Genomic DNA, 141,742 nt, shown 5'->3' with positions numbered 1-141,742 from the left:
GCGCAGAAGAGGGGCATGGGGTAGGGCTGAGGGTGGAGCGGAAGCCCCACACCCCCCAGCTCCCGCCAGCTGCCCAGTCTTCAGCAGGAATGCGAACCATCCACTTGCTTACCTGCGTCTCACCTGCTGGATCCGCTCGCGAATGACCTCCTCTCTCGCCTCGCTGGGCACTTGGAAGACGCGGGTGTGGCTACAAGACAGCAGACACCGGGGTTACTGGGACTCCTTATTTCCATTCTCCCCACTCAGATACGTGGGGAGAACCGCGAGGTACTGGGATCCGACCCAGGGCCTCTGGCTTGCAAGTCATCTCCTCCAACGCTTGTGCCCCATCCCTTCTTCCTAAGTCCCTCCACCAGCCTCCAGGGCTGCAATCTCAGAACAGACCTCACCCCGCATGTCTGAGGAGGGCCTTCACCCTTCTAGCATCAGGAACACAAAAGTTTGCTGTTTTTATTTACACTAAATAAATGTCCCTTAGCCTGCAAACATCTGGGTGGATGGAGGATGCAGAGGATCAACCTTCCCTCCAATTGCACAGCAGCTCAGTGGTTTTGGAAGAGCTCGGTTCATTCGGCCAGATAGTCCTAAAGATGCTTTGGAGATTGTATTAGAGCATTCTGCCTTGGGGGCTGGAGTGATAGCACAGCAGGTGGGGCGTTTGCCTTGCAGCTGACCCGGGCTTGATTCCCAGCATCCCACATGGTCCCCCGAGCACCACCAGGAGTAATTCCTGAGTACATGAGCCAGGAGTAACCCCTGTGCATCACCGGGTGTGACTCAAAGAGAAAAGAACGTTCTGCCTCAGTGAGGCAGTTTGCCAGCCTCTCTTGGCTGCTGGGAGGTTTTCTGTAGGCACCATAATGATTTTGTTTTTCCCTCAGTGGATCTGTACTCCCCAACTCCATGGCCCATTCAATAAACCCTCCATCTCCAGGAATATCCCCAAATAAGAACATGCACCCTGAGTCTCTGAAGAGGAGGGAGGAGGGGTTGGGAGGAAGAGGAGGCGCAGGCTCAGGTGATGAGATGCCTCAGAGATGAGGCACCTCAGAGATGAGATGCATCAGTTGCCGGGTGTTAAACGGTCCTCATCTGACTCCAACATAACCAAGCCAACGTCCTGCTGGAAACCTTAGCAACACCTGGGTCCCCATGTAGGACACCTGAACTTGACCACAACCAGAGCCCACTCACCCCTGACACCCCCTTCCTAGTGCCTCTGCTTCCCACTTCTCTCCTAGAGACCAAGCAAGCAGTAGGTGCTAGAGTGTGTGCACCTGGCAATGCACAGACAGGGTTCCTGGTGCAGGGAACAAGTGGTGTGTGCCAAGTGAAGGTTATAGAAGGTTCGGGTACTGGGCATGGGGTGGGGACAGAGAGCCAGGCTGAGTTTATCAGCTCAGAGATAGCCATAGAAAATCCAGGAAGGCTTAATCAACATGGTACAAGAATAAAGACAGACTCTCAGACCAGTGGGATAGAATTGAAAATCCAGGGGCCAAGTCTCAGGTATATGGTCAGTTAATCTTCAATAAAGGAGCATAACATAGGAAGTGGAGCAAGAAAGCTTCTCCGACAAGTGGTGTTAGGAAAACTGGTCACCCACAAGCAAGAAAAGAGCTCAGATCCCATGCACAAATGTCAAATCAAAATGGATTAAAGAATTCTATATCAGGCCTGAATCCACAAGTTACCTCGAGAAAAACATAGCATTCTCTTGATATCGAAGCTAAGGACATCTTTAGGGATGCAATGCCATTGGCCAAGATGTAGGAGCAAAGATAAATAAATGGTACTGCATTAAATTATGAAGTTTCTGCACCTCAAAGGAAATGATGACCAGAATACAAAGATACCCCCACAGGCTGGGAGAAACTACTTATCCATCACTCACCTGATAAAGGGTGAACTTTATAAGAAAAAAATCCAACCCCATCAAATATGGGGAGAAGAGAGGAGCAGAAACTTCCTCAGAGAAAAAACACAAATGACCAAAAGGCATGTGAAAGATGCTTAACAGCAATTATCATCAGGAAGATGCAAATCAAAACATCTCACACCACAGAGACTGACATCAAAAAGTAAAACCACCAGTGTTGACATGGACATGGGAAAAAGGGACCCTCATTTACTGCTAGTGGGAATGTCGGCTGATATTGTCTAATATGGACATTCCCCCAAAATCTAGGAATTCAGCTTCCATATAACCCAACAATTCCAATCTGTGGAATATACCCCAAAGACCCAAAAGCACAGTACAGAAAAGGCATATGCAGCCCTGTGTTTATTGCAGCACTATTCACAATAGCCAAAATCTGGAAACTACTCATGTGCCCAAGAGCAGATGACAGGATAAAGAAACTATGGGGGCTGGAGCGATAGCACAGCGGGTAGGGCGTCTGCCTTGCACACAGCCAACATGGCGAACCTGAGTTCGATTCCTCCGCCCCTCTCGGAGAGCCCGGCAAGCTACCGAGAGTATTGGATATGCCAGACACAGTAACAACAAAGTCTCCAATGGAGACGTTTCTGGGCCCGCTCGAGCAAATCGATGATCAACGGGAGGGCCTGAAAAAAAATGCAGTGGAATACTACTAGGTCATAAGAAAGGATGAAGTCATGCAATTTGCTACTACCTGAATGGACCTGGAGAGTATCACGCTAAGTGAAATGAGTCATAAAGACAGGGACAGACATATAATGATGCCTCATTTGCAGAATATAAAGAAACACAGTAGAATAGCAAATGCCCAAAGGCAGTAGAAATGGAATTCAATACAGTTCTTCATCATGCAGCTTGCCACTAAGTGGGGGTGGGAGGGACAGGACAGGGAAGGGAACGGGATGAAAAAGGTGAAGGGGGAAAGTGCCTGCCATAAAGGCAGACTGCGGGGCCTGAGGGAGACTGGTGACATTGGTGGAGGGAAGTCGACATGATGAAGGGATTGGTGCTGTACACAATAGAGGCCATAAATGGGGAGCTTTGGAACTTTCTCGTTGGTGGTGATTCAATTATAAAAAAGAAAGTCCAGGGTGGAAAACCTGAGAAGTGTCATTTTCCGATTCCACGAGTCTCCAAAGCATTAACCTGAGCATGCTCCAGCTGACCCAGGTTCGGGATGTCAGAAGCCCATGCTCCTATTATCCAACCCAAAGCCACGTGCGGCTCCCCAGCACAGACAAGGACTGGGTTGGATGAGTCAGAATTTCCCAAGTCCAAGACCTTTCCTGGAGATAAGGGAAAGAAAAGAGAAGTCTTGCCTTTTGCCACAAACCAAAGGACTTGGAGCAGGGCACAGCAAGTGAAAGGAGAAAGACATATATTGGTGACCTCTCCCTGAGGCGGGATACAAAGAAGAAAAACAGTTGGGTCAATGTCCTCTGAAAACAGATTCTGAGATTCTGAACACTGAACTGAGGGGACCTCAGGAGAGGGGCCTACAGACTGTGCTGGAGAGACATGAGCATTTTGGTGGTGAGTGTGGCAGGGTAATACTGTACTTCTAAAGAAATACACATCGCCATTCAGAGGCTGCCGCATCACCCTTAGGAGAGCATGGCACCATTAGGAGAGCCTGGCACCCTTGCCTTGGGCTCCGAGCACCTCCTCAGCCTGCATGCACAGGAGGCTCGGGGCAGCCACGTCTGAAGAAACCAAGTGTCAAAGTAACTGAAGTCAGTCGTGTTTGGAAGCATTCAAGAAACAGGAAGCGAGCCCCACATTCCACATCCCAAAATCTTGTGTGTGTGTGTGTGTGTGTGTGTGTGTGTGTGTGTGTGTGTGTGTGATTTCATTCATATTTTGGTGATGGTGGTGGTGGTGCGGTAGTGCTTGTTGTTGTTTGGGAACATGGTTGCATGTGTCAACATTTGTGAGTTTGGTGTACAAAGACACTGCCCCTCACCACAACCAAACTGCCCCGGGCTCTCCACTACGTTCTCACAGGGATTCTAGTTCATCTCTTCTTGCCCTGTGTGTGTTCCCTCACTATTTGGCAACCAGTTTTGTGATCTAAGGTCAAGGGTTTGTCATGTTCCACTCCTGTTCCTTATTTCATTTATTTACCACTGACGAGTGAGATTATCCACTATTTGTCCTTCACCAAAGCAGCGACAGTCTCTGAAGAGGCACAGCTATGAGTCTTCAGCGCCTCCCCCATGCCCTCAATGTGGCTCAGGACAAACGGGGTGTTTACCTCCATCTTATGAACTGGATCCTTGTTCTCTCCTCCAGAACCTCCTGGCTCGAGTTGGCTAAGAGATCGGCCTTTGAGAAACGGTGCTTCACCTAGGAAACCCAGGGGGGTTCCACATGATTCCTACCACCAGAACCCCAGGGCAACCCCAGCTCAGCCCACTCGCCCAAGATCCCTTCCGGTTCTCTCTCCCACAGACTGCCAAGAACATGGATCTCCCCAAGTTACCACGTCTCGGGTCACGTGCACATCCTGGCCATGGATGGAAGGGTTGATGGAGAGCTTCTCCTTGATGTCATGGCAGGCCTCGTCTTCAGTCTGAAACATGAGTAACCCCTCAGCGTGCCCTCCATAGTCCACCCCAGCCCGCCACCACGTCCTGTTTCCTTTCCTTCCTCTGCCTCAGGAAACCGGTGTTGCATGTCCACAGCCTGAGGACCAGTGGCACTTTGAACACACTGAGTTCAAAGACAGGCACCTCACATTCTCGGGACTTTGTTCTCAGCTATCAAGGGTGGGGAACAACCAGTGTTGGTGGGGGTGTGAAAAGAAGCCCCTTTCACTGCTGAGAGGGAAATTGTCTGGCTTGGTCTCTGTAGAAAACAATATGGAGATCCCCATAGAAGTAAGACTAGAACTTCCATATGCCCCCGTGACTCCACTTCCTGACATCTACTGCCAAAACACAAAACATCCCATTGAAAAGGTATGTGCACATCCACATTCATGGCAGCACAACAGCAGGTTATGGGAACAATCTGAAGGCCCAACTAAGCAAATGCAACATGCAGAACATAGCATACTTTTTAAAATGCACACAGTTCATCTCAAAATAAAATTTGTGTATCCTGTGAAGAGAAAGGAAGGAAGGAAGGAAGGAAGGAAGGAAGGAAGGAAGGAAGGAAGGAAGGAGAGAAAGAAGAGGAAGGAAGGAAGGAAGGAAGGAAGGAAGGAAGGAAGGAAGGAGAGAAAGAAGAGAAAGGAAGGAAGGAAGGAAGGAAAGAAGGAAGGAAGGAAGGAAGGAAGGAAGGAAGGAAGGAAGGAAGGATAGAAAGAAGAGAAAGAAGAGGAAGGAAGGAAGGAAGGAAGGAAGGAAGGAAGGAGAGAAAGAAAGAAGATGAAGGAAGGAAGGAGATAAAGGAAAGAAGGAAGAGAGAGAATGAAAAGAAAAGAAAAGAAAAAAGAAAGGAAGGAAGGAAGGAAGGAAGGAAGGAAGGAAGGAAGGAAGGGAGGGAGGGAAGAAAGAAAGAAGAAAGAAAGAAAGAAAGAAAGAAAGAAAGAAAGAAAGAAGAAAGAAAGGAAGGAAGAAAGGAAGGAAGAAAGGAAGGAGAGAGGAGGGGGAGGGAGGGAGAGCACAGTTTGTCAGGGAACTAGAATTTCCCGGGTCCAGGCTCTCTAGAAGGCAGGGCCGAGTCATGGAGAAATCATACTCACTTTTTTCAACCAGTGTTGTACAACATTCACAGCGTCACTTTCTACCACTTGAACATCCTGCAACAAATGGGTTCAGTGAGGCCATCCGGAAGCCTCAGGACCCGGCCTCTCCCTCTTTTCTGGGCAGCAAGGGACTTGGAGGGGAAAGAGGGGGAGAGAAACAGTTCCAGGTGTGAGACCCAGTGGCACTCACCGAATACTTCCTTGGTGGGAAGGGGAAGCCTAGCTTTGTCCGGAAAAAAATGTACACAGTCCATGTTGTGATTATCATCTTGAATTAGGCCAGACCTCCTTCTTCACTCCCTCCTTCCATTGACGTGACCTGAGGATCCCAGCCGGTTAGGGGCTCAGCCAAGGGAGAAGCTGTGCCTGATTGGTTGGTCACTGATGATGACACAATGACTCCTCCAAGGTCCTGAACTCAGAGTGGATAGGAGAGAGGGGAGTCTGAAATATCCCCCACAATGTCGTAGCTCAGAAGCAGAGTGATGGAGGTAGGGAGGGAGAGAGAAGAACCTTCAGATCACAGACCAGGGTCCTGGGGGCTTGTGGTCAGCCCCCCAGTCTGAAGCAACTCTGAATCAGAAGGACATTTTACAAACACAGTGTGGCAGAATGGCTGGCATCCTCGGGATACCTGTGAAAACAGTATCTCAGGTTTTCCTCATTCTCAAAGATAGGGAAAGAATTCTCCCCCCAAGACAAAGATGGTAGCACAAGAGTCTCATTAAAGACACTTCAAGCTTTCTTTGCTAGCACAAGTAATAAAAACCATTGGCGGGGGTAGGGGCGGGCGGGGGGGCAGGGAATCATCCAACAAGAAGAAATACAGTAAAAAGGAAAAGATGGGCCAGAGCAATAATGAAGTTATTGCTGGGTTCAATCCTCAGCATTCCATATGCACAGGCATTCACTTGAGCACCACCAGAAGTGATTCCTGAGCACAGAGCCAGGAGTAACCCCGAGCATCACCAGGTGTGGCCCAAAAACAAAAACAAAAAAGTAAGAGAGTCATTTATTGGCTTGGGGACAGAGGTCAGGTTTGGGGGCCACACCTGGGGGTGCTCTGGAGACCTATGGCCCAGCAGTCACCCCTGGCAATGCTCAGGCACCATATTGTGGTGCCAGGGATCAAACTACTAGAGTTTGATGTGTTAAGCCCGGGACTCTGGGTTCCCAACCAGCCAAGACGGACAGAGACATGAAAACGATAATGCAAAAGCGGTAGGAATTGCATTCCAGTATACTGGGCTCAACTATCTCACCCACAGGGTGGTCTCTTGATAGCAACCCCGACTTCAGGCAGCAAGCAGCTTCTATAGGGTTTGATTGCATAAGCAGTATATGCCTTATTGTTTCAAAAAGCATCTTACTTAGATCCCAAACAAATGTGTTTCGGCAAGTGGCTTGAGTAACAGTGGTTAGGCAACAGTTAAATCATAATTTCCAGTAAAAGGTAAAGGTAAAGGCCCTCCCGTTGATCGTCGATTTGCTCGAGCGGGCCCAGTAACGTCTCCATTGGAGACTTTGTTGTTACTGTGTCTGGCATATCGAATACTCTCGGCAGCTTGCCGGGCTCTCCGAGAGGGGCGGAGGAATCGAACTCGGGTCGGCCATGTTGGCCGCGTGTAAGGCGAACGCCCTACCCGCTGTGCTATCGCTCCAGTATCAGTACCAATTTTATGATTACATAGACCTCTCATTCTGAGAAGGTTGACAAAAGGCAACTTCTGGGTCATTGCGAGAATTGATTAATTGAGCCCACTTGCCAGCCCAGGAACTTTCCCAGGTTGGTCCAGATTGGCTAGTTACACCTTGTTCTATTGCTGGGAAACTGAATCTGTTTCACTTCCATGAACTGAGCCTGAGGCCTACCCGATTTTTCTCACTTCAGCCACCTGCCATGGCGTCAGTTTCACCCTTACAGATGCAAGTGCTTAGCCCCAGACTATCTCTCAAGGCCAGAGGTGCATCTCTTGTGGCAGGCAATCCCTTGTCACTTCCAGTGACCTAGAAAGAGAGAAATGAAAAAGGTGAACTGGGAGGTGGTTTCAGAGTTCAGGGCAAAAAAAGCAAAACTGATAAGATCTCACAAATCTGTGGTTCTCAGCTACATGCTTTCTGAAATGGAACATTCCAGACTGTCACACGGGCCCAGACTGGTCATGAGCTGCTCCCCAGGCTGGTGTATCCCCACACAAAGGTGCTTCTCTGGACACAGAGATTGGAAACGCCATGCCAGCCCTTCCTCTGCCTTGGGTGCCTTTGACCCCGTCACTCCTCTGGTCCTTGCTCCTTTTGTCTTCAAAATGCCTCTCCGTTCCTTCCAGTTCTAAATTGCTATCGCCGGCCCTGTTCTCATTCCCCTCAGGACTCCGCCGTGGTGTCTCCTCCATGTGGCCTCTTCCCTGGCATGGTCCGTATCCATAAGGCTCTGCCAAGGTCGCCAGCGGGACCCTGTGACAATTCATTTCTCCAACTCTCCACTCCACACTGAGTAACCTTTCAGTCAGCTTGTGTCCCATGAAGCAACTTCGGGAGACTCTCCCCTGAAGCCATGTCCTCTCAGAATGTGACCCCCATGATCACCAGAGCCAGGGAAACCACCCAAAGGGTCGAGCTCTTCTGTGGCAACTCAGATATTTGTGGGGAAACCCCCAACGGTTGGGATCCTGCTCGCAGGCTGGAGAAGAGCCTCCCCGTGGGGCTAGGAACACATTTCTTTGTCTGAGCCAGGGTCAGGGCCTGGGTCCTCGACAGGTTCAGCTGCCACAGACGCCCAGGACAGCTGGTCCAGCACAGATTTTCCAAGTCTCTGGTTCCAGCTTCGAATCTTCGCTTTTCCCTTGTCATTTGCCTTAACCCAAATGTCCAAGAACAGAGGATATTTCTTCTGGAGAAGGAAACAATGGTATCCGTACACCGTGGAATACTAAGAACAGATGAAAAGATGAACTCATGCAAACCATCACCATGTGGACGAATCTGAAGACTCTCACGCTTGAGTGAAGCAACCAGAGAGAGACGGCTACAGAATGGCCGCCCTCATACATAGAACACAGAAACTCACAGTAGAAGGTCAGAAGGTAGTTCAGCGGAGGTCCTTGCCTTGCACATGGTTGACCTGGATTCAACCCCCTGCATCCAAAGGGTATCCCAAGCCCCACCAGAAATGACCCCTAAGCACAAAGCCATGAGTAAGCCCTGGACAGTGCCAGGTGTGGCACCAAAGCAAAAAGCAAACAAATACACACAAAAAAGCAAGACAAGGTCCTACCTCACAGTAAGGAAACAGTGAACGGCAAGAGCAACAGAATCTAGGAACTGGTCTAACAGCAAGAGCTTACCATTTGCCAGGCCGGGAGGAGTCGAGTCACGGGATGATGGGGGAGCCTGGGAGGGGACACTGAGACCATGGTGGAGGGAAGTCGACACAGTGTGCACAGTGGTGTTGGGTGTGGTGTTGGAGTGTTGTATGAACAGAACCCTGCTGTGGAGGGTTGTAAAACTGTAAACCATAGCAGCAACAACAACAACAAAAAGACCAAAAAAGCAAATTAATGAATTTTAAGTTGGAGTTTGGACCAGAAGCAGCAGAGGAAGATGGGAACAGGTAACAAGGAAGCAATTTGCTAGTTTCTTGTCCTGGCACCTGTCTCTGGAAGCTGCAGTTGTGATAAAAGTTGTCACCCCATCTGGAAAGGGAGATTTTCTAAATAGACCAGATGAGTCTGTGTAATGCTCTGAGGGGGACCTAGAGGTACAGAAAAGCTATTCTGTGCAAGATGACACGTTGTAGAAACACCACAATGAGGTGTCTGCTTTCCCCAGGAGTCACCGCAGAGCCACCCCAGGAGGACAGCCACGAGGGAGAGGTTCAGCGTCCCCCACAACATCCCTGTGAGTCCAGTGGGGGTTCATTGAGGTGTTGGGAAGCATAAGGCCACGGCTCGTGGCCTGGGATTTTCCCGAGCGTGGACACTCACCCAGAGGTTTCTTCTGAAAGTTTTCTGGCCAGGGCTGGTCACGTGACTGTAAATGATCCAATAACGGCTGAAGCTACTGGCCCACAAAGGGGAAGTTTCTGTTCCCTGTGTCACTGTCTCTTGAGAGCTCTGTGCCTCTCCTGGTGGAAACCACTTTGCATCTTTCCATCTTAAAAACGTTGGTTTGATTCCCAAATCCAAATGAGAGGAACAGAGAGACTTGGGAGGCTCCAACTGCTCTGTGCTCCCTCTGGGAGCTCTACCGGATGTGCAAGCCCTGCATCCGTGTTTGCCCCCAAAGAGGCAGACACGTAAGGCTCTTATCACTTTTATGGCCGTGTCTGCACGTGCACACTCACACGACAGCCTTGTGTGTCTGGTCTCAGCCACATGCAATCAGGCTTCTGAGCACGTCTTCCACTCCAGGACATCCCCGGGGAACCCCGGGCTCATCCAGCGATAGTCAGTCTGGCAGCGTGAGGGCCAACTGTCCAGTGACCAGGGGACAATGACATGCCACTTGAATCTGAGTGCACTGGAGGCCACCAGGGCATCCTCGACAGGACAAGCGTTGAAGCTGGGGGTGCTCTTTGCTGCCAGAAATCGAGTCACGGGATGATGGGGGAGCCTGACAAATTAACAAACCCAGGCCTTGATCATGCAAAGCCTACACTCCACCCCTTGAAGCAGGCCACGGGGTTTATTTTTCTCCAATTTTCTCTCAGAAATTTTATAATTTTAGCTCTCCAATTTAGGCCTCTGAGTTATTTTGGCATGTCTATCATGAGTAAGGGTCTAACACATCACTTTGCACAGAAATGTATAATTATATCAGTACAGCATATAGTACATAAATTACATAGAGATGCACACACGCGTATGTATGAATCACGACCACCTGGAGACCTTTCCAGGGCCCCCGCAGACTCCCAGAAATAGGCTCCCACAAGAAGACCGGCATTCTGACCATTGCCATCATACAGGTTTTATCTAGATTCTGGTCACATGCCCTCTTCTCTCTAGCCCCTTCACTTGACCTTCAATTGTTGCGTAAGGCGTTAGCTTTTAATTATTTTATTTGTAGGTCTTTATTCCACTGTCACTGTCACTGTCATTGTCCTCCCATTATTCATTGATTTGATCAAGCAGACCCAGTAACATCTCCATCGTGAGACTTGTTGCTACTGTGTTTGGCATATTGAATACGTCATTGGTAGCTTGCCAGGCTTTGCTGTGTGGTATTCCACTAACAAATTATTTATCAAATTTACTATTGGGGGCTGACATGATAGTATAGGAGTTAAGGCCTTGCCTGCAGCTGATCCTCATTTAGTTTCAGACTCAGTCCCCTGGGCACTGCCAGGAGTGGCCCCCAAGCACTTAACCCAAATATCCCAGCACAGATGAGTGGACAAAGAAACAGGTGTGATCCCAAAAAAGTTAATATACCATTGCTAGATCTAGTGTATCTAGTTTGAAGCTTTTTCCAATAATGCTACTATGGACATTCTCCCCAGCACTCTCGGCATCCCTTTGTGGCTGTGATGTTGGTTGAGGTGCCAGCAGTGCCACTAGGATCACACTCAGCAAAGCAGCCACAACCACTGATCCATGGGCCTGAAGTTTCTCAGAACACTCTTTGATTGGGATAAGCACTAAATCTGCTGAGAAGTTACCTACATAGAATCACTAGGTCAATGGTTACGCATATTTAGTATTGATTCATATTTTTTAAAATGCAAAATCATTCTGCTAATTACCACCCATTAACAATGTATGAAAGTAACACTTGTTTCTTTCTTTTGCCAACATTTGATGTTATCTCTCAAATTTTTGCCAGGCATGTGGAAACTTAGTGGTAACCAAAAACAATTCAGTTTTGCATCTGATCAATTTATTAAAGATGATTCCTCCGTCCCTCTTGGAGAGCCCGGCAAGCTACCGAGAGTATCCTGCCCGCACAGCAGAGCCTGGCAAGCTACCTGTGGCGTATTCAATATACCAAAAGCAGTAACAATAAGTCTCACAATGGAGACATTACTGGTGTCCACTCGAGCAAATCGATGAACAACAGGAGGACGGTGCTATAGTGCTACAGTCTAACATCAGAGTTAATATGAGCTCGATTTTTAAGAACTATCAAAGTAGTGGTATCATTTTAAGTGTCAGCTCTAAATGTGTGAGAGCTCCAATTGGTCCACGTTCTTGCCAAAGCTTTCTGATTTCAGTCATTCTGTTGAGTTTGAAGCACTCACACATTGTGGATTTTGTTTGTACTTCTGAATAATTAACAATACAGAGCATCTTTACATGTGTTTATTGGTCATTTGTATATCTCCTTTGGAGAAGTGTCTATTCAAATCACTTGGCTTTTATAATTGTATTATGTGGGTTTTTTAGTGTTAAGAGTTCTTCAGAACTCTGTTTACAAGTCACCAAGTATATATTTAGCAAATATTTTCTCCCATGCTATGATTTTGTTTTTGTTTTTTTACTTTCTTGATGGTATCATTAAGAGAACATCATGCAAAATCATGAATTAAACTTTGGGAAAAGTCCAATTGTCTTTATTATTTTAAAACTTGTTGAGATTCTGTGATTTAAAATGCTCTGAATGGAATCTTCAGAAATCTTGCTGGAAGAAAATGAAAAGGATGTGTCAATGGCGTTGAAAAAAACCTCTGATATCCTTCAGGATATTGACTGTCTTCTATCAAACTCTAAAAAGTGAAAAATGGATCACAACGGCTGCTTCTCCTGGACAGGAGCACAACATGTGACCTCCATAACCATGCCACCGGACTCCGCGCCAGGCTGTTTTCACTTGGGGCGCCCCAGAGGGATCCAGCCCCGGCAGCCAACCTCCACTCACTACTCAACTGTCGCCACGCTCCAGCCAACTCTTCCCAGGCTTGGGCCGAGCCTCACATATGAGTGAACATATTCCTGGACTGCTTTTGAAGCCATGCGACACATCATAAGACACTCCCTACCCCTTCTCCATAATTACCACACCATATTTGATGGGGTTCAGACAGTAGGCAACAATAGTGGGAAATATATATATGCATACATGTACATATAAATATGTATATATGGAGACGCATACGTACATATTTTCAGATATTTATACCAAAACCCACATCACCCAAACTTAACATGTTAGTGATATTCTATAGAAAGTCTTAACGTCTCCAGCCAAAATAGAACAATCTTCACACTGTTTCCTGTATGAATACTTTTTTGTAAGCATGTTCAGCAGTTCTTCATAACAGAAAATACAAAATATATTCTTTCAGTTGTGTTTTGGGACAGAGATTGGGGCTTGGGATGGAAACATCCCAAATTTGGTGATGGCAAGGTGTAATGGTGGTGGGATTGGTGTTTGAATATTAAATGTAATCAAATATTGTGAACTATCTTATAAAATTAAAAAACTATAATAAAGGTAAAGGCCCTCCCATTGTTCATCGATTTGCTCGAGCAGGCCCAGTAACGTCTCCATTGGAGACTTTGTTGTTACTGTGTTTGGCATATCAAATACGTCACGGGGAGCTTGCCAGGCTCTGCCGTGCGGGCGAGATACTCTCGGTAGCTTGCCGGGCTCTCCGAGAGGGGCAGAGGAATCGAACTCGGGTCGCAATGTTGGCTGCGTGCAAGGCAAACGCCCTACCGCTGTGCTATCGCTCCAGCCCGCTGGATATCGCTGATATCGCTGGAGCGATAGCACAGCGGTAGGGGTTTGCCTAGCACACAGCCAGCCCGGCCGAGCCAGGTTCGATTCCTCCGCCCCTCTCAGACAGCCTGGCAAGCTACCGAGAGTATTCAATATGCCAAACACAGTAACAAGAAGTCTCATAATGGAGACGTTACTGGGCCTGCTCGTTGTTGATTCTTGGAAAAACTATAATAAAGTAATAAAAAGGAAAAAATAAAATAAAATGCTCTGAATGGTCGTTTCTTGTGCACATAATTCCAATACACACTCATAGCCAGTGTACCCACCTTCCTCCCCCAAGGACCCCAAAGCACCTCCCTTTAACCCTCCCTCAGCTCAACTGTGTCCATCATTTCTCCCTTTGTGTTGCCTTTGACCCTTTGGCTACCTTGCACACATAAGAGATCATTCTGTATCTCAGAGGGACCTCTGAGGGGGATCATTCTGCACACGTCCCTCTGAGGGGGATCACTCTGACCAGTCCCTTTCCTTTCGACTATTTTTACTTTTGTGGCTCTTACAGTCCCATCCAAGAAACCACTTCCTGGTCTGTGGCCAGGAAAAATCACTTCTATATTCTTTTTCAAGTGTTTAAAGGGTTGCAGCTTTTCCACTTACGTTGTATATGTTTGTGTTGTCTAATATGTTCATGTTTAGTGTTTATGTTGTTTAATAGTTGTAGCTTGTACATAGTTGTAGCTTTTCTGCCTTTGATGCATTTTAATTAATTATTGTATTTGGTATGATAGAAGGAGCCCAATGTCTTTATTTTGTATTTTTTATTATCCGGCTCTTTTCAGTCCATATGCTAAAATGACTCTTTTTCTCCGTTGAATTGCCTTGGCAGCCTTGTCAAAAATGAGCTAACAATATGTATGAGTTTATTTCTAGACTATCAGTTTCTATTTATGTAGCATTTATCCTCAGGCAGACACCAGACTGTTTTGATTACTGTGACTTTGTACTATTTTCTGACATTGGGAACTGTGCGGTTCCAACTTCTTTTTCTCAAGATTCTTTTGGCTATTTTTAGTTCTCGGCACTTGAGAATCAGCTTGTCCATTTCCATGAGAAGAAACATATCTGTTAGTGTTTGGCAAGGATTATTGTCACCTTGAAAACATTTCATTCCATGAACATGATGCATTTTCTATTTTTTACACCTTCTTTCATTTATTTCAAGTTTATAGTTTTAAAACTTTTTAAGCTTGAATTTAATCCGCTAAATTTATTTCTTTTCATTTTATTCTTTTCAATGCTATAGTCAATGCTATTCTTTTGGGAGGTTGAGGGGTAAAAGGAACTTGGGGCACACCCAACGGTGCTCAGGGTCTAGTCTGGTTCTGCTTTTTGGGGATCAATCCCAGTGAGGCTCAGGGGACCATGCAGAATGAACCCAGACCTCATGAATACAAAGTATTGCTCAGCCCAAAGAGCTATTTTTCTGAACTTCATTTTTAGTCCATGTTTTTAGTGGTTTCTTGAGGATTCTCTAGAAATGAATCATATCTTCAGCAATTAGAGGTAAGTTTCCTTCTTTATTTCTAGTCTGATGCTTTTCAATTCATTTCTTGCCTAGTCAGCCTGGTTACACATTGTTAAATAAAGCTGATGGATTAAATGTGGTTATTTTACTCAAGGTTATTTAAGAGGAAAACACTGTCTTTCACCATTAATATGGTGTTTGATAAGGGCTTTATTGTAGATCCTTTTACAAATTTAGAAAGTTTCCCTCTTATTCCTAGGTTGTGTTTTCCTCATTAAAAAGCTTTGGATTTTGGCAAATGCCTTTTATATATTTGCTGAGATGGCAGTGTGGGCATTTGTCTTTCATTCTCTTAATAGTGTGCTCTAAATCAGACTTTGATTTCCAGATGCTGAATCAATATTGCCCTCTTCAGATAAGCCTATGTGGTCCTAGTGTGGTAATCTTTTCAATGTGTTACTCTGTTCAGTTTACTAGTACTTTATTACAGATTTAACAGCTACAGCTAAAGGAAAACTTTATGTATGGCTTACTTTTTTTTTTGCTTTTTCTTTTTTAGGTCACACCTGGCAATGCACAGGGGTTACTCCTGGCTCTGCACTCAGGAATTACCCCTGACGGTGCTCAGGGGACCATATGGGATGCTGGGAATCAAACCCAGGTTGGCCGAGTGCAAGGCAAACGCCCTACTCACTGTGCTATCGCTCCAGCCCCCTGTATAGCTTACTTTCTTGTAACAGTCTATATGATTTTACTCTCGGGATAATATTTCCTTTATGGAATGAATTGGGTGTGTTTCCTTCTATATTTTTTTCTTATTTAACTTTAGTTAAATACTATTTTATGAAATTCTACCATAACAGAGTCGTTTTGAGCATTCAAATTCTGACACCAATCCCACCATTGTCTGGTTTCCCACTCACCCTCAAACCTGCCCTTTTAGCGGCACAAAATAATTTATTTTATATTGCTTGTTACAAAAAAATGGCCAGGGGCTGGAGTGATAGTACAGCGGGGAGGGCATTTACCTTGCACGCGGCCAACCCAGGTTCGATTCCCAGCATCCCATATGGTCCCCCAAGCACTGCCAGGAGTAATTCCTGAGTGCATGAGCCAGGAGTAACCGCTGAGCATCACCGGGTGTGACCCATAAAGCAAAAAAAAAAAAAAAAAGCAAACAAAAAACGGCTAACGGAATTATCAAAATACCCTCAGTAAAAGAACAGTTGTGAAAATTGTCATATCTTACCATGGAGTCATTAAAGTTATTGTCTGTGGGTTTACTGAGGTGTTTTTTGCTAGTTGAGCCTTCTGTTTTTGTTTATTGAGCTTAGTTGGCTCCTATGCCCTTTCCCATCTAATTTGCTGGGCTCTCACTGGGCTGTCAGCATCATGAACATGGCGCTGTCCTGTGCTCCAGGAACTCCAGGACCTGTAGAGTTGGGCCAATGAGTGTCTGCAGCGTGGCTGGGCTTGCAGTTCTTCCTAGACTAGTGGTGAAACTGTGAAGCCCGGCTGTTGTTAACATGGTGCTGTGGATGTGGATGTGGCTGCTGGGGCATCTGGCAGTGCAGGGGTAGAGGGACTTCCTGTCCCCATTCCGAGAAGACCTCAGAGTTTTCATCCCCAAAACTGGTGTATCCTAAGTTTTCAGGAACTTGGTGTCTCTGCAGGGCTTAGTCGGGAAGCAATGAAACTGGGCCATTTGGTGACAGCCATGGAGTGTGGGTGTGGCTGCCAGGGCTTCAGCAGGGCAGGGATTCAGCCTGCCCCTCCCAAGGGTGCCCCAGAGTTTTCAGACTGAAACTGTCCTTCTCTCCTATTTATTTACTTGTTTATTTTGCTTTTTGGGTCACATCCGCGATGCTCAGAGGTTACTTCTGGCTTTGCACTCAGGAATTACTCCTGGAGGTGCTCAGGGGACCATATGGGATGCTGGGAATCAAACCCGGGTTGGCCGCATGCAAGGCAAACGCCCTACCCGCTGTGCTATCACTCCAGCACCCCTTCTGTCCTATTTTTTTTTATAATTTATTTATTTATTGAATCACTGTGGGAAAAGTTACAGAGCTTTTGGGTTTAGGTCTCAGTCATGTAGATACCAAACACATTTCCCTTTACCAATACTCATTTTTAACCCCGAACCCCAATAGACCCCCACCTCCCACCCCTCCCAATTCTTGTGAGGCAGATGAGTTCTAGTTAATACTCTATCTACTTTGACTAGATAGATTATTTCGATAGAAGATGCACAATTATTGTTTAGAGTTTACGACCCACCCCCCACAATCAGACATGCTGAAACAGCGTTGTGAAATGATTTGCTTTCTACAACTTGGTTTAAGAATAAAATGATGTCGCAATAGCGGCCGCGCGGTTTTGAATTTCTGCTATTTTACTTATTGACCCTGGAAGAATTTCTATTAAAAGTTAGCTAGTTAAGAGATTGGTTTCTGTGCCCTGGAGTCGTGGCCGTGCCGGAGAGCCGCTCGTGGGGGGCAGCTGGCGACCTCGGTGGGGCGTGGGGGACGGCCCACAAAGCCCCCCTTCCCATGAGGTCCCTGCCGCTCCCGCCAGCCCCGGCTCAAACCTGCTTTCCACAAGGCTCCCGTGCGGCCGCCATCTTTCTTTCCAGACGGGCTTCTGTCCTATTTTTTAAAAATCCTTTTAAAAAACTTGCAAAGAGTAGTTAGTTTCTCTCCATGTAATAGTTAATCTAAGTAAATATAAAAACTTCTTTAAAAGAGGCTAAAGAAGCACTATAAAGAGGTTTGGGTTTGGGGGCCAGAGTGATAGCACAGTGAGTAGGGCGTTTGCCTTGCACTCGGCCAACCTGGGTTCGATCCCCAGCATCCCATATGGTCCCCCAAGCACCGCCAGGAGTAATTCCTGAGTGCAGATCCAGGAATAACCCCTGAGCATCGCTGGGTGTGACCCAAAAAGCAAAAAAAAAAAAAAAAAAAAAAAAGTTTGGGCTTCTCCATATCCTTGCCACTTTAATATTGTCATTTTTTTTCCTATCATAGCCAGGCTAGTCAGTGTGGAAAGAAATGCATATTTTGGTGTTTACTCATGTTTTCCTTACTAATAATGCTAACAGTATTTTCATTTGCTTACTGTCACTGTCACTGTCCTCCTGTTGTTCATCGATTTGCTCGAGTGGGTCCAGTAACATTGTAAAACTTGTTACTGTGTTTGGCATATCGAATACGTCACGGGTAGCTTGCCAGGCTTTGCCATGCAGGCGAGATACTCTCTGTAGCTTGCCCGGCTCTCCAAGAGGGGCGGAGGAATCCAACTCAGGTCGGCCATGTCGGCCATGTGCAAGGCAAACGCTCTACCCACTGTGCTATCTAGCCCCATGAATATTTTGTTACTGGATTTTGTTTTTGTTTTGCTGCATTATAAGAATTACTTAAATATTCTCTAGCCCGGGTTAAGGTGCTTGCTTTGCTTGTAACTGACCCTGGTTTGAATCCCTGGCACCACCAAAGTTCTCCCAAGTACCACCAGGGGACAGTCCTGAGCTCAGAGCTGCAGGCATCTTTCCTCAAATATATGATTCACAAATAATTATTCCTAATCTGTGGTTTCGCCTTCGTTTGGGAGGAAAAAAGGTTGCGGTTTTAATTAAATCAAACTATTCATCACATCTGCACCATCTAAAAATTCAAGGTCATGAAGACTTTTTTTCTGTTTTCTTCCCAGAAGTTTTATAATTTTAGCTTTCACCTTTAGAACTGTAACCTGTTTTGTGTTATATCTCTGTGTATAACTTTAATCTGGATCTGAGCACAACATTTTTGCATATGAAGATATTAGAGCCAACTATTCAGTAGAAAAACGATAATTTCTTCCCTTTTGAATTATCTTCATACTTTCATTGAAAGTTAACTTGTTGCCCATAAAAGTATTTCAGTAGCTCAAAGTATTTCAGTATTTTTGTTCCATTTTCTGATATGCTTATTCCTACACCTGTATCACATTGCCTAATTATAGCTTTATAGTACGTTTTCAGATCAGGTATAAATACTCTTCTTTCTTCATCAAGTTTCCAGGCTAGACTATATACTTTGAGTTCCCATGTAAATTTTAGAATTGCCTTGTCAATTACTTTTTTAAAAAATTGGCACTGGTGGAGGGATGGTGTTTGATCATTGTATAATTGAAACCCAGGCACAAAAATGTGTAAGTCTGCAACTGTACCTCATGATGTCTCACTATTAAAAATTTTTTAATAAAAAATAAAATAAAATAAAACCAGAAAAATAAAAAAAAAGAAAAAAATGGTAACTCCTGCTGGAATGTTTTTAGGCATATTTTTTGAAGCAAGGACCAGTTTTAACCTAACTTACCTCTTCTTTGGATATAAAGCTGCTCATGGTATCATCCTAGAACCTCAATGCCTGTCGGGCCAGTGCTGATAACCCTTTTCAAACTTGCCTTTGGTTATTTATTCTCTCTCTCTGTTTTTGCTTTGTTTTGGGGCCACAGCTGGCATTTCTCAGGAGCTGCCCCTGGCTCTGCTGAGTAACTCATTCAGTTACTCCTGGCAGTGCTCCAGGGACCAGATGGGGCCGGGGATCGAACCAGAGCTGGGCACAAGCAAGGCAAGGACCTTCCCCACTGGACTGTCTCTCTGGGCCAGGTCTTCTCCCTTTTCCCTGTTCACTATAGGTAGCTGTTTAGTCTGGTCTGTGTGGATTGGTTGTTGGCTTAGTTTGCGTTGGTTTGGTGTTTTGTTGTTGTTTGTGTTTAAATATTTTCACAGGCCACCTGCTGTTCCCAGTGAATTCCTCTATGACGTCCCTGCCCCCACTTTCTATTTTATTGATCTCTAATATAGTCTTTGCTTTTTCCTTTCATTCACTTGCTTTTGGATTTTCTCTGTCTAATTCATTAATATGGAGGTTCAGATCATTCATTTGAGATTTTCTCCTTTTCTCTTACCAGTGTTTAAAGATATAAATTTTCTTGTAAACATAGCTTCAAGCTGTATTCCATAAGCTGTATATTTATAGGCATTTGATTCAGCATATGTTCAAATTTCCTTTGTGACTTATTATTTTATCCCTGAGCAATTTAGAGGCATGTGGCTAATTTTCAAGTAGTTGGGGAGTTTACAATTACCTCCTTATTGTTGATTTCTACTTTAATTCTTTTGTGATCGAAGAATATGCCTTGATTTCAGTTCATTTAAGTGTATTGAGACTTGGTTTATGATCTAGTGTCTGGACTACCTCCGAGAAAATTCCAAGTGTGTGGGCTAAGAATTAGACAATCATGCATCACTCAGAGATGTTTCAGTAAACAATGCACTGCATCTCTGACTGTGATCCTCACTGGCCACAATAGAGAGCTGAGATGTGTAATTGGCTCTACCTACCAGGTCTGTATCTTTGCAACTGGCATTCACAGACAACATTCACGCAACAGAGTTCACCTACCCATGCATTTCCCAAGATCTTTCACCGTTGCTAAGCACCACATGAATATATCCTGCTGTATCTGGCCCGAGTGTTCTCTCACTATCTGTTAGGTTAAGGCGATGGCAGTGTTAACCAAGTTTTCTATGTGCTTGCTAAGTTTCATTTTTCTCAATCCATCACCAAGAGACATTTAAGACTTCAACTTGAATTGTTGACTCCTCCTCCTCTTTCTTTCTGGGACAGACATTCCGGCACGTAGGGACTCTTTTCCTATACATTTGTAATTGTTCTATCTTCCTGGTAAATTAACTCTTCTATCATTATGAAATGCCACTTTTCTATCTACTAATTTTTCTTAAGGTCTGCCTTGTCTGACATTAATAAAACATCCCAGATTTCCACTGGTTATTATCTTCATGACCTATTTTTCACCCTTTTGTTTTTCTAACTCGTATCTTGGCGTCTGATCTATGTCTCTAAGACAGCAGACAGTAGAAGCTTGGTTCTCAATCTGGCCTGACTTCTGTGTGAACTGTTTAGTCCATTCACATAAAACATTATTATTAAAATGGTTGAATGTGTATATGCCAGCCTGATAGATTTTTCACATAGGTCTTAATTTTACGCTCTTTATTTGCTACCTTGTTTTGCGCTACCTAAGTAGTTTTTAATGTTCATTTAATTCCTCTTTATATTTTTGTCATTTTTTGTCTCTTTGTGGTGGCTCCAGGGATTTCAGTGAATCATTGAAATCAATCAGCTAAGCATCTTCATTAATCATAATGGTCATTGCTATGATAATAAAGTTGATTGATATTATTCTCCTTCAAACTAACATAAATTTAACTGTTATATTCTATGGAAACATGCCCTGGAACACCTCCACCTCCTCCCTCTCACTTCTGAAAATCTTACCAGATACAGGACACATATCATAAATTTATACACATAGCATCACATCATTATTTTATGCAATTTATGTCTTTTGTAAAAGTAGCAGAAGTGAAATATTCATATCAGCGTACTTTTTCATTGTACTAACTTATGCACAAGATAAATCTGCCATCCTACCCATTTTAAAATGTACACTCAGTGGCATCAAACACACCAACACTGCCAGAACACCCCCTCCACGTTGCAGTTTCAGGACTCAGCATCTTGCAAAACTGGAAACCTCAGTCCATTAAGCACTGGTTCTTCATTCTTCCCTACCCCTCCTCCTGGCACTTGTGGTCCTTCTTTTTGTCTTTATGAATTTCTCTGCTCTAGGTACCTTCTGAAGGTGAAGTCCTAGAATATTTCTGTGACCGACTTGGCCTCATGTCTCAGCATATTGTAAAATTTTTCTCCATATTGTTGAATCATATTTCCTGATTTGTACATCCTCTCTGAATAGGCAGAATATAATAATAATTTTAGACATGTGTCCCACATAATCTTTGTCAAAAGGGCCCTCAGGACCGGGTACTCTGACTACTCAACAAGCTGCTTAAGCCATGATCCCAGAGACTCAGAAACAAATCTCGGAACCCAGCAGCTTTTGGCAGAAATGCATCCAGATTTAACTATTAAGATTTCAGAATTCCAAAATCGCACATCCGTGGTGGCCATGGAATTATCAGCAACAGAAAACAAATTGTCTAATGTTGCCTTTTCGGCAGATGTGACTGATGGGAAATCCCAAATAATAATGGTGTATCTGGTGTAGAAATATTGAATGTAATCAAAGTAGAGAGAGAGTAATGTGGGAACCATCTGCCAAATAGGTAGGGGGAGGGTTTGGGGTGGGGGATATACTGGGGTTTTGGGTGGTGGAAAATGGGCACTGCTGAAGGGACAGGTGGTTTCATCATTGTATGACTGAGACTTAAACCCGAAAGTTTTGTAGCTGCTCTCACAGTGATTCAATACATAAATTTATAATTTAAAAAAAAAGAGCCCTCAACGGTTTTTACTATCCAAGTGGCTAAGATGCTTGTGGATATTCTGTGTCTCTCCCCAGCAGTCACTGCCATCACCCATGGGCTCAGGCGCCAAGTGGCCCTGGGGTCGGGCGTGGAGGCCGAGGGGTTCAGCACATGAACTGCCACATCACCATGAGCCTGGTATCAGCCTCCACCGAAGCCCAGCCTGCCCCCAGCAGGGCCCATACTGGGAGCTCAGAGCCCCGGGAGCGTGTCTCCAACACTACCACCGCCTGTTCTGTGGGCCGCAGGGATTGTTCGGATGCTAGAGAGGCCCTTCCTCTGGGTATGGTGCAGCTTGGTTTCACAGCACAGGAAACTCAACCCTCTTCAAGGTTTTCCTTCTTCTGCCCATGTTCCCTGCCATGTGTAGCAAGAGAAAGCTGGGCAGCCTTTTGCAGATGCAGTCACAGTGGCAGCTGCGGGCGATGCCCTCTGAGTCTGGAGCTGTGTTTTCTCCAGGAAGCAGTTCCTGGTCCACTCCAGTGTTCCCTGTATTCTCCTGCATCACCACTAGCAGAATCGTGACCCAGGAAGCCAGCAGGGGTCAGGGACGGGAGGGGGCGGGGGGAGGGTGCAGGGAAGGGGGAAGGCACCGTTTACTCGATAGACTCTCAGTGAGGCACTAGCAAGATCCTGGCTTCCTGTCCCCAGGGGCTCATCCTCAGCCGGTCTGAACAGCTTCATACAGGAGGGGGTGTGCGTCCCCCAGGAGACACATTGACTCCCCTAAACTGGAAGCTCGTGAGAGGCCTCGTGTCTGCAAATCAACAGGCAAGAAAGGGAATTGCCAGAGTGGTTGGAGTGGTATTTGTTTTCTCTTTTTTGCTTATTGGGTCACACCTGGCTCTGCTCAGGGGTTACTCCTGGCTCATGCACTCAGGAATTACCCCTGGCGGTGCTCAGGGGACCCTATGGGATGCTGGGAATCTAACCCAGGTTGGCCGCGTGCAGGGCAAATGCCCTACCCACTGTGTTATTATTGCTCCAGCCCTGTTGGAGTGATAGATCCTGATGACCAGAAGGAACTGGCCTGAAAAGGCCAGGGAGGGTAGAGGCTGCATGTGCGATATCTCTCACTACTGGGCACTACCATGGCCCGGGACTGGGGACAATGGGCAGCCATGGCCAGACCCTCTATCCTATCCGTGCATCTACAAGATCCTTCGTCATATGCTTCATCTTCTTCACTGTTGAAGACAACAGTCCCTTGCCATAAAGACCTGCCATGTTTTTCTGGAAGTTCAACTGTTTTAGGTCCTTGAGCCGTGGCCTGGTCATTGGCATGGAGTCGATTCAAGGAGAGTGTGAGTCATTGGCCTCTTCCCAGGCCACTGAGGGAGGCTCTCACTGCCTTTGGCTCAAGCAGACAGTGAGATTCAGAGCTGAGCTATCTCTGGGTTCCTTTTCTAGTCTCTTGGTCTGTCTTGGAGGTTTTCTTTTGGAGCTTCAAAAACACTTCCTTCATTTTTGCTGCATCTGACAGAGATACCCAAAACTCCAATGTCACTAAAAATGAGTGAATTCCACAAGATTACATGATATGCCCTACCCACTGTGCTATTGCTCCAGCCAGGAATGACATTTTTTAAAAAAAGAATTCTATGTCAATTCCTTATTTTAGTTGTTAAGTTTAATTTTTTTTACTTTAGTTTTTAGCTTTATCAATAAGGACTGCTCACAGTTTTCTATGAAGAGGATTTGCTTGTCTCTCATAAGATTTCATAGTTTCAAATATATGTATTTAGGTTCAGTTCTGTTTCAAGTGTTTGCTGTTAGTAAGTAGAACTTTTATCCTGTAATCTTGTGAAATTCACTTATTTTTAGTGACATTGGAGTTTTAGGTATCTGTATATTCTGTCAGGAAAAATGTGAATTTTTTTTCTCTTTTCCAATTATTAGTGTATCTTCTCATTGCCCTTTTGCCCTAACCGATATTTCTGATGCAATATTAGATAGAAATAATCAATGTGATGCTTATCTTATTTTCAGTATTAGAGAAATGTTCACTATTTCACAATTAAATATGGTGCCCATTTGTGATCAGTTCCCTTCACCAAATGAAATGTGGATCTTTCCGTTCTAGTTTGCTGGGAGCTTTTGTAATAAAAGCATGTTGAATTTCACCAATTTGTGTTTGCATCTGTTGAGGTAAATCATATGGTCTTCAATTGAATTGACTGATTTTCAGATGTTAGACTAACATAGAGAAATTCTGCCATGACCCCACTAGTTGAATACACATGTGTGCATACACACATAGACAATGTATACATGCGTCTTTGCATCTCGGATAATAAGAGACGTTATTCTTGTAATTCCTCTTTTCTTATCTTTTCTTATTGGATGTAGGGATCAGACCTCTGCTGAACTCATATGCTAAATTTCACAAATGCTCACTGCCTCTGTTCTCTAGGCGAATTCATGTAAAGTTCATAATGTTCTTTCCTATAGGTTTGAAGGAATCCATCTGTGAATCCATCTGTCTGGCCCTGGAGCTTTTTGTATCGGGTAGTTTTTAATTACAGAATGAACTTCTTTAATATATATGTATATAGGATTATTCAGATTTGTTTTTCTGCTTGTGTAAGTTTTAATTTTGTATTTCTCAAGGGGTATAGTTTTTTCTAAGCTGTTAAAGGTACTGGCACAGAACTGTTCACAAAATCCTTTTGCCACCTTTCTAAAATAAAGTTTGTGAGATTTGATGTGAGATCCTAAATGTTATCCTGATAATTATTTTTTTTATTTTGTCTCACTATCTTCATGGTGGTTGTGGGGTGATGTTTTTTGTTTATTTATTTGCTAGTGGTTTGTTCACTTTATTCGTCTTTTTCAACTAATTGTCTTTTTATTTTATCTACGCTCAGATTAGAAAACATTTATCCTCACTCTCTACATTCGCTCATTGTGACTGTTGCAGCTTCTGGAGGGACAACAGTTTACTTGTTGATGCTCCATTTTCCCCCTTTCTTTTAGTTGTCAATACATTTCTATTGGAAAGGAAGGTTGTCAGCTTAAACAGCAACAAATGAAGCTGGCTGTGGAGATTCCTGACTTTCCAGCTGCACAGGCCTCCGTAGGTTAGACGAGACAGGAAGCATTTCAGAGTGGCATCTGTACCCAGAGTCATCAGCGCTTTCCCATTCAGTCTCCTACAAGGAACTCCTACCCCAAAGGGATGCATGATAACCACGGAGAATTGCTTTAACGAGAGAATTTAACTATGGAGGGAAAGCCATGAGACAGACTGAAGTAAGGGTGTAGAAACAGCAACATTACGTAGAATCTTCTGTGTGTTGTAATTAGGTACATTTGCATAGCTTCCCTGTGACAAAAAAAAATCATTGGCAGAACTGGGTTCCAATTACTAAATACCAGGTACATTTTTAGGGCTTTACATAAGCATTTGGAAGTTACTCCTGTTTCTGTGAAGTGAAGCTATTAATACTCTGTATAGCCGTAACTGCACCCAAGAAAGGCCAAGACACACACACACACACACACACGCATGGACACACATACACACACACATGCACTCACACACATACACACATGCACACACATACATATTCACACCAAGTAACAGTTGCGACATGCAGACTCAGGGCCAGGAGTAGGGTCTTCGCTATGGAAAGTCCCGGCGGGATAAGGACCAGAATTTCTTGGGAGTCCCTCACTGCCTGCCATGTCCCCTTCTGCTGCTGTCTGGTGTCCATAACATCCTCAGAGCACGGGAGTCAGGCAAGCAGGCGCTGTCTGTGAGGGCATCGCTAGGCAGAGCACAGACTCCGTAGCATTTCAGCCAGGGTGTAGACAGGTGCTGGGGCACGAAGGACGGCAAGTCGAGAATGGCAGAAGGGTCCCAGGCAGCCCGGGCTGATGAGGCCAAGGCTGCGTCTCTTTCTGGCTCCCGCATGATGATCTGTGCTTGTTTCCACGGTCGGCCACGCCCCTTGGCCGAAGCACCAGGAGGTAGCTCCCTTCCCTTTCCCTAGATCGGTGGTTCCAGCTCCTCAGTGCTCACCCACCCATCCCAGGTCCTGGCGCAGATGAACCTGGGTTCAGACTCCACATCCTTGGGACAGGGACAGTCTCTGGGCAGAGAAGCCTGGCCTGCTAAACCCAGCACCGAGCTCTAGGCCTGAGACTCGTCAGTGCCTCCTGAACTCATGACTGCCACCAAAGGCCCCGTTCCCTCTCCCCTAGGAAGCCGAAGTCCCAGCTCGCTCTCTCTCTCTCTCTCTCTCTCTCTCTCTCTCTCTCTCTCTTTATAAAGTTGTTCACAATAATTCACTACATTTGATATTCAAACACCAATCCCACCACCATGTACCTTTCCACCACCAGAAGAGGAAAGTGTGTAAAAATTGTTGTATTTCATCCTGGAGCCATTGAAGCCCTTGTAGAAGAGATTATAAGCATGTATGTTAAACCCAAACAAATGTGTGCTACTTTGGGCTGGAGCAATAGCACAGCAGGTAGGGCGTTTGCCTTGCATGCAGCCGACCCGGGTTCGATTCCCAGCATCCCATATGGTCCCTCAAGCACCGCCAGGAGTGATTCCTGAGTGCAGAGCCAGGAGTAACCCCTGAGCATGGGCTGGGTGTCACCCAAAAAGCAATAAATAAATAAAAATGTGTGCTACTTTTGGTACATCACTGTGCTAGAGCATGAGAGATCACACAGCTGCACTTGTGGCCACGCACTCCCGGAATTCTGAAATTTAGAATATGATTATAGAGTAGATTCATTCATGGGTAAGGCATATGTCCATTCTCTTCTTGGCCGTTGATGAGATTATGTGGTGCCAGGGGCAGTTTGTGGGTGTGACTGTCCAGTGAAATCCGCCACGTCCCAGCTCTCTAATCCACAACCAGAAACCCACCATGAGGCTGAGAACACAGGCCCCTTTATTTCAGGTCAGGGTCCCCCTTAGCTTGCACCAAAGGCTACCATGAGCTATTCAGAGTTGACCAAAGGCTGTTCAGAGTTGACCAAAAATAGATAGAAAATTGAGGATTAGCCCCACTCCAGGTGCAGGGATTGAGTTTTTCCAAGGAAGAGCTTCCCCCCCGCCCCGGGCCGCCCCTGCCAGCCCACCCCTTGAGTCACAGCAGGACCTAAGCCTCATGCATCCCACCCCATTCCCATGCGGTGTCATTTCTCCTCCCCAGGTTTATAAATGTTTTTTCTTCAATTGATTGAGTTTCTTTGATTTCTAATACAGCTAACAGATGTGAGAAAATATGTAGACACTACATCAGAAAAAGGACCAATATCCAAGATCTATAAAGCACTCCCAAAGCACGACACAAAAAAATCCAAGGGTCCCGGTAGCAAATGGGGCAAGGAGATGGACACACCTTCCCAAAGAAGTCTCAGGGGAAAGTGCTCACTGTCACTCGTGATTGGGGAAGGGCAAGTCACAGGTGCTCCTGTGCTTCACCCCAAGAGCCTGTTCTCGCCTCTCGTGAACCGGATGGTGGATCAGGGGCAGCTGCTGTAGGAGGCGCCATTCCTGTGCCCATGATGGGAATGACCTCTGGGAGGGTCGCTGAGCACCAGACGCTCCTCTATGGGCCGCATGGCAGTTGTTCCCTCAAGGCCTCCACAGGGGGTCTAGGTGGCTGGCAGCGACTTTTCAGTGAGTTGAGTATTCCTGGGCCTCATGGGCAGGAGAACGGAGACCGGCACCCACTGGAATCTGAGACGCGTCCCACTGGGCACACAGCACAGGCACCCTGGGTGCAAGTCCACCCCGGGGGTCTGCTCAGGGCTTTAGCTGGGGCCCCTGCATCTTCTGACCTGTGCTGAGATCTAGCCCATCCTCAGAGCACTGCACCAGCTACATTTCACAGGCATTTTCACTCTCTCCCAGCCCAAAACGTTTGCTTTAGGGGGAAAGGGGACTGCCCCTAGCAGTGCTCAGGGACTACCCCTGGCTCTGTGTTCAAGACTGACCTCTGACGGGGAACCGTATGAGTGCTGGGGGTGATACCAGGGTGCAAGGCAAGCGTCCCATCTGCACAGCGGTAGGGCGTCTGCCGTGCACGCAGCCAACATGGCCGACCCTAGTTCGATTCCTCCGCCCCTCTCGGAGAGCCCAGCAAGCTACCGAGAGTATTCGATATGCCAGACACAGTGACAACTGTCCAACCCACTCCAAAACACTTTCTGACTGACATTAGTCTTCTTCAACCTTTGAGTTACTTTAAGTTGCAGAATTGAGCTCTGTAATTAAAGAAAAAATGAAGATAAAAATTATCTATAATTTCATTGTTCTGTGGGCAGGGAAGCTAGTCTGAAGTAAGTATTTTGAAATTGCTAAGAGCTCCTGGCCCATGCGCCATCTCTTTGTAAGTGGCTTGTGGGCCCTGGAGAAGGTGCAGCCTGCACTGTTTGGGTCTTTCTAGGTCTTTCTAGACCTTTCTAGAGTTGTGTCCAAGTGTTGATCACATCATTCCACTCTCCTGCATCTGTACAACATGTTCCTTACTTCTTTTGAAAGGGACTGAGAAAAACAGGTTGTAGTCACCAACTATAATTGAACCTTTGACTATTTCTCCTTTTAGTTTGGTCAATTTTGATCTCGTATCTTTTGTTCATTCATAGAGCATAAGCACTGTTAAATCTTTCTGCTAGACTGCCCACTTGATCATAATTTTCTTCCGCTTTTTACTGATTCACCATAAGGTAACAAAGCTTTCATGTTTGAGCTTCGATTATACAATCATCAAACACCCAATCAGTGCACGTTTTCCACCACCAAAATCCCCAGTATCCGCCCCCCTGCCCCACACCAGTCCACACCTTCCCCTGCCTGTGTGGCAGACAATTTGCGTAATACTCTCTCTACTTTGGTTACCTTCGCTATTTCGCCACCAGTCCCACCACCACTCATGCCTGCTAAAAAGGCAATGCTAGACAACTTGTTTTGTCTTGCCTGTTAATACAAAATATAATATTGCCCGGCTGCTCTTGCTCTAGGAATTCTGAAATTTTAATAATTAGGATCTGGAGAGATCACTGCAGCAAGCCGCTCGGGTCTGAGATTCGTGTGTGTGTGTGTGTGTGTGTGTGTGTGTGTGTGTGTGTGTGTGTCTGGATCATGGCCATGTGGGAGCCTAAGTAGACGGTGGCCATGTGTGGGTGTCATCATCATGTGTTGGAGTCCCATCGGGGCAGGGGAGGGGGAGAAGAGCCGACTCCTCCCCTGTCCCGTGAGGCCTGGTGCTTGCCACCACCACCCTATACCCAGAGCTTTCGCTGAGTTCTAGAAGATGACAGCCGCCAGGATTCCTAGGGGGCAGGCGGAGGGACAGCACCTGCTCTCGTCTGGAATGACCCCGCAAAAGTGGCCTATTGAAAAGTCCAGAGCCACCTCTGCAGCAAGTCGCTCAGGTCTGAGGTTCACGTGTGTGTGTGACTTTATCACAATCAAATAGCCCAAAAATAGCGCTTGCAAAAATATTGGCCAAAATAACATTTATTACCTTTAAAGTGTCTTTTTAATAAGGCTATAGCAACTCTTCTTTTCTTAATGCTTTCGTAGTACGTACACTTTTATTTTCCACCTTTCTATTTACTTATAAGACATGTTCCTGTAAGCTGCATAGAATTGTGTTTTTTAATCCATCCTGATCAAGTCTTTCTATCAGCTGGATTAAGTCTACTTAAAGTCAATATTATTACTGGTATATTTTAGGTTATTTTGAAATTAGTATTTTATTTTCTCAGTTTGTGTCGCTTTCTCTATATTATCCTTTATTTAGTTTACATCAAATAGTTCTAATTGTTTCAGTTTCAGGTTGGGTTTTCTTCCAACACTTTATTTTGTTTTCTATTTTATTTTTGGGCTACACCCAGGGGTGCTCATTCCTGGCTCTGCTCTCGGGAATTACTCTTGGTAGTGCTCTGGGGACCAAATGGGGCACCAGGGATTGAACCCTGTCAACCACATGGAAGACAAGCGCCCTCCACGCTCCAGTCCCACTTTCACACTTTAAAGATAATTTCACATCTTCGTTCTTCACACTTTCACTGTTGATATGGAAACAACCACCATGAATCTTACTATTGTCCTAGAGATAACAGAGGTTCTGTTTTTCAATCTTTCAGGATTTTTCTTATCTTTTACCAGGCTGACTGTGACATGTCTAATATGCTGTCCTTTGTCTTTCAGATGAGTGTTTGGATCTGGGAAATAGTGTAGGAAATGTCTCAGACCTTCTCTTCGCTTCTGATTTCCTCCCTTCTCTGTTCTCCCTCTCTCCACTCTCCTCTCCTCTCTCTGTCTGTCTCTCTCACACTGTCTCCTATTCTCTGTCTCACTCTCTCACTCTATCTTGTTCAATCTCTCTGTCTCTGTCTCTCTCCTCTCTTTCTCTGTCTCCCTCTCTCTTTCTCTCTCTTCCTTTCTCTCTCTCTCTCTCTCTCTCTCTCTCTCTCTCTCTCTCTCTCTCTCTCTCTCTCCCCCCTCAGATATAGACCAGACCTTCCAGCCGCTGGTCTCTGGCCTCCAGGCTTGCTCTGTTGCATGCACATTTCAGCTTGAATGATTCTTATTGTCGTAGCCTCCCGTCCCAGCCTTGCTATCTACCATGCCCAGTCTGCTCTGAAATATATTTTTCTGCTACAGATTCGCTTGTGTCCTTCAAAGCCTTGAGTCTTTGTCTTTCTCTGTGCTGTTTCAAAACATGAGCCCGTTATCCAGAGGAAAAGACAGGCTATGCCTGAGGAGATGCAACTCTAGCAGCTCTCGTTCCCTTCCGTGGGAGAGAGCACAATAGTTTGCTTGGCCGTGCTCCAGTCTTTGGCCTGGTGCCGCAGCAGCCCCTGTGGGCCCCGATCCCAGAGAAACAGCCTATGAGGACAACTTACTCAGAACTTACACGCGGGGCCGGAGACCCAGCCCAGGGATTAAGGCTGTTGACCCAAGTCTCACCACTGCACCCACCAGAAGTGAGCCCTGGGCACAGAGACAGGAGTTGGCCCTGAGCACCATCAGGTGCGATACAAAAAATAACAAGGACAAAAAAAGAAATTTAGGTCAGCGATCCTTGGGCTTCCAATCTGAGCGATCTCTAGAAGCTTCCTAATTTCTCTTCTCCAGAGCGCTCCAGGGACAGGAGCTGGGGTCAGAGAGAGCCAAGACAGTAGATGCTGCAGAGGGTCCGGCAATGGCCAGCACTCTCCCGAGGACCCTCTGCTCCCTGGGAGCTCCCACTCTTGCTCCCATTGCCTTTAACATGCACGTTTGTAGCTTTAAAGACCTGAGCTGCCAACCTCTTACTCGCAAACAGAAATTCCAAACCCATTTTAATTTTTTGATTTCTTCTTTTGGGGGCCACAGCTGGTGGTGAGAAGGGGTAACTCCTGGCTCTGCACTCAGGAATTACTGCCAGTGACGCTTGGGGGACCTTATGGGATGCCGGGGATCAAACCCAGGTCAGCCGCGCGAAAGGTGAACCCCCTACCCACTGTACAATCTCTCCGGCCCAATTTATTCTCCTTTTTTTTTTTCTTTCAGAATGTCACTGTCACTGTCCTCCTGTTGTTCATCGACTTGCTCGAGTGGGCCCAGTAACGTCTCCACTGTGACACTTGTTACTGTGTTTGGCATATCGAATACGTCACGGGGAGCTTGCCAGGCTTTGCCGTGCAGGCGAAATACTCTCGGTCGCTTGCCAGGTTCTCGGAGAGGGGTGGAGGAATCGAACCTGGGTCAGCCAGGTCAGCCACGTGCAGGGCAAATGCCCTACCCGCTGTGCTATCACTCCAACCCTTCAGAATGAACTTTTCTTTTAATAATTGCCAGCTGCCAGGCAAAAATAGAATTACGTTTCAGTCATACGATGATTGAGTACCCTTCCTTCCACCAGTGTCCATTCTCCACCACCAATGTTCCCAGTATCCCTCCTTCCGCCCCCACCACTGCCCTTGTGGCAGGCACATTCCCTTTCACTCTCTCTCTCTCTCATTTTGGGTGTTATGGTTTGAAACACAGGTACTGAGTGGCCATCGTGTTTGGTCCATAGTCTACTTTCAGCCCACACCTCCCATCCCTGGCGAGCCCTCCAACCATCACTGACTTAGTGGTCCCTTCTCTATCCCAGCTGCCTTCTTTCTCCCCAGCAAGTGAGGCCGGCTTCCACACTATGGCCTCCTTTCTTAGGTGTATACATACACTCACACACCAGGAGCCAACCCAGAAAACACCTTGCCCATGTTCCCGCCCCCCCAAGAGCCTTCTGGTTTCCAGGCCCCAAAATGGTCTCTCCCACTCAGGGTAAGGACAAGTCACTGTGTCTCCTGCCCTCAGTCTCTCTGATTGTCCACTCTTGGGGGAGTTGGAGAGTGTCCAAGCGGCCCATGGAGAAGCCAGCTTGGAGAGGAGCAGGCTGCCCGCACCAGTTAGCCAGCTGTGTTGAAAGTCAGTCTTCCCGCCCCAGGGAGGCCGTGGCAGCCCTGCCTGGCACACAGCTTGGCTACAGTTGCATAAGGCACCACCCGCCAGGCTGCACCAAAGCTCTGCTCCACAGGGAAGCACAGAGCAGAAGGTGGCAGCCAGGGCCTGGGCGGGGCCAGGGGAGACTTGTGTCCAGGTGGTCTCGTTTCAGAGCCCCGAGGTCTGGAGCACCAGCTCTGCATGTAGGACCCCGGGGCTCCAGCCCACCAAGTACCTCCAGGAGTGACCCCCAAGCATAGAGCTGGGAAGCACCTGAACGTGGATGGGTGTGGACCCCAATGAGCTTCTGTGTCACGAGAGCAGCTGAGCACCGTAGCCCCTCCGGCGCCCAGCACTGGAGCACTCTGGCAAGGCATCCTGAGAGCAGACCTCCCCCTGCCTGCTCTTATCACAAAGACAAGACAAAGGAAACTTTCCAGGCGCTGGATCTCAGGGACACCTGTGCCCAACGCGCCCAACTGGGCATAGTCAGCATGGACAGATTTGGGTACAGCGATACCTCAATAAGGCTATTAGAAAAGGAACATTGTTTATAGTCTTTAAGAGTAATCTAAAGGGTACAGAGCCATCGTCCAGCAGGCTGGGCACTTGCCTTGTGGCCATCCCAATTGCTGGCATCCCATACAGTCCCCCGAGCCCTGTCAGGAGGTCCTCCTGAGTGCAGAGCCAGGAGTAATCCCTGAGTATCACTGTCCTCCCATTGTTCATCGATTTGCTCGAGCGGGCCCAGTAACATCTCCATTGTGAGACTTCTTGTTACTGTGTTTGGCATATTGAAGACTCTCGGTAGTTTGCCAGGCTCTCCCAGAGGGGCAGAGGAATCGAACTTGGCTCAGCCAGGCTGGCTGCGTGCAAGGCAAACGCCCTACTGCTGTGCTATCACTCCAGCCTTTGGGTATAGCAAAAACAATAATAATAATGATAAAGTAATGCAAGGACCAGAGAGATATGGGTGGAGCACTTGCCTTGCACGCACCCAGCCAGGTTTGATCCCTGGCACTGCATGGGGTCTCCTGAGCCCTGCCAGGCGTGATCCCTGAGCACAGAGCCAGAAGGAAACCGTGAGTACTGCTGGGTGTATCCCCGCCACACCACCCCCAATAGTAATTCATTATGAAACAACGGGCCGTGAAAAAATGTTAGTTACACACCCGTGTATCTTTCACCTCACAGTACAGTGTAGGGATTACTCTGCATCATTTCATGATGCCCTTCCTCATGCTCTCGGTGTGGGTCCCTGTGGCAGGGACTGGTTCTTCCCCCTGGCTGGACTTCAGTTAAGCACCATGGTTCTGCCCGCCCCCCTGTGACAGGGAAGCAGGCTCATCCCCTCTCCCAGGCCCCCACCTCTTCCGTCTGCACATCTGAGCCAGCGAGGAACTTCTCCCTTTCCTGTCCACTAAGGGGTGGGTCTCTGCATAGTTTGATTTGCTTCTGGACTGATGAGGAAGGTGGAGCCCCTGCTCACTCGTCAGGAACCGCCCGAGCTGCTGTGGCCTCTTCCCCTGTCCTCCCCACTGACCTGCTGCATCTGAATCTTCCGGGGGGGTAGGGGGGCATGAGATGAGCGTCCTCTGCCCAGCCAGCGGTCTCGGCCGCTCCTGGATCCCATGGCCAGTTTTTGCGCCAGCTCAGCTGTGTATGTATGCGTGTGCTGGGAAGGGACTCCTAGCCGTGCTTCGCAGAGCTGGGCCCACCCCTGGCCATTCTCAGCCAAAGGGACAGTTCCATGCGGAAGTGAGGATCTGATGCTCCTCAGATCCTGGGTGCCACCAGGGCCACACCTGAAGGTACTGGGGGACCTGGGCTGCCGGGGCTCAAGCGTGAGTGCCCACGCGTGCTGCTGCGACGCCTGCCTGCCCAATCAGCTCAGGCACTTGCCAACACCAGGTAGACGTTTGCTTCCTGAGTTGCTTCCTATCCCCTTCCCTGCTGCAGTGTGATGACCGGGCAGCCAAAGTGCTTACAGGTTCTGGGTGCTGGTGCCCAGGGCCCCACGCATGCGGCTGTGTCCCCAGGATGGCATTCGTTTTCTGGGGTGGTGCCAGGGTCCAGCTGGAAGCCTCTTGCCTTCCAGGAAGGCACCCCTGAGCCACAGCCTGTTCCCGCCTACGCCCTTTTCCCTTCACTCTGGACCCTGCATGACCAGCTTCTCCTGAGGTACAAGGGTTTCCCTCGTTTCCACATGATAGGATGCGTTCATTTCCTCGTGATCTCTGTGTGGGCACTGTGCTCTGCCCCACCTCACAGTACGCAGGGGCGCAGCTAGAGTGAGGAAGTAGCAGGTGGAAGTGGGTCCTGGCGCAGCAGGTCCTGTGGTGGTGGTGGTAGCTGGGTGCCATGGTCAGCCACAACGCTGACCACAGCTCCAGGGAACAGCACACGCCAGACACGTGCCAGGTCCCAGATTCAACCCAGCCCTGCCCCACCAGCCACCATATCCACAGCCAGGCCTGCATCCCGGGCTGAGCTGTGCTGTCTGTGGCCCCTGGGGTTCCCCACTGCACCACGAGGGGGGCCCTTAGAGAGAATCTGAAGCATCAAGCAGTAACGTCTGTGTCCGTCCAACTCGGGTCATTGCCAGGGATGGTTCCTGACCTGCTCTAGGCGTTGGTAGCTCCTGTTCCTCCTCACCACCCTGACACCTAAGGGAGGGTGGCACAAAGGGGACCCCAGGGCATCATCCCCCAGCCCCGGGACGCCATCTCCAGGGTGGGCCCAGCTCTGGCTGGCTGACTCATTCACACCTCCCTGGACCATCTCTGAGGACTTCCCATCGGCCACCTCTTCCCAAGTGTGTCTGCACACATATCCCATTGCTACAGCCTCCTTGGGGCATGTCTGTGCCCATCCATCAGTCGTAGGCCAAAAAGGGGGTCTGCTGGCCACCATCACAGCGGGAAGGTGCTGGAATGGCAGGATGACGGACAGACTCTGCCCTGCCCCAGGCTCCTCTCTACTGCCCAATCTGCCTCTTGCCACAGTCTGAGTCTTTGCCGCCCCTTCTCACCATTCCCCCAGAGCCCAGCCCCACCTGGTCTTCCCACAATGTCCCTTTCAGCTGCACATATAACCCAGGGCCACCCCACAATGCGAAACCCAGCACAGTGGCATGGGCTTAGAGCCCACCCAGCAGTGCGGGGGTAGAGCCCAAGACCTTGCCCAGGCCAACCCCGCACCTCCAACCCGAACAGTCTCCCCGGCCCCCAACAGACTCTCTGAGGTGCTCCGAGGTTGTTCCCAGCAGTGCTCAACGCCCTCGTGGACTGGGCTTTGAACCGCAGCCCCGGGGGGCAAAGCATCCTTCAGCCCACCAGACTCTCTCTGCCTTCCCCGCAATAGTCTCAATGGCCAAACCCTGCTGCGTCTGGGGGGCTCCTCTGTTCTGGGTCAGCCACGACGGGCAGGTCACATGTGTGCCAGAAGCATCAGGTCCCCCTGGAGATCCAGCTCCCACGGATTTCTTTTTCACCTTATTTTAACAATCAGGTTGGTCTCCAGCACAAAGTCTAGGCCAGGATGTCTTTGATCTTTCCTCTCCGAGGACTGGAGGGAAGGCCCCGGGGCCTGGCACTGCGAGCACATCCTGCAGCTATAGGTGGACAGTTGGCCTGCCCTGGTCAGCGTGACGGCCTCCTGCCTCCTGAAGCCCGGCAGCAGGTGCTCTGGACAGTGCCCTGTCCACAGGCTCCCAGGAGCCACGTCAGCCGCTGCATGTCCCTTTCTGGTCAGGGCACGGGTGGGGGTGCTCGGCCAACTGGCTCACCCAGCACTGCACCGGCAGGACGGGGGTCCCCGCAGGCCAGCAATGGCTCCTGAGCACTGTGGAGTGTGACCTAACCACTCACCCACAAGAGAAAGAAAGAAAGAAGGTGGCTGGCCGGAGCGATAGTACAGCGGTAGGGCGCTTGCCTTGCACACGGCCAGCCCGGGTCGATCCCCAGCACCCAGTATGGTTCCCTGAGCGCCACCAGGAGCAGCTTGAGTGCAGAGCAGGCACAGGCGGTGTGGCCCAAGAAGCCAAGAAAAAAGAAAAAGAGAAAAAAAAATACTTCATCCTCTGTTTCCCCCACATCAACCCCGAGTTTTCTGCTTCAGCTTCTTGTCCCCTGAGCACTGAGCTCGGGGGCACCCCTCAGCGCAGACCCACGGCGCAGCAGCCCTGCGTCTGCCTTCTGCCTAAGGGCGTGTCTGCTGTCCAGCAAGGGCAGGACGGCTCTGGCTGAGACACGGGAGCTGGGTCCTGGGAGCGATGCTGCCCCCTCCTGGCCTTGTGGGGAAACGCAGGTCCGGGGCCACCTGCCCAGCCCTGCCCCAGGGGCCCAGAGTGGCCCAGGCCCAGAGCGTTCTTGGAAGTGGGGGAGGGCGCAGAGAGAGGGACCACAGGCTGGTTCCTAGCCCTGACCCCCCACCGGCCTGGACCTGTCCCAAAGCACAGAGGGGGTCTGTGTGGGGGTCTCTCTGCGGACCCTAAGAGGGGCACCGCGTTTCTCGGCGGGGTCTCAGAGCCCCCTAACAGGTTCCAGACTACAAGAGCATCTGGGACTAGTGGGAAGACGGCTGGCAGGATGAGGTCAGACTCGGACACGCTTCTCTGGGCAGCCCCTGAGGTGGACTGGCTGGGGGACAGGGACTTTGGCCGTGTGCAGGAGGGCCCGTGCCATGTCCTGTGTCTGGCTGAATGCTGTGCCCTTGCCAGGAGTGAAGTTGTTGGGACTGAGGGACACCCCCCTCCCAGGCCCTGGTGGGTGAAGCCCAAGAGCCCCCTGCCAGTTCTGTCCTTGCTTCTGCTCAGCGTGGCTGCAGCCCGCCCACCTCAGAGACACAGCGAGAGCTGGGTGGGGCGTGGGGACCCGCCTTCCCACCGCCAAAGCGTGAGCTGGGTCTTCACAGGAGGGGGCGCGCAGACAGACGCCCGAAGGCCCCTCCGGGGTCCAGCACAACAGACCAGGAGCAGGGAGAGAAGGGACACAGCAGAGGGTTCCCCTGGCCAGGAGGGAGCCCCTTGGCTGGACGCTGGAGGCCTGCTGGCCCCTGTGGTGCCCGGAATCACTGCGGCCAGCAGCTTCACACCCAAGGGCCCGGGGCCCAAGCCACGGGGCTGGGAGCTGCTAAGGAGACCCCCAGCACCCAAACGAAAAGGGTCTCCCTGCCGAGAAGGGACCAAAGGGGAGGGCAGTGGGGGCAAAGGTGAGCATGCTGCCCCCGGGGTGAGACTTCAGGGCACGCGGCTCCCAGGGGGGTGTGTGTAGGCCGGTCTGTCCATCTGTCCATTCGTCCATCCATCTGCTTGGCTGGCCCTTTTTCCTGTCCTCGAGGCTGAATCAGAACATCGCTCCCACTAAAACCACCGCAGGTCAGGAAGCTGCCCCGAGGGCCAGGAGAGCCTGCAGTGGAGGCAGACGGGTCCACGAGAGGTGCGTGTGGCCCGGCCCCGTCAGCCCCGGCCAGCCCTGTCCTTCCCAGGTGGGGGAGACGGGGGCACAGTTCCCTCCCGGGCACCACGTACCCTAATGGAGTTGGGGTCCACAGACAAGGCCTCCGAGTATGCCCGCCCCTTCGCCAGAGCGCTGATGAGTTCAGGACTTGAGGTGCTCCGGGCCCCGAGGCCAGGGACCCCTTTCTGCTTCTGTTGTGAAGCCCATGGCGAGCACCCTTGGGCACCTGGATCTGCGACCCCCACCCTGACTCCAGCATGTGCCCTGCACCCTGTCCCCGGGCAGGAACTGCATCCCTGCTGTCTCCAGGGCCTGGTCTCTTTGTCCCCTCTGGCCCAGGGAACCCGGGTGACGCCTGCCGTGCACCCCACAGTCCCGTGTGCTGAGAGGAGCAAGCAAGTCCTCCCCACGCCCCGGGGAGTCGTGAGTCTGTCTCGCGGATGGAGCTGGGATGAGACCCGCGCGGGTCCCAGGGGCTGGCGGTCACTGCCTGTGAGGGCCCAGCTGACCCCAGCACGAAAAGGCTCCCCTGGCGTCAATGAAAACCAGACGAGCTTTTTAGACAAGTTTATTCACGTGGAGGCGAGGGCAGTGCCGTGAGGAGCGGACGCCTCGCAAAGCCGCAGCTCCCTCCTGCCCCAGGGCTCCCGCGCGGAGGGGCTGCTCTTTGGCTTCTCTGACCCGCCGACCACGCGGCCAGGCCAGGGTCCAGCAGGCCGGGCAGTAGCAGTGACAGCAGCTGGGCCCGAGAACCCAAGCCGCGACGTCACTCGGGTTCTCGAATCGACAGCAGAGGGGTTGGTTGCTCTGTGGGGCCGGAGTGGCCATGACTGTCGAGAGCGCGGGCAGGGCCGGGCCACCCCTCTGGAGAGCGGGGAGAGGGACAGGAAGGGCAGGCGAGCCCGTCCGGGTTGGGTACCAGGCAGGGAGGGTCCTGGCAGGAGGACCCGCTTCCCCAAGCAGACGTCGGGCCAGATCATGCCCCCGCTCTGCAGTCTCCAGCATCCGGAGGGGCCAATCCCACGGGGCAAGGGGCTGGGCGGCAGGAAGGGAAGGACCCGCCCAGAGGACGCCCCTCCAGCCCGAGCCCCTGCCCGGAGCCCAGCGGGGCCTCCCTCGGGCACCCCGTGAGCACGTATGTCTGGCCCTGGGCCCTGCAAGCACATCCTCGCTGTACATCTACATGTGCACAGACGCCTCTCACTGCACACACACCTGCACAGGGGCACGTGCACACACCCTTCACTGCACACACGTACACATACCTGCACTCATGCATGTGCACATCCATGCCCCTCCCTGCATACACGTGCCCACACATGCCCCTCAATGCACACACAAGTACACATGCCTGCAGATGTGCACATGCACACCTACCCCTCGCTGCACATGTGTGCACATTCCTGCACTGTATGACACACATGCACACACGTGCCCTTCACTGCACACAAGTACACAACACGCCTGCACATGTGCCCATGCACACAAATAACCCTCGCTGCCCACGTAGGCACACACCCGCTCTGGGTGAAGACACGCACACATGTACACCTATGCCTGGACATGCACACACGTACCCCTCACTGTGCACACATGTGTACATACCTGCACTGTGCACACACATTTACACATGTACCCAGTGTGCACAGAGCCACATACGCACATGCAGAGACCCACATGTGTGTATACACATACCGTGTGCACTCGGAACCCACACCACACACATACCAACACCGTGCACATACGTACATACAGGTGCACGTGCATATACCCACCCTGTGTGCAAACATGTTCACTGTACACACATGCACAGGTGCACACATCCATCGACATGCACTGTACAATGCATGCATGCACATACCCACATGCTCACACACACACACCCTGTGTACAGTCCTGTGTGCATCTACACATACATGCACTCACTGTGCACACACATGTACATGTTCACACATGCACACCCTCCTGGCCCACTCTGTGCCGCATGGGAGCACAGCGGTGCCTGCGTCCCCTCAGCCTCTACCGGAACCGGGACTTGGGCCCTGCCGCCCCGGCCCAGCTTTGGGGCAGGAAACAGCAGACGGTGAGAGCTCTCGAGGCTCAGCACCACCCACCTGCCAAGTCCGATTTCTATATTGACTCTTAGAAGGGGGAAAAAAGCTTGCTGAAAAAATAGTGCTTTTATTTGCTTTGAGTTACATACCTGAAGTTCAAAAAGTTAAGCCTCTAGTTGCCAATCAAGGTCACGCTCAGTGGCGCTCTGCACGCGGCTGGCAGGCCCCATCACCGGGGAGTTGGCTCTGGGCCACGGGCCCGGACCAGCCCACCCCCATCGAGAAGACAGCAAACACAAAAGCCGACCCCCAAGGCTCCCACCCACACCCCCGAGAGAAAAACAGAAGAGAAGACGGGACGGGGACGGGAAGGCGCCCGAGGGACGTGGGCGTCCCGTCCAGCGGGTCTCTCCAGGACAGCACCGGGGAGCGCCGGGCGGCAGCCACGTTCCCCTGGACACTCAGGACTGGCCGGGGGAGGGCGCCCCAAAGGGAGCGAGAGGAAGGAACCGACACACTAGTGATGAGCGTGCCCGGGGCCGCAACTTGACAGGGAGGCGAAGCAGAAGGTGGCCGGCCACCAGAGGTATGACATGGGGCCCGCATGCCGGCTGGCCGCGGGCCTGTGGCCGATCACTGGAGGCGGCGGCGCCAGGGAGGGCCCAGAAGGAGGGAGTGGGGGGGGTCCCACTGGGCCAGAAGGAAGCCAGGTGCCCTCCCCCGCCCCACCCCGAGGCAGGACAGCATGCCCGCGTGACCGTAAGACTCAAGACAGGCCCAGGAGACCTCAGAGGCCCCCGTCTGGCCCGTGTGAGGCCCTAAGTTCAGGCCCAGCACCACAGGCCCCGAGCACTGACTTCCGGGCACTACGCAGGCAGTGGAGAGTGCCCAAGAGTGGACTGGGGCCCCCTAAGCACAGCTCGGGAGCCCCCGAAGAACAGAGTTGGTGAGATTGATGTCTAGGACTCGGTAAACGGAGCCATCCCTGCCCACTCAACAGTCCCCTGGGTCACCCCAACCCCACGGTCCAGCACTGGATGGTCCCTTAAAGCATTGCTTCTGGGCCTGCACCCTGGACAGGGGGTGGGACCCCTCCTCCATTACCGGGGTGTGGCCTCTGTGCACCTCCTTTTCGTACTGCCCAGCACGGGGCAACAGACAGACCCCCTTCCCCACACCACTGTCCGCTGAGAACGACCTTGGACTGGCGCTCTCCAAACTGGGTGGTTGGTAGCAGGACTGACACCCACTCAAGGGCTCTGGAGCCTACTGGGCAGCGCAGAGACCACGCCCAGGGAGTGGCCAAGCCCAGAGGCTAGACCCAGGCACCAGCCTGTCCTGGGGCGCCCAGGTTCTGTGTACTGGTGTGCAGTGGCTCAGTGACTTGGCTTCGGAGCTGTCCCTACCAGCCACGCCATGGAACGCGTGGGGGGAGCGGCTGGGCCTGGGGGGCACACACGCAGGGCTGCACCCCGCTAAGGCGGAGGAAGAGGCCCCGTGATGCTGCTCAACACAGCCGTAGGCCAACAGAGCGGGAGCCAAAGAACAGTCTGGAAACCCCGTGGTGTAGCAGCTTTGGCCAGCCGGACAGTTGCAAGGGTCGCATGGAATCAGCTCGAGCTCCCTGTAAACCTCACCAGGAGGAGCAGATGGTGGCGCCTGAGCCCCCCGGAACCAGGGGGACCCTGGCTTGCCGGCCAGAGATGGGCACATGGCAGGAAGCAGGGCCCCACACGATGGACATTGTGGGGAAGCAGGGTCGGGCCTGGGGCCACCGTCCACCCTAGCTCGTCCCCCTGTTCCCAGAGCCCACAGCACCGTGCCCACGCAGTGGCGCAGTGTCCGGCAGTCGCCCTGAAGGTGGCCAGCCTTTGGTTGAGGAGAGGGGTACTGCCTACTTCACGTCGTCAGCAGCAAGGCTGCCGGCCCTGCTGGGGCCACTGGCCCCAGGTCAGGCCAGGGAGCTCTGGAACAAGGAGAAGCACCCAAGGGAGCCACTGGCTGCAGGGGGCACGTGGGTTGAGGTCTTTTCAGGGCACCCACGGGGCCAGCACCAGCACCCCGGCCCAGTCCCCCCGCCCCCCCGCTCTAGAAATCCTCACCAGCCACATGCTATCGTGGCCAGGGTTCTCCACCCACGCCTCTCCCACTGTGGGGGACCTGTCCCTTCCCAGGGGCACCTGATCTTCCCTAACGGGTCACTCCCTTCCCACAGATGGGCTGCCACTCGGGCAGGCAGCACTGGCTGTGAATCCGGGCGGAGAGAGGTCCTTCTTCGCCTCCTCCTTCCGCTTCAGGAACTGGTGTCTTAGGCGTCCCCTCCCCCCCGCCTGCCCCTCCCTGGCCCCTCTGGATGAAGCCCCTCCTGCCCAGAGACGAGACCCGACCAGCCGCTCCCATGTGCCCGCGGGGGTGGAGGAGCACGGGCCTGGGCTGAGGGAGCCCAGAGAGACTGAACAGGGTCCTCGGGAGAAGAGGCGAGGAGCGGGGAGGGCTTCAAGGCAAGAGCGAGGGACCCAGACCCCACGGGCCAATGGTCCCACTCAGAACATCTCTAAGCACAGGTAAAAAAATAAAGCAAGCTATGACTTCATATAGATATATAGATATATAGATAAGCTAGCTAGACTCCATATAGGTTTCCTATTTATATATATATATGCACTTGGGGGCAGCCCACCCGTCCTGCCTCAGTCTCCTCCACTGCCCACTGCCCACTGCCCGGCTGACCCTCCCATCGAAAGCCGCCTCGGGACTATTGCATCTGATCCTGCATCGCCCCCTCCCCCCGCCCTCTCTCCTAAGTCCCCTCTCTCCTTAAAATAGAGCAAACTATATATATGTATATAATTTTATATACAATCTCCATAAAAATACACTAACAGTGGTCTAGTACTAATTCCACCCTCCTACCCCAAGAGCAGTCTCCCAGCAGAGGAAGTCAAGCAAACCAAGGTCTCCTAGGCCCAGCTATGCAAGCAGATCTGGGGGTCCCCACAAATCTCCTGTACACAAATACACTCCCCAACAGCTCCATACCACTCACACACGTTCAGACACCCCCATTTAGACACATCTGTACACACTCATAGTCACTCATGAACTTAACTCAGACACTCACGCTCTCACACTCACACTCACACACACTTACTCAGGCACTCACTCAGGCACTCATACACACACCCACGCACTCACACATTCATACACATTCATGCTCTCACACATTCACGTGCACACTCACACATGCATACACTGACACCTACTCTCCGCCTGTCCTCAGGAGAGGAAAGTGGTGTGGACAGCTGGGGGCTCAGGAGCAGTCCCGAACACAGCCCAGTCTCCGACACAGGCCAGGCGCCACAATCCCGTCTTTCCAACCTAGTCAAGGTCGTCCGTGGACTCCTCAGACCTCTCACTGCCCCCTGGAAGCAGACGCCAGGGCTGAGTGGCCGACCAGCTCTCTTTCACGGGCTGCAGCATGTCCTGGGGGTCAGTGCCTCCCCCAGAAATCAGGCCTCACAGAGGCCCTCGAGCCAGCAGGAGGGGGCTCACCCCAAGAGGAGACCCCCAAAGCACCCGAGAACATGCCCGCAGAATTTCTAAGGCTGAGGATGCAAAGTCCGCCCTGCCAGCCCTCCTCCCCTCCCCCCACCAGAACCATGCACAAGGCCAGGTGCTGCCGCCGTGGGGGAGCAGGGGCAGTGCGGGAGGGGCTGGAGAAGTCCATGTCAAGGGCACCTCTGGCGAGATGGGAAGGGTAGGACACGGTCCCCAAGTCCCAGAGGTCATCGGAAGCCGAACTGAGCCCCAGAGTCACAGCTGCTCCCATGACCTAGACTCCAGCTGCCCCCTTCCTCACCCAGGACAGCAGAGGTGGCCACAGGGACCTGCTGTCCATGGAGGCCGAGGTCAGGGAGACCTCACTAGGGGCACTGCATCTCCTTATGGACCATGTCTGGGGATGGGGAGTGGGGAGGGTCAGGAGTAAGGCTGGACCCCTGTGGGGTCGGTGCCAGTGGAAGGCTTGGGGCGGACACCCCGGGCCAGCACCTGCTCCCTGTCCGCATGCACCTTACTGGTGCCTCATGTGGAGGACCACAGCGTTCTGGGGTCTGGCCTGGATTTCTAGGAGACTCTGACTCCCCTTCTCACATGGGGCACCCCCGACCCGACATGGAAGTGGGGAGCTGGCCGCGGGTCCAAGGGGCCACCTCCCAGCTGAGGAAGGGCTGCCCCACTGAGCATGAGCTGGCCACCACCGTCCTCTGCAACAAGGCTGGGGGACAGCCGTGGATCAGACGGAGGGGGGAGGCCCCCACGTGGCTGCCCAAGGCCAGCCAGGCGTGACACACGGGCACGTGGCCGGCCCAGGGGTGGGGACACACACACAGGACGAGTCTCCGAGAGGATTGAGCAACAAGCCCCAATCGAGGAAGCTGACCGGCGTCAGAAAGAAGATGTCCATGTTCCGCTTGGGCACTTAGGCGGAATCTAGAAGCAAGAAAGTCCAACGAACTGGCCAGACCAGGAGCCAGCCGGGCACCCCCCCGCCCCGCCCTGCCCCCCCAGGTCCCTTCACGGCCACGCCTCAGCCTGCCCCCTCCCCAGGGCAATCACCGCCTTCCTGTGGGACAATCCTCAACGTGTACGCTGCGTCCAGGGGAGCACCAAGTGACCGTGCACCCAAGGGGGTGAGGCTGTGGTCCCTGGTGAGCATCCTGCTGTCCCCCAACACCCCCATGCTGGAGACACCATGGGGCAAAGGCAGTTCTGGTGAGGCTGGGCCACTTCCCCTTCCGGGTCACTTCTCCTTCCAGAAATCAGCACCCACACTGCCCTCCCGTAGCACCTCCAGTCCCGATCTGAACCTCGGTCACCCCCGATGACAGGCCCACCCCGGGGTGCCCAGCCTCCACCTTCCCCCAACTCTCAGCCAGGTGGACACATGCCCTCTCCTGAGCGGGCCGCCTCCTCTCACTCCCCCCCGCCCCAACGCCTTCCCAGCAAGGCCCACCAAAGCTGTTCCTAGGCTGCAGTGCAGGCCCTGAGGGCCCCCCCTTCCTGCTTTCGAGTTCTTCCTCTACAGTCATGAATGACACTTCGCCCGGCCCACCCCAGAGCCCCCAGCCCCACCCCAAGTAGAAGCTGGAGCTCCAGGCGCTCCCCACCTCACCCAGACCAAGCCTGGGAGCCTGGTTTTCCAGAAATGACGGCTCGTCACACCCAGAAGATGCCCCCCGTCTGCACCCACACAGCTGCTTCTGCTCACAGACCGTTTGCACCTGGGATCGACAGCAAGGCCAGCAGTGAAGAGGCGCCCGCAGAGCACACCGGCCTCCCCTTAGCGGGTGCAGCCCCCAGCCCTCCAGGGAAGCTGCCAGGAGCCCCCTCAGCATCGCCCGAGGCAGCCCGAGGCCTCCCATCGGCGGCCCCACCACCCATGACCCCCACGCGCTCTTGGCCTAACGCCCCATGGAGAACCTTTCGCCCCGACTTCGCCATGGCACTGGAGCGGCTTTCCAGACCGGGAGCCATGGGGCGTCACGGGCACGCGGGGAGACAGCTCACACCAGGGAGAACGAAGGCGCAAGGGAACACCCCAGAGCACAGAGGGCGCATGCTCCCCGGCACGGCCATACCCCCACACGCACCTTCACCTGCGTGCACGCGCTCAGCACCGTGGTTCCCAGGCACCACTGAGCACCACCACACATGTTCATGGGTGCCCACACCACGGACACACAATCGGCACACAGGCGCCCCTCCCCACACACACTCGTGCTCACACATACACACACCTACACATGCCCATCCTCACACTCAGCCGCATGCATGTGCCCAGCACCACGGCCCCAGGAACAGCAGAGCTCCCACACACACACACACACACACACACACACACACACACACACACTCACACATGCCCACGCCCAACCTCAAACTCAGCTGCATGCATGTGCCCAGCACCACGGCCCCAGGAACAGCAGAGCTCACACACACACACACACACACACACACACTCACACATGCCCACGCCCGACCTCACACTCACCCGCATGCATGTGCCCAGCACCACGGCCTCAGGAACAGTGGAGCTCCCACACACACGCTCACACACACACACACACACACACACACACACACACCCCACATGCACATGCTCACACATACACGCACTTACACATGCCCATCCTCACACTCACCCGCATGTATGTGCCCAGCACCACGGCCCCAGGAACAGCGGAGCCCCCCCCACACACACACACACACACGCCCACGCCCGACCTCACACTCACCCGCATGCATGTGCCCAGCACCATGCCCCCGGAAACAGCTGAGCCCTCAGCACACATGTTGACAGGCACCCACGCCCACCCCCGCCTACAGCCACCCCCCTGGGCACGTGCCAGCATGGACGTGGGTCGCTCGACCCCTTTGCCCAGCCACAGAGCAGAGCTTTGCACTCGCAGTCAGTCCCTGAAGGAAGACAGAGGCCGCCGGGCTGCAGGGACAGTCTGGTCAGCGGGGGGACACGTGGCCGGGCGCCACCCTTTGGTCTGAGTGCTGAGGGAAGGGGCAGCCGGAGGCAGAGACCGAGTCAGCACCTGTGTGAGCTTTGAGGGCTCCCCGGCAGCCGGAAGCGCGGCTCCCGTGGCCTCCTCCAGACCTCCTGGTCATTGCTCCCGAAGGCACCTCGGGGCTGGCCGTTCCCAGCACCACACAGCCGGGTTGGCCAGCACGCCTTCCAGCCTGCAGCACCAGCGGGAGAGGACGAAGGCCGCCGGGCACGGGACCCCACCCAGGCCCCCCAGCAACCCCGCAGGATCTCGGGGTCTCTCTGGGGCATGACTCCAGGGGGAAGGCGGCCCCCACCCCAAGGGCCAGGGCCCCACCGGGGGCTCCGGGGGATGGGGGCGGGGTCTCCACCCCCGCCACCTCTTTCGCCACGACTCATCACACTCTTGGGACGTGTGTGGCAGGACAGCAAGGGTGGCGAGAGAGAGAAGCACCGGGCCTGTGTGGCAGAGAGGGGTCCCCGGGAGAGGGCCCCCGCACCGTTCCTGGTCACGACGGGACAGGAGCCGCCAGGGTTCTGACTTGGCCACGTCCCCGCAGGGGCGGCAGCACCGAGAAGGGAATACTTCAAGACGTGGGAGGCCCAGCCCGCGCCGAGGGGCCGCGGGAGGCCAGGCAGGGGAGGGCAGGGCGGCCCGTGGGCGCCTCCTGCCCGGGTCGTGGGCAGCACCATAATCTCTGGGAGAAAGTCCCGTCAGGAGACCTCACGGAAGGAAGCTTCTGGGTGCCAAGTTCGGAGTCGGATGAGATTTTGGCAGAGAAGAGACTGGGGCACGAACCCCGCCGACCAGCCCGGCCCCGATTCCACAGACACAGGACGGGCCGTCACCCTGGGGTGCCCCGGAAGCCGGGGGCTCCCCAGCGCCATCCGCTCCCCTCGGTGGGACGGGGGCGGCCGGGGCCCAGTGGGGTCAGCCTGCGGCACGCGGGGAGCGGGACAGGGTGCCGCCGGCGGGCGCCCCACACGTGGCAATTAATCAATCTGGGAAATTAGCTGCAGCAATGGGGGGAGGATCCTGCCGGCTTTGGAACAGCCTCCGGGGGCCGGCCGGAGGCAGACATAAGTAGGGCCGGGCACTGGGCTCCACTGCACAGAAGGTTCCAGCAGGGGAGGCCTTTGGCCACGGGGCTTCCGGCCCTGCGGGAGCAGGAGGGGCTGGAGCTCAGCCCCGTGAGCCCGGGGACCCGCCTCTCAGGCCCGCTGTGAAGCAGCTTCTGGCCGGGGGCCCGGGCAGCAGGTGGGAGGACGCAGGTGCTGGCCCGGCCTGCCCCCCACGTCCCGCCACGCCCCCCGCAGCAAAGCAACAAGGGCTTGCGTCGGGCTCAGGGGTGCTGACCCCTGCTGAAGCCCCCAATTCAGGGTGAAGGAAAGAGACGCGGGGAGGGTGACGGCCACCACCCCCGCTGGGCCCCGTCCTCCTCCGCCGTCAGGCCCAGCTGCACCGGGTTTCCACATGCTCCGACACACGCAGAGGAGCCCGGCTCCCGCGGGGCCGCGAGTCTGGAGGTCGGCGGGGAGGGCCAGGCCAGCTCCCTCCCGAGGCCAGCGGTTCCTCGTCCACTCACCCAGGACTGAGGGCGGGGGGGGGCGGGTGGCTCCGGCCCCCCGTTCCCTCCCCATCTCCATCCGCTGCTGCTGAGTGGTCTGCGCTGGCCAGCCGGGTTTTGGAGGGGACCGCAGGGCACAGTCTCGGGGGGGCGAGGCCCCCAACCCTCTCGCACTGCGGGGGCATTTAGAGAGGGCGGGAGGGTCACAGCAGAGTGGCGTGGCCGGGGTCGTCCTGGTCCATGCTGTTGAGAATGGCCGTCTGGTCTTCCGGAAGCTGCCGGTGGCACAAGTCCGAGAGGCGGGCAAAGGGGTCCGGCCGGGGGTGTCTCTTCTTCTTCCGGAGGGAGACGGCCTCGTCGGGCCACAGGACCTGGGAGTCGGGGAGCTGCTGCGCCTGGGAGGCAGAACCGTCTGGGAGGGAGGAGAGGCCGGCGGGTGAGCCCGCGACAGGGTCACGCCGGAACCAGGGGGCCGCCAGGGCAGGGCCGGGGCACGGAGCCGCGGGAAAAAAGCCGGCACCAAATGGCCCCCCGCGGAGCCACAGGGGCCCCGGCCCCGGCCCCCCGCGCCTGCCCTCGAGCGGCCTCTCTGCGCTTCACCTTGAACGTGTTCACTGGCATCCTCAGCCCTCGGCCCTCGGCCCACGTTCTGTTCCATTCATCGAGCTCAGCCCCCCCCTCCCCCCAGGGTGCTGGACTTGAGCCCCAGTTCTGTCCAGGCCACCCAGCTCGAGGCCCGTGTGGAGAGACCGCGGGGGCCCTTGAGGACTCTGGGTGATTCATGACTGGGACGGTGGGTGGCAGAGACAAAGACCACCCAGCCCCTGAAGGACAGAAACAGAAAGAGATGGAAAAGACGCTGGAAGGATGTGGAGAGACACTGGGTGCCAGACACTTCAAAGAACGCCTTCAGGGCTTCAGGCCCTGAGAAGACACACAGCAGGAGACGAGGGGGCCGGACTACAGGAGGGGCAGCAGGAAGGCCCAGGGGCGGGCAGGGGACACAGAGGCCAAACGCAGGGGGAGGAACCTGGAGTCTACTCTTGACACACGGGAAGCTTCCAGAAGGCACTGAGAGAAAATGTGGGGTGCCTAGGTCCGTATCTGTGCCCAGGATGTCTACGTGCACCCGCAGGGGATGACTGAGTCTGGGGTGACCGCCCTGGGGACAGGCGTGGGGGGAGGATGCTGCCGTCTAGAAGCGCCCCTGGACTTAGTCTGAGCAGCTGAGATGGAAGAAGGGACTGGCGTCACGATGTCTCGGCGATGGGGCCAAGAGCAAGGGTGTGAGACATGAGGGCGAGGGCGGAGTGGAGGGCCTGGCTGCCCCTGGGAGGAGACGGCTTCGGTTCTGACCCTGGTGGCGGGAGACCTGCCAAGGAGAGGCAGATCGGGGAGAATCATCGATGAGGAGTTTGGATGCACCCCAGGCGTATCGAGCAACCACGTGCGGACAACTAGAAATCAGAGACAAGCCCAGGGAAGAGGCTGGGCTGCTGACAGACCCGAGACGGGACGGGAGCCAGGCTGACACGGAGCTGACGGGGAACCAGCCTGACAGGAAGCTGACGGGAAGCCCAGCTGACAGGAAGCTGACGGGGAGCCAGGCTGACAGGGAACGGACAGGGAGCGGGGCTGATAGGAAGCCTCATCTGTGAGGAAAAGCAGCAAGGAGACCATCAGCCCAACCCTCCCCACAGCCATCTCCCTGGGCTCAACATAAACCAGTTCCCCGAGTCCAAGAAGAGCGAAGTCATTCTCACACCCTCCTAAGAGGGCGTGAGGGGCCGGTGCAGTGGGATAGATACGGGAACCGATTAACAGAGAGGGGTCCTCTCAGGAAACTGTGTGTTCACACGCAGAGCTATCTGGTCGAACTGCGGGGGCTGGGCCGGGCCCTTGGCTCCCCCACAGAGTGAGCAGGGCCCAGGTTGGGACGCCACAGAGAAGGAGACAGGAGAAAGGGACACGCAGAACACAGGGGCCGGGTATCACTCCTGTTTCACTGTTTGGGACAACTCCCAGCCTGGTCATCTCCACAGTTCGACCTGGTCAACTCCCTCTGGGGTCATCTCCACAGTTCCTCCACGGCAGGGATGACCTGGGGGCTCCCTCAGGCAAAGCCTGCACTCTGGCCTACCCCACCCAGGTGATGCTAGAGTGAAAGGCTGCCCCCCCCCCACTTCAAGCACCCGCCTGCCAGGAGAGAATTCCAGAGGAGGGAGATCAGGAGAACCAGAGACTCGCCCTCACCTCCCTCATTTTCCACATGTAAATGCGAGGTAGCACAGAGGACTGCCTTGCAAGCCACCAACCTGGGCTCCATGCCGGGCACCCCATAGGGTCCCCCACACCTCACCAGGACTGAGCAGTGAGCACAGAACCAGGAATGAGCCTTGAGCACTGCCGGGTGTGGCCCCCAAAACAAACCCCCCCCCGAAAAAAGGTCACTTCTGGTTCTCCTTGAGAAGCAGGGTAGAAAAGGGCCCCAGAACAAGGGAAGTGGGGGCAGGGGGCCCCCGGCCACCGCCTGAGCTCACACCCCACGTGGCGCGGAAGGGCCGCGGCCATTTACCGGATCGTTTCTTGGACTTCGAGGAGCCCTTGGATGACTTTTTGGGCTTCTTTATCCGCTGGTATTTCAGGGCCTCCAGCCTCTCAGGCGCAGCAGGGCTCCCGGGCGCCGGCGGGCGTGTTCTGGAAGGGACAAGGGAGAGGCCCGGGTCAGCCCCGCGCGGGAAGGAGGGGAGGAGGGCGTCGAGGAGCGGGCCCTGCGGGGCCCTCCGGCCTTGGCAGCGTGCCTGGACGTGGCCTCTCTGGCGCTGGGGCGGCCTGCCTGCGGGGACGGCTCTGTGGCCGGTCACCAGCACACCTAGGAAAGGGAGAGAGCAGCATCAGTCTCGTGCCTGGCTCTGCTGGGGACCTGCGGCCGCGAGCCGTCGGGAGAGAAGCAGCTTCCGGAGAGGACGGAGAGAAACGTCCGAGGACACGGCAGACGGCGGGCGCCTTCCACAGACTTGGCTCCACGACCCCGTCACCGGGGTCCTACCAAACGGAAGCACGGGGACCCGGGAACCCCCTCCCGCCGCAGTCCTCAGGCCCAGCCCGCCGCCCGGCTCCTCTGGGCACAGGACTGCGGCAGAAGCCGGCAGCCTGGCGGCAACCACACACGGCAGCAGGAGGCGCTCAGTCGCCAGGGTCCCCAGGGCAGGAGGTCACAGCTCCAAGGCCGAGGAGGAAGGCTCTCTGCTCCCCTCGCACCCCTCCACGTGCCCGGGGACAGAGAGGGAGGCAGGGAACGCTGGGACGACAAAGGGCATGGCGAGGGACAAGCTGAAGTGGAGAGAACTGTCCAGGCGTGTCCACGGCCGGCCCTCCTCTGGGGACAGGGCACAGTCGGCCTCTCCCTTCCCCTGGCACCGGACAGGTGAACTGTGACCCGAGGGAGAGGGTCAGCGAGGCTGCCTGGGGAAGGAAGCCCGCGGGTGAGCCCGCTGTCCAGAGTGGGCGCGGGCACTGCAGCCTGGCCCCGTCCCCAGCTGTCTCCGCAGGCTGGTGCAGCAGGAACCCAGAGACCCGAGTCAGAAGGCCGAGTCCCGCCTCTTCCCGCAGCGAAGCGTCTCCAGGCCTCTCCTCCGGCCGTCAGCTCCGCCAGCATCGACGGACAGACGGACACCAGTGCCCACTCCCCAGCGCAGGCCAGAGACACTCGTGACTTCGCACACAGCCCCCGACTCCCCGCCCGTGGGCAGCTATGCCGAGGCCCACCCCGTCCTCTGCGCCCCCCAAGTGCTGGGAGGGCACAGGGAGGCGGGGGGCGGGGAGTGAGTTTCCGACGGGAGGGGCTGCCCTCACTCCCTTCTCCGCCCTGGACTTGGGCCTCCTCATGCTGCCTGAGAGAGACAGCAGGGGGGGAGGCCACTGTCCCACATGTCCACACACGCTGGCCGCAAGCCTCCAGGCGAGGTCCCGACATGGCCCGGAAGCAAAGGACTGTGTGCACAGCACTCCAACCCCGTCCCTGCCCGGCCTCACTCCCCAGGCAGATGCAGAAGTGGGCAGGCGCCCAGGCCCTCCTGAGGGGTCCCACAGCCAGCAGGGACGTCTGTGGAGAAGGTATTAGTGCCACCGGCCATGATCGCTTGGATCTTTTATCGGGGTGAGGGCTCCCACGCAGTGCTCAGGAAGCCCAAGGGCCCCTCCCACTGGCTCTGGACCCACAGAGCCACCTGGCGGAGGGCCTCGAGTCACGCCCGGGAGGGAGGGGCTGTCACTCAGGGCTCCGGCCTCCCTCCGGGTCCTTCCTATCCCGAGCGATTACTTACCACTCCCCAGGCCAGGCAATGCGCTACAATAAGCCCCTTTAATCCTCACAGCGCACCAAGAAGCCGATACTACATCAGCCTCTTTGTCGGGCGGAGACACTGGAGGCAGAGAAGGGAATTAGCCTGTGCCCGGAGCCCGTGGCCGGGAAATGCCGCCACTTCCCAGGCCTCAGTCAGATGCGCGTCCTGTCCCTCCGCGACAGAACCAGGGCAGAAGCCAGAGAAGGAAACGGCAGCTCCATCTGCTTCCACCTGGGCGCAGACAGCGCCGGCAGGAGCCGGACCCGACTGGGAGGGTGCTCGGGGTCGGGGCTGCAGCCCCAAACCACCCCAGAGGGCCGATCCTTGGATGGAAGAGCATCCCCCACCCCCCCCCCCCGGGAGGAAGAGTCACACGAGCCCCTTTCGGGGACCAGCAGTCGCCCCTGCCGGTGTCTCCCTGGGCTGGAAGCTCAAACACAGACAGGACAGAAACACCACGACACTGTCCCCAGGCAGCAGACGAAGACAGGCTGAGCGTCTGGAAGGAGGCGCGGGAGGGGAGGAGGGAGGGACGAATGGAACGGGCCTCTGCAGACACACGGAAGTGACGCAGGAAGTTCCCCTCCAGCGCAACTCCCAGGGACTAAGGCCCCCTCCCCCATCTCCAGGAAGGGGGACCCCTGGCCCAGGTCTGTGTGAGCCCAGCATGAGGCACCCAGGAAATGAAGCCTTGGGCTGGCGGCGTGTGGGACCCACAGCTGCGCCCTGGGCACCTGGGGCTGGGCCTGGCCTTCCCCACCCCGAGGTGCTCCTCCCTGCCAGCACGCCAGGGCTCTGAGGTGAGGGCAGCCCCAGCTGTCTGGGTTCCTGCCCTACGCTGCCCGTCCGAAGCAGCCGCCAGGACCGGGGTTCCGCCGCCTGCTCTGAGATGCAGGAACCCGGGCGGCACTCCTGAGCTCTCTGCTCCCCTGGAGAGCAGGCCTGGGAGGGGAGAGCCTCAGAACCCCTCCTCCTGCCACGCCCCGAGAGCTGGGCGCCAGGACGCAGCTGTCCACAGACGCCTGTCTCTGTGAAGTGAGTGACTGCCACTCAGCGCAAGGCAAGGCTGCGTCACTGCAGGCTTGGAGCACGCACTGCTCCCCAGACAGTGCTCTCTAGAGACTGCTCCTGGACACTGCTCTTGGCTCAATGCTCCCCAGACACGGCTTCCCTGACAGTGCTCCCTGGACACTGCTCCCAGGATTGTGCTCCCGGACACTGCTCTCGGGCCCCTGCTCCAGACACCGACCTCAGCAGGTCACAGTTCCACCTTCTGCCTTAAGGGATGGCAAAATCGCTGGCCTATCTCCTCCCAGTCTGAAAGCCACAGGGTTAGAGGCGTCCACTGCCTGCTCTCGGCCAGACTCCTGGCCCCAGGTGGACGCTGGCGCCCCGGGGACGCTCATGCCTCAGAGAGCTGGCGTTGCAGAGTCGGGGGTCACTCCTGCCCAGCCTGGGGGGTCTGCGGGGATCCCCCGCACTGCCTCCCACGGGCACCCCCAGACGCTCCCAGACCCCCATCTGGGCCATACACCGGACAGGGAGGATGCAGGCGGCACCGGCTGTGACCGGCCGGGGCCCCAGGTAACAGGAGGGGGAGGTGCTGCCGCATGGCTCCCCGTTCAGAGGGACCGCCCGGTGCAGGGAGAGACAAGGGGAACAGGACAGAGCGCACGGACGCAGACAAGACGTGGCACTTCTCCAAGCAAGACCGACGGGGACACATGCAGACCAGCACGGCAGCGCTGACGGCAGCCGAGCCCCATGGCCCAGCAGGTACGGCGCCCGGTGGGGGGTGGGGGGCCGGACTCCGAGGCTCGGGGTGGGGTTCATTCTCCTGGGCCGGGTGCTGGCCAGGCCCCTCCCCCTCACCCCTGGTTTCTGGGTTGCCACAGCAGAGAAGGGAGCATTCGGCCAGCACAGCTCCGGCGTGGGTGGATGTGGAGGGGAGGCTGGAGGGCGGGGTGCAGCCCGGGGACAGGGAGGGCAGCAGCGAGGGCAGTCCTGGGGCTCACACCTCCAGGAGGCCCCGGAGCAGTCAGAACTGGGTGGGGCGGGGGAGGGGGTGGTCCCGTCACTGTCACTCCAAGAGCCCACAGGAGGCCGCAGAGCCGCCCCAGGAGCTCCCTCCGGCCTCCTCTCTCTCTGGAAGCCGAGCTCCTGCCTGGAGGAGGAGGCCAGACCCGAGGCGGGCCCCGGACCCTCGCTCCCCTCCCAGGACCAAGAGGCGTGGGCACCGGGCCAGGGGCTCGGGGAAGGCCTGGGGCCCAAGGAGCTAGGGGCGCCCACTTCCCTGCCCACGAGAGAGCAGGCGGCTGGGAGTGGAGCGAGCGAGCGCCTGCCCACGGGCCAGTCTGGCCTGTCCCGGGGGCCGCCTCGCCCCCGCCCCAGGAGCTGTGACACCCCCCCACGCGCCCACCCCAGCGCAGGGGCGAGCAGCGCTGGCTGCGGGCGCTCCTGGAGAGCAGGAGGTGGGGGCGACGGGGCAGTGAGGGACCAGCCACCGGGCAGCAGGGGAGACGTGGCGCAGGACAAGGGAGGAGGGTCCAGGGCCCCAGCCCGCGCTGGCTGCAGATGCAAAGCGGCTCCGGCCTCCCAGCGCACGGGCATGCGGGGCACCCCAAGCCGGCCCGCGGCGCTCTGGGTGGGCGCTGGCAGCGGAGGCGGGGAGGGGGACACACCGCCAGGCAGTGGGGGCGTCGAAGCGGCAGCTAAGCGGGGCCGAGCCGGGAGGGGCGGCCGCGGGGAGCAGCGCGATGTGGGGAACCCAGAAGCCACGGGGATGGGGGCGCGCGGCGGCGGTGGTGGCCGCGCGCGGCAGGAGGGGGAGGGACATGGTCTGGAGCCCCCGTCGAGGAAGCGATGGCCCTGCCGAAGCCCCGCCTGTCCACCCCCCGCCCCCCGGCCCGGAGCTCCCTTACCTATTGAGCGGAGGAGAGGCTTGTCTCGGTAACACTGCCCAGATAGCTGAGATCAATCAGAAACAAAGCAGTTACCAGCAGGGCCACGGGGCACCACACACACCCCGGGGCGCAGGGGGCACGGCCGGAGACCCCGACCACAGCGGCCAGAGCGCAGAGACAAGAACCGATGGCACGCGGGACGCAGGAAACAGATGAGCGCGCGAGGACGGGACGGGACGGGACGGACGGGACGGGCACAGACCTGCGGCTGCGGCCTCCGCCCAGGCGGGCAGACGGGCAGACGGACTGACGGACGGCAGCGGGCGCCCTGCGCACCCGCGGCCCAGGAGCCTCCCGGGCAGGGGCGGGATGGGCGCGGGGCGGCCCCCAGCCTGCCTACCACCGGCTCGGCCTCCTCGGGACGCTGCGAACCTGCACACCCAGCAGCCACCAAAGGACCGAAGCGGAGGGACGGGGACGGGGACCCTAGGGAGACGCGGGCGGCCCGAGCAGGGGAGCCGCCCGGAGATGGAGCAGAAGAGAGACAGCGAGACAGGAGGAGGAAGAACGGGACGGTGAGCAGAGGCGCAGGCAGGCTCCAGCGAGCCCGGGGCGCGGTACCTGGCATACCGGCCGCCACGGCCTAGACTGTGCGCTCCCAGGCAGGCTGACCGCGGGAGTGTGTCTGTCTGTCTGTCTGTCTGCAGCTTCCTGCGAGGCACACGGGTCGGGGAGGGGGCTCGGGGCCAGTGGTCTGCAGCCTGAGGCTCGGCGCCTGGCCTCCAGGCACCCACCGGGCGGTCTGAGGGGCAGAGCAGGGCACGGGAGCCCCTGGCCGGGAGGTCCGGGGAGGTCGGGCTTCGGGGGGGGTCCGGCTTGGCCAGGAGGAGAGGCCGGGGCAGATGAGGAGGCAGGCCCGAGGCAGAGCTCCTCCTCCACCGTGAGAGAAACCGGGGTCCCCGATCACCGAGCACACCACGCACGCGGGCGCGCCCCCTGGCCCGGCCCCGGGCCACGGCTGCCAGCAGAGACCAGAGCTAGGCTCCAGAAAGGGGGTCCGTCGGGGGCCGGGGCCGGCTGGGGAGGCTGGGGGGAGGGGAGGCAGACCCGGCTCACACTCACCCGGAAGGGGGAAGCGGTGGGGGGGGCCCCTCTGGTCGGAGCAGCTCCTCCCCCACCCTCCGAGGGGAGGGCGTCTGGCCGAACACGTCCAGGGTGTCTGGGGGCCCCGGCGGCGGCGGGGAGGGGCAGCTGGTGGCCAGCGCGGTGAAGCCCATGGCCGGCCGAAAGCTGAGGCTGCTGCCGCTGCTCTGGGTCGGGGAGCCCGTGGACGGCGGCGTGGGCTTGCGGGAGAAGCTGACGGCGGCTGGGGGCTGCAGCGTGATCTCGGACATCTCGGCCTGCTGCAGGAGGCCGGGGCGCGGCCGGGCGCGGGCAGCCAGCTCCGGGGAGCTGGTGCGCGAGCTCAGGGGGCTTTGGGTCAGAGGCGAGAGCCGTGCGGGCTGTAGCACCACTTGATGTAAACTGGGCTCGGCACGCCGGGCCTGCCGGGGGCTGGGCCGGGGCCGGGGCTGGGGCTCGTACCACCGGGTGTCCAGGCCGAGCGTGCTGGGCTCGGCCGGCTCGGGGTAAGGCAACACGGGTATGCCCATGCCTTGGCTGGTGTGTCGCAGCTGCCCCTGGCCCACCAGCGGCTGCAGAGGTCTGTCCTGCCACTTGGCGGTGGCCGTGGCGCCGGGCCCGGGCACGGGCCCGCGGCCCGGGGACTTGCCGGCCCAGCCCTTGGGAGCCTCCAGAGACAGGATGCCCGGGTAGGCCGCGGGCACCTGCAGGGGCCCGGGCGGCAGGCCCCGTGGGAGGCCGGCCCTGGGCTGCAGGCTCTCGGGGACGTCGCAAGGGGGCAGCTGGTGGGAGAACATCATGGCCGGCGCCTCCAGGCCCCCGAAGGGGAACTCGGGCCGGCCCCAGGGCTCGGGCGAGCGGCCGCCCGTGGGCGTCTGAGTCAAAGGCAGCGTGCTGTTGGACGCGTTCTCCCCGTTCTCCTCGGGGATGGTGGGGTGTCCGAAGGGGCCCTCGCTGTGCAGGGGCGGGGAGGACAGCACGGAGCTCAGCGGGCTGCCCACCTCGGGCATGTAGAAGGGCGGCGGCTCCACCTCGCCGGGGCTGCTGCTGCTCAGGTACCCGTAATACTGGCCGTGGTGGAAGGGCCGGGGCGCGGGGGGCCGGGCCTGGCCCGTGGCCTGCAGCCGCCCCTCCAGGCCCCGGGGCTGGAAGCGAGGGCTGTAGGCGGGCGGCGGCAGGTAGGACTCCTGGCTGGACGAGAGCGGGGTCAGCTGGGCCTTGAGGGCGGCCACGGACGTGGGCACCAGCGGGTCCTCGTTCTCCTCGTCCGACTGGCGGAACTCGGGGTACATGTCGGACTCCTCGGCGAAGGGGAAGCCCTCGATGCGCCGGCTCTTCACGGACGGCTCCATGTCGGACGGGTCCATGACGAAGCGGCCGTCGGGCCCGCGGCTGATGAGCTCGATGGGCGTGGTGGCCTCGGCCTCCGCCTCCGCCTTGGCCACGCTGTACTTCTTGCTGCTGATGGCCCGCTTGGTCTTCTTGTACAGGGACAGCTCCTTCTCCCGCGTGGGGCTCAGCATCCGCTTGGCGGCCGGCTGGCCCTGGTCGTCGGAGGACTCGGACAGGGCCCGGAGCGTGCGGGTGCTCTCGGGGCTCACCTTCCCGGAGGACAAGCTGCGGGGACAGCGGGGAGAGGGTGAGGGCAGCCGCCGCCGCCGCCTGCCCTGGCCTATGGGGGGAGCACCGCTACCCGGGGTCCAGCTGTGGGCAGATGTGCTTGGGTGTCACTCCTACAGTGCTCCGGGATTCAACTCGGGCCTCCCGCATGCAAGCCTCCAGCCTGTGCTGTCGTGTTTGAAACGAGATTGGGACCACCTGGGTCCTGTGCTAGCCGGGCTCAGTCGAGAGACCAGCTCCATCCCCGGCAGCTCAAGAAACACCCGCTTCCATGCTCACCTCCCAGCACAGGGGGTGAAGGTGGGCTGCTCTCCAGAGCACAGGACTAGGGACCATCTGCCTCCCGGCTGGCCTCCAGGCCTGCCCTGCCCCTCAGCAAGGCCAGCGTCAAGGCACCGTGACCCACCTGGACATGCTGCCTGCCCCCTCGCCTGTCCCCAGCCCCCACCCACACTGTGGCTCTGCCAGGCCCAGAGGCACTCACGGAGACTCCAGGCTCTTCCTGCAGTGAGTGATGGAGAGTGGAGGGTCTGGAAGGGAACGGAGGCAACAGCCAGTGAGACTGAGACCCCAGCACGTCTCCCCAGGGGGGTCTCGGGCCCTGCATCGGGCCAGTGGCCGCTTCCCCTGTACCCGGGGTGGGCCCAGGCCAGGGCCCGCTGCCACCCCCTCCCAGCTCACCCCACCAGCCTGGGCCTTCCTCCCTCCCCCACGCTTCTGCCCACAAGACTACAGTGTGCCCACTTCAAGAGGGAGTGTGCCAACAGGGGCTCTCCCCCTGCTCTCCAAGGGAGCTCTGGCCCAGGGCTGGGTGGAGTAGGGGCCAGGCGGTCACCCACCTCCCCGGGCCAGGCAGACACCCACCTCCCCGGGCCGGGCAGAGCAGGGGCCAGACAGACACCCACCTTTTTTGCGCTTGAGCTTACGTTTGCGCTGCTTGTTCACGAAGCAGGCGGCCAGGGTGCTGAAGAGGATAGCAGCCGCCAAGAAGCAGATGGTGGCCACGATGCCGGCCAGCACTGGCCGGGCGAGGCCGTCATCCGTCAGGTCGGGCTGCGGGAAGATGTCTGCGGGCGGGAAGGGCCACGCCTGAGTCCCCCCGTGCCGCGGGCCCCAGGCGTCCCCACCTCCCCAGTCTCTCCCCCACCCTACAGACAGCGCGAAGCTGCAGGGAGCGGGAGGTTTAGGCAGGAGGCAGACCCCAAGGTGGCGGGGCAGCTCGGCAGCCACTCAGGGAGAGGCGACAGACTTTCCCCACAGAGCTGGCTTCCCCGGGCTGGAGTGCGCACTCACACGCACAAGGCCTCGGGTTCGGGTCCTGGCACTGCACAGTCCCCTGACAGGGCTCTCATAGCCTTGGTGGCCCCTGAGCACTGCAGGGTGAGCACCAGCACAGTGCCAGGCCAAGCACTGGACCGTCCTGCCTGGCTCACCCCGCCAGTCTGGGCCTTTCTCCCTCCCCCACGGTTCTGTCCACAAGACCCCAGTGTGCCCACTCCAAGGGGTATTGCCAGAGGTGACCCCCAAGCCCCCTGTCATTGCTGGGGTTCCCCCAACACACACACACACACACACACACACACACACACACACGTCTTTTGTGCTTCGTTGCCTTCTGCAAGTGCTTTGCCCACAAGACGCAGCAAGCCTGCTGGGGCGCTGGGTGCTAGAGAGAGGACGGGGCCAGCTGGTGTGAGGATGGTCTGCAGACATGTGGGTGTTCGGGCCTGAGCCACACTACGGTGGGGCTGACTTTCAGTTCAGTGGAAAGATGGAGCCCGCGGGAAGGAGCAGGATCGCCACTGCAGAACGCAGGCCTGGCCTCAGAAACGTGAGGGACTCCAATAAGGAGGAGGCGTCCATGAGGTCGTGTATCACCAGGTGACCCCCAAGGCCCTGAGCACTGAGGGGCCCCACTGGAATGGAACAGTGCCTGCCTCCTTCTATGGCACAGAGCTGAGTGTCACCAACACCCGGGTCCCAGAGCCTGTCAGGAAGGGGCAGAGCAGCCCAGTGGGCCACCACGAGCCTCACTGGGCTCCGCAGGGCACATACAGGCTCTGAGCCACAGGGCGGGGTTCACGGCCACGTCGCAGCAGCAACACACACTGGGGCCTTGGGAAACGGGACCTGGGTCTAGAGTCCCCACACAAGGATTCTTCCAGCCACATGCATGGCTCTGGGGAGCCAGACAGAAGGACACCGAGTGTGAGTGGCTGAAGGGGAGCCTGTGACAGGCACCGGACTGAACAGGCGCCCGGAGGATCCCACGGGGGACCCGCCAGCAGCTCGAGGAGAGTGTCCGACACCGAACAAAGTGGCACCCGAGCCAGGGGAAGGGCTCCGCAGCCACCCACAGCTGCGTCCCCACAGCACAAGGTCCTCTGGACCCCCAGACCCGCCTTCGCAGCCTAGCGGCAGCTGCGGCCACAGGCAGGAAAACCAGACTCAGTGCCAGGTGGAGGCGGTGGACAGGAGCCCCAGGCGTGAAAACAAAGACAATATCCACCACCCCCGAAACTCTCCGCGGGGCAGGCCTCTACCTGGTGTCCTAAGGGGTGGATTCGGGAGAAAAGGAAGGCTAGGACGGGGGACAGGAGGTGACTCAGCTCCAAGGACGGAAGCAGCGGGGGTCAGGGGTGGGAGGCGGGCACTGAGAACTTCACTTCGGCTGCACAGACACAGCAGCGGCCAGGCTCAGCATACACCCAGCAGTGCAGCTCCTGGCAGGACGGGCAGGCACACGCAGGCACACGCCTCGCACCACCCCCCTGCATAAAACCAGACCCCACAGCACAGCAACAGAAGAGCCACAGAGATGGGGGCGGGGGCGCCGATGACAGACCCAAAGGGTCCCCGACACCCTCCAGCTCCGTAACCTCTGAGATGAGACCTTCCAGGAGATGGAGGTGAGGCTGGGTGGCGGCCTGCCGTAAGGAGCAGAACAGAGTTCTAAGAACAGGAAGCGCAGACCGGGTGTGGCGGCTCGGCCTTCGGAAGTCCCTGAAGGAAGGAGCACAGCCGGGAACCAAGACACGTGTGGGAAGGCTCAGAGCCGTGATGGAAGCCAAGGAAGGGTCAGTGTGTCACAGGGTGAGATGCAGAAAACCATCAGTAAGGAACAGAAGACCCAAAGAAGGAGAGAAAATAAAGGGGAAGGAATTATGCATGGTAGCAAGACTCTTCGCGTTTCCTAGGTGTAAGGGTCCCCAGCAGGGGCCGAAACAACAGTACAGCAGGAAGGGCGCGTGCCTTGCACGCAGCTGACCCAGGTTCAATCCCCTGCACCCCAGATGGTCTCCTGAGTCCCCCAGGAGCAATCCCTGAGCACAGAACCAGGAGTAAGCCCTGAGCACCGCTGCACGCCCTGCAGAAAAACAAACAAACACAAACACTGTCCTCCCACTGTTCAACGATTTGCTGGAGCGGTCCCAGTAACGTCTCCATTTTGGGACTTGTTGTTACTGTGTCTGGCATATCGAATACGTCACGGGGAGCTTGCCAGGCTCTGCCGCGCGGGCGAGATACTCTCGGTAGCTTGCTGGGCTCTCCGAGATGGGTGGAGGAATCAAACCCAGCTCGGCCGGGCTGGCTGCGTAACAAGGCAAACGCCCTACCGCTGTGCTATGGCTCCAACCCTGAAAGAAAAAAAAAAGTCCCCAAGGAAAGAAAGAGAGAACAGAGGACTGGTGGGTGGTGAAAGAAACTATAACTTAGGACGGTATAACTCAAAGCGATGCCAAGCTGCCGATTGCCCCAGATGGACTAGTCTCTGGGCTAAGAACCCTTGGGCCTTCTCAGTCCCTGACCCACTGAAGGCCCAGGCCACACCTCCCCCATAAAGTGCCCAGCTCCACAGCCCCACAGCTCATCTTTTTGGATCATACCCAGCGATGCACAGGGGTCACTCCTGGCTCTGCATTCAGGAATTATTCCTGGTGGTGCTTGGGGGGACCATATGGGATGCTGGGAATCGAACCTGGGCCGGCCACGTGCAAGGCCCTACCTGCTGTGCTATCGCTCCAGCCCCCACCCCCAGCTAGTCTTGAGGAGACACCAAGTCCACTGGACCATCCCAGTCCCAGGCTCCTGGAGCATATGGTTGCGTATATGGCCACACAACCCCTCCAATTTTCACAGCCCAGATTCTGGAGGGTGAGGTGGGAAAATGGGGACAATGGTGGTGGGAAGGTCACACTCGTGAGAGGTGTGGTGTTGGACACTGCCTGAAACAATTGTATAATGAAACCTTTGTAAATCACGGTGTTCAAATAAGGTTTTAAACATTTTTAAAAGAAAATATATATATAGCTTAAAATTTCCTCCTGTGTTGAGTCATACACCAAGATCCAAAAAACTCAAAGGGTTCCAAACAAAATAAACACCAGGGCCCGAGGGATAGTCCAGAGGATAAAATGCTGCCTTGCAGGTGGTGTCCCCATTCTATTTCCAGCACAGGATCCCCTGTCCAACACCAAGAGTGACCCTGAATTCAGAGTCAGAAATAAGCCCTGAGCACAGCCAGCCAGGGGTGACCCAAAACACAGAAAAAACAGGAAACAAAACAAACAAAATAAACCCAAACAGAAAAGAAAACACCGAGACACACAGTAGTTAAAATATCAAAAATCCAAATCCAAGATCAAGATAGAATCCTGAAGGCAGTGAAACCAAAGGAGGAGTTTACACATCAAGGATACACATAAAATTACAGAAAATCTATCATGAGACACTACAGGCCAGGAGAGAACACTTGTACATATGAACAAGTTGGATGAAATAAATATCCCAACAAGAATACTCTGGGCACAAGGGACCCAGCCCCGGCAGCCAAAAACCTCCTTACAACCACTCTCACACACTCCGGCCGAGCCTGACCCATGAGTGAACCCCCAGAAAAACCAGATATGCAGGACTTTGTGACTGAAAACTCTGGGTTCCACAGGACCGGGAGCAGGGATTCTCTGCAATTACCCCCCTGCCTCTGGTAACTCAGCAGTCATGCCCATAAGCACCTAAGGCTGGTGCCAGGTAATCACGTCATCGGCCACCTGCAGTCACATGTCCTTCTCTCCCAGAAAGGAGCGTAACATGACACTCACCATAACCATGGGTGCCAGACCCCACACCACACTGTTTCATTTGGGGTGCCCTAGAGGAGGGCGGGTGAGACCCCTCCCCGTCCCAAGGGACCCAGCCCCAACCACCGCCTCCAGAACTCAACCCCCGCCATGCTCATAGACACTCTCACATGCTCGGGCCAAGCCTCACCCACAAGTGAACCTATTCCTGGATAGCTCATACCTCACACCACCTATACTCCAAGAGTACTGCACCACATTTGATGGGGTTCAAAGTAGGAGGCAACCAATCTTAGAGGAAAATATTTTTTACAGATATATAGATGTATATATATCTTTATTAGTACACAAGGCTCAACCTTTAATAACATGTTAGTGACCTCTTGTAGAAGGGCTCAATAGCCCCTTGGTGAGATACAATCTTCACACTCTTTCCTCTTAAGGAAACTTATTTGGAGCATTTTGAGTGGTTTTTCATAACAGACAATCCAAAATATATTTTGGTTCTGCTTCGGGGTAGGGGTTGGAGTTTGGGATGGAAACGTCTGAATTATGGTGGCAGGAAGGCAGTAATGGTGGTGGGATTGGTGTTTGAATATTAAATGTGATCAAATATTGTGAACTATCACTGTCACTGTCCTCCCGTTGTTCACTGATTTGCTCAAGCGGGTCCAGTAACATCTCCATTGGAGACTTTGTTGTTACTGTGTTTGGCATATCGAATACATCACGGGGAGCTTGCCAGGCTCTGTCGTGCAGGCGAGATACTCTCGGTAGCTTGCCGGGCTCCCCGAGAGGGGCGGAGGAATCGAACTTGGGTCGGCCATGTTGGCTGTGTGCAAGGCAAACACCCTACCTCTGTGCTATCGCTCCAGCCCATTGTGAACTACTTTATAAAATTTTTTAAAATTAGGGGCTGAAGCGATAGTACAATGGAGATGGCGTTTGCTTTGCACGTGGCCAACCCAGGTTCAATCCCCAGCGTCCATATAGTCCCCTGAGCACCACCAGGAGTGATTCTGGAGTGCAGAGCCAGGAGTAATCCTGTGCATTTGCCAGGTGTGACCCACAAAGCAAAAAAAATGATAATTTTTTTTAATTATTAAAAAAAAAAGAATACTCTGTGCAGCTAGGCTGTCATTCAAGATTGAAGGAATGACACAAAACTCTACAGACAAAGAAGTTTGGGGCTGGAGAGAACAGTACAGCAGGTAAGGCACTTGCTCTGCACACGGTTGACCAGGTTTGATCCCTGGCATCCCATATAATTCCCCAAGTCATCAGGAATGATCCCTGAGAGCAGAGCCAGGAGTAAGCGCTAAGCACCACCTGTCGTGGCTCCAAAATTAAAATCAAAACCATAGTTCATAGCCATTAAACCAGCCTGCAAGTAGCACCGAACGGCCCCTTCAAAAGTAAGACAGACTACACAAGCGCCAAAAACTCTATCAAGTTATGAAGATAAATTCCTCCATGTCAGTAACCTTGCTGGATGTCAATGGCCTGAACTCACCAGTCAAAACACAGAGTGAACGGGATCAGAAAACTGCTGCAGAGTGATCCCCGATCACAGTGCCAGGAATAAATAAGCCCTGAGCACAGCCGGGATAGCCCAAGAAACAAAAACCAAAAACCCACTGGTTACTAGAGACAGTCCTGAAGAGTCACAGAAAACACGGGCTCAAAAAGAAAGACGGGAAACAATCTCACAGACAAACAGCTGGTTGAGAACAGGCCAGGATGACCACTTATATTAGACAACACAGACTTCAAAGTTTAAAAGCTTCTAATGGACAAGAATAGGCAATACTTAATGATGAAGACATCTGTACATCAAGAACATTTCCCAGGACTAGGGAAATAATGGCCCGAGTGCATACTTCGCATGTAAGAAGAAGACCTGACTCAAGGGACCAAAGAGACAGTACAGCGGGAAGGGCACTTGTCTTGCATGCAACTGACCCGGGCAACCCTTAAGGTCCCCTGAGTCCACCAGGCATGATTTTTGAACACAGAGGCGGGAGTAAGGAGTCTGCACACAGCAGGGTGTGGTCCAAAAACAAACAAAAAGGGGTCCTGGTTCCCCCAGGCACCTCTGGGAGTGAGCCCTGAGTACAGAGCTGGGAGTAGCCCCTGAATATCACTTGGGTATGGCCCAAAAATAAACCAGAAAAAAAAAGGACTTTACACTCATAAACATATACACACCAAATACAGGGCCATCAAAACCGATAAAGCAGCTGCTAGGAGACATGAGCACCACCTGGGGTAATTCCTGAGTGCAGGGCCAGGAGTAACCCCTGTGCATTGCCGGGCGTGATCCAAAAAGGAAAAAAAAAAAAGGAAATGTTGACATTGAAGGAAAACATGGCAGAGGTGTGTCTGGCACCCGTATAGAGGGCCCTGCATCCCCCAAAAGTGGAGTGCACAGTCTTCTCCAGGGCACACGAACCTTCTCCCAGATACACCACATGCTGGGTCACAAACATCTACATCAAATCAAGAAGACAGAAATCCTATCAACTATCCTCTCAGACCACGATGCTTTGAAAACAGAAACTAATGACAAACAGGAACCAGGAAACTCAAACACTTGGCAGTTAAACTACTTATACTGAACAAACAGGGGTCAAAGAGAAAATTAGAAAAGAATCAAATAATTCCTGGAAACAAACATGAATGAAGATAAGCATTACCGAAACATATGGACACAGCAAACGTGACATAAAGGAGAAAGTTCATAGCAATGTAAGTGTTTGTTAAGAAATAAAAAAGGGCCAAATAAATAACTTAACAGCACAGCTTAAGCACTGAAAAGACTAACAAATGGAACCCAAAGAAGCAGAAGGAAGAAAATAATAAAACGTAGAGGAGATATCAATGAAATGGAAGCTAAAAAAAAAAGAGATCAATAAAACCAAGAGTGGTTCTTTGCGAGAATAGACTGACAAACCACCAGCAAGACTCATAAAGAAAGAAACAATCTAACAAACCAAATCAGAAATGAAAGGGAAGATGTCACAGTAGGTACCGCATAAATTAAAATAGTATCAGGATTGCTATGAAATCTCTATGCCATGAAATTAGAGAACCTAAAAGAAATGGGAAAGCGTTGGGAAGAAATGACAGCGGGAAGGTTGCTTGCCTTGTACACAGCCCACCTGGGTTCAATCCCTGGCATCCTAGATGGTCCCTTGAGTATTGCAGGAGTAACTCTTGAGAACAGAGTCAGGAGTAACCCCTGAGCATCACTGAGTATGGTCCCCCAAACAAAAAACAAACAAACAAAAAGTAATGGATAAATTTTTACTCAGGACCTTCCAAGATTCAACCAAGAAAAAAAGAGCATGTGAAAAGAGCAATTACTGTCAAGGAAATTGAAACGGTACTCAAAAATATGCCCCAAGACAAAAGTCCAGGTCCAGATGGGTTTACTAGCAAATTCTTTCAGACTTTTAAAAAATATCTACTTGCAATCCTTTTCAGGCTCTGCCAGAAAATCAAAGAAACAGGAACCCTTCCAAACAGCTTCTATGAATCAAGCATCACCCTGATATCAAAAGTAGACAGAATATCATTTTAAAAGAAAGCTACAGGCCTATATCCCTGATAACTATAAAGACAAAGACGCTCAGCAAAATACTAGTGAACTAAATCCAACAAAACATCAAAAGATGTATGACCAAGTGGGATTTATCCCACTGATGTGAGGATGCTTTCATATGTGCAAGTTAAGGGGTTTTAGGTCCCACAAAACCTGCCAAGGATGATCCCTGAACACAGAATCAGGAGTAAATCCTGAGCACTATGAAGTGTGGGGAAGGGAAGGGAAGGGAAGGGGAGGGGAGGGGAGGGGAGGGGAGGGGAGGGAGGGGAGGGAAGGGAAGGGAAGGGAAGGGAAGGGAAGGGAAGGGAAGGGAAGGGAAGGAAGGGGGAAGGAGAAGGGAAGGGAAGGGAAGGGAAGGGAAGGGAAGGAAGGGAAGGGAAGGGAAGGGAAGGAAGGGAAGGGAAGGGAAGGGAAGGGAAGGGAAGGGAAGGGAAGGGAAGGAAGGAAGGAAGGGAAGGGAAGGGAAGGGAAGGGAAGGGAAGGGAAGGGAAGGGAAGGGAAAGGAAGGGAAGGGGGAAGGGAAGGGAAGGGAAGGGAAGGGAAGGGAAGGGAAGGGAAGGGGAAGGGAAGGGAAGGGAAGGGAAGGGAAGGGAAGGGAAGGGAAGGGAAGGGGGAAGGGAAGGGAAAGGAAGGGAAGGGAAGGGAAGGGGGGAAGGGAAGGGAAGGGAAGGGAAGGGAAGGGAAGGGAAGGGAAGGGGGAAGGGAAGGGAAGGGAAGGGAAGGGAAGGGAAGGGAAGGGAAGGGAAGGGAAGGGAAGGGAAGGGAAGGGGAAGGGGGAAGGAAGGGAAGGGAAGGGAAGGGAAGGGAAGGGAAGGGAAGGGAAGGGAAGGGAAGGGAAGGGAAGGGAAGGGAAGGGAAGGGGGAAGGGAAGGGAAGGGAAGGGAAGGGAAGGGAAGGGAAGGGAAGGGAAGGGAAGGAAGGGAAGGGAGGGAAGGGAAGGGAAGGGAAGGGAAGGGGGAAGGGAAGGAAGGGAAGGGAAGGAAGGGAAGGGAAGGAAGGGAAGGGAAGGGAAGGGAAGGGAAGGGAAGGGAAGGGGAAGGGAAGGGAAAGGAAGGGAAGGGAAGGGAAGGGGGAAGGGAAGGGAAGGGAAGGGAAGGGAAGGGAAGGGAAGGGAAGGGGGAAGGGAAGGGAAGGGAAGGGAAGGGAAGGGAAGGGAAGGGAAGGGAAGGGAAGGGAAGGGAAGGGAAGGGAAGGGAAGGGGGGAAGGGAAGGGAAGGGAAGGGAAGGGAAGGGAAGGGAAGGGAAGGGAAGGGAAGGGAAGGGAAGGGAAGGGAAGGGAAGGGAAGGGGGAAGGGAAGGGAAGGGAAGGGAAGGGTAGGAAGGGAAGGGAAGGGAAGGGAAGGGAAGGGAAGGGAAGGGAAGGAAGGGAAGGGAAGGGAAGGGGGAAGGAAGGGAAGGGAAGGGAAGGGAAGGGAAGGGGGAAGGGAAGGGGGAAGGGAAGGGAAGGGAAGGAAGGGAAGGGGGAAGGGAAGGGAAGGGAAGGAAGGAAGGGAAGGGAAGGGAAGGGAAGGGAAGGAAGGGAAGGGAAGGGAAGGGAAGGGAGAGGGAAGGGAAGGGAAGGGAAGGAAGGGAAGGGAAGGAAGGGAAGGGAAGGGAAGGGAAGGGAAGGGAAGGGAAGGAAGGGAAGGAAGGAAGGGGAAGGGAAGGGGGAAGGGAAGGGAAGGGAAGGGGAAGGGAAGGGGGAAGGGGGAAGGGAAGGGGGAGGGAAGGGAAGGGTTGGGAAGGGATGGGGAAGGGTGGTTGGGAAGGGAAGGTTGGGAAGGGAGGGAAGGGAAGGGAGGGAAGGGAAGGGAAGGGAAGGGAAGGGAAGGGAAGGAAGGGAAGGGAAGGGAAGGGAAGGAAGGGAAGGAAGGGAAGGGAAGGGAAGGGAGGGAAGGAAGGGAAGGGAAGGGAGGGAAGGGAAGGGAAGGGAAGGGAAGGGAAGGGAAGGGAAGGGGAAGGGAAGGGAAGGGAAGGGAAGGGAAGGGAAGGAAGGGAAGGAAGGGAAGGGAAGGGAGGGAAGGGGAAGGGAAGGGAAGGGAAGGGAAGGGAAGGGAAGGGGGAAGGGAAGGGAAGGAAGGGAAGGGAAGGGAAGGGGAAGGGAAGGGGGAAGGGAAGGGAAGGGAAGGGGGAAGGGAAGGGAAGGGAAGGGAAGGGAAGGGAAGGGAAGGGGAAGGGAAGGGAAGGGAAGGGAGAAGGGAAGGGAAAGGAAGGGAAGGGAAGGAAGGGGGAAGGAAGGGAAGGGAAGGGAAGGGTTAAGGGAAGGAAGGGAAGGGAAGGAAGGGAAGGGAAGGGGGAAGGGAAGGGAGGAAAGGAAGGAAAGGGAAGGGAAGGGAAGGGAAGGGAAGGAAGGGAAGGGAAGGGAAGGGAAGGGGGAAGGGAAGGGAAGGGAAGGGAAGGGGAAAGAGGGAAAGAGAGCACAAATCAATCAATGTAATATCAATAAAGGAAAAATAAAACCATGTGGCCAGGGGCTGGAGCGATAGCACAGTGAGTAGGGCGTTTGCCTTGCACGCAGCCAACATGGCAACACAGGTTCGATTCCCAGCATCCCATATGGTCCCCCGAGCACCGCCAGGACTAATTCCTGAGTGCATGAGCCAGGAGTAACCCCTGAGCATCGCTGGGTGTGACCCAAAAAGCAAAAAAAAAAAAAAAAAAAAAAACATGTGGCCAGACAGCCTCTGCCATGTTGACTCACTCCCCGACCCTGACCCCTTGCCCTGCTCTACAAATTCCTGACTGAATCCCCGAGGGGATGCATGCCAAATTGCTGAAATTCATGGAAATACCAATTCCTGCAGTCAACTGATTGGCCATCGACCAGAGTTTCTGAAGTCTGCATAGCCATGATACCTTCTTATTCCTCAACAATGAAATTCCAGTAGGAGCACACCAAATTAGATGGGAAAGTAACAGAAGCCAACTAAACAGAAACAATAATGTAGAAGGTAACTATCAACAGCTAAATAATTTCTTAGACAACCCCCGTGATCAGACACAATGTCACATTATTTAAAAACCGATTATTTTTACACTATTGATTTTCATATTGGAGCTTTGTTATCTAATCAATTTTACCTCTAGAACTGTATCAACAGTTATTGCTTTTGTCTACATTAAAATAAATTCTTTGCCGGAGCAAAGCGGGTAGGGCATTTGCCTTGCACTTGGTCAACCCAGGTTCGATTCCCAGCATCCCATATGGTCCCCTGAGCACTGCCAGGAGTGATTCCTCAGTGCAGAGCCAGGAACAACCCCTGAGCTGGGTATGACCCAAAAAGCAAAAAAATAAAAAATAAAATCTTTAACTATAAAAATAAAATAAGGGGCTGGAGCAATAATACAGTAGGGAGGGCATTTGCCTTGCACACAGATGACCTGGGTTTGATTCCCAGCATCCCATATGGTGACCCAAGCACCGCCAGGAGTGATTTCTGAGTGCAGAGCCAGGAGTAACTCCTGGGCATTACCAGGTGTGACCCAAAAAGCAAAAAAATAAATAAGAAAAATATTAAAAAATAAAATGGGGCTGGAGCAATAGCACAGCGGTAGGGTGTTTTTATTGCACGCAGCCAACCCGGGTGAACCGGGTTCGATTCCTCCGCCCCACTTGGAGAGCCCACCAAGCTACCAAGAGTATCTCACCTGCACGGCAAATCCTGGCAAGCTCACCATGATGTATTCGATATGCCAAACACAGTAACTACAAGTCTCAAAATGGAGACGTTACTGGACCCACTCGAGCAAATCAATGAACAACAGGAGGACAGTGACAGTGACAGTGACAGTGATTAATTTTTTAAAATATGATCATATCAATAGATGCTAAGAAAGATCCAACATCCATTCATGATTAAAATTCAAAATGGGAATTGAAGGAACTTTCCTCAATATATTAAAACCATTTACCATGAACCCACAGCTAACTTCAATAGTGAAAAACCGAAAGCCTTCTGATCAGGCACAAGAAAAGGTTGCCCAGTCTCATTGCTACCGTTAAATGTAGTATTAGAAGTCCTTGCCATAGCAATTAGGCAAGAAAAAGATACTAAGGGCATCCAGATTAGAACAGAATCAAACTCATTATTTGCAGGTGACATGAGAATAAACCTAGAAAACCCTAAGGACTCTACATAAAATACTCCTAGAAACGATAAACTTGTTCGATAACGTAGTAGGCTACAAAATGAACATGCAGAAATCCGTGGCATTCCTATATGCAAACAACAGAAGAGAGAAAAATAAAAGAAATCCCCATTCAAAATTGTACCTCAAAAAAAAAAGTGCCTGGGAATCAGCCTAACAAAAGAGGTGAAAGACTTATTCAAAGAAACCTGTAATTCACAGCTGAAAGAAATAAGAGAGGGAGAAGGAAATAAAATCGCATCCCCTGTCAAAAGGATTAACAAGGACAATCCTATTCAAAGCAATATACAGATTTAGTGTAGTTTTTATAAAAACACCCATGACATTTTTAAAAGACACAGACCAAATGCTGCTGGAATTTATATAGTTATAAAAAAAGGAAAGTAAAAACACCCCAAAGAGCCATCTTAGGAAATACTATGGAAGGCTTTTTCCCCCCAACTTTAAATTATAATGCAAAACAGTAAGAATTAAGACAGCATGGTACTGAAATAATCACAGACCCTCAGACCAGTGGGGTAGAATGAGAGCCAGAGAGGAACCCTCTGAACACAGTCATTGACAAAGGAGCTCAGAGTATGAAGTGGAGCAAGAAAAGTCTCTTCAGTAAATGTCACTGTCACTGTCACTGTCCTCCCATTGTTCATCGATTTGCTCAAGTGGGCCCAGTAACATTGGGAGACTTGTTACTGTGTTTGGCATATTGAATTCATCATGGGTAGCTTGCCAGGCTTTGCTGTGTGGGGGAGATACTCCCGGTAGCTTGCCGGGCTCTCCAAGAGGGGCGGAGGAATCTAACTCGGGCCGGCCGTGTTGGCCACGTGCAAGGCAAATGCCCTACCCACTGTGCTATCACTCCTTGGGAAAACTGATCAGTCATATGTGAAAAAGTTAGCTCAGGGCTAGAGGTAGTATAGCAGGTAAGGTACATGCCTGAACATCGCTGACCCAGGTTCAATCCCTGGCATCCCATGTGGTCTCCCAAGTTACTTCCAGGAGTAATTCCTGAGTGCAGAGCCAGAAGTAACAACTTGAACACTGCCAGTATGTCCCCCCAAAAAACCAAAAAGTTAACTCAGACCCTTATCTCACATCATGCACCGTATCTCACACCATACACAAAGTCAATCAAAAACATCCATATTGGGGCCAGAGCAATAGTACAGCAGGTAGGGCATTTGCCTTGCATGTGGCTGATCCGGGTTCAATCCCGCCATCCCATATGGTCTTCCAAGAACAGCCAGGAGTAACTCCTGAGCACAGAGCCAGGAGTAACCCCTGAGCAACACTAGGTGTGATCTTCCCCCCCCAAAAAAAAACCCTCCATATCAGTCTCATTTTCTTCTCTCCCTCAAGGGAGCATAACAAAGCACATGCCATAACCATGCCGCCACACCCTGCACCAGGCTGTTTCATTCAGGGTGCCACGGAGGGGTCGGATGAGGCCCCTCCTGGCCCCAAGGGACCCAGCCCTGGCAGCCTATAACCTCCAAAACTCAACCACCACCATATTCATGGCCACTCATGGCTGCTCTCCACACAGTCAGGCCGAGCCTCATCTAAGAGTGGACGTATTTCTGGACTATGCAGCCACATTTGCAGTCACGTGACGTCTTTTTTTTTTTCTTTTTGCATCACACCCAGCGATGCTCAGGAGTTACTCCTGGCTTTGCACTCAGGAATTACTCCTGGGGGTGCTCAGGGGACCATATCGGATGCTGGGAATCAAACCCGGGTCAGTCGCGTGCAAGGCAAACGCCCTACCCGCTGTACTATAGCTCCAGCCCCAGCCACGTGACACCTTATACCTCACACCACCCATACTCCAAGAGGACCACACCACATTTGATGGGGTTTAAAGTAGGAGGCAACAATCTTAGAGGGTGATATTATTTTACAGATACATAAATATATTTAAGCACACAAAGTTCAAACTTTAACAAACATGTTAGTGATCTCTTATAGGAGGGCTTAAAGGCCCCTGGGTGAAATACAACAATCTTCACACACTTTCCTCTAAGGAAACTTTTTTGAAGCATTTTCAGCAGTTTTTCATAACAAACAATGCAAAATAAATTATTCCGGTTCCTATTTGGGGTTTGGGTTAGGGTTCAGGATGGAAACATCCGAAATATGGTAGCGGGAAGGTGTAATGGTGGTGGGAATGGTGTTCAAACATTAAATGTAATCAAATATTGTGAACAACTTTATAAAATTTTTAAAAATATTTTAAAAAAAACCCTTCCTATCAGACCTATACTCATAAGTTGTACTGGGAAAATCTGAGTCGAACCTTTCATTACATCAAACCTAGAGGCATCTTCCATTGATTCTATGCCACTGGCCACGCAAATGTGAGCAAAAATAAACAAATTAGGAGCTACATCAAATTAAGGAACTTCTGCACTGCAGAAAGAATCAACGAACAAAATTAAAAGGCACTTCACGGGCTGAGAGAGACTTGCCCACCACTCATCTAAAAAAGGGTTAGTGTCTAAGACATACAAAGTGCTTGTTAAACTTAACAAGAAAACAAAAAGTCAAAACGTGGGGAAAAGAACCCAACATCCTCCGACGTAGAAACAGCCTAGCTCCATAATCTCTGAAAGATGATGCCGCCAAATCATCCCAGGTAGACTGGTCTGGGCTAACACTCTAGGTAAGGAGGCGGCAGATCCCCCTTTGTGCCTGAGGGCACAGCAGCCCCCTGCCACACCTGACACCCTCCAACACAGGAGCAGAGAAACGGTCCGGCTCCTCAAATGAGCTTCATCAAACTTCCACGCCACCAAATCATTCCAGCTCCATCGCTCCAAATTTCATAGTATTGTCAGCCAGTAGGATCTCCACGAATCTGCTGGGAATGTTGCAGAGGTGCCCACCAAGCTCAATGAGCCTAAACAATCACATAGAAGGCTGAACTGGCACCAACCAGCGCAGTAAATCCCCAGATAATAACTTTAATAGCACCATTGTGAGATATAACAATTATCACAAATTGACTTTTACTGATCTAAGTTTTGACAATTCCATTTGCCTTTTCGTTGTTTGTGCCTGCTGAGGGGACAGGCTGGGGGTAGGGGACTGGGAGGGAAACTAGGGACATGAGTGGAGGGAAGTTTACACTGGTGGTGGGATTGGTGTTGGAACATACAATGCCTGAAACAACCAGTAAATCACAGTGCTATTTAAAAAAAAACAGTTTTTTAATGAGGGGGGAAGAGATGTGCAGTGAGTAGGGCACTTGCCTTGCACTCAGCTGACTGGAGTTGAATCCAACACCTTGTATGATTCCCCAAAGCCCATGAGGAGTGATCCCTGGGTCCAGAGCCAGGAGTAAGCCCTGAACACCACTGAGCGTGACCCAAAAAAAATTTTTTTAAAAAAACAACTCTTCCTCAAAGAAGATAGATAGATGTCCGATAAGTACATGAAAAATTGTCTTGCATCATTTATCATGGAAATACAATACAAGACAACCGTGAGGGCTCACCTCACATCATGGGGACACATCACAAAGAATGAAACAACCAGTGTTGGTAGTATTGTGTGGGGAGAGGCCCTCATCCACTGCTGCAGGAACGTTGACTGGTTCAAACTTTTTGGAAAACAATCTGGGCACTTCTCAAGAATCAGAAATTGAGCTTCCATATGACCCAACAATTTTACTTCAGGGACTCTACCACAAGGGCCCAAAGTCATATTCAGAAAAGACATAAGTGTTCCTATGTTCACTGCAGCACTAATCACAACAGCCAAAATCTGGAAACAAATCAGGTGCCCAAGGACAGGCGACGGGATGAGAGACAATGGCGTACACAGTGGAACATAAGAAAAAAATGAAACCAAGCAATTTGCCGCTACACAAACAGATTGGAGGAATCATACTGAATGAAATCGGCCAGAAGGAGAGAAACAGACCCAGAATGTTCTCTCACATGTGGGATATAAAGAAACAAAGGATACAAGTAACAAATGGTCAGAGAAAGGAGTCAGAAAAATAGTACAGTGAATAGGGCACTTGCCTCGTACACAGCTGACTGGGGTTGAATCCCTAGCACGTCGTATGGTCTCCAGAGCCCATGAGGAGTGATCCCTGGGTGCAGAGCCAGGGGTAAGCCCTGAGCACCATCGAGTGTGACCCCAAAAAAATTATTTAAAAAAAAACACATAAAAGACAAAAATTTTAAAGTGGACAAAAATTCAAATACTTGGACACTAAACAACTTACTAGTGAACAAGCAGTGGGTCAAAGAGGAAATCACAGAAGGAATCAGAGAATACCCAGAAACAAAGCAGGGGAAGACACCACTGCCCGAACACGGCCACAGCAAAATCTATCCTGAGGGGAAGCTCACAGCAATGCAAGCTGAACTCTCTGGAAACAAGGAGCGGCCAACACTCATACGAGTCACTAGGAAAAGAGCAACAAAATAAACACGGTCACGGTCCTCCCGTTGTTCATCAGCTTGCTCGAGCGAACCCAGTAACATTGTGAGACTTGTTACTGTGTTTGGCATATCGAGTACGTCACGGGTAGCTTGCCAGGCTCTGCCGTGCGGGCGAGATACTCTCGGTAGCTTGCCGGGCTCTCCGAGAGGGGCGGAGGAATCGAACTCGGGTCGGCCATGTTGGCTGCGTGCAAGGCAAACGCCCTACCGCTGTGCTATCACTCCAGCCCACAAAATAAACAGAAGGAAGGAAATAATAAAACCTAGAACAAAATCAATGATTCAACAAAAACACAAATACAAAAGATCGATGAATCCAAGAACTGGTTTTCTGAATTGTCTACCCATCTAAGTAGGACTCTTCCAGAAAGTCAATAAAATAGAAATCCTCCCAAATAGCTTCTATGAGGCCAATATTATCCTGATGCCAAAGCAGAGAAATCACCAAAAAAAATAATTTACAAACCAAATTCCCTAATGTATATAGATGCAAAGATCTTCAATAAAATCTTAGTGAGCCAAAGCTAACAATATATTAAAAGGGTCATACACCATGATCAAGAGGGATTTATCTCAGGGATACAAGAATGGTTCAACAGATACAAGTCGATCAATGTGATTAAACATATTAAAACAAGGAAAGGTTAGAAATCAACACCCACCTATGATTTTTTAATGCAACAAAAATGCATCCTTTTACACAAATGATGAACTGGAAAAGAAACTTTAAAAAATAATTCCCTTCAAGTGGCTGGAGCAATAGCACAGAGAGTAGGGCATTTGCCTGAGCATGCGGCCAACCCGGGTTCGATTCCCAGAATCCCATTTGGTCCCCTGAGCACTGCCAGGGGTAATTCCTGAGTGCAGAGCCAGGAGTAACCCCTGTGCATCACCGGGTGTGACCTCAAAAAGCAAAAAAAAAAATATTCCCTTCAAAATACTGCCCCAAACCATCAAACCCCTAGGAATCAACTAGGGAGATTATGAGGCTGAAGTGGAGCCATGACAGGCTCCACTTTAAGACTGAAACTCCCTTCTCCCTGCCCCGATGAGACCCCAAGTTGCCCACCACAAATGGCTCCTCTCCCTCCTGAATGGCCATGATCCCAGAAGCATACAAACCAATCTCGGAACCCAGCAGCTTCTGGCAGAAATCCCTCCGGACTTAATTACTAAAATATCAGAAATCCAATATGCTCCTCATTATCAGCAATAGAAAACAAATTATCTAATGATGCCTTCTTGACAGATCTGAATGTTGGGAGAAAATTCCAAATAATAATGGTAGGTCTAGAAAACTACAAAACACTACTTAGGAAATAAAAGAGGACACAAGGAAATGGAAAAATATCCCCTGTTCGTGGATTGGGAGAATTAACATTGTCAAAATGGCAATACTTCCCAAAGCACTGTACAAATTCAATGCAATCCCTATTACGATACCCATGGCATTCTTCAAAGAAATGGAGCAAACACTCCTAGAATTTATATGGAACAATAAGCCCCCACTAATAGCTAAAGCCATTCTTGGGGGGGGGGGGGGAAATGAGAGGAATCAACCTCCCTAACTTCAAACTCTACTACAAAGCGCTAATAATTAAAACAGCATGGTACTGGACCAAAGGCAGAGCTGTAGACCAATGGAACAAGGTTGAATATACTGACATCTCCCCCCAAGCATCTGATCATCTAATCTTCGATAAGGGGGCAAGAAAAGTGAAGTGGAGCAAGGAAAGCCTCTTTAACAAACTGTGCTGGCAAAACTGGACAGCTACATGCAAAAAAAGTGGGCTCAGATTTCTGCCTAACACCATGTACAAAAGAAAGATCAAAATGGATTAAAGACCTCAACATCAGATCGGGATTCCATAAGGTACATTGAAGACAAAGTTGGCAAAACCCTCCATGACATTGATGCTAATGGTATCTTCAAAGATGTCACGCCACTGGCCAAGCAAGTGAAAACAGAGACAGACAAATGGGACTATCTTAAACTAAGAAGCTTCTGCACCTCAAAAGAAACAGTGACCAAAATACAAAGACAGTCTACAGAATGGGAAAGGATATTCGCCAAATACACATCTGACAAGGGATAGATATCAAGGATATCCAATGTACTGGTTGAACTCCACAAGAAGAAAACATCCAACCCCAACAAAAAACGGGGCAACAGAATGAACAGAAACTTTCTCAAAGAAGAAATCCGAATGGCTAAAAGGCACATGAGAAAATGCTCTACCTCATTAATCATCAGGGAGATACAGATCAAAACAACAATGAGATATCATTTCACACCACAGAGACTGGCCCACATCGAAAAGAACAAAAGCAACCGGTGCTGGTGCCGATGTGGTGAGAAAGGGACTCTCCTTCACTGCTGGTGGGAATGCCGACTGGTTCAGCCCTTTTGGAAAACAGTGTGGACGATTCTCAAAAAATTAGAAATTGAGCTCCCATTTGACCCAGCAATACCACTCCTGGGAATATATCCCAGGGAGGCAAAAAATTATAGTCGAAGTGACATCTGCACTTGTTTGTTCATTGCAACACTCTTTACAATAGCCAGAATCTGGAAAAAGCCTGAGTTTCTGAGAACAGATGACTGGTTAAAGAAACTTTGGTACGTTTACACAGTGGAGTACTATGTAGCGGTTAGAAAAGATGAGGTCATGAAATTTACATACAAGTGTACTGCATGGAAAGTATCATGTTAAGGGAAATGAGTCAGAAAGAGCGGGATAGACATAGAAAGATTGCATTCATCTGGGGAACATAATGTAACAAAATAGGAGACTCACACCCAAGAGTGGCCGAGATTAATACCAGGAATTTTGCTCCATGGTTTGGAGGCCAGCCACACATGCTAGGGGAAAAGGGAGCTCAGATAGAGAAGGGAGCACCAAATAAAGGGTGTTGGGAGGATCCTCCCAGGATGGGAGAAGCATGGTGAAAGTAGACTATAGATCAAACATGATTGCCACTCAATGCCTCTTTTGCAAACCACAACACCCAAAAGGAGAGAGAGAACAAAAGGGAATGCCCTGCCACAGAGGCAGGGTGGGATGGGGGGACGGGGGGTGGGAGGGATACTGGGATCCGTGGTGGTGGGAAATGGGCGCTGGTGGAGGGATGGGTACTTGATCACTGTATAACTGAAACCCAAGCACAAAAATTTGTAAGCCTACAACTGTACCTCATGGTGTCTCACTAATAAAAATTTATAAATAAATAAATAAATAATGGTAGGTCTTCTGTCAAAAAATTGAATGTAATCAAAGTAGAGAGAGAGTAAAGTAGAAATCATCTGCCACGCTGGCAGGAGGAGGGGAGGGATAAGGGGTATATTGGGGTGCTTGGTGGTGAAAAACGGGCACTGGTGAAGGAATGGGTGTTTGATCGAGACTTTGTTATGACTGAGACTTTAACCTGAAAGCTTTGTAACTGCTCTCATGATGATTCAATAAAAAAAAAAAAAGACTGAAACTCAGCAGGCCTAAGTCTCGGTTCCCCCACCTTCAGAAAGTCCCGACTTCTCAGAAAACAATACCGTCCTGGGCAGATAAACTGACCCAAGAGAACAGCCTATCAGAGTAGGGTGCATGGGAGTCGGCGTCCAACCAAGTAGAGGAGGCCTAGGGAGTGGAGTCATGGGAACAGACAGGGACCAAGAATTAGAAACATAATGCTGGTCCCTGAAGTCACAGGACCAGACAGGGACAAGGATTGGAAACGTATTGCCAGTTCCTAGAAAAAATGCTGTTATGTAACCAAACCCTATATAAGCTGCTTAGACTTCGGAGTCAGGGTCCTTGTCAGGACTCCACTGCGTTGGATGAGACTTGGACCCTAGCTCGAGCTAGCGATAAAGGGGCCTGTAGCCTCGCGTCTGGTCTGGTCAATGTGTGACGAAACTCCCTTCCAGGGACATGACAAGATAAAACACTTATACAGTGAAAACTATAAATCACTGCTGAAACAGAAGAGAAAGGGAGAAAATGGGAAGGTATTGCCGGTTTATGGACTGGAAGAACCAATACTGGCAAAACGGCTTTTCAAGTCCTGCTCGGTGCCTGCAGAGTGGTCCTGGAGGGTTCCTGCTCACAGCCCGGTTCCCGGCCAGAGGTGGCAACGCCCCAGGCCCCGCGCCGTCCCCACCACCGCAGCCCACAGCAGGTCTTGGAGGAAGGTCTCTCCTGAGTCCTTCAGCTCCGACTACCTGGAGACCAGACCCGAGGGCGAGGGCGAGGGGCCCCTGGCCAGGCTCTACTGGAACAGGAAAGCGCAGCCCGCCCAGAGCGCCTGGGGCACCCAAGCCGGAGAGCACAGCATCACCGCAGGTCAGCCTAGACTCACAGCACCCTGGCGGCACCCTTGGGCTTCCTGATACCCTGAAGTCACTGCCAGGCCTCTGACCAGACTCCATCACCTCAGGACCGAGTTCACCAAGAAATCAACCTGCCAAAACTGTAGGCTATTGGCTCAAAGAGTAGTGGAACCCCGGGACAAGAACTGAGCGCTGGAGTAGGTAAAGCGGCCGACACGATGAACTTTCAGTACCTGTGCTGCAAACCATGATGCGCAAAAGAAAGGGAGGGGAGAGAGAGAGAGAGAGAGAGAGGAAAGAGAGAGCGAGAGAGGAGGGAAACTGGGGACAATGGTGAAAGGTCGGGTGTTGGAGCAATTGTATGACTGAAACCCAGTCACGAACAACTTTGTAACTGTGTCTCATGGTGATTCAATTAAAAAAATTTTTTTTAAGTTAAGAATGAGGGGGCTGCGAAGTCATGAAATTTACATACAAGTGGTACTACACGGGAAGTATCATGTTAAGCGAAATGAGTAAGAAAGAGAGGGACAGACATAGAAAGATTGCATTCATCTGGGGGACATAAAGTAACAAAATAGGAGACTAACACCCAAGAATGGCCAAGATTAGTACCAGGAATTTTACTCCATAGCTTGGAGGCCAACCACACATGCTAAGGGGAAAGGGAGCTCAGATAGAGAAGGGAGCACCAAATAAAAGTGTTGGGAGGATCCTCCCAGGATGGGAGATGCATGCTGAAAGTAGACTATAGACTGAACATGATTGTCACCCATTGCCTCTTTTGCAAACCACAACACCCAATAAGAGAGAGAGAACAAATGGGAATGCCCTGCCACAGAGGCAGGGTGGGATGGGGGGGACGGGGGGTGGGAGGGATACTGGGATCCGTGGTGGTGGGAAATGGGTGCTGGTGGAGGGATGGGTATTTGATCATTGTATAACTGAAACCCAAGCACAAAAGTTTTTAAGTCTGCAACTGTACCTCATGATGTCTCACTAATAAAAATTTTTAAAAATAAAATAAAAAGAAAGAATGAGGGGGCTGGAGAGATTGCACAGCAGATCGGGCGCTTGCCTTGCACATGGTGGACCCAGGTTTGATTCCCCAGCATCTCAAGCCTGCAAGGAATAATCCCTAAGCACAGAGCCAAGAGTAAGCCCTGAGCACAGCTGGGTGTGGCCCAAAAACTAAAAGAAAAAATTTAAGAATGGATTTCCATGGGACCCAGCAGTCCTACTCCAAAAACACTCATTTGAAAAGATATCTGCCGCTCTGAGTACATGCCTGCAGCACTACTCAAACAGCAACACCTAGCAACAGCCAAGCACCCGAGCACCAGCGGGCGGAGGGAGAAACTGGGTCCCAGCGCACAAGACTGGGCGGAACTGCAGGGGGCTCTGCTGAACGAAGAAGCCAGGGAGGACAGACCCTGGACGATGCCCCCATACAGGGGTGAAGAACACAGAAAAAAGAACTAATGCCACCCAGCGAGCACGCCCTGAGGGCCTGCTCCGGACTGGGCTTGCCTGGGGACAGAAGGGGGCCCTAGATGGTGGGGCTTGGGGGACCCTGACTGGCTGGGGCAGATGTCCTGCATGACATGCCAGGACGTCAACAGGACTGGACAGCACAGTGCCAGCCACAGGAGCGTTTGCTGAGAGGCCTCAGACCACCTCCACGTCCGCCCTCCACCTGGGCTCAGCCCCTACTCCCTGGCCTTCCCCTCCCCAGCCCTCGGTGGCCTTTCTGGACAGGATGCTGCTGCTTCTGCACTCAGAGGAGGCACAGGAGACAGAGTGGCGGGGAAGGCACTTGGCCCTCACGGGATGGCCCTGGTGTGTGTCCCCAAACCTCACGGGATGACCTTGCGTGCGTGTCCCCAAACCTCACAGGATGGCTTGAGTGCTTGTCCCCAAACCTCGCAGGCTGGCCGGCACACTTGTCCCCAGATCGCAGTCCTCACGGCATCCCCGCAGATGCAGGGGCTCCGCCTCACTGCCACTGCCCCATCCCTCAGAGCAGCCTGACTCCCCTGGGATCAGAGGGGACCCAGGACACTCCAAGGGGCCACGGATGAAAACCACATCCACGGAGGCCACAGCATGAGACTAGGACTGGGGCTAGAGGCAGGACACACGGCCGGATGGGGGCCACGGTGACCCCATCCCATCCCCAAGCCCACATCAGCCCTTTTCCCCAAGGACTTGGCACCCCCTCCCTGGAGCCATGCACTCCCCACGTACCTGTGCTGGAGACCCCGGCGATGTTGCTGGGCTCGCTGATGAGATCCTGCATGACGGCCAGAACCCGGAACTCATACCAGGTGTCCTGTAGCCACACAAGGCTGTCAGGGGCGGGGACACGGGACAGACCCTGCTCTGCAGGAACCACGCCACAGAGGGTGGCAGGGACACCGTGCCCTATTTCTGTGGGAGGGGAGGGGAAGGCACTGTGCCCTGTTCTGGGGAGGGGGCACATGTTCTGTTCTGGGGTGGGGAAGGCACTGGGTCCTGTTCTGGGGTGGGGGAGACACCGTGTCCTGTTCTGTGGGGGGGCCTGTGCCCTGTTCTGGGGGGTACTGTATTCTGTTCTGGGGTGTGGGAGGCACTGTGTCTGTTCTTAGAGGGAGCAGCACCAACCACAAGAGTGCAAAGCTCTGGGGCTAAAAACAGGTTCCAGCCGGAGCCTCTGCCAGGGAACATGGCACTAGAGCCCCCCTTGCTGACCCAGGCCCCGCCCCGGGCTGACCAATGACCCCACCACACTGACCCAGGGCCCCCCACACTGGCCCAGAGGCCTCCTGCGCTGACCTCTGGCCCTGCCACGCTGACTCAGTCCCAGGCATCAGTCCCTGAGCACTGTACTCAGAGGAGCCACACCGGAGCCACCAGGCACCAAATTCGGCACAAAAGTGTCCAGTAAGGGCCAGAGCAATAGCACAGTGGGTAGAGTGTTTGCCTTGCACACAGTCGACCCGAGTTCAATCCCCGGCATCCCATAGGGTCCCCCAAGCACCACCAGGAGTGATTCCTGAGTGCAGAGCCAGGAGTAACCCCTGAGCATCGCTGGGTGTGACCCAAAAAGAAAAAAAAAGAAAAAGTGTCCAGTAAATGAAGAAGGAAAGGCAGCAGAGCACTGCCTCCCTGCCCTGCCCTGTGTCCCCTATCCCAATCTGTGTCCCCTGCCCTGTGTCCCTGCGCTACATCCGTTCCCCAGCAGGACTGATGGCATCCAAGCACGCAAACCCCAGCCCAGGCGGAGCCCTCGAACACCTGAGCCGGGCCTCAGACGGCCCAGCAGCCCCTTCCCGACCGGAGGCGGGAGAGGCGGGAGCAGCCCGGCCCTCACCTGGGACAGGTCCTTGGCGAAGAAGTCCCCTTCGGTGCCCGGGATGGCATCGTCCAGGGTCTCCCAGCGCTCGCCCACGCGGAACTCCATGACGTAGCGGTCGATAGGGAAGCTGTGGTTGGCGGGGGGCAGCCAGGCCAGGAGCACGCCCTGCTGCGTCCGGTTGGCTGTGAGGCACCTCGGTGGGCTGACGAGCACCAGGGGTTCTGGAGTTGTGATCGGGAATGCTGTGCAAAGGAGACGGCACGGTCACGTGGGGCCCGCACCTGCCCCTGGCCCGGCGCCTCCTGTCACCTGCCTGTCCTTTCCTCCCTTGGGCGGTGCGGGGTGGGTTTCGGGCCACACCTGTCGGTGCTCGGGGCTTACTCCTGGCTCTGTGCTTGGGGACTGCTCCTGGAAGACTAGGGGATGCCGGGGATCAAACCCAGGTTGGCTGCTTGCAAAGCAACCCATGGTTTTGGGGCCACACTCAGCAGTTCTCAAGAGTTACTCCCGGCTCTGCACTCAGGAACTGCTCCTGGCGGTACTTGGAGGCCCATGTAGGGTGTCAGGGATCGAACCTGGCCTAGTCACATGCAAGGCAAACGTCCTAACCACTATACCTTCTTGCCGGCCCCCAGCTTTCTTTTAAAGAACTGCTGGCAAAAAAGGAGAATCGGGTACCATTTTCTGTGGGGTCTCAAGCAATATCCCAGGGGCCTGGGGGCTACTCCGTACAGCTCTCAGACAGCCCAGCCGTGAGGCTCCAGACTGGGGCCCAGCCATGCTGTGGAATAATGTGGGGCCTGGCAGACACGCACACCCGCCCTGAGTGGTCTCTAGGCCCCGATGCCTATTCTCAGAAGACAGGGTCTCTGGAAGACTCCCCAGAGATCCCTTGTGGGCCGGGTGGAGACAAGGCCCACGCTACTGCAACCCCCCACGCCCCCCGCCACACACACACACACACACACACACACACACGGACTCCCTGCAGCACTAGGAGGAGCTGGGGGCCGCCTGCCACTGGGCCAGAGCCAGTCCAGTTGGGAAAGCCCTCAACCTGCACAGCCAGCCCGGGTTCCAGCCCGGCACCATGAGCAGTGATCCCTAAACACAGAGCCAGAGTAAGGCCTGAGCACCACCAGGTGTGGCCATAAGAACAGAAATGGTGTGTGTGTGTGTGTGTGTGTGTGTGTGTGTGTGTGTGTGTGTGTGGAGCAGAGGGGGGGTTTCAGGAAAGAAGGGGGCAGAAACCAAAGCTGGGGACCAGGAGACCACCCTCACTCAGTTCACCGTTTCCCTCCCCCACCCCCAGCTGAGGCCCAGGGATCGAAAACCAGGGCTGGAACACGCACACGCTCAGGGCCTGGCTGGGCTTGCTGCCTGCTGCCTGCCGGGACCCCCTGCTCCAGCGAGACACGCCCAGGCCTCACCTAAAGTGTTCACAGTGACCACCTCACTGAAGGCGCTGCTCCCCAGCCTGTTCTGAGCCAGGACGCTGAACTGGTAGGCCGTCTCGGGCTCCAGGCCGTCCACCAGCAGCCAATTGGGGCCCGGGGGCACCGGCAGAGACAGCCAATCGTGGGGCCCGAACTGTGCCCGCTTCATCCTGATCAAAGGAAATGAGGGGACAGGGCCAAGGGGCCGGGTGGGTCACACTGGACCGAGGAGGGCGCCCGCGAGGCCCCCAGGGAGCGGGCCTCTATCCACCCGTCTAAATCCAACTGGCTGCCAGGGCTGTGCCAGTCCCCCGCCCCTGCCATGCCACCCCCTGTAGCTGCTGGGAGTATCTTTCCCACGGGGCCACTCAGTACAAAGAATGGTCCAAAGAAGACCTGGTGCCGGCGCTGCTGCCCACAGGGTCCCCACGGGAGCTGAAGCAGCACCGGCCGAGCAAGAAGCAGTGGCCAGCACCCACATCTGTGCCCGCATCTGAGCCCACATCTTCACCCACGTCTGCGCCCACGCCTAGACCCACAGCTGCGCCCACGTTTGCACCCATGTCTGCACCCACATCTGCTGAGAGAGCAGGTGCCAACCTGCCATGCCAGTCAGGCCAGGGACCAAAGCGACCACGCCCAGGGCACTGGTGGCCATGTGAGAACAGCGCCCTAAGCAGCAAGGGGACCCCCAGTCTATGCCCAACTCCCCACTAAGGGAGCCCCATAGCCTACTGGTGGCACCCCCACAGCCCCCAGACCCTCACTGGCTCCCCACATGCTCCAGACCCCTACAAGCCCCTTCCCACCCTCCAGATCCCCACTGGCACCCTTACAACCCGGAGATCCCACTGGCCCTCCACATCCCCCAACCCCCCACTGGTACCTACCTCCAGACCCCCAGGCCCCACTGGCCCCCTCCCACCCCAGGTCTGCACTGGCCCCTGCACCCTCCAGACCCACATCTGACCCCCCCAAAGCCCCCAAACTCCCACTGACCCCCACAGCTTCTAGACCCCCAAGCACCCCCACAGTCCCCAGGCCCCCACCGAGCCCCACAGCCCCCAGACCCCCACTGACCCCACACACACCCACTGACATCCTCACAGTCCCCAGACCCCCACTGGAACCCACCAGGCCCCCAAATTCCCCAAATCTCCACTGGTCCTAGACCCCCTATCCCCCCTTCTCAGTCCAGCTTGTCTATCCAGAACCCAAACAGTGAGGACAGGAGGGGTCGGGGGAGACAAGTGGGCCCCAACTCTCCCTGAAGCCCCCCACCACCCCAGGCCCCAGCCTCCTCCCCAGCTCTGGCTGGAGTAGGCATGGAGGGGCAGGGGGAGGGTGCGTGTCCCCCGCCAGAGGCTCCCCTAGAGCCCAGAGTGGCTCAGGACAGGCCGTGTGTGCGAGGAAGGAGCCCGCGGGGAGCCAACGGCAGAGCAGGCACCACCCACGGTGCATCTGCGTGGCCCCAGGTTTGGGTCTCAAAGCGCCACGGCTGAGGCTGTGAAGAGGGTGGGGGAGGACGGAAGAGCCCCCAGGGGCGACCCGCACACCCAGAGCCCCCAGAGAGTAGAGAAAGGAAAGAGAAGAGAGGGACCAGCGCGGCAGAACAGGGCAAGGGTTGGGCCAGGGTTCGGCCCGACACTGCCGGCCACAATTGCCAGGAGGGGCCCCCGGAGCACCACAGGGAGCCCCCAGGGAGAAACCAGGACGAAGGAGAGATCTGGAGAGCACAAGGCACTGGGTGGGCCGCGGACCGGGTGCCGGGACCAATGGGGAAGGGCCGCGTGAGAGCCAGACTGGGTGTCCCGGAGACCATGGCAGGTGGCCTGAAGACCAGGGGCCTCAAGGGGCAGAGGAGACCCGAAGGAGGTGCCATGGCCCAGGAAGTGGAGGCGGGCACTGAGCCGGGGGAGCCCCGAGCCGAGTCCCCTGGAGGCCGTGCCCTGGCCCCGCACCCGGGACGGGGAGAAGCAGAGAGAAGCGTGCGGGGCGGACTCACAGAGGGCCGTACCAGACTGAGAATGTCTGCTCGTAGCCTCCGTCGTAGGCCGCCTCCCAGGACACGTTGGCCGTCGTCATGGACACCTGGACCCGGACACTGCCCGGGGCGTGGGGGCTGGTGCCTGCGGAGCAAGCGGAGACGCTCAGGCCGCAAAGGGCCCTGCCCGCAGGCCCAGAAGGTCACTGCCAGGCCGCAGAGGGGCGGGCAGGGGGAACGGGCAGCTCCGGGGAGCGAGGCTTGTGCAGGAGGCAGCCCTCCCCTCCGCTCCATCCACACCACGGCCTCCAGGACAGGTGGGCACGAGGTCCCCCCCCGCACCTCCTCTGGGGAGCTGGGACTCGTGCTCCCCGAGGCCTCCAGCACAGCCCGCAGGCCCTCCCGGACATGCCCGCCCCCAGGATGGCGGGAGACTGCAAGTGGGCTCTGAGCTGAGCAGATGCCAGGCCGGGCTCCTCCCAACATGGCGCCAGACCACCTGCCCAGCCCCACGGCTGTCGGGGCCAAGACCCGGCATGGGGCTGCCTGGCGCTGCTGGGGTCGGTTCCCGGGGGGTCGGGCTGGAAACGGGAGCAGCAGTGGAATGCCGTGGGAAAGGGGACCCCAGGGACCCTCCAGGCCAGCGCAGCAGCCCGGCTCCCCCAGCTGTCCCGGGACATGGGCGCCTCGTGTCCAGGGAGAGGCTGGGGAACTGGCGCACTGGGGAAGGGGCCGCCGGGGACAGGAACCCACAGGGCGCGAGTCTGGGGTCGCCGACCCAGAGGGGGAGATCCAGGCAGAGGCTGCCGTACCGATGACGGTCAGGTGGGTGCTGGCAGTGATGCTGGTGACCACGTTGGTGGCGACACACTCCCACTCGCCGTGGTCCTCCTTGCTCAGCGCGCGGAACTGCAGGCTTCCGCTGGGCAGGGCACTGTGCTTGCTCCTGCTGGGCTTCCCTACCTTGGCCAAGCAAGGGGGCAGGAGGGGGAGGGCGGGGGCAGGAAGGGGCCAGAGAGGGAGGCAGAGGTGGGGGGAGGGGGCAGAAAAGGGCAGGAGGGCAGGACAAGGGGGTGGACAAGAGGGGACCGGAGGGCAGAGAGGGAGAGAGGAGAGGGGGCCCAGGAGAGGGGCAGGAAGAGGGTAGAAGGGCAGGAATGGAAAACGGGGTGCAGGGGAAGTGTGATACAGGGAGGAGCGGGGTGCAGGGGGAGAAAGTCGCCACCACCACCTCAGGAGTCGCGAGGAGGACAGGAGCGGCCCGCACCCTGCACCCCTCTTCGGGACATCGCCCCTGACCCCCGTGGGGCTCACTGGGCCAGGCAGGGGTGTGGAAGAGCCCCCCCTCCCTGCTCCCCTGCCCGCCCAGGAGCTGCAGAGACCAGGGGTCCCGCCTCCCCACACCCCTGCCCGCCCAGGAGCTGCAGAGGCCGGGGGTCCCCCTCCCCCTGCCCATAGGTACCTTTCTCCAGGTGATGACAGGGAAGGGGTCGCCAGCAGCAGCACACGGGATAAGCAACTCCCGGCCCGCCTCCTGCCTGTACTCCCAGCCTGGCAGCACCGTGAAGTACGGGGGGTCCTGGGGGAGCAGCGCGAGTGTGATGTGGGGGTACCGGAAGTGGGGGGCAGGGTGGGGGCGCCCGCAGCACTCACCTTCAGGACGAGCCGCGCGGGGGCCGACTGGCCCATGGTCCCCAGCGTGTTGTAAGGCACACAGGTGTACGTGCCCAGCGCCTCCTCTGTGGCCTCCTCGATGCGGATGGAGCCGTCCTCCAGGAGGGTCCAGCCCAGGTTCTGGCGGGGCACAGGGGTGGGTCAGGGGGAGTTCGGGCCAGCCCCGGCCAACCTGGGAGGAGCTGCAGCTGCCGCCCAGGAGTGGTGTGCAGTCCTGAGACGGGGTGCGGGGGTGGGGGGAGGAGGGGGTGCTGGCGGGCATCAGCCCTGAGGGGCAGCATTGCCTGGGGGCTGGCGGGCCTACGTGCTGCACGTCTGCGTGCTGTGTGTCCCTCTCTGCGCGCCAGGGGCTTCTGTGTGCACGCATGCCCGTTGTCATACATGCTGCCCGAGAAGCACCTGCATGCCTACGTGCTGCATGCCCGCACACGTGCTAATTAGTGTGTCTGCGCGGGCCTCCAGGCCAGCAGCGCTCAGCACCTTCTCCACCTGCAGGGGCCGTCCGTCCTTGTTCCACTTGACCAGGGTGGCCGGCGGCTCCGCGTCCACGGGGCAGCGGATGTAGCCGTGAATACCCACGGGCACGTAGATGACGGGCGGCATGTTGAGGACTCGGGCGGGGTCTGCAGTGGAGGCGAGAAAAAGCAGATGCCAGGGAGGTGAGGGGGCGCGGGGCCATCCCTAAGCAGGCCCTGCACCTGATGGAGCTCGGGGCAGCCCCCACCCCCAGTGCAGGCTGCGTGCGTCTGAGGCGTTTGGCTAAGTGTCACTGGGACTCACTCCTGCACTCCCAGGTGTGCCCAACCCTGCCCTGGGGGACTCAGGGCCATTTCCGGCTCCCACACCAGAGCCAACGGCCTCAGTCCTGTGGACCCCCAGGCAGGCCCGCCACAAAATAGGCAATGCCGTCGTGCTGCTTCTCCACCTTCTTCTGCGAGGTAAGGCCCCGGGCCTCAGTTTCCCCCGGGCCTCAGTTTCCCCCGGGCACGAGGGCTGGCAGGATTTGAAAGGGGTCATCAGCTCTACATTCCCCCCCCCCCCCAGCACTTCTCCCCTGAGGGCCACCAAGGGATGGGATCAGAGCACTGGATAGCAGCCCAGAGGTGGCAGGGCTGGGTAGTGGCTGGGGTGGGCATTTGCAGCACCTGCAGACCAGCCTTACAAAAACACCAGGCAGGCTTATCCGGTGGACATGACTCCCTGACTGCTGGCAGCAGAAGGCTGGGCTCTTTCACTCCAGGGTTTTCCAGGGGGTCATGATGGAAAATGTCCTGGGATTCCTGCTGCCTGGCAGCAGGAATAAGGCTTCGAGCACACCCAGCAGCGACACCCACACCCAGGAGTGCCCCCAAGGGTGGGGAAAAGGCAGCTGGCCCGCTCCACCCAGGGACCTGCCTCCCCAGCCGTGCCCTGCCCTATACTTGTTCGGCAGCCCTGGGGGACTATGCTGTCTGCCCCAGAGCCCCCCAGCTTCCGAAAAGCAGAGACTCACAGCACATGCAGCCTCCCTGGGAGCTACGGATGCAGATGTGGGTGCTACCTCTGCAAGACCACCCCTTCGAGGAGGGCCCTGCCAGGAACCCTGCATGTGGCCATGCCCCGTGCATCCCGCACGCCTGCCCTGTGGCCTGTCCTCCCCACGCCTGCCCGTGGCCTGTCCTCCCCACACCTGCCCGTGGCCTCTCCTCCCCACGCCTGCAGCTGCTTTCCTGCCCCTCCAGACCCACGTTCCTTCCTCTGCTCCAGCCCTGTGTAGCGAGATCCGTGGCTGGGCCACTGTCCCTGCAGTAGCCAGTCCTCTGCAGATCAGGTCTCCCTGGCGGGCTCACAGCACCCTGAGCAGGAGCACCAAGGGCCAACCCACGCACTCGTTCATGCACAACGCCAGACCGGTCTGGCACTGGGACCAGAACATTCCTCTGGGCGTCTCTCGGCAGCTGCGCAGAAGCATGAAGAGGCAGCTGGGAAGCAGGATCAGCAAGACCCTCTCGTCACCTCATGAGGGAGACTCTGAAACCCACCCATCCTCGGGGCACAGCGGTGGCACTGCAAGCTCCGCCTGCACTAACAGAAGCCACACACACACACACACACACACAATATACACAGATACAATCACATACATGTGAGTATGTCCACTCACATACATACATACACATACACTTATACAAATACCGATACTCACAATCACATGGAGTCATACACTCACATATCCAGATACACTCATGGACACACACACACACACACACACACACACACACACACACACACACATCACTTGATCACTTGACATCCCGTTGCTCAAGCAGGCACCAGTAATGTCTGCATCCATCCCTGTCGCGTGCTAGTGTAGCCCAATGGCGTCTGCTCGTTCTAGGAACACAAAGAGCCTCAAACCAATCGTTCAGGGTCTTGACGAAGAAGTCTGACCATCTCGTAGGTGGGCAGCTACGCGGTATTTTGACATCCCATGGAATCCAGTCGGTATCGGCTCTAGTCCAGCAGTTGTCTCCAAATCTCATTACGTGTCCAGCCCATCTGATTTTCAACGCCTTGGCAAATGAGACAGCGTCCCTGATTCTTAACCATCGATGGAGGTCGGATCTCCGGATTCTTTCTCTCATTTGAGTGAAGCGTCACACTCCAAGCATAGCTCTCTCGATTCCTCTTTGGGAGACCCGAATAGCGTTCTCATCCTGTTTTCATAGGGCCCAGGTCTCTGAGGCGTATGTTAATAATGCAGGAAGAAGAGTGGAATCAAAGAGATGTGCCCAGAGTCAGAGGTTCTTCGTCCTCTAAGCTATTTCTTTGACGCTCTTGAAGGCGTTCCAAGCCACTCTCTTCCTCCTGCGCAACTCAGGTGCCAGGTGATTCATCATGTTGACTTTTCGACCTAGGTACACATAGCTGTTGCATTCGGAGATGGTCGTTCCGTTGAGAGAGAACGGGGTGTCAGGAACGAGGCTGTTTCTCATAAACATTGTCTTTGTAAAATTCAGCTGTAGTCCGACCTTTCCACACTCACGGACGAAGTCGGCCAGCATTTGTGCCACTTGGCTATTGTTTGGTGTTATTAGAACAATGTCATCAGCAAAGCAGAGGTGGTGTAATTGCCGACCGTCTTCCCATTCCAGTCGTCGCATGATATTCTCGAGGGTGGCACTGAAGAGTTTCGGTGAAATGGTATCACCCTGCCGCACCCCTCTCTTGACATCAACGATCACTTCTTTGTAGAATGGTGAGATCCTGGTAGTGAATCCGCAATAGAGCTCACGGAGGATCCTGATGTATTGGGCTTGAATGCCCTGATTGGCTAGGGACTCAATGACCGCTTCCGTCTCAACGCAATCAAAGGCCTTCTTTAAATCAATGAACGTTAAGCAGAGCGGCATCTTGAACTCCCGAGAAACCTCAATGAGCTTGGTTGTCGTGTGGATGTGGTCGATGGTGCTGAACCCTTTGCGGTACCCGGCTTGCTCACATCCCGCCTGCACGGCAGAGCCTGGCAAGCTATCTGTGTCATATTCGAGATGCCAAAACCAGCAAACACACACATACTTACATTAATATATTCACAATCACATACACATACACTCACACCATACTCACATATACACTTACATACACACATTCACACATACATACTTATACGAATACACATATATTCACAATCACATACACTCACATACAGTCATATACACATACACTCAGACACACAAACACATATACCCACAACCACATGCATCAACACACATACACTCACATACTCATATGCACTCAAACACATATATTCGCACTCACATATACACACATTTACTTACCGATAAGCACATGCACACATGCACTCACACATACACATGTATGGACTCACCCATACACATACACTGAAATACACTCACATACATGCACTCACACACATACTCACACATACTTACTCACATATGCACACATACATGCATGCACTCTCATATACACATGCACACATATACATGCATATACAGACACTGATATCTATACATACACTGACACACACGTATACACACATACACTCACATACAACCATATACAACCTCATTTTTTTGTTTGCTTTTCGGGTTACACTAGCGATGCACAGGGGTTATTCGTGGCTCATGCACTCAGGAATCACTCCTGGCATTGCTCGGGGACCACATAGGATGCCAGGAATTGAACCCGGGTCGGCCGCGTGCAAGGCAAACATTTGCCCTACCTGCTGTGCTATCACTCCAGCTCCTACAATCACGTTTAAACACATACACTCAATTATACTCACATATACTCACATGAACACATGTACATATGTACACTCACATATACACTCAAACACATATACTCACACATATTCACGATACACTCACACATATACACACGTACTCATACACATATATTTACATATACACATGCACACATATACTAAACACCCATATGCACATTCTTTCACATACATACTCACATATGCACACATACACACGCACTCATATACTCACACATACACTCACATGTAAACATATACTCACATATACACACATACATTTAAACACATACACATGCCCTCACATATATAAATGTACTCACATACACACATATACACACATTCACTCACATATACTCATACATATATTTATACATTCGCATGCACTCATACACACATATACTTGCACATAAACACATATGCACACATACATGCATTCACATACATACTCACAAATACATATATTCACATACATACATGCATATATTCACATATATACTCATACACATACAGTCACATACTCACATGTACTCACACAGTTAACAGATATACTCACTTGTACACATATACTCACATTTGTATACACACATAGACTCACATACACATATACTTTCACAAAGACTCACATACATGTGATCACACATATACTCAGATACATACTCACACATACCCATATTCACATACAAACACAATACACCAAACATATACTCACACACATATACATACATACTCAGCTACACAGATATACTTATCACATGTACACTCATACATACACATGTACACACACACACATACACATATACACACACATCCGCATATAGAGACATGCATGCATAAACTTACACACACACATATATATACAGGCACACAGATGTATACACAGAGACCATATATACACACTTGCATACACAGAGATATACACAGACATGCACAGAGACGTATAGACATACAGAGACATATGTACATGCATAACACATTCATACAATACGCATACACACACTCACATTCACACACATACATATGCTCGCACATGCACTCACACATACACACACATACACTCACACACAGCTGAGCTCTGAGAAAAGGTGCCCGAGCCCTGGGGTTCAGGCCCAGGTGCTGCCCGGCCAGGCGGGTCCCACTTCTGGCCGAGGGAACCATGAGTGGCTGGCCCTGTGGCCCGCCCCCCTTGTCCAAGCCTCCTGTCCAGTGCCGGCTCCACCCCACGCACGCCCTGTGAGTGGAGGGTGGTCTCGGCAGCCCACCCTCCACTGTCCCTGCCCACTGCACTCACACTGCACCGTGAGGTAGGCGGAGGCGGACGGCGAGCGGCCCAGGCTGTTGCTCGGGACGCAGGTGTACCTCCCTGCATCCTCGGGCTTCACCCGGAAGATGATGAGGGTGCCGTCAATGAGGATCCGCACGCGCAGCTTCAGGTCACTGCGGGGACAAGCAAGGGCGCTGAGGGCCCGGGCCAGGCGGCCTCCCCCTCTCCTGGGGCCCCGGGGGCAGGCGGGGCTCACTTCTGAAAGTAGACATTCTCGTCGTGCCAGTACCAGGTGTAGGTGAGGTTGCCGGGATACGCTTCCGCCCGGCAGGTGAACAGAGCATCCTGGGAGATGTTGACAGTGATGTTCTCGGGCGGCGAGACGATGAAGGGGGGCCCTGGGGAGACGGAGAGCCAGCGTGACCTCCCCTGGAGGGGGCAGGGCTGCCAGGTCACGCACAGGCCAGGAGGGACGGCGGGCATGGCCTGCCGGTGCTGCAGAGACACCGCCACACTTCCCCTCCCCGAAGGGCCCAGGGACACAGGTGGCCAAGGCGAGGCCAGCGCCCGCTGTCCCCACCCGCTGTCCATCCTGGCACCCAGGCCCTCTTCCACACACAGGCATGTGCGTGGACCATCTGCGAGCTGCTATCCACCTCCTGAGCATGTGTGAGGCACCAGTCACACACGCACAACCCGGCCCCCCACGGAGCCGCGCGCACAACAGCGACCTGAGGCGGCAAGAAGCCCCTCTGCGACCGCAGCAGGGGCTGGTCCTGCCCACCCACTGGGGGTGATCAGGGCAGCGTAGGGCGAGTCGGGGTGAGCAAGAGAAGAGGGTGGCATTCAGCATCTCAGCGCTGGCGTCCACACAGGCGCGGCTGCCACCGACCGAGCGGGCAGCGCTCCTGCAGCTCACAGGGGGCCAGTGCTGACGCTCGTCCTGGGGGGGGGGGGGCGGCTAGTAGGGCCGGCTGGACAGCAGGACAGCTGCCACAAAGCCTCACAGTTCCGCCACAGGGGCAGCTGGCACAGTGGGTGGACAGGCTCTGCATCGCTCTGGGGGAGCAGCAGAGGGGGCTCGGCAATGCCGGGACCCCAGGCCGGGCCAAGAGTCCTCTGTGATGCTGGCTCCAGCCTTCCGGCCCTGCCAAACGCCGGGTGTTATTTAAGCCTCTGGGTTTGGGCACGGCGCCCCGTCCTGATTTATTGATGCCATCACTAATGGATGAAGGGAGGGAGCGGCGTGGTAAGATGCTCGCGGGGCGGAACCACCGGAAAGCACTCAGCGCACTCCGCGCCCCACTGGCGGGGCAGCAGGTCCCACGGGAGCCCTCGCCTGATCACCGAGAGGAGCCTTCCCCACCCCTCACCCCCCGGCCCCGCAGGAAAACCCATTGCAGCTCAAGTGCAAAGGGCCTGGGGCCAGCCAAGGCCGGAACGCTCCCTTACCTTGAACCAGCAGGTGGGTGGTGTGGACGGCCTCGCCTTGGATGCTATATGCACGGCACGTGTAGGCGCCCCTGTCCTCCCGACTCACTGCGGTCACCGTCAGGCTGCCATCACTCACCTGCGAACAGGTGAGACCGATGTCAGCACCCACCTCAGGCCCCTGGGTACTTGGTACTTGGTACTCCTGCACCCGGGTACTTGGGGGCACCGAGGCACGCTTTGCACGACCTCGGACAACAGCGATGTGGCACGGTGGGGCTGTGCCGGGCAGGGGTCTGGTGCTCCGGAGCCCCAGCCATGCCTCTGTGGGAGGCTCCAGCCCAGGGCAGAAAGACGGGCCCGGAGAACCCGACGCACCTGGAACTTCCCGCTTGCTCCCAGCAGCATCCCCTCCTTCAGCCATGTGACGACGGGCTTGGGGTTCCCGAAGGCAGAGCAGGTCATGGTGACGCTGCCGCCCTCCTTGGCCTCGATGTACTGGGGGGGCGTCTCTGTGAAGGTCGGGGGAGCTGCAGAGACAGCAGAGGCTGGGCTAGCACCTGCAGGGCCTCCGGTGTGTGCCAGGGGCAGGGAGTGTGGGCCCACGTGTCACCCCCCCCCCCCCATTTACCAGCCCTAAGCCTTGCCCTCCCCAGGACTGCGTCCCAACCGACGGATGTTCAAGGCCCATCGGGCAAGACAGCTGGGACCGGGGACCTGGGAACCAGAGCAGCACCTCGGCCCCCAGCACTGGCCCAGCGTCCTCAGCATCTCCCCATGCGGTCCAGGCCAGCGGCCCCTCTTCCCGACACAGGACACGCCGTACCCACCTTGCTTCTGATCTTCACCAGCTTTTTGCTCCCCAACAGCCCCCCGAGATCATAGGACCAGGTCCCCGAGACCACAGACCCTTCTACCTTCCAGACAAAGCAGGAAAAATTCTGGAGAACCTCCTCCTCTCCAGCTCTCTGGTGGAAACCCCCAGAACAATGCAGGGAAAACTGCCGCCAGAACCTCCCTCCCTCAGACAATTCAGGGAAAACCCCCAGAACCTTCCTCCCGCAGACAACGCAGGGGGGAAAAAATCCCTGAACCTTCCTCTCTAGACTATGCAGGGAACCCCCTCAAGAATCTTCCTCCCCCAGACAATGCAAGGAACCCCCCCAGAACCTTCCACCCCAGAACCTTCCTCCCCCAGAACAATGCAGGGAAAACCCTCCAGAACCTTCTTCCCCCAGACGATTCAGGGTAAAAACAACCCAGAACCTTCCTCCCCCCGACAATGCAGGGAAACCAGTTCCGCTGCCCTCCTCTCTGCAGGCTATTCCCTTCCCAGCTCTGAGTGTGGCCACCACCCCGGCCCCCTGCACACGGGCCTGGACACTTCCAGCAGCACAGTCCTGTTCGTTTTTGCTTTATGACTTTGGCCCCAAGGCTCCCAACCCTGCAGCCTGAGGTGAGGGCCCCACGAGGAGCTTGTCCGGGAACAGAGAGGGCCGTTCCGGACACCCGTGTCACGATGGACAGTGCTCTGTTTTCAGGGCTTCCACACCCCCAGTGCTCTCAGCCCTACCACTCAACAGGAGCCTCTGAGGCGCTCGTGGGGTGCTGGGAGTAGGGAGTCTCGTGCCTTTTCCCAACAGACCCGCCCTTCTCTCCCGGGGCCCCTCGCTCTGCTATTCCGAGCTACCCTGCATCCCCCATGTACGACAAGAAGCCTCGCCTCGGGGCCCAGCTCTGGGGCACTGGGGCTGTGCCCTGCTTCCATGCCCACCACGTGCCCTTGTGGGTCCTGCTGAGACAAACCCTTGGCATCCTTGCCCCCGACCGCTCCGACAGCTCTTGCCAGGACTCCCTGAGCACAGATGGGCCCACACAACGCTCAGCTCCAAGCACAGTGCTCGGGGGCACGGAGGAGGTGCCACAGAGCCTCCGGGGCAGTGCAGAGACAGCTCCGAGCTAGACCAGGACGGCACCGGGATGGCGCCGGAGCTTGAACGTCTGAGCCCCAAGTTCAGTCCCTGGCACAGCAGCACATGCCCAGTGGGGACCCTAAATGCCACAAGCTGGGGTCTCTGTGGAGCTCCACCGCGGGCGACCCCTAGCGAGCCCAGCACCTGGGAGTGTGTGAGCCGCACAGCCCAAAACAACGCCTCACCACACCCACAACAGCAAAAGCAGAGGGGAGGCCGGAGGACTCTCACGGGCTGCAGCTGGGCCCCGCGCTCTGTCCCCACACTGCCAGGAACAGCCTCGGGAGCACCACCACGGGTGGCTCAGAACAAAGTTGGGGTGGGCCGGAGCGACAGTACAGGGGGCCGAGTGTTTGCTTTGCCTGTGGCCAACCTGAGTTCGATCCCCAGCATCCCACTGGGTCCCCCCAAGAACCGGCAGGAGTGATTCCTGAGCTCAGAGCCAGGAGTAAGCCCTGAGCTCTATGACCCAAAACCCAAAACAACCCCCCCCACAAAAAGAATGAAGAACCCTGAGTCTTGGGACTATCATGATAGCACAGTGAGTGGGAAGGGCATTTGCCCTGCACGCAGCTGACCCAGGCTCAATGCCCAGCATCCCATATGGTCCCCGGAGCCTCATCAAGAGCGATCCCGAGCACAGAGCCAGGAGTAAGCCCTGAGCACCAGTGGGTGTGGTCCAAAACAAACAAAAAAATTATTAAGCCTCATGACACGTGCACACACAGGTACCCCACATGCCCAGGAAAAGTCCTGTCTGGTTCCATAGGATGCTGGGAAGAGGGGGTCCTACCCCCCACCCATCTGCTGGAAGGTTCTGGAACCCTCACACTCTAGCAGGATTCAGTGCTCTACACCCTCCTTGCCAAGCCTGCCCTTCGGAACACACTTAATGCGACCACTGCTGCCTCTATTACCTCTACTGTCAAGCTTCAGAGAAAAGATAATAAATTAAATTATGTCCTGAAGTGACAAATTAATTACTAATTACATAATTACTTTATTATTTAGGTGCTAATCAGGAAAGTACTTTGAACAATTTCTAGTTTTCAGGAAAATAATGGTTTGCCTGTCGATTATTTACTGAATTAGGTGTTAGCTTGCCAGCTGCATTTCCAGGCTTCTTTCTTCCCTCCGAGAGGCCTGTAATTAATAGTGTAGGTTCAAACAGCCTGGCCGTGTCGTGTCTCGAGCCATTCTTCGACCCCAGGCAAGCCTTGGCTTGGGCTTTAGGGGTTATTTTTCACGTGTGATAAAGAAATAATTGGGTCTGTTTCCGCCCAGCTGGTCTTCCCGAAAACAGAAGAGACAGTTGGTGAGTCTTATTTTTCACTGGCCTTTCATTTTTTCCAAAGGTGATCGCTGTCAAAAACTGCCCAACGGTGGACGCCCCAGAACAGCCTCGCTCTGGATTCATCCCTTCATTAATGACACATCTCTGCTGGAAGGTGCCCCAGAACTTGAGGGAGGGAGGGAGCGAGACTCTCCTGCGCCCTTGGGAGACGGCGGCAGTTCTGCCACCTATGGAGATGAGGGTGCTCTGGAAAGCACCTCAGATTCCCCGATGACACATTCTCATCAACCACCTGATCTGGCTCTCTCTCTCCTCTGAACATCCAGGCACACTGTTCCCTCTGCCTGGAGCACCTTTCCCTGCAGGCCCTGGCCGCCGCCTGCCAGGGCAGACTCTGAAGTGTTCACTGGTGCAGAGAGGGTCTTCTGCCTGCTCACCAGGACCCCAGCACCCACCTCTGGTCCTCACTGGCTCCTCCAGTGCTGGTGATGGTGGTGGGGACAGAACCCGGCCCCGCCTGACTCCAGAGACCCCATCCTGCCTGCCCACGGCCAGTCCCCGAGCCTGCATGAAGAATCATTGGAGAATGCACAGCTCTTCTGCAGACCGTCATCCTCTGCCTGAACACTCAAGGTCCTTCCTCTGTGACTTTGTCCCTACACGACATTGTCCTCTGATGTCATCCTTCTTTCTCGTGGGAGGAGCAGGGCCATCATTCATACCGGCGACCCTAGTGAGATGCTGAGTCCTCAGGCGGCCCTGTGACACACAGCATTTTCCGTCACGGAAAAAAACAAGGCTCAGATTGGGGACAGAAGTGGACGCAAGCACGACTGTGGTCAAAAGGACACACCGCCAGTCCTCATTTTTCATTCTGGTTTCAGGTTTTGATCCATATCTGGCAGCATTCAGGGGCCTGAGAGGTGCTCCAGGGCTACTTCCCCACAGTGCTCAGGGGTCCACGAGGTGCCCGGAAGTGACCCTGGGCTTCCCTCACGCAAAACCTGGCCTCGGCCCTTTAAATTGTCTCCTCGACCCCAGAAATCAAATTGCTCAGGGATTGTATCCAAGCTCACTCCAGGCCCAGCAATTAGGGATTCACCCCAAACCAACTCCCCCCCACCTCTGCAGTCATACAAACTGAGACACATATGCCACCGAACTAGCACACAATTCCAGGGGGAAGGCCAGGGGCTGTCCCTGGCAGCAGCCTGCCTGCCTGAGACCAGAACAGCTGGAGAGACACGCCCAGGAGCGCAGGGCAGCGATGCCCAGGGACCTGAGCCGTTTCAGAAAGTGCATGAGAGAGAGAGAGAGACAGACAGGAGCAAAGCAACGTGGGGATCTCTTGGCTTGTTCACTTGGCGAAGCTTTTAGTAGCAAATTTACCTTCCTAATTATGTTTAGCTTGAGCTAATATTAAGACGAGTTTTCGTTCCCGGCACACACAACAGCTGGCATGGAAAGGAGGTGACTCAAGCACGCGGGCGTGGGGATTGCCCACCCAGGGGTGGGAAGAAGCTCCCTTCACCCATTGTTTAGCGCTCAGGCAGGAACCACCATGTGTGCGGGTCAGCGTGGGCCCCGGCGGGCTGACCAGGGCCACCGGTGATACCCCAGGCCAGCACTCTCACCAAAACACAGTCTTACAGGGACCCTGGGGGACACACTGTCCCTCAGGGCTGCCAGACCTCCTGCTCCCCACCATGGGTCTCAGGCTGCAGACGTCAAAGCCACGGGGCCCGAGGCCAGGGACACCCTTGCGGCTCCCACACGGGCCTTGAGCTCGTAAGACTCCCCAGAGCGAGTCTGGAGAAGGGTCAAGCCTGTCCCAGCCATCTGTGGGGACCCGTCCACTTCTACCCACCTCCCCCTGTTCCTGCCTCCTTCTTCTGCACAGGGGTCCTCCCGGTATGCAGAGAGCCCCTCCATTGGCAAGACACTCCTACCCCAAGCCCCAAGCCCCGCCCTTCAAACTGCCACGGCCTTGGTCAAGCGGGGGCACACAGTGAACTCCATCCAGACACAGTGGCTCAGAGCCTTCACTGTCCCTTTCCCCCAGGTTCCAGCCGGACAGGAGCCCCCGACTGACAGGGGTGCCTTCCTACACTGAGAGCAGGGCGAGACCCCAGTAGCGCCCCCCCCACACACACACCACATAGCCCTGGGACGCATCTGGGTAGCGAACCGAACTAGGAATATCAAAGGACGGTGGTACGCTGAGCCTCCTGCCACCCCATTAGCAAGTGTAAAACCAGACATCCCCTGCTGCCTCCCTCACCCCCCACCGCCTCCTCCAAGCTGCCTCTGGTGCTCACACCCTCCAGTCACAGACTGCCCCCCCACCCCCCTCTGCTCCCCACAGGGTACTTGCAAGGGTGCAGGCTGAGAAGTGGGAGCTGGACAGGAAGCAGGAGAGGTGTTGGGGGCGGGGCCCAGAGCGGGGAGGCGGGGCCAGGAGCCTGGAGGCGGGGCCAGGAGCTGGAGGAGGTGGAGTCAGGCAGGATGGGGCAGGGTGGAGAGAGGTCCAGGGTCCGGGAACCGGGACTGGAGCTGGGCCGCACCTCATGGGGAGGAAGGGTAGGGAGGAGAGGCTGGGAGACTGGGGTGCAAGAGGGAGACCGCAGAGAGGGGGTCCCCACCGTTGATGGTGAGGTGCACCCAGCTGCCGTTGTGGAAGGTGTCATATTGCTGGTCCAGCATGAGAACTTTGCACTCGTACCAGCCCTGGTCTTCAGAGCGCACCTGCTCCAGCCGCAGGGATGCCTTGTCGTGAAGACTCGCCCGCCCTAGGGGAACAGAGTGGACAGGAGGCCCGGAGGTCGTCAGGACCAGGGCAGCAGCTCTTTACCGCATACTCATGTCCAAGGAGGAGGACCCCACATAAGCTCCCACCCTGCTCCCGGGGCAGGGGTTCAGGAGAACAGTGGGCACCAACCTCGGGCAGCAGGTGGCCAAGGAGAAGGCCTAAAGCCTTGGTCATAGCCGCTCCCCCATCACCACCCTCCCCGCCCTGCAGCCTCCGCTGCCCGCCATCCCCCTGCTCCACCGCCCTGTCTGGACAGAGGAAAGCCTCGGTCCCTTCGAACACGCCCTTCCTCTGGGGCTCTCTTGGGACACAGGAAGAGCACAAGGGTTATAGGGCTGGGGCTGGGGGAAGGAATGATGGGGAGGAAGACAGAGAACAAGAGACAGAGACAGGGACAGAGGGAGACACCGGGAGAGGACTTTTGGAAGGAAAACTATTCAGAGCCCGGAAGTCAGAAGATAAAGAGAAGTGACCCACCAGCTTCCTCTCTTCCTTGAAATCCCAGCAAGCACCCCCATGCTCACACATGCTCACACATCTGCACATGCAAACACACTCCCTGCACACATCCCTCTGCACATGGCTTCCACACCTGTTCGTGTGCAAATCTGCGCAAACACACACTCAAATGCACACACACCTGCCCACACTCAAACACAGCCCTCTGTGAACATTCACTCAGAGACTCTCAAACTCTCCTATGGACATACCTGTGTACAAACACACTTGTGGCACACAGGCAGAAGTCTGTGTGTGAGCACACACCTGCACATGCACACACACATGTGTTCCCATGCATACTGTCGTGCGTGTGTATACACATGCACTTACATGTGCACACACGTATGCACTGAGTCCCTCGCACAGATACACGCACTCATCCACCCGTGCCCTCCTCCCCAGCAGGCTGGTGGGCAGCTGCTGGCAGTGACTCACTGCCAGGCCTCTGTGGGCAGGAGCAACTGCAGGGCAAGACACCAGGGCTGGGTGCGGCGAAGCTGGAGCAGCCGCAGAAGTGACAGCAGGCACCGACAGTGACACAGACAGCCAAGAGGCCACTTACACCCAGAGACAAGGATGGGAGGAAGGAGCAAAGTGCAGCCAAGGGAGAGAGGGAGGGGTGGAGCCACAAGCCCCCCTGCAGCCCCACGGCCTGGCGGAGGCACCAGCTCGGACTCCACTTCCCGCAGAGACCCGCCCTCCGGCCCAGCCTGGCTCCCCTGCCTCTGCCCAGTGCCCCCGGCGGTGTCACTTCGCCAAGCTTTCTGCGAGCAGCACCTGCTCCTCCCTTGCCTCCACCACTTAATTAAAACCTACTCAGTCCCCAGGATGGCAGAGACCGTGGAAACAGAGATAATGGGAGTGAAAGATAAGAAGCAATCGAGATAAGCAGGAGCAGGACTGGCTGGGGGCTGGCTGAGGGGGGTGGGGGCACAGGAGAACAGGCGGGAGGAGAGGGCACAGAAGGGACCAGCCCAGAGCTTACCTGCATACTCAGGGTCCACGTGAGGGGGATAGTAGCCGAACTTGATGAAGATGGGGATGGGCACCCCGAACTTGAACCACTCCACGACATAGGGTGGGGGCTGGCCTGTCACCGGGTGGATGACGTCGCATCGCAGAACCACGCCCTCGCCAGCGCGGGCAGTCACAAACTCCGGCTCCTCTCGCAGGCCGTGGGCACCTGCCAGGACACACAGGAAGTGCCTTGGGCACCCCCCCACATACACAGACGGTGCCCGGGCCCAGTGCCACCTGCTCCCCTCAGCTGAGTCTCCCCAAGCCCTGAGCTCCCCATCCTGGAACCTGAGGGTGGCTGGGGGAGAGGAGAAAGGAGCCCTCCCTCAGCCCTCCCCCCAGAATCAGCCCTCCCCTGGCCCCTGCAGGCAGAGATCCAGGGCCTCCACCGCAGGGCGGACTCGGGGATTCCCCAACCAGCCAGAGGCCCTTTGCAACGGGAAAGCAGGGCGCCCCTCCCCCACCCGTGCCCTCCACATCCATCCGCCTGAGAAGCCTGAGAAGCCCAGCAGGCACTGTTAGCCAGCCGGGGGCCTGAAGGGGCCGGTGAGGTAAGAGAACCCCCCTCCCCTCAGCAAAAGTCGAGCTGGGGATGGGCAGAGGCCCGGAGGGGAGGGACAGGACAGGGAGAGGCCACCCAGGGTCAGCGGGGGCAGTTAACGCAGACACATCTCGGACTTCCCCCTGGCCCCAACAGGGGTACGCCGCCTCCAGCCCATCTCCACCCACAAAGTCACCTTGACCAGTTCGCCAGCTCTCGAGGGCCACTCCCTCTGCCTGCCCCACCCCCCACCCCCACTCGGCCTGCCCAGAGCCCCCTCCCCGCAGCGCGGCACGGCAGCACCACGGACAGCTCCCCGGGCCCAGGGCTGCTCCCCGCGTCTGTCCAGGCTGCCTCGCCAACCCCTGCGACCCCAGGGTATCCGGCCACTGCCTCTCCTCCTGTCTCGGGGTCTCTGCCTCCTCCTGCACGTTCAGCTCCAGCTCGGGTTCTGTCCTGCCTCTCTCCAGCTCCCTCATGCCTCTCAAGGTCTCTGTCTCTCTTCATGTCTCTGGATTTGGAATTTTTCGAGGTTGGACTTTTTTATTGCTTTTGGTTGGGGGCCACACCCAACTGTGTTCAGGGCTTGCTTCTGGCTCTGAGCTGAGAGCCCACTCCTGCAGGTGCTCAGGGGACCATGTGCGGAGCCATGGAGCCTAGGTCAATTGAGTGCAAGGCAGGGGCCTTCCTGGCTGGACTATCTCTCGGGCTCTCTTCAAGTCTCTTTGTTGTAGACTTCCTCTCCAGCCCTTGCTCGAGTGCTGACTGCTGCCTGTTTCTGCTTTCAAGCAGCTGTCGGTGTGTGCTTGTGTGTGTACATGTGCGATGGTGTGTGGCACACGTGTGTGCATTCACTGCGTGCACATCTGTGTGGGTTGCGCGTAAGTATGTGCATGTGTCTGCACGCATGTGCGCCGAGGAGAGTGGGTCTTGAGTCACCTGTGCAGCGAGAAAGGTGCTGCCACTTGTCTGTGCGGAGGAAAAGCACCTGTGCTTGTGCACTTCGGGGCTGGCGTCCCACTCCCTCCGAGTGTCTGTCTGTCTGTCGTCGGTGAGTCTCCCTGCATCCCTGGCACTCTCGCCCCCTCCCCCTCTCTTCTCTTCCCCTGCAAGTGCGGAAGGAGGAGGAGGCCAGCCCTGCCGGAAGCCGATTGGTTCCCGGTGACATCACTGTTTTCCAGAGAAAGAGCTAAGATCACAGAGTATTTTTGGAGCCAAGCAGAGCTCTGCACTCACCTGCCGAGGCCCCAGCAGGCTTCCTAAACCCCCACCCCCAACCCTGCTTCAGGCGGTTTGAATCCCAGCCCCCTGGGGAGCCAGGGAGATGGCCAGCCGCCTCAGGGGCCTCCCCCAGCACCCCAGGGACAGCCGGGCAGGGCAGACCCCTGGCTCCCAGCCTCCAGGAGTACAAAGGTTGATCTGGCCCCAGAGGGACACATGCAGGCACTACGAGTGACCAGGATGCATCCAGGCAAGCACACACCCACACACGCGTGTCCGTGCAACCTCAACACGAGGACATGCTTGTGCTGCGTAAGCGTACATGTGCACACATGTGAGCCTGTGTGTCTGGTTATTTGTGCGTACATGAGTGTGTGTGCTTGTGTGAGCACCTGCGTGTGACCATGTGTGTGCATGGGAGTGTGCACATATGAGGATCTGTGTGTACGAGAACATGAATGTGTGTACACGAGTGTGTGCACAAGTGTGTATGTGTGATCACGCGCTTATGCGTATGTGGGAGCGTGTGCCTGTGTGTATGTGTGAGCGTGTGCACCTGTGTGAGTGCAAACGTGCTGTACGAGTGTGTGCATGAGGGTGAGTGCTTGTGCATGTGCACATGTGTGCATGAGTGCGACTGCGTGCACCTGTTTGTGTGCATGTGTATACAAGCATGAATGTGTGTGCATGTGTGGATGAGTGTGTGTGTGTGTGTGCACATGTGTGCCTGCGTGGAGATGTGTGAGATCCTGAGTGTGAGCCTGTGTGTGTTCGAAGGTGTGTGAGGAGGTGTGTGTGCTCATGGCCAAGGAAAGTGCACAAGCACGCACACATCTGTGAGTGTGCAGTGCTGCCCTGCCAGGCAATGAGAAGAGCAAACAGAGGGGCCCAGGGCCAGGGACAGAGGCAGAGCCGCAGGCAGCCCCTCTCACACTGGGGGGGGCCTGTCCCCAGAGCCCCTGCTGCTCCTCCATCACACCTGCACAGGCTCATTCACACCGCATAGAGATGAGCAGCCGGTGTTGCCACCCCAGCCTGCTCCCCCACCTCAGCTGCACCCCTGCAAAAGCAAGGGGAGAGGGACAGCCCAGGCAGGGGCAAGGACCAGCAAAGCCAGATGAGGGGAGAGAACAAAGAGCAGGCCCTGTGCCCCCCACTCCCGCCCCTGCTGCTCCCTGAGCCTGGTGGACCCATGTCACACCTAAGACTGTCCCCAGAAGCGCCTGGTGCAAAGAGGACCCGAGAGGGCCAGAGACAGGGACACGGACATGAGGGGCGTCCTGCAGCCACCCAGGAGAATGAGGGGGGAGGGTGAGATGCAACGGACTCGGCTCTAGAGCTGGACACAGCGACCCCAGCTGACCCTGGGGGTGGGGTGGGCTGCAGCAGGGGGACCCCAACTCCTCCAGGAGGACAGCGACAGGGAGGTACAGCCAGAGGTGCAGCCCAGGCATGCCTGAAGGCTGTCCTGCTCACTGGCCAGCTGCTCCCCAGGCAGGGGAGAGTACGCAGGACGGCAGGGAAGTTGGGGCGACCTCCTGGGAGGCCCACAGGGGACAAGTCGTCTATCTGTCTCGTCTATCTGTCTCGGGGCCAGGTGGCACGCAGCAGGCAGCCCAGCCCCTCCCACGACCACACGGTGCCGGGGTAGCAGAGCCCACTTGCCCACTCAGACTGGTGGGAGGACCCTGGACCGGTCAGCCGCAGGCCTGGGGTGGATCCGGCCTTCCCAAGTGCCCACTGTGTGCCTGCTCTGGGCTGGGCCTCCCACAGGAAGTCACTTCGGCCCACACAGCCCACCGGGCCAACCCATGCCAAGTACAGGGGGAGTGGTGGGGAGGCCACACATTCACCCCGCCCCCACCGGGTTCCGGCTACCCCCGCCTTTTGGCTCTGTCCCTCACCCCAATGTGCTCCCAAGACACAGCCACAGGTGCAGCATGGCCAGGGGTGCACAGACCAGACTCACGAGGGGGAGGGGGAGGGGAGCCTGCCGGGGGTTGCCTCTGTCTGCAACCTTGCTGTGGGGCCTGGGTGTGGGGTGTAGGAGGGGTCAGGAGGTCAAGCCTGGCAGGGCTTCCTCCTCCTCCTCTTCCTCCCGTGCTCCTCACCCTCCTCGTCTTGGCCCGACTGGAACCACAGGTCTGTTGTCTAATAATACCAGCGCCAGCCACTGCCACCTCCATCTGCAGCCTAAAAATACCCCTGCGGGCTCCAAAGCGGCCCAGCCCCCGGGAACCCTCCCCCGAGAACCCAGAAGACACCCAAGGGTTTGCCCGAGGACCACGGAGGGAAGAATTGGGCCACCCCTCCTCGCCAGAGCTGCCAAGCAGCCTGACCTGCTTGTCCTGCCCAGAACAGTCTCAGCTGGACGGCACACCCCACCCTGACACTGGGGTCACCTGGATGTTACACCCCACGCTGACATTGGGGGGTCACCTGGATGTTACACCCCACCCTGGCAGGTCCTCATAGAAGTTTCCATCTTTCTGGGGTCTCCCCTCCATAGGGTCCTTACCAGCTCCCATCAAGCCCTGGGGGTCAGAGGTCAGAGGTCAGGCGAGGTCAGACCACAGGGGCTAAGATATGTTGAAATGCAGAGTCCGAGACAAAGGATGGGCAGCCAGGGAGCCCTCTGCCTCTCCAACCCTCCAGGGGGTCCCCAGCAAGCAGCCCAATGGCACCAGGAGGCTCTCAGGGTCAGACCCTCTGTATTTCCTCGAGCTCCGACAGGAAACAGCAGAGGTGGCCTGGGCTGGACTCGGACCACTCTGGCCTGGTCACACCCCACGGGCGGGGGGCGGGGCGGTGGAGGGATGAGCGGTGAAAACCCCACAGTGGCTCCATGTGGGTGACGCCAGCGGAGGTGGGGGAGGGGCAGCCCACAGATGCGAGGCAGGGGCTGACATCCAGCTGGACCAGGATCAAGGGACAGGGAGATGAGGCTAGGTCGAGCCAGTACCCCCCTATCTGCACAGAGATGCTGCCCAGACCCCCTGAGGGTGGCCAGAACTCCGCTCCCCACCTCACTCCCCATCTTCTGCTTCTTCACCCAGAAAGAGCAACAAAGCGGAAAGATCCCTGAGAAAAATAGGTCAGCCCTGCGGGCGGAGGGGCTGCCCTGCGGGCAGGCCAGCTCTGAGTGCTGCCTCCACCTCTCCCCCAAGCACCGCCCAACCCCCCACCGTCAGTGACCCGGGGACCATGGGCATCTTTCACCCCAGGTCCCAGGCTTCGCTGCCAACTCTGGAAACTTCTGGACTGCTGCCAACTCCAGCACGAAGCAGGGGGGACGGGGAAGCCTCACCGACTCGCTCCTCTGCCTGCACACAGGCTGGGTGTGCCTCCCCACGGCAGCGCACGTGCTTCCGCAGACACAGCGATGGCAGAGAGGCTGGGCACGCATGCCTGTGCACAGCGGATGTCAAACAGAAAGGCATGTGGCACGCATAGTGCACACAGTGGCACGCAGAACACACAGGTGTGTGCATGCACTCACGGACATGCACTGTGCGCACACACACACACAAGAACATGCATGCACATGTGCCCATGTGCCCATGCAGAAACTCCGTGCACACACACGCATGTGCACGCGTGGGCATATGCTTGGACACATGCATGCACACACACTGGCATGTAGTCCATATGGGCGCAGAAACCTGCACGCAGTCACACCCCCACACACTCCACAGTTCAGAGTGGCTCGTCACAAGCTGTGGGGCGCATCTGAGACGGCAGACAGGAGAGCGATGCCCAGGGACCCTGGTCCGCCACTCTTGGCCTTAAGACGGGGTGGGAGGAACCTTCTGAAAGCAAGGGGGTGCCGTCTTGGGTTGCTTTAGGGTTCATCTTCCTGCCCCCGCTCCCTGGCTGGGATGGAGACAACAGGAAAGAGCAGTAGGAGGGTGAGGGTGGGACCCTGGGTAGGCAGGACTCGAGAGAGAATAGGCCAGGTGCAGGGGCTAAGGGGCAGGGACCAGGGACCAGGGGCCAGGGTCAGGAGAGAAGGAAGGGCAAGGCCGGTGTCAACTGCTAAGCTTCCCGCTCCCAGGAAGCACAGCCCTGTTTGCAGTCTCAGGGCCTTCAACTTGACGCTGCCTGGCTCTGGACGCGGCTCTGTCCAGCACAGCTCCTGCCCTAGCCTGGCCCTTCCCCGTTTGTCCTCCCCAGCCTGCGCCAGCAGGGAGCCGACACGCCCCTTCTCTGCAAGCACCTACAAGGCACTTCCTGTCGGTCCTTCCTGCTTGCCTACAGCCAGGGACTGGTGTTGGGGGTGAGCAGCTTCCAGACTCCAGCTTCCAGGACAGACGGACGAAAGAGAGGGGGACCATGGTCAGAACCCCACTTGATGGGGGGGGGCCGGGAAGGAGGAAGCAGCAGTGTTGAAATCCAGACTCCAGCATCCCCTCCCCCGCTGGCGGCTGCAGGCCTCCCCCAGCTTGCTCAGCAAGTCTGCGGTGCTGAGCTGCAGCCCAGGGGGACCCGGCGCCCCCCCCACCCTGCCCTCCCACCCAGGGCCCGGGTCAAACCTAGGCGTGGCAGCTCAGTGCCCCCAGGGAATCTCAGCCAGGAGAGGAGCTGAGCGGGACCACGACCTCTGAGCTCAGGCTGGGGCTCCCTGAAGCTGCTGGTCTGGACAGCTCCCACCCAGGATCTGCAAACTGGCCTTCACACAACCCCCAGGGATGCGCACATCCCCCCTGGGAGGCTGACAAGGTCAGTCAGAAGGTTCCGACTGGCCCTCAGACACTCCCACTGATCAATGGCCGGACTGGCTCAAGGGCAAAGCTTGGAGAAGGGGCTCAAGGGAAAGCCCGGACCGAGCCACGGTGACGCTCAGACTGAAGTGAGCCTTCTCTGCGCACAGACTCTGTCCCACAGGTAGCTATGCCTGCTTTCCAGCGCGCTCCCCACACATCCCCTGGGCACATCACCCTGCACCCCCACTCCCCACAGCAGGTGGGGGCCACGGGGCTGTGGGTGGGTTACCCAAGGTCACCCGCCAGCAAGACTCAGCGATAAAGACCCCAACACCTGAAATAAGGGCTTGTGCGTCCAATCACCCGGAGAGAAGACGTAACCTTGGTGCCTCCCTTCAATGTTGGGGTTCCCTCGTCTGGTCCTGCCATCCCGGGGTCCCCCCAGCTCCCCCTCGGCCTCCATCCTGGGCTTCACCTTGCAGAGAGCCCCTCCCCCGCTCCCTCCCAGGCCATTCCGGAGTCTGTCTCCAGCCCCTTTGGATTCGAAGATCCCAGCGCATCCTTTTGTGCTTGCAGTCCGGGTCCCAAGCAGGAACATACCAAAACCTGGCGGGGGGCGGCCGAGGGCGCGGAGACTGCCAGGCGAGGGGGAGGCGGGGCTCGGGCTGGAGCCTCGGCCGAGCCCACCCGGGCCCCGGCGGCCCCGGGTTTGGTGCACCTCGGTCTCGGGGGTCCCCCTGCAGCCCGCGGGGAGCTTTTAACCATCCAGGAAGACGCGGCGTCTCCGAAGCCCCCCTCTCCCCCGGCACTGCGCTCGGTCTGTTTACAGACGCCCCCCGCGAGCACGGGAGACGAACCCCATTCCAGAAACTTTCCCGAATCCCTCCCCTCCCCTGCGCACCCCCGGGCGAGGACGCAGGGGACCCCCGTGAAAGGCATCTCGGACGACCCCCCCGAGCAGGGGAGCGCCGCGGGGCGCGGGGCCTCCCCGGGTGCCGCCGCCCCCAGCCCCGCGAGCCGCTCCCCTCCCGCAGCCCGAGCCCCGCTCCGGCCTCCAGCCCAGGGCCGGGCACCCGGCGGCCACCCCGACTCGCCGGTCGCTCTGCCGTGTCCACGGCGAAAGCGCGCGCGCTCGAGCCGCAGCATCCAGCGCGCTGCGAAGCTCGCGCCTGCTCCCAGCCTCGCCCCGGGAACCGGGAACGGGAGAAGCCCCCAGTGCCGCCGCCGCCGCCGCCGCCCTCGCCCCCCGCCAGCCGCCGCGGGTCCCCCGGAACTTTCGCCAGCCCCGGGCACAGGCGCGGCGAGGTCGGCGTCGGCCGCGAGAGCCTCCCGGCTTCAGCCTCGCGGCCCGAGAGCCCCCGAGAAGGACCCACCTCCACCTTCCGAGCAGAGCGCGCAGGGGAACGTGCGACCCGGAGGGTGGGCGCCGCGGAGCGAGGAGCCCGTCCCCTGGCCCGGCGCCCCCAGAGTCCGGCCAGGGGTCGCGCCTCGCGTCGCCGCTCGTCAGTCCACGGAGCGGAGGCGCCGCGCGGGGTCCCAGCCCGCCCGGAGCCCGCAAACTCCGGCCACCCGAGTTAGGAAAGGCGCCGACTCTCCGCGGCCGGAGCGGGTGGCCGCGCCCGCGCAGGGCGCCCGGCTCGGCGCGCCGCTGGGGGACCCCGGGGCGGGCCAGGGTGGGCGCAGCCGGTCCCGATCCCCGGGCGCCCCTCCCTCCCCGATGTCAGCGGGCGAGCTCGGGCCGCTCCGCGCCCCGGCCACCCGCGGGCCCTGCCGGTCGTGCCTAGCTCGCGCCCGGCCCGCGCCGAGCCCCGCCGACGGCCAGGCGCGGCGCTCGGCGGGGCCGGGAGCGGCGCGGGGAGGATGCTGCGCGCGAACTCACCTTGAGCCGCGAGACCTCGGGTGCCGATCACACTTGCTATCAAAGTGGCCACATACCAAATCATAGTACTACCGCGCGCCCGCCGGGAGCCTCATCCTACCGCAAATGCCCCCGCGCCCGAGCCGATGCGCCCGCGCCGCCCGCCCGCCCGCGCCAGCCTACGCCCCGCGCCGGTGCCCCTGCAGCCCGGGCGACCAGCTCGCCATCCCTCCGCGGCTCGCTCGGCTCGGCGCGCAGCCTCCCGGGCCCCGGCGCAGCGGCACCTGCACTACGAGCCCGGGCGGAGCGCGGCCCGCGCCTCGGTGCAGCCTAGCCGCGCCGCGCCCCGGGGCCCGCCCCCGGCCCCCGCCCATTGGCCGCGGCGCCCCCGTCCAGCGCGCCGATTGGCTGGCGCGGCTGCCCGTCGCGGCGCGAGGGCGGCGAGCCCATTTCAAGGTGCGTTGGAGGGTGGCGAGCGCAGCGCCGCAGAATCATGCGCACTGCCAGGGCGAAGGTGGCGTGGCGGCGCGGCCGCTCCGCGCTCCGCTCGCTCTGCACGGCAAGTTTCTCCCCGAGATGCCGCCGGCCCCTCGGCGGGGCTGGCGGGGCCCTGGGGAGTGTCGAGCACCCCTGGCAGGTACCGGGGGGTGGCGCCCCCGCCCACCCGGGGAGCCCGACATCCGGTTTCCACCCTGCAAATCACAGTCCCCGGAGGACAGTGCCGTTTGCACGACGGGGAAGCCCGGGGGCGCGCAGCCCCGAACGTTTGGGGACGTCCTTCGCCGGCGAGCTTCGCGAGGAGGTCACGCGCTGCCTCCGCACCCCCTCCCCCACTTCCCGCACCCGGCCGGGCCGGTCTTCCCCCAGCCCCGCCCCAGCCCCGAACGCGGTATTGAGTTAAGCTCCAGAGGGCGGCCAGGCGGGGGGTGACTGAAATGACCTCTAAAAGTCGGTCGGATCCAGACCGGCCGCTGGCTGGGATGCGGGTGTGTCCCGGACCCCGCTGCAACCCGCGTCCGTCGCGCGCACGGCCGTTCCGAACTGGCCCGAGTTGCCCATCGTCACTCATCCCAAGTTGGAGCCATGAAAGTTTTCCCCTCCCTTCTCCCATAAAAGGCTGCCTCCTTGTGCCCTGCGCTGGTGGGCGAGCCGGCCCCAGCTCCGCGGCGGCGAAGAAGCCAGGTTGGGGGTGGGGAACGCCGTGTGGGGGGTGGGGACGGACGCAGGACCCCGGGAAAGGAGAAGGTGAACGCGGACTCCTCCGAGGACGCGCGTCCAATCAACTTGAGAGTCTTCCTGGCTTCCCCACTCTCCCCTCTCCTCCCTACCCCCAACCAGCACGGTTGTATTTGCAGAAGAAATAAATGAGTGTCATGGAAACGGACAAACAGCCTCCTCGCCCTGGCCTGCTTGGGAGGTTGCAGTGGAGATATTTGTTCTCTCCAGTGGAGATAGCTGCGGTGAGCAGGGCACGGCCCCGGAGGGACTGCTGGCCAGGGAAGGCAGGTCGAGGGGCCCCGGATGCCAACTGGGAATGTCACCCCAGCAGCACAGCCTAGCCACAGGGCACTGTCCAAAGACTTGGTGCTCCCCCCATTCCACACACACACACACACACACACAACCAGGAGACCCACTCCTGGACAGGCACACACCACGTGCACGACCTTGAGACTGAGAAGAACAGCCTTCCGGGGAACCCAGACCCTCTTCACTCACCACCCGCCAGGAAGTGAGGACTGTGGGTGCCAGGTGAGGGCTCAGCGCCAGGACCCTCTCCACGCTTCACAGCCCCACAAGCCCCGAGTGAGGCACAGCGATGGAGACTCTGTCCCCGAGTCCCTGCCTGAGGTTTCCTTGCTCTGCCAAATGCTTTTCTTGGGGGTTCTGAAGGCAGCTGGAAGCCTCAGGCCCCTTCCAATCCCAGCTAGCATACCAGAGAATAGCCGCTCTACCCTCAGCTTCCACAAATACACACACACACCTCCTTTCCCAGGGTCCCAGGGCTGAGAAGTCTTGTGGGGATCCATTTGCAGAGCTGTTAATAGCAGGATTTTTCTTCTTCCAGAACCTCCAAGCGCTAACTGGCCTGGAGAGAAATGCTGGAATCCCAAGGGTAAATGTGGGTGCCTGGCCTTTCTGCAGTATCAACAAGGCATGAGGGGCAGGAAGAGGAAGCGTCGGTACTCAGGAAAACATTCTGGAATGGTCCAGGGTGGAAGGGGGTACGGGAAAAGATGGGGATGCTTTCAAACCCTTCCATGAGGTTGGAAGGAAGGGGGCACAAACACAGCTGAAGAGCATGAGAAGGTTGAAAATGGGCTTAAAGAAACTGTCCAGAAAGACCGCAGCAGGTCCAGAGAAATGGCTCAGTGGCTAAGCGCAAGGTTGCAAGTTTGATCCCAGGTGCCACCACGTGTGCTGAGTAAGATGCTAGGCAATGCCATCATCTCCCACGCCACAAGTGACTTCCAGCTTACTCCAGCCCCAGGGTTGTGGGCTCCCCAACAGTGGGGTGAAGTCTCCAGCCATGCAACACCATGGCGATAAAAAGAAGAGTTGGAGCATCTCAGCTGGCCTGGTGTGCCCCTCACCCCCACCCAGAACAGTCAGGAAGACCTGACAGCCCCCAAACTGCACCACATCCTCAGACCCTAACAGTGAACTCTAACCTGGTTAGCTGGGACGGACGGCTCCCCTGGTGCTCCTGAGTACCGCTCGGAGCCCCACCCCACCCCAGAAGAGTATATCTTCTAGATAAGCCTTTCGGAAACTGGAACAAGGCCATGAAAACAGAGGAGAGGGGAGAAAGCTGGGACTAAAAGGGAAAGTGAGCAGTGCTGAATGCCTGCCTTGGTTTCTCCTCAACTCAAAAGACACACATTGTATCGGGTTGCAGTTGCCGTGAGGGGCCCCACAGCAGAGACTTTTGCCTCTGGGCCCAGGTTAAGCTCTGGAGTCATCTGAGGTGTCTGAGGCATCTCCCTGGCATGGACCCATCCCAGCAGGGGATGAACAAGGCCTGCAGCTGTCCCAGAGGGCCATGGGAGCAGGATGTGAGTTGAAAGCTTAAGCAGGTAGCGGGTGGACCCAGCCCTGTACCACACCATGGAGGAAGGCTGTGGACATCCATCAGCATGAGGGTAGAGGTCACCCCTCTTGCTTTGGGAGGGACAAAATGCTTGGGGCCATTTTGAGAGACAGTACAGGAATTGAAACCTTTGCCTTAATCCCAGTTCAATCCCCAGCACCTCCTGTGGTCCCCTGAGCACCGCCAGGAGCCAGTCTTGAGCACAGAGCCAGGAGTCAACCTTGAGCACTGCCAGGTATGGCCCACCTAGTTCCCAGAACAGCTCATCTGCTCAGTTCCTCCATGGAGAGCCTGTCTGACCCCTCTGCCTGCCTGGCCATATGGGGTATTCAGCCCTGGGAAAGGACGGCCTCACCTGTATAGATCTTTTTGGATCATTCTCTGAAACCCACCAGTCCTGCCCTGTTCCCTCTCCCCTTCCTGGGGGCTGGGGGCAAGCTTCCCTCTCACACCCAGGTTAGGACCAGCCTGGGGACAGCTGCCCATTAGGAAGATGGGCAGTACCCAATCCTAGCACCCAGCCACGTGAGCCCCAGAGAGCACGTTCAGTGTTGACAGAATGAGAGAACTGTCTTCGTTATCATGCCCTATTAAAAAAAAAACCCCAAATGCAGTGCCTTAAAACAAGCGTCATTTATTTGCTAACAGAGCTGGGCTTGGTGGGGACAGCTCTTCTCTGTTTCCTCTGGCATCTGACCAGCCGGGAGGGAGGCGTTCTCTCAAGATGGCTCTCGCCCATGGCCAGCAAGTTGCTGCTGGCGGGGGGCCAGGGCCACAGGCAAAGCCAGCTGTTCTCAGGGGACCAGTGTGGGCTTCTGCGCAGGTTGATTGGACTTCCCCACAGCGTGGTGGCCGGGTGCCAAAGGCCAGCATCCCCCCCTTTAGAACCAGGTGGAAGGTGCTGACTTCTGGCCCGACTTGGAAGTCCCAGTGGAATCCAAGTTTCAAGGCAGAGAGCAGCCGTGCATCTCAGTAAGAGCAAGCCCGGGTCTCAGGACACAGACGCTCATGGGGTACGAGGAGTGTTGCCGTCCACCCCTGCAAATGATCTCCAAAACCTGTTGGCTTTGTTCTGCTGGGTTTTGGGGTTTTGTTTGGGGGACACACCAGCAGGGTTCAGGGCTTACTCCTGGCTCTGCCTCAGGGATCATTCCTGGTAGGCTTGGGGGACCCCAGGGGGTGAAAGGTATCAAACTTAGGTTGCTACATGCAGGCAAGTGTCCCAGCTACTGTATCTCTCTCTGGCTCCCCGGATCTGAACCAATGCAGGTTTTGCATGCAGGAGGCTCAGAGTCATTCTTTGGCACTGACTGCCTGGTCCCTCTGAGCAACACTGGTATAACCCAAAACACACCACACACACACACACACACACACACACACACACACACACACACACACCACGTGCACTATTGAGGAAGTCTCCAGGAAGAAAGGGCTGGGTGGACCATACCTAATGCTTCAGATTTTCACACTTTGATGGAAGCTACTGTCCCCCTGCGCAGGCATGCAGGGAGGTGCACTTGGCCCTTATCAAAAGCCGATCCTGTGTGTGAAGCCAACAAATCCTTTTACCTAGTTTTCTCTGAAGATGCCAGAGACCAGTCAGCATGTTTTAAAAGAACTTGGAAGGAAGAAGAAAATAAACAAAGGAAATTGGATTTCCGAAATATAAATATCCAATCTTATGATCTGATGCAGGATAAGAGGAGGGAAGTGCAGGATTCACAGACCTGCTTCTCGTACGATTTCCCATGCAGACTCAGCAGGCTGCGGGCCCTCCCCGGCACGGCTTGCCTTTCTCTCAGCCCGGCGGCCTCTGGCTTTAAGCTCTTTTTCTGGATCCACGTTGCTCTGCCAGCATTCCCCTCCTGGTGAATTCCTCCTCCCTATCAACTTTTTATTGAAATTTCAAACTTTGGACGGAGAGATAATGCCAGCGTGAAGGTGCTTGCTTTGCATGGGGTCGACCTTGATTCAATCCCCAGGCTCCACACACAGTCCCCTGAGCACTGCCGGGGTCACTTCTGAGCATAGAGTCAGGAAGAATCTCGAAGCACCTCTGGTTGTGGCCTGCACCCCCGCAAATAAATAAACTTTGGGTTGGAGAGCTCAAAGAACTGGAGGGAGCACATGCCTTACATAAGGGAAGGACATCTGGGGTTCACCTTCAGAACCAGGGAGCAGGGGCTGGAGCAGTAGCACAGTGGGTAGAGCATTTGCCTTGCACGCGGCCGACCCGAGTTCGATTCCCAGCTCCCATATGGTCTCCCGAGCACCGCCAGGAGTAATTCCTGAGTGCAGAGCCAGGAGTAGCCCCTGTGCATTGCCAGGTGTGACCCAAAAAGAAAAAAAAGAACCAGGAAGCAAACTCTATTTCTGGGGATGCCCCCCCTAATAAGCAAATAAAATAATAAAATTAGATTCAAAACTTTGTCTGAGTCATATCCAGCAGTCCCACCTTGTTTGGGTCACTTATCCTGAGACAGATCCTTCCTGGGTGATCACAGACCCCTTCCTGAGGTCCCAGTTGAGACTGACCACATCTCCCACACGAGCTGTCTCCACCATCTCATCCAAGAGTGGTCTTGTGCATGGGGGGAGAGGACGCTAGTACCACACCTATCCTGGAGAGAGGGGTGAGTGACCGTTACTGAACTGGGTTCCAACCCTCACAAGCCCCAGCAGAGACTGGAGCCAGGGCAGGGGTGGGGGGAGAGCTCCCTCCAGAATGCAGGGGTGACCCCAGAAGCTACAGAGCAGAACGTTCTCACTCTGACCCTTCTTCTGTCAGACTTCTTGCTTTTCTTTCGGTGCTGGAGTTCAAACCCGAGCCTCTTGCACTTGGTCATTGAGCCCCACCCCCGGTTCTTAAAGAACCATATGATGGAAACTCTTCGGTGACATAAACCAGCTCTGGAATTTTAGCGCAATATTATTTATTTCTTGTTGGACCGAGAAGGGAACAAGTTCTTGCCAGGAAGAAAGTAGATGCGTAAGTAATAAATCCATGCTGAACGTGAAATCCAGTTTGAGAGCAGGCTCGCCACACCGCGGGCTGGAGGCCAGCCCTGCATGACCTGCCAGAGGGCTTCACACAGAATGCAAGAAGGAGCTTCTCTGCTCCACCTCAGCCTTGTCAGGGCTTGGGAGCGTGGACATCAGCTGTCCTGGGGCATGGGGGCGGGGGGGAGGGACATCGATCTGAAGAGACGTCTGTGCCTAGGATGGCATCATAGGAGACTCGACTTGAGAGACTCCCAGGAATCCCCAGCCACAGACTCTGTCCATGCTGCCCAACGGGGCTATGGGCCTCAGTGGAATGTGCTGGAACAGACTGGGCCAGTGGCCATACTCACAGCCCCGCCTTTCAGGGCAAAGCCAGAGTGAGGGGTCGAGGCCTGGCTGGGGCATCCAAGTGCCACTCCCAGCATGCTGGGATCTGGGCCATCCTTGTGTGGGAGTCACATGTTCTCCTCTCTGAAGGGAAAGTAGAAGTTTCTAGAAATGAAGCTGTTTGGGAAAGAAGGACCTGGAGGCTCTTATGTGCTGTTTCTGCCCAGATACTCCAACAGTCTCGAGTCCTAACCCACGGCCATGCCCCTCGGACATTGTAGAAGAGGAGAAACTGCAGCTGGTTTTTCCCCCGGTGACCTGTCAGTGGTGTAGGAACGCAAGTGAAGTCTAGAAGCTTCCAGAACCACAGAGACGCATGAATCAGAATAATTGACTTTGAAACTGATTTTTTTTAAATTACTATAAACAGAGGTTCATAAAGTAAAGCAATTCAGCCAAGGAGTGAAACAGAGACCAAGGAGCTTGCATCGCAAAACATCTGAAGAAGGAATTCTCCAGCCAGCAAGGAACAGCCGCCTGTGGGCACAGTACAGACAGGCCAAACCCAGCCTCCATCGCCCGAGCTCAGCGGCTCCTGGGAAAAAAGAGGCTGACACTTAAAACATACTGTCAGCATCGAGTCGAGAGGGAGACTTGAGTTGCCAGAGAACCTCAGGAAGATGAACGTGGTGGAGATGGAGCAAGTCGTGGAGATGAAGATGGGGAGAGGTGGTAGAGATGGAGATGGAGGAGATGGGGGAAGTGGAATAGATGAAGGTGGGAGAGGACGGAGGAGGTAGGACTGGCGTCCCGGAGAGGTCCCCAAACTACTTGTTTCACCTATTCCTGCTGTTTGCCTGTTGTTCCTATTTTTCAGAAAGAAATCACTCAATGAGCCCCCCCCCCCGAAACCTACTTTAAATGAACAAACCGAAAGTGTTCCAGGAAACCACCCCCACCAAGGGAGGGGCTTGTCGTGCCCACTTTGGGCAGCCCTGGTGATTGCGAGAGATGGAGACCGCTGAGTGAGGGCGGGAGGACAGGTCAGACTTACACCCTGAGGTCGGGGAGTGTGCGGAAGGCACTCAGCTTCCCTGCCCGGCCCTGCAGCGCTGATCGAGCACCCTTCTCAGCTTGTGAGCCGCGGGGGAGAGGAGTGGGGTTCGGCCCACGGCAGCAGAGGACGCCTCCACACTCAGAGCGGAGACTGCGTTGGGGCGTGAGGAAGTAGGAGAGGTGAGAGCAAGGCCAGTGGGGGTCAGGGCAGGTTACGGGTTCAGGAGCCGGGGAAGGGGGCAGGAAGCAGGTCTGGGCTGAGGCAGCCCCACGTGTGGCCGAGGCCGGAGGCTGCGACACCCAGGCCTGGGGGCTGGGTGTGTGTGTGCTTTGCACCCACAGATGGAGCATTGCTGGCGGGGGGTCTGGGGGGGGGGGGGTCAGGCACTGGAGCTACAGCTGGAGGACTCTGGGCATCTATTTCTGGCACACGTTCGACCCCCACACTCTTCCTTGGACCCCCGATGATGAATGTTCCACCCGCACACAGAAGGGCCTTGTGTTGGCAGCCAGGAGGTACCAAGCGCTTCTCTGTGCCCTGGTCCCTCCTGCCCCAGGCCTTGGCAGGAGCTGGGCTGTGCCAGGTGCAGGAAACAGGAAGAAGGGGGCAGGGGTCATGGGCCAGAGGTCATAGGTCAGGTCGACCCCCTATTTCCCTGTCCCTTTCTGGAGAGTGTCCTGTCCCTGAGTGTCCTCTGCTCTCCGGCAGAGTGGCGTGGGGTACCCGGAGACGAAGCTGGCTGCTTCCTGGGGAAAAGCCGCACAGCAGAGGCAAGATCTAGAAGCTTCCATGGAGCGTGGACACGGGGACAGGAGAGAGCAGGACTCAGAGAGCCAGATGAGCTGAGTCCCTCCTCAGTCTCATTTCTCCAGCAGGGCGTCCAAAGCAAGCTCGCCACTTCTTCCAGGAAAGGCCTTGTGCAAGACGGCAGGTCTGTGAGCAGCTGTTGGGCACATCCCTGGACTTGTCGGGCAAAGACGAGGTGTCCTGGCGCGTGGAGCAGGGCTAAGGCACGTGCCGGTGTCAGGGCTGGAGAGAACAGGGGTTCAGGCGCTTGCCTTCCACACGGCCAACCCAGGCTCGATCCCTAGCACTGCATAGGGCTCCCTCGAGCACTGCCAGGAGTGATCCCTGAGCATAGCTGGCATGATCCAAAGCCAGAATGAATGAATGAATGAATGAATGAACAATAATAGTGTTGATGTCTGAGTATTGATATTGAATTTTCATTATCCATAAAGATTGTTGAGAGGGATTTGGGTTGGGGGGATCACCCCTAGTGCTTGGGGTGTACTGGATCCTTGCTCAGGAGTCATTCTCAGCAGAGCTTGGGGGCCGCACATGCTGGGATCGAACCCAGGACTCCCACACACAAAGTCTGCGCTCCAGTCCTCCTGGGCCCCAGTAATGGTCCCGATGTCTGTCTGGGTGTCTGGCTTATGCTTCTCTTGGCAGCGCTTTGCAGGAACGAAAGTTCTTCTTGCCTTCAGAGAACCCTCGGCCGCAGTCAGGCTGTTCCAGAGCGTGAGAAGGGACAGGCGGCGCGGCTGGCCAGGGGCACTCAAGCCCAGGCGGGGAACAGTCTGGCCTCTCTTCTGGATGCAGCAGGGAGAGTCCAGTGAGAGGAGACCTTGGCGTGGCGGACTGAGCACTGTGCTTGTGTCCTCACACCAGCTGGGGCAACCCCCAAGCACTGAGCCAGGAATTCTGAGCCCCCCCCCCAAAAAAAATCTAGAATATGGTGGTGCTTCTCCTAACACTGCGGCCATGAATCCCTGGTTAGCTGGTTAGAACAAGGGAACTCGGTGGGCGTGGAGACCCTAGAGGGGGAAGGCCCAGGTGTGTGGGGGGTGCTGGGTGGGAGACCCCCCAGCTGGGGAGGCCCTGGGCGGTGGAGACCCCCAGCTAAGAAGGTCCTGGGTGGTGGAGACCCCCCAGCCGTGGAGGCCCGCGTGTGGTTGGTCCTGGGACATTTGATCTAGAAGGGGCTTCCTGGGCGCAGAGGTGGGGAACACAAAGGGAGACAGGAGCTATTTGCGAGAGGAAGAAGGGTCTGGAGGCCCGACGGGGCACTGGGAAACTCTCCCCCTGCCCCCCCTTTCTAGGAAACCATCTTGGGGCAGCCTGCAGAGGGCCTGGCCCAGGCTGTGAGAGGAACCAGCCCCCCTTGAGGCTCCCCTGGAGCCATCAGAAGAAACGGGGGACAATGAGCTGATAGAGGAATGTGGGCGGGGGGCCCCAGGGGAGGCTGCCGCCAGGCTAGTCTCCTGGCGTCTCCCCAAGGTTCACTGGGGGCACCGAGCTGCCTCTGCCACATTCCAAGAAGAGGGGGCTGCCTCTGAAAAGGGCCTTTGCCAGAGCAGAAGGGGCCTTTCTCCGCCCGCTGCTGCTTCTCTGTGAGCTCTTTGAGGCGTGAGCCCTGGAGACAAGCAAGAACAGGGCGTGTGTGTGTTGGGGGATGGTGGTGCCCTCCAGCCCAACTGCCTGCCCCTGGCAGACAAGAAGAGTCTTTGCAGCCCTTGGATCCCTGGCAGAAAGGGAGCCAGGAAATCTGGACGGGCACAAGCTCAGGATCTGGGGGTGCCCCTGAACTAGGGGGCTTCCGGGAAGGGGAGGGAACGAGCAGGCCCTGGGAACCAGGCCTTGGCATTTGGGGGAGAAGGACTGAGGGAGCTGAAGAGTAAGAGAAAATCCTGCCTCTCTGCGAAGTCAGGGCGCGTGTGGGCTGGAGGGTTTGGTGGAATAAGCGGCGGCTTCTGCGCCCCAGCCTGTTCCCGCAGCTGAAGCCACATCTTTGCCGAGACTCTCCCACAAGGCTCACGGCGTGCAGCTTGCAGGCACACGCAGAACCGCGTGCCGCCCTGCCAGGGCCCCGCATGCAGGCCACAGCCTCTGCGCCAACCTCCAGAGTCCGCCCACTCTGTGCTGCTCCTGGGAAAGTGCTCTCCATGTGCCAGTATTCGCCGGCACAACCCGGCCCCCACTCTCACCCACAGGCAGCGCCAGGTGGAAGCCCTGGAACGGGGTGGGCTTGTCCATGTGAGCCTCCTGGGCCCACGCGCCCTGAGCTGAGGTGCCAGTGTCCGGCCTCGCCAGGCACCCCCTCTACGTGCTCCCAAATCCAGCAGGTGGCGCCAGCAGGAGCCTCCTGGAGCCAGGGTTGGGACAGAGGAGAGCAAACCGGTCCAGAAAGTGGGCGGGGGAGGGCCCCAGGCATACTGGATCTCTGCGCTGTGTTGGGGCCGAGCCCAGGGATTGGGTCAGTCAAGCACCCCTGGACCAGGAGAACCACTCCTGATGAAGCAGGGGCGGAAGACCACAGAGGGGGCCCCAAGGGGCTGGAAGCTGCGTGTTCGGGACCGAAGGGGAAGAGAGGGGAGAGCCAGCTCCAGACCTTCCTGAGAGGTTTGGGGTGTTCACGTTTGTGTGTACATGTGTGGCGTGGGCATGGGACAAGGAAGGGTCACTCAGTCATGCTGAGCACACACTCGTGTGTGAGTGCCTCTGGGTGCACCTGCGTGTGTGTGCATATGTGTGCATGCTTGTGCCAATGTGTGCATGGGCAGTGCATGTGTGCTTGTGTGTGTGTGCCTCTGTGTGGACACAAGTACGCCTGTGTGCCTGTGTGCTCTTCTGTGTGCCTATGAGTGTGCATGCATGAGTTCGGCTGTGTGCCTGTGTGCCTCTGTGTGCAGTGCCTGTGTGTGCCAGTGTGCCTGTGTGTGCCTGTGTGTGCATGTGTTACTGTGTGTGCATGCACAAGTGCGTGTGTGCTTGTGTACACCTAGGCACGTATGTGTGTGTCTGTGCACATGTGTGTGCTGTGTGCCTGTGAGCACATGCATGTACACCGTGTGTGTGTGTGTTTGTGCGTGCTGTTTTCTGAAAGCGATACCGAGGCAGCTGGTGAGGCTCCTCTCTCTCACCCACGGCACCGCAGCTGTCCGGCCCCTCCCGCTCCCCACACCGCACACCCCAGGGACAGTCTCTCACACGCTGCCCACGCAGACAGGTGCCGCACGCTGCGTCCAGGCCCACGCGCCCACACACCTTCACACGTCTCATGGGCCTTCCAGAGCCACAGGACACATCTCGCTGGGGCCGAGGGTGCCCGCGGCTCTGTGCCAGGGCTCAAGTGTGGGCTCGGGGGCCCTTTGCAGGGGGCAGAGGTGAGGGCTTCTCGAGCCTGACAGCATCCCTGCTCCTGGGGTGCCAGGATCCACAGAGGGCTGAGCCCCTTGCTCCCCACATCCGGGCTGAGGACGGGCTGAATTCACTGGAGCAGCAGCTCCAGCAGCTGCGGGGGTGGTGGTGGGGGGGCGGCAAACGGACGCTCAGCACCGTGGCCAGCGCCAGGCCTGTCACCTGGAGAGCCACTGAAGGGAATCCACTCAAATCTGAATCCAGCAGACTCACGCAGCTGCCCCACGGGCCTCACCCCAGCACTGTGGTCGGGTCCTGGAGGATGGACCTCACAGAGGAACCTCCACACCCCCACTTAATCCCGAGCAGTCTCGGCAAAGAGCACGATTTATTTGGTAATAAAGACGAGCCACCTCACAGGACCAGGAAATGAGCCTCCCCCGGGCAGACCACCTCCCCACCTGACTCAGTTTCCCCTTTCAGTGTGGCGATATGAGTAACCATCTACAGCAGAAAATAACTGTGTTCCTTGCACGCTCTGTGCTTCCCACACACCCAGCTCCGGGATAAGGAGGCTGCAAAGATCCCATGGCTCAGTCTTCAGGGCACTAGGTGGGACGATCTCTTATTACTCCCTCGGCAGCGTGAACACTCACCCGGAATCACATGGATAGTAAGGGCGGACGCCAGCCCACAGGGCGTGGGCACCAGAGGGTGTCAGGGGAACGGAAGTCCTCCAAAGACTGCAGAGTTGCACAAACGCCAGGTATGTTGTTTGCGTCTGAGCGTGGCTCATGCCTGAGTAATTGCACAGGGAACGAGTGCTGAGACGCATGCAGGAAGCAGGAAGGGAGCGTGTGCCATCTGGGGCTGGCACCTCACACCAGCAGGAGAGAGTGTGCCAAGGAGGCACCAAGAGGCCTTCCGCATCCTGGCTCCTCGCTCGGGGCTTGTCTCCAGGGCCAGCCTCCCCCAGGGGCCCAGCGCTGCATCCAACTGCCAAGACCAAACTCAGGACCCCCAAATGCCTCCGGGTCTGATGCCTGGTCTGCTCCCGATTCTGACCCCCAGTTCTGATTTCTAGCTCTGGTTCTGATTCCACTCCCTGATTCTCATCTCTGGTTCTAATTGTGATGATCCCTGGTTCTGATTCTTGATTCTGATCCCTAGTTCTAATTCCTGGTTCTGATTTCTATTCTGATCCCTCGTTCTGATTCTGATCTCTGGTTCTGATGCCTGGTTCTGATCCCTGGTTCTGATTTTTGATTCTGATCCCTGGTTCTGATTCCTAGTTCTGATCCCTGGTTCTGATTCTTGATTCTGATCCCTGGTTCTAAACCCTGGTTCTGATTCCTAGTTCTGATCCCTGGTTCTGATTCTGATCCCTGGTTCTAATTCCTGTTTCTGATTCCTAGTTCGGATCCCTGGTTCTGATTCTTGATTCTGATCCCTGGTTCTAATTCCTGTTTCTGATTCCTAGTTCTGATCCCTGGTTCTGATTCCTAGTTTGGATCCCTGGTTCTGATTTCTATTCTGATCCCTCGTTCTGACCCTGATGCCTGTTTCTGATGCCTGGTGCTGATCCCTGGTTCTGATGCCTGATTCTGATCCTTGGTTCTGATTCCTGGTTCTGATCCGTCTCGGCAACTGCCTGCCCCTCCACACTTCGTCCCCAGTCCCATAGGAGATGTGCCAGGCTGGCTGCTCTGAGACTCCTGCTGTAGCCGGGGACCCAGAGTGACAGCTGAAGAAAGAGCCCCAGGCCCCACGACTCCCTCTGCCGTGGACCCCAGGACTCTGTTCAGCCGCCTGCCTCTCCCTCCTGTGTCCCTGCTCCCGGGTCAAGGACAAACTTCTGCCCTGGCCTTGCCAAGGGAGTCAGCCAAGGCAGGGGTGGGGCTGCAGACTTGTCATTCAAGGGCAGGGGCTCTTGCTGAGTTTTCTTTTTGTTTTTCCTCTCTCTCTCTCTCTCTCTCTCTCTCTCTCTCTCTCTCTCTCTCTCATAGTTTTGGGACCACACCAGACGATGCTCAGGGGTTACTTCTGGCTCATAATTAGAGATGCCGGAATTGAACCTGGGTTGACCTTGTGGAAGACTAGAGCCCTATAACTCCAGCCCTAATATATAACTTTTTAGTAATTTTTATTTAGCTACTGGGATTTACAGCACTGAAACTCTTACTTTTCATGGATACATCATCCCACACCACCCACCCGCAGGGAGCCACCTCCTTCCCCCAGTGTCCCAAGGACCCTCTACCGCCTCCCGTGTGAGCTCAGGACTATAGACAAAATATTCCATTCTGATGACTTTGACCCCTTGATGTCCCCCACCATGTTTCTTTTCTTATTTCATATTTGGAATAGGAAGCCTTTTTTTTTTTTTGCAGTATTAGACACATCTAGCCATGCTCAGTAATTTCTGGTTCTACACTCAGGAATTACTTCTGGCAACGCCTAAGGGATCATACAGGATGCCAGGGATCGAACCCGGGTCAGCCCTACCCACTGTACTGTCCTACACTCTGTACTGTCATTCTGTCACCCCAATCTCTCTCTTTTTAAAAAGAGTTGTGGAGGTGGTGACACCTACAAACATAGACGAAGAGAACTATACTTCTGGAATTCCACAAAATTGTAAATCAATCATGCATTGATAAAGTAAAATTTCTTTTTCACAAGTTATTTTTAAGGGTAAGTTTTTAAACTAACAATAATGCTGTGTTAATGCATTTAAGATTTCTGTGAAATAGATAAATCAGTCAAATGTAAATTTTAGTCAGAGTGAAGGTTAAGAAAAATTTAAGGATGGGTGTCTTTAGGAGAGGAAGATTGGTACACTGGAGAGAGGTGTGCTGTGGGAATTATGTGCATGAGGAACCATTATTAATAGTATTATAAACCGGAGGCTGGAATGATAGCACAGCAGGTAGAGCGTTTACCTTGCACGCGGCTGACCCGGGTTCGATCCCCAGCATCCCATATGGTTCCCTGAGCACTGCCAGGGGTAATTCCTGAGTGCAGAGCCAGGAGTAACCCCTGTGCTTCCCCGGGTGTGACCCACAAAGAAAAAAAATAGTATTATAAACCAGAGAATCTCAGTCAATATTTTTTTGGCTTTTTGGGTCACACCCGGCGATGCTCAGGGGTAACTCCTGGCTTTCCACTCAGTAATTACTCCTGGAACTGCTCAGGGGACCATATGGGAGACTGGGAATCGAACCCGGGTCGGCCGCATGCAAGGCAAATGCCCTACCCGCTGTCCTATCACTCCAGCCCCTCAGTCAATCATTTTTTAAAAATTTAAATAAAAATTTAAGGGGAGAATATGAATAAGCCTACAGATATATTTTATCCTAAGAAAGGGTTTATTAACTCCATGTTTAGTTATAGGTACTGCTTAAGTATCTGTATTAGGTAAGGGATTGTAATAATAATAAAAATCTCCAGGGGGCGCAGCAACAGCACAGCAGTTAGAGCATTTGCCTTGCACGTGGTCAACCTGGGTTCAATCCCCAGCATCCCATAGGATCCCCCGAGCCGTGCTAGGAGTAATTCCTGAGTGCAGACCCAGGAGTAATTCCTGAGCTTTGTCAGGTGTGACCCAAAAATCAAACCCAAACCCAAACAAAATAATAAAAATCTCTGTCAGTGTAAAACGTACAGATATATATCATTTAATGTAAAGGAAATGTCAGTGCATTGCTGTGAACATAAGAAGCCCCTTAGCGGGGCAGGAGTAAACAAAGCTTTCTTAATCTAGCGAAGGGCCACCTTAGCACAGGAGTGAATGCCACACTCAGGGCCAAGTGCTGAGAGGTTCGTCTTGTCTGTTAAGAAGTTCCTTTAATGCTTCTTGCAAGACTGGCTTCAAGGCGATGAGCTCCCTAAGCTGTTGCCTGTCGCCGAGGCTGCGTCTTCCCTTCAGATCTGAATGATCATCCAGCTAAATAGAGTATTGGTGGTGACGTGTTCTTTCCATTGAGTTTCTGTGTTATATTCCTCCCCTCCTCCCCCCTCCCCCCATTCCCTTCTGGTTTGTAGTGTCTCATTTGATAGGTCTGCTGTGAATTTTATGGGCTTTCCTTTGTGAGTTCCTTTTTTGATCTTTCTGCTTTTTAATATTCCATCTCTATCTTTGAATCGTGTCATTCTGAGTACAACGTGTCTCGGAGTTTTCCCATTCGAATCAGTTTTCAGTGGGATCCTTTGGGCTTCTTGGATCTCGGTACTGCATTACTCAACTCTGAAAAAATTATTGTCTATGATTTCTCCTGCCCCTGTGCCTGGCTGTTCTCGCCGGGGCCCCTTGGAGGGAGGCGGGTTGAGTTTCCCTCCCCGCCCTGAGCAGAGCCCTGGCAGCCGAAGACCTCCAGAACCAGCCACAACCATGCTGAGACCACTCTCCACACACATGAAGGAACCCGCAGAGGAACACAGGCATGCAGGTCCTGGGGCTGAGATCTCCAAGCCTAGGATCAGGGCTGAGCATCCTCCACCCAGATCCTCTATCTTCCAGTATAGAGGTCACACCCACCAACTGCTCCCGGTGCCAGGTAATGCCATCAACGGTCAAGACCCAGAGACTATAAAACCCAGCTCCTGGAACCTCATGGCCACGAATCTTATTATCTCGTTCTTACTTTGGACAACCTGGCAGGCTACCGAATGTAAACTGCCCACAAGGCAGAGTCTGTCAAACTCCCCGTGGCGTACCCAATATGCCAAATACCAGTAACAATGATGGGTCTCATTCTCCTAAACCTGAAAGAGCCTTGAATATGGCACTTTTGAAAATCTCAGGGCTAGGACGAAGGAGACATTACTGGTGCCTGCTCGAGGCAATCGACGAACAACAGGATGATCGTGATCGTGATCGTGATCGTGATTTCTTTAACTATTGTTTCATCATCAAATTTGCCTTGATGTTCTTCCGGAACCCTGATGATTCTTCTATTCTCCTCTTGAGCTCACCCTAGTTTTCTAGGATGCTTTTCATTTCTTTTTTTTCAGACTTTTTTTCCACTTCCTATTGTTTTCTAGCAGTTTTTTTCCATCGCATCTTGGATCTTTCAGATGCTGTTACTTTGCTGTTCAAAGCTTCTACTAAGTGTGTATATATATATATATATATGTATACACACATATGTACATATGTATATATGATCTGCCTTACTCTTCGTTTCTGCCTGTAGTTTTCTCATTTCTGCTCTCACACTTTCTTGTGTTTTGCTGACTTACCTGGGTCAATCATCTCTTTGAGCTCGCTGAACACCCTCACCATGATGTCACTGAAGTCATTGTCAGAGGATTTCCTGAGCTTGTTGGTGCTGGTTGAGCTTCCTCTGTTCTTGGTTTTGTCCCTTGAGTTTGGTGGGCTTCTGTGCGGCTTCCCCTTGGGTTTGCTGTGCACGCACTGTGCTGAGGGGAATCTCTGTGTCTGCCCCCGGACTCTCCAAAGAATTAGGCTGGGAAGTGCTCTTTTCCTTTCTTGCCCCATGGACGAAAGCAACAGGACGTTTAGCTGTAAGCAGTGTGAGACTTGATGAGGACATGGCCATGCAGCTCGGAAACTGTGGAAATGGTGGAGGCTGGAGATGAACCTCGCAGGGCAGGTGTCGCAGGAAGCAGAGGTTCAGGGCCTGTGGAGCTGGACCCATTTCTTCTTTTCGTCCTTTCTTTTTTTTCTTTTTGGGGTCATACCCAGTGATGCTCAGGGGTTACTCCTGGCTCTGCTCTCAAGAGTCACTCCTGGTGGTGTTCGGGGTACCATATGGGATGCCAGGGACTGAACCTGGGTCGGCCATGTGCAAGGCAAACGTCCTACCCGCTGTACTGCCTCGCCAGCTCCCATTTCTCCTTTTCTTGCTAGAGTCTTCCCCAGCCTGATTCCTTCTCCCTGCCCCTCCTTGCTGGCAAAGTCCCAGCACTTCCTATGACCCTTAGGCTGGGCAAAATGAGCCTGAGGGTGCAGAAAGAGAGGCACTAGCCCACAGCACCAGCATGGCCTCCCCCTGAGCACCCCCAGAAGTGGTCCCCCCCTCAGTAAAACCAGAACCCTGGCACTTAGCAGGAACAGCTGTGAGCCTAGCCCCCTCTGGTCGGGCCCTTCTTCCCCTGTGCTCCCCTGAGACTCCATGGCCCCCCATCACCTAGGACAGCCGCATCAGCTGCTCCCGTAAGTCTCCAGGAGTGCGTTGAGCACGGGGGAGAGGGAAACAGAGGAGGGGGCTTGGGAGGGGTTGTGGGGAACTCCCTGCAGCCTGCATTCTCTCCCCGCCTCTCACCATCTGCTGAGACGTTGCGGTGGCATCATGACGGCACCAGCAGTCACACACTTGGTGCTCTGTGCTGGGGGCAGAACTCGGGCTCCCACCAACAAGGGAGATGCCCACCCTGAGCCGTGCCCCCAGACCCTGCTCCTGCGTCAAAGAATGCCAGTGCGCCCACTCTTTCCCGAGAAGCAGATTCCCAGTTTTTCCGGGAGACAGGAAGCCCATCAGCCCTGTCCCTCTCCGTGGTCACCCCGCTCTGACAGGGAAATGGCTGTCCCCCTGCCTCCCCACCTCCTGCTTGTCCTTCCAGCCTTGAGCCCCTTTCTGCAAACGTGGCTCCTGGGTCACCTGGAGTGCAGACAGCGCCCCCTTGTGGCCGGGCACCTAGCATTCCAGCCAGCAGCGCTACTGGACCCTTTCTCTTCTGCTGCCTCTCCCCAGAACACAGTTCCTCCTGGGGCACAAGCTCAGGCTTTGTTTGCAGAACCTGGTATGGGAGCGCTCTAGTCTGAGCCCAGAAAGGGTTTTGCCAGAAACTCACCTTCTGTGCTCCCAACCACTTTTTTCCCAACTCTGAAAGTCACGTAGTCCTGGGCTCTGGGTCGGCTGATGGAGCTGACCCAGCGCTGCCCTCAGGGCTCCTGGGAGAGGTGCGGTGGCGTGAAGCAGCAAGGAGTGGTGTGCACTGTCCTGTGGGGCACGGGGCAGAGAGACACGAGCACTGTCACGGCCACCGCGGGCTCTGTCCTTGCCACCACGCTGCAGCCCAGCCACGGCAGGACAGGAGGAGGCGGGCCTCGACCACATAGCAGGGGCTGAGTCGTGCCTGTCCTGCAGCCAGCCACCATCCTGGGCTTGGTCTCTGCATCAGCTACTCCCCCTCTCATCGCTACACACACACACACACACACACACACACACACACACACACACACAGGCGCCTCACCCACAGGACAATGGATTCTTTGCCGCTTCTGGATCGATGCCATTGACTGAGAACAGGACAAACTCAAACTCTCCTGCAGCAGCTCAGGCGAGCCCAGCACAGGGCAGCCCACACGGGAGGGGCATGACTGGGCCTGCCGACACGTGTGTGTGCATGGATGCATGTGGCACAGTACACCCATGTGAGTGTCAGCATGCATGCGAGCTAGTGCGTGCGGCACAGGCCCAGGTGGACACGCATGTCCTGAGGGAGCAGAGGGAGCACGTCCAGAGGCCAGAACAACCCCCGCCCTCCATGCGACGGGGTACACGCGAGGTGCTGGGAGTGGTGGGCCCGGCCCCCACAAGCCTCTGACCCCTCCTCCAGCCGAAGCGTGGCTGGCGTGGGCCCCGACACCCTCCCCTCTGGGCCGGCCTCTCCTGCCACGCTGTGCGGGGCGCTGGAGAGATGCCCAACCTCGTCCGGCCGGGCAGAGCCTTCGGAGCTCAGCTGCTCTCCCTGCACCTGTGCCCGCAGAGCAGCTTGGAGCCGCATCTACAGCTGATCCCCAAACAACGGGGAGGGCGTCGCCAAGCCCTCGGAAGCCCGTGTGCAGTGGCAGCCCCTGCCCCTCCACTGGCACGGGCTGGGGTGGCAGAGAGAAGGTCCGGCATGGGCAGGACGGAACCACCCGTTCCAATGGCCCAGTGGGTGGATGCCCAGAGCCCCTGAATGCATGGCCAGAGGGCATGATCGGAGGGCTCGGACCCGGGGACTCGGGGACACAGACCGCGGGGGATCAGGGGGCTCGGACCATGTGGGTTGGGGGACACGGACCATGGGGGCTCGGGGAGCTTGGACCCGGGGGTGTTGGGAGACATGGACAATGGGAGGTCGGGGGTCTCACCCCCCGGGGTTGGGGAACACGGACAATGAGGGATCGGGGATTGGACCACATGGGGGTAGCAGGGGGGCTCGGACCACGGAGGGCCGGGGAGGGGAACTCAGGCCATGGGCATCAGGGAGCTCTCAAGCAACCGGGGAGCTCCGCTTCTCTCTGAACTGTCGAACTCTTGACGCCTTTGGCATAAGAAGGAAAAAGTCGGAGCTGTTGGAGCAAGGCTGGCCGGCCACCTGTGGGTGGAGCCGCATGGTGTCCTGCCAGCAGTGGCAGCCCCTGGGGAGGCCACACGGTGACGGGCTCAGGCAGCTTCTCCTCAGAGCTAGTTCCGTCCGGGGTGGCCCTGGCTCTGCCCTTCCCGGTGCGTCACGGGGTCTCTTCCTGGACCCCCGTAGCTCTGGAGGCAGCCAGGGGCGCGGCCCCCAGATTCAGCTTTGCCCTGGGCATCCTCGTAGGCTCCACACTGACCGTGCTGTGTCCCTCTTGTCGCTGGAGACCCCCGCTTCTGCTTGCTTGCTTGTGGGGTGTCGGGGCGCCCCCAGCGGGTGCTCTGCCCTCGGGCTGCTCGTAAGCCACCGTCCATCAAACTGGCCTCCTGCCGGAAGCCCGGAGCCTCCCCCTGCACACCCCTTCCTGCCCTACCTGCCCTTGCCCCTTTCTGAAGCCCCCTCCGCCCCAGCAAGCTGCACTTGTGTCCAACACACACTTCCTCCTTCCCTGAGCCTCGGCTCACCCGAGAGGGCAGCTTGGGTGAAGGGCACTAGGGGGTGGGCTGGACTCCACAGGTGTTGGCACTGTGCCCAGGACAGGAGCACAGGGACCGCCCAGTGGCGGCTGAGCCTGGCTGCACTCTGCCCCCTGCGCACCATCACCCCTTACGCGCATCATGTGGGGCCTCCACGTCCCCCCTCCCACCCCGTCCTGAGCTCACCCCCTCTCCACGGTTGTCAGGAAGCAGGAGGAGCAGCAGATTGAGAGACGGGCGTCCTGCGGTGTTTCCCCACCTCCACCTCTCTGTCTCTGTCTCTCTCTCTTTCTCTCTCTCTTCCCCCCTCCTCTGCCCCCCTTCCCCCTGCCCCTGCCCACAGGGTCTCAGCCTCCCTGGCTGCAGGGGGCAACCCCAGCCTGAGACAGCCCCGTGGGGGAGTAGATGAGGGCCGGGAGGTAGTCAGGGAGAAGAGGGGCTGCTCAGCCCTCTTCCCCCCCCCCCCCCCCCGAAAGGTCTGAGACAGGGTCTGGCCCTACCCAGTCGGCATGTGAGCCGACCCAGTATCTACCCCGGAGCAGCCCGAGTCCCCCAGGGCAACACAGGCAGAGGTGCAGGACAGAGTCTGTCTGCAGGGTGTGGAAGAAGACCCCTGCCCCAGGGGTCGGGCCTGGACAGTGGGGGCGGGGAGGGGCAGTGTCAGATCTGGCCCCCTAGACCCTGCAGCAGAGCAGAGCCGGTGAGTGTCCCCCAGCTCCCGCCCCTCCCAGCGGGCGGCAGCCGCTGAGCAGAGCCTGGAGAGCTTGTGGGGGTTTGGAGATTAATCACGAGCTTATTAATTAAGCAGCATAAAGCCGCGGGTGTGTTGCTGATTCGGGGCGCAAGCAGGGCTGTGCTGGGATGGGATCGCGCTGATCGCCCGACTGTGCCCCCGGCCTGGGGGAGGAAGGGCTTCCCCAAGGACACGGGGCTAGGGACACATCTGGAGCCGGCCAGGGCTGGGCGTCTCCTCGGGGCCCCTCGCCGAGCCCCGACTGCTCACCCAGGAATCGGGGTGCAGGCTGAGCCAAGTCAGGGCCACAGAGGCCTGTTTGGGGGAACACGATGCAGGAGCGTGGCCTGAGCCCCCATGAGGGTCTCTTTACCCTAAATGGGAAGTCACTGGGCTGAATGGAGCTGGCCTGGCCCCAGCACCCCAATCCTTGCCCTTGGGGCCCCTGTCCCCATACCTGGGTCGTCTGCCCAGACTGAGCTCAAGGTCACCTGCTTCCTGCCCATGTGTCTCCCCCAGTCTTGGTGGACCCCTTTTCTCTGCCTCGAAGCCAGGACCCCTGAGGCCTAGCCCCTGCCTGGTGCTTCGGGGGGCGGTATGGGGGGCAGCCTGGGGAGACTGTCAGGTCTGAGCTGCCCTCGCCCCTCCGTCCTCGCCCTGCTGTCTTCTGCTATGCTTAGAGATGTGGGGGTCCTGGGGCGAGGCAGGCGGGGGAGACCAGCTGTGTGGGAGCTGGGCAGAGAGGCCTGGGGATGTGGGAACCCCCAGGGAAGCCCCGGGACCTTACGCCTGTTCTTAAGGGGACCGGCCGACCCGCTGCTGCGCCCTGGGCTCTGGCTTCGGTCTGAGTGGAGCCCTGGAGCAGGGGTGCTCCTGTCCTCTGTGAGGCTCGGCCCCATGTGGGGACAAAGCGCTGGAAGAGCGGCTGCCCCAGACAAGGGGCCGAGGTGGGCAGGGGTCTGACCCCCCACCACAGGCCCGGCCAGGGATCCTGCCCTGTCGCTCCCTTGACCCCACCCCCTCATTGTCCCTGGGTGGTCTTTTAAGCAGTTGCTGACCCTGGAAAGTGCATTCAGGGGGACACCAAGGCCAGCCAAACCCCCAACTCCAGACATACCCCTAGGAAGCTGGCCCTGTCCTGCGCACAGTCTGGCCACTGCAGGTCACTGGATGGGGCCAGAGGGGGCCTCCCTCCTGTCCACCCGAGCGTCCCCAGGTGTGTGTCCCCAAGTATGACGTGAACTTGAGAGAGCAGCGTCCTCCTTCCTCTCTGCAGACCAAGACTGGGGGTAGGGGGAGCCAAAGCTTCCAGCAGGGCTCCCCAGACCTTCTTGGAATCCCATCTTCCCCGCCTGGGGTAGGGAAGGAGGTGGGGGGAGTGAGCAGAGATTCAGTCAGCCCTTTCCCTGGGCCATGCACAGACCCCAGGTCAGTCCGCTGTCCCTGACCACTCCGCGTGTCTCCAGACACCCACCGGACCCTGGGGCTGCCCGCGAGCTTCCTGCAAGTGTGTCCATAGAGCCATGCTCAGATGGTGGCCTTCTTAGGCGTTCCTCGGGGTCAGCACCGCACACACTGTCTGGGGGGAGCACAGGGAGATGGGGTGGGGGTCCCAGCCCTGCACCCACCCACCCAGGGCCAGCCTGACCTCAGCTCCCCACCTTCCTGCGTTGTCTTCCTGTTCAGTGCTTCAAGCTTCTAATAGCTGAGCCCACACCCAAGCCTACCAGCTGCCCCCGAGCCCGAGCTATGAAGAGTGAGGCCCAGGGGTGCCGGAATGGCCAGGGAGAGGCTCGTGCGGGGCACCTGCCATGCACGTGTGACGCCCTCAGTTTGATACCCGCACCCTGTGGCTCGATCACTCACCGGATGTTGCCCCGATGGTTGCCCCAACAGACATGGCTCACAGCTCAGCAACAGAAAGAAAGAAGGGCGGGAGTGGCAGCACAGCGGGGAGGGCACTGGCCTTGCCAACAGCCGACCCAGGTTCAAGGTTCCAGGAGCCCTCTAGGAGTTACTGCTGAGCACTGAGTGTGGAGTCAGCCCTGAGCACCACCGGGTGTGGCCCAAAAATCTCCTGCCCGCAAAAGCAAAGAGGAGATGAAAGGTGGTGTCACAGGACCCAGCAGCTGAGGGGCCGGGCCTGACTTCTCTGAGACTCGTGGAGATCCAGGTGTTGGTGTCCCAGGACAGGACCTTCACAGGTATTTTTTGACCTTGATGTGTGGCTTTAGGCTGAGTGCATGAAAACACCCAGCCCCACAGACTTTATCCTGATAGACAGCCTTGTCGGAGGGGTTTTTGTTTCTTTGTTTGTTTTGTTTTGGGTCATGCCCAGTGCTCAGGGGTTACTCCTGGCTCTGCACTCAGGAATTACTTGGTGCTCAGGGACCATATGGGATGCCGGAGACGAAAGCAGGGTCAGCTACACGCAAGCTGGACGTCCTCCCCACTGTACTATCGCTCCGGGCCCTGAGAGAGATGCCTTGTCCCATTTGGGGGAGGCGATAATGAGAGGCCCCCACCCTCCGCCCTCCAGAGCACACAGTCAGATCAATTGCTGAAGGGGTGGGGAGACAGGTGGGTGGGGCACCTGGCATGCGGCCAACCTGGGTTCAATCCTGGCACCCTGTATAGTCCCCTGAGCACCACCAGGTGTGTGGCCCAAAAGACAAAGAAAAACAGTTGCTTAAAGGCATGGTCTGGGTGCATAGGGTGCTGGGGAAATGGAGGGAGGAAAGCAGGAAGGCAGGAAGGATGGAGGAAGGAGGGAGGGAGGGAGGGAGGGAGGGAGGGAGGGAGGGAACGAAGAAAGTTGGTCTGGCCGAGGAACCACACAGCAAATGTTGTGATCTTGGCAGTAGTGGAGATGTGGCAAGGTCAGCAGAATGAATATTCAAAATTCAGAAATATCACAAAAGCAATAAATGTAGATATTTAGGAAATGTATATTCAGGAATTATGATGCACTTTCCATAAAATAAAGTAAGTTAGACCCATGTCGCCACTGTTACCTGTGGCCCCTTCCCTGACTGAACTTCAACCTCATTTAAGAATCTGACAGGTCGAACTGTCTACTTAAGCTCCCACACGGCCATGATCCAGAGACACACAAACAAATCTCGGACCCTAGCAACTTGCTGCAGCAATCTCTTTAGACCCTGATTATCAAAATTTTAGAATTCCTAGAGCGTGCAGCCACTCTCACGGGCTCATGACATTATCACGATCACGATCATCCTGTTGTTCGTCGATTGCCTCGAGCAGGCCCCAGTAACGTCTCCTTCGTCCTAGCCCTGAGATTTTTAAAAAGTGCCATATTCAAGGCTCTTTCAGGGTTAGGAGAATGAGACCCATCATTGTTACTGGTATTTGGCATATTGGGTACGGCACGGGGAGTTTGCCAGACTCTGCCGTGTGGGCAGGTTGCATTCGGTAGCCTGCCAGGTTGTCCAAAGTAAGAATGAGATAATAAGGTGTCGCACGGATGCGAATGCCTTTGTTCCTCTGCCGGTACCTTCATGCGTGTGGAGAGTGGTCTCAGCATGGTTGTGACTGGTTCTGGAGGTCTTTGGCTGCCAGAGCTCTGCTCGGGAAGGGGAGGGAAACTCAACCTGCCCCCCTCCAAGGGGCTCCGGCGAGGACAGCCAGGCGCAGGGGCAGGAGACTCTGTATATCGCGACATCATATTGTATCCATAACAAGCAATACAAAACACACTGTCTAGGGGCTGGAGCAAGAGCACAGCGGGTAGGGCGTTTGCCTTGCACGTGGCCAACCCGGGTTCGATTCCCAGCATCCCATATGGTCCCCCGAGCACCGCCAGGAGTGATTCCTGAGTGCATGAAACAGGAGTAACTCGTGTGCATGGCCAGGTGTGACCGAAAAAAGAAAAAAAAACCCACATTGTCTAGCATTGCATTTTCAGCAGGTATAAGGGGTGGTGGGACTGGGCTCGAAATATCAAAGGTAACTAAAACAGAGAAAGGGACTATTGTGCAAATTGTCTGCCACATAGGCGGGGGTGGTGGAATGGGTGGGTGGGGGGAATACTGGGGATTCTGGTGGTAGAAAACGTGCACTGGTGAAGGGATGGGTGTTTGATGACTGCACGACCGAAGCTCAAACGTGAAAGCTTTGTTACTGTGCCTCAGAGTGAATCAATAAAATAAATAAATAAGAAAGAATCTGACAGGTCGGAGCAATAGTAAAGCAGGTGGGGTGCTTGCCTTGTGCATGGCCAACAGGGTTCAATCCCCAGCAACCTATGTGGTCCCCAGAGCACCGCCAGGAGTGATCCGAGTGCAGAGCCAGGAGTAACCCCTGAGCACCGCCAAGTGTGGCCTCCAAACAAAAAACTGGTGAAAGGGTCAGGAGATGCAGAACGGGCTGAGCTTACCCCTGACACACAGGGGGCCCAGGTCCAGTCCCCTGCACCGCCAGGAGCGAGCCCCAAGCCCTAGCAGGAGCCCCTGAGCATCGCCGACTCTCCCCGCCACAAAACTCAAACCCACTCACACGATTCCTTGGAGCCATTCCACCTTCAGTCTCCGCGTCTGCGTCAGTCTCTCAGAAGCAGAGCAGAGCCGTCCCCTCTCCAGGCAAGACCTCACCCCTCTCTCACTCGGCTAAGCCACCGAGCGTTTGTCTGCTGGACGCTGTCTCCAGGCCCCTCAGATAAAGTCAATGTGACATAAGAGAGCCAGGACCTGGATGAAGGAACGGATGTGCGGCAGGGTGGAGCACCGCAGACACAAGGGAGGAGACAGAGGTTCATGACCACAAGCTGGCAAAACCTGCAGAGCAGCGGGGAGACTCTGAAGCCCAAGGCCAGTGACAGCGGCTGGAGGGCCCCCACCTCCACGTGACCCCAGCCTCATCTAAAGGTTGAGGTCCAACTGATTGTCCAGCTGACTGGGCAAGGCCCACCCACGTGCTGGAGAAGAATCTGAAACCTACTCATTTAGATCTACTCACTGGAATGTTAATCTCTTTGAAAAAAGATGGTCACAGTCACGGTCCTCCCGTTGTTCATCAGCTTGCTCGAGCGGACCCAGTAACGTCTCCATCATGAGACTTGTTGTTACTGTGTTTGGCATATCGAGTACGTCACGGGTAGCTTGCCAGGCTCTGCCGTGCGGGCGAGATACTCTCGGTAGCTTGCTGGGCTCTCCGAGAGGGACGGAGGAATCGAACTCGAGTTGGCCATGTTGGCTGCATGCAAGGCAAACACCCTACTGCGGTGCTATCGCTCCAGCCCCTTGAAAAAAGAAAAAAGGAAAAACAAAAAAACAAGCAACAGCCTTCGAGGTTATTGTCTGATGCCATCTCTGGTGCCAGAGCCTCACCAGGTGAACACATAAAATTTGCCCTTGGAGACCTGGAGAGGGCTGAGCAAGGGGCTTTGTAGGGTCTGGGTTTGCCCCCAGGACCACATGGTATAGCAGTGCCAGGAGCAACCCCTCAGCACAGAGCTGGGAGGAGCTCCTGAGCACTGCTGGGCGAGCAGGGAGGAAGAGGAATGAAAGGGAGGAGGGGAGGGGAAGGAGGAGGGAGAAGAGAAAGGGAAGGGGGAGAGGGAAGGAGGGAGAGGAAAAGGAAGATGGGGAAGAGGTAGAGGGGGAGGGGTGGAGGGAGGAAGGAAGAAGGAGAGAGGGGAGAGGGGGAGGCCCCCACAACAAGAAATTTTAAAAAAGGAATGAAAGGGAAGGAGGGGGCAGGGAGGAGGGGCAAGAACCCTGCAGGTCTCTGGGGGCTGATTTTCCTCCCCCCTCCACGCTTCCATTCTTCTTCCCTCCTGGAAGGGGACAAGAAGGGGAGGTGGAGGGCAGGGAGGAAGGGGGTGCCTGGAGCTGCCCCCTCCCAGCTGCCCCACTGAAGGGCCCTGGGCACAAGCAGAAGCGCCCACTGGGGGACCCTGCGCCTGGCTTTCTGGCTTTCAGCAGACAGCGCTGAGCACGGTCAGGGTGGGTGCAGGAGCAGGGGAGTGAAGAGCTGAAACGGATTAACAGCAGGAAAGCCACAACTGGGGCTGCGGCCAGGAAAGGGATTTGCAAAGAAAATTCTATTTGCCGGAGTTTCCCCTTGTCACAGCCCACGGGCTACCCAGGCGCTGCTGCTCGTGTCCAGGGGTGGACTGTCTGCTGGTGGAGAAGGGGCACTCCAGAGCCCCGCTCAGCCCACCGGACCCCAGCGCCAGCCCCGCTGTGGGACCCAGAGTTTCACTTTTTATTTTACTCTTTATCTTTGGGTGCTCAGAGGCACCTCTGCCTGCTTTGGGGCCCACACAGTCAGCCTCGGAGTCTAGTTTAAAGTATTTTTTTTGTTTTTTTTTTGCTTTTTGTGTCACACCTGGCAATGCACAGGGGTTATTCCTGGCTCTGCACTCAGGAATTACCCCTGGCGGTGCTCAGGGGACCATATGGGATGCTGGGAATTGAACCCGGGTCGGCCGCATGCAAGGCAAACGCCCTACCCGCTGAGCTATCTCTCCAGCCCCTAAAGTGCTTATTTTTTAAATTATTTCAAAAATAATTATGAGAGTACAGTCAGTAGGACACTGGCCTTGCACGTGGCCAACCCAGGTTCCATCCCCAGCAGCCCATATGGTCACTCTGCATCCCTGAGTGCAGAGCCAAGAGTCAGCCCTGAGCATTGCTAGATGTTGTCCCAAAAACAAAATAGATTCTACAGGGCCAGGGGTGGTCTGTGGGGCAGCAGGGCCCATCCCTACAGGAACAGCCTGGAGACCCCTGGCCCTGAAGGCGCTCAGAGGCAGCACATCCTTAGCCCAGCACTGAACCCTGGGCCAAGGGTGCTGAGCACCTCCTGGGAATGGACCCCTGCATCATGAATACCACTTGGGCTGCACTCCCAAAATTTAAAAAAAATTGAAGTGATTATGCAACCCCAAACTGGGCATGTCCTATTATCCAACAACATTTCTGCAAGTCTCCACTCCAGTGCTCCTGTTTCCGTCCTTCTCTGCTCTTCCCCCGAGAAAACATCCCTGAGATAAGCCCATTACAAGGATGTTTGTTCCAATAGACTGAGGCCCTCAGATGTGTAAAAGTTTAGCCCGGATAGAGTAAGGTGGAGGATGCTCAACCCCGATCCAAGCAGGCTTGGAGATCTCAGCCTCGGGACCCTCATGCCTTTGTTCCTCTGCCGGTACCTTCATGCGTGTGGAGAGTGGCCAGTAAGCGGGGGTCACACCCACCAACTGCCCCCCAGCGCTGTGTAATTCCATCAACAGCCAAGACCCAGAGACTATAAAACCCAGCTCCCGGAAGTGATTGAAGTGTCGCGCATTCGCACGACATCTTATTATCTCATTCCTGCTTTGGACAACCTGGCAGGCTACCGAATGTAACCTGCCCCCACGGCAGAGTCTGGTAAACTCCCTGTGGAGCACCCAATATGCCAAATACCAGTAACAACGATGGGTCTCATTCTCCTAACCCGGAAAGAGCCTTGAATATGGCACTTTCTAAAATCTCAGGACTAGGACAAAGGAGACGTTACTGGTGCCTGCTCGAGGCAATCGACAAACAACAGGATATGATTGTGATCATGATCGTGAGAGTAAGGTAGTTAGGCAATCGACCAAAGAATGGTCAATTCGCTAACGATCCCTGGTTCAAAGCAATAAATATTGACTGCAAAGCACAGTCAGGGCTCTAGTCTACCAGCTACTTGCCCCTGACCCCACGCTTTTTCTCTTACTTCCACCTCCTTCTTCTCCTTCCCTTAATTCTTTCTCTATGGCGTTCCTGATACATCCCTGTTCATCCAGATCCCGTCCCTGACACTCGAGGGCTGAGACCAGCAGATCCCCGGGAAGGAGATGTTCACTGTGGTGGTCAGGGTGGAAGCGCAGACAGCAGGAGACCCCAGGCAAGGCAGAACACTGAGCTCCCCGCCTGCAGGGCGCAGTGGGCTGAGGGAGGACTCGCGGGGACTGACTTGGGGGCCAATGGGCTGGCAGCAGCTCCCTCTCCCTCCCTCTTGGCATCAGGGAGCCCGCCGCCTGCTGGCCCTGGAATCCCAGCATCTGAGCCAGCCTGAGTCCTGCCCCAGAGAAGGTCACTCCAGGTCTCCCCAGACCCCATCCACAGGGGGAAGGGGCGGAGCTGGCGAGCTCATCGGTCACTTTACCCAATCAACATAGACCATGGGACAGCTGGGGTTGGGGGAGCAGCAGATGAAGGAGGCCCCACCCCCAACCAGAGCCCCCCACACACCTCTCGGTCTCTTACTGGCTGTCTTTGCCTCTTCACCTAAGCTCAGCAGACAGCAGAGACCTCACCCACGCACGTGTGGCCGAGGCTGGAGAACGCAGAAAGCAGAGGGACAGGGGGCGGCTGGGGTGTGCTGAGCCCTCAGGAGCCGGCAGAAATGGCAGCTGCCACTGTCCCTTCCCTCTGTTGTTTCTGCTGAGCTGTGCCTCCCTGAGGCGCAGGGAGTCCCAAAGCCGCAGAGCCAGCACGTGTCAAGGGCACATAGATGGTGCTGGGATGGTACTCACAGCCTCAGGCCTGTGGGCAGGGCCGCACCAGGGCTGGCCCAGTTTCGCTACGGCTCTTGGGGCTGAAGTGTGAGTCTGTGGCCCTCAGCGCACTCACAGCTGCAATCCTGGGCCTTCATCGCTGACACAACGGGACAGATCCTGAGACAGGACCCAGGGTCCACTCATGCACCCTCTGCTTCCCCCAGAGGGCGAGGGGGCCCCCTGTTTCCAAACACTGGTCTCAGCGACAAAAGAGAAAACCCTCTGTGGCCCAGGGCCTCGATGGTCACAGCCAACCCACCAGTGTCAGATTGTTCCTCGGCGGGCCCCCAGGCCATGTGGGAAGCCACACAGTGCCAGGGATTCAACTCGGGGTCTGGTGCGTGCCAGGCATATGTCCCTGAACCTGGGGTCATCTCCAGGGTCTTCAGAAGATAAAATCTGATTAAATGCTTCATGCTAAATCCAGGCCCCAGATTTTAGTGGGACTCCGGAAGATCTTTGGACTATGTGTGAGACGGGGAAAATCTGAATTTAGGAATCGGGCAGAAGGCTGAAGAGATAGTACCGGGGTAAGGGTGAACCCGGGTTAGAGCCCTAGTACGGCGTAGTCCCCCGCCAGGAGTATCCCTGAGCACCGAGACAGGAGTGACCCAGAGCATTGCTGGGTGTGGCCCAACTGCCTTCCCTGCATCTTCCCCGCAAATGAAAGAATCAGGCAGGGAGGATTCATGGAGTCCGAAGATGTCCCCGCGTGCGCGTGTGTGTGCGAGACCTTCTGTGAGTGCTGCCATCCATGATGGACTCTGCTTCCGCCCTGCGGGTCTCA

The 141,742-nt window shown here is 55.8% G+C and overlaps 2 protein-coding genes across 6 annotated transcripts in view; both read right to left on the bottom strand.

The window, feature by feature from the left end:
- SPATA19 (spermatogenesis associated 19) overlaps positions 1-5,904 on the bottom strand; it is a 6,010-nt gene extending 106 nt beyond the window's left edge. Inside the window, exons 1-5 of the mRNA XM_056131470.1 lie at positions 5,827-5,904; positions 5,634-5,690; positions 4,428-4,517; positions 4,200-4,291; positions 113-190 (exon numbers count right to left, since the gene is read on the bottom strand). Of these exons, the coding sequence (XP_055987445.1) occupies positions 113-190; positions 4,200-4,291; positions 4,428-4,517; positions 5,634-5,690; positions 5,827-5,904 (395 nt within the window). The remainder of the gene's footprint in view (positions 1-112; positions 191-4,199; positions 4,292-4,427; positions 4,518-5,633; positions 5,691-5,826) is intronic.
- A 42,561-nt stretch (positions 5,905-48,465) lies between these two features.
- IGSF9B (immunoglobulin superfamily member 9B) lies at positions 48,466-111,432 on the bottom strand. Of its 5 annotated transcripts, XM_056131442.1 has the most exons (21): positions 111,220-111,432; positions 102,844-103,041; positions 101,191-101,337; positions 95,660-95,811; positions 95,303-95,420; positions 94,107-94,248; positions 93,878-94,023; positions 88,797-88,939; positions 88,296-88,436; positions 88,105-88,221; positions 87,455-87,605; positions 86,664-86,787; positions 84,653-84,828; positions 83,238-83,464; positions 82,133-82,217; positions 59,200-59,361; positions 58,779-58,824; positions 56,675-58,291; positions 56,174-56,263; positions 55,571-55,616; positions 50,879-51,000 (listed from the first exon to the last, which is right to left on the bottom strand). In XM_056131442.1, the coding sequence occupies exons 1-20, from the start codon at positions 111,281-111,283 to the stop codon at positions 55,571-55,573; spliced, it is 4,092 nt and encodes a 1,363-aa protein (XP_055987417.1). In that variant the 5' UTR covers positions 111,284-111,432; the 3' UTR covers positions 50,879-51,000. The 5 variants fall into 5 exon arrangements, with proteins under 5 accessions (XP_055987414.1, XP_055987416.1, XP_055987415.1 ...); XM_056131439.1 differs by lacking the exons at positions 55,571-55,616; positions 56,174-56,263 and adding an exon at positions 48,466-48,715; XM_056131441.1 differs by lacking the exons at positions 55,571-55,616; positions 56,174-56,263 and adding an exon at positions 48,466-48,715 and having other exon boundaries at positions 59,221-59,361.
- Positions 111,433-141,742: the final 30,310 nt, after the last annotated feature.

Source organism: Sorex fumeus, unplaced genomic scaffold, assembly GCF_029834395.1.
Source record: "Sorex fumeus unplaced genomic scaffold, SorFum_2.1 ptg000091l, whole genome shotgun sequence".
NCBI lineage: Eukaryota > Metazoa > Chordata > Mammalia > Eulipotyphla > Soricidae > Sorex > Sorex fumeus.
Note: the sequence above shows the minus strand (reverse complement) of the source record. Positions and strands in the feature narration are given on the sequence as shown.

Coding starts and splice junctions, on each gene's coding strand:
- IGSF9B (XM_056131439.1), bottom strand. CDS start 111,283: ATGATTTGGTATGTGGCCACTTTGATAGCAAGTGTGATCGGCACCCGA. Junction 95,421..95,659: donor GAGCAAGCGGGAAGTTCCAG/GTGCGTCGGGTT, acceptor ACCTGTTCGCAG/GTGAGTGATGGCAGCCTGAC. Junction 88,222..88,295: donor CCGCGCGGCTCGTCCTGAAG/GTGAGTGCTGCG, acceptor CTGCTCCCCCAG/GACCCCCCGTACTTCACGGT.